We start from the raw sequence: 144,179 nt of genomic DNA on the forward strand, positions 1-144,179 counted from the left end.
TTACAGTGAGTTGGTGAGAAAGAAGGGGGGTTTTGCTTAAAAGTCTAGAAGATTTTATAGCCAATACATGATATATTATACATGCTTAGACCAAGCCTGGGATTTGCTGGATCTCAGGAACACTCCTAAATGTGGGCAGTATGTCCCAACTATCCCTCTTTTCAAGAAACTGGCTTCTTTTGCTACCTCACCAGGCAGGAGTTGTTTATCTTGAGCTTCATGTAGCCTTTTATAACCTAGTGCTGCTCAGGATTATTAGTCCTCCCAAATGAACAACTTCTGTGCCTACTGTGTATCTTTAGGTCTACTGTCAGGACAGGAAGAAGTCTGCCCTGATCTTTCCCTTCAACTATTGAAAGCTCAATTAAATCAAAATGGGTATTAAAAAAAGTATAGACACATTCTTTAATTTAAGCTGGAAAGTTTTCAGAAGCAAAAGAATATTAAGTATGGTTAATTCCTTCTTTTCATTCTCAGACCCAATTTTGCAGCTGCTGCACACATTGAGTTCCCATTGTGAACCCTGATTGTGAAAAATTGGACAGAAGACGGGGAAAAGCTACATGGAAGAAGTGAGGAGGATTGTTATCATGAATATAACAAGAATGCTTCTTTCAAGTACATCATCAAAATTTAACAAATCAGCACAGGCATTTTCAAAGTTCAGAACCTGTCACTTTTCAAAAAATGGATTGGGTATTTTTACCTTCCTTAATCCCTGAATCACTTTCAGGTGCATAGCCATTCCCAACAAAAATGTGTCTTCCCTTCCCAAAACATATTTTCTGATCAAGCTACATGTTTCCAAAAGGAAGGTGAGAGAAGTGCATTAAACTTTTTGAATGAGGAAGGCAGTTCTTGTGGCTCATGAGTGTGCACTCCACTGCCAGGGACTGTCTGGTGGGCCTGCCCTGCTCGTCCTGCCCAGAAGAACTGGACTCTCACTTGTGAACAGCTCCATTGTGTCTCAAGAACAGAGCTGTCTGTCTTAGAGTGCTCTTGCTGTACAGCAGCATCTAATTTGTGAAAGGATGAACAATGAAATTATGAACTACTCATTTTATTTCTTCTCAGGACCTTCTACACTCTGTATTTTTTTAATGAAGTTTATAAATTATTTTCCTTATAATTGCTAGTCTACATACACCAATGCTAGGCTATAGAAATAACTGTTGATTCCTTCTTTCTCACATCATCATCATCACTAATAAAAGTGGAGTTTTCATTACTGCTAGCTTGAAAAACTGGAAGACCTGTAGAAGGGATGTTTTACTAAAATGTACTAATCTTAAAATACCTGTATCTTGCTGTGAATACACTCTTGTCTAAGAAAGCTTTTATTAAATTCAAAATAACATTTTCCCCTCTAGGTATCTTGTTAAACAACCTTTTTTCATGAGGAAAACCTGCATTAACAAATAACTTTAAAATTGTTTGTTCAAAAAAATATAATGGCCTGAGTTTCTTGCTTCATTTGGGACAATACAGAAGTGCCTGTGTGGTGTGGTACAAAGGCCATGCTGATACATATTCAGGATGACCAGCATAACTTACTCACTTGCTTTGCCACCCAAAGAATACAGCCATCCCAAACTCATCTGGCTAACAAGTTTTTGCCAAAGCAGTCACACATGCTTTCCTTGCCACACCCCATTCTTAATGAGAAAGGAACTTGGAAAGAGAGTCTCTTGCTGAGTCACATGCTTTGCATACAGGGCACTCAGTCAAATGACTTTGCTAGGACCCCTAGATTATTTAAACACATCCTGGTTTGTATTTCCATTCTGTAATCTGTCTGTGCTACACCTTCTGTAAAATGGCACTAGAAATATTTTGGTAAGTATATATGAACACATCCAGAGAGAGGCTCCTTGTAAACCCTTCCATCTTTGCACACCTGCTTTAGAACTGATATTCAGGAAATGAAACAGTGACACTAATATCACCACTGTATAAAGATTAACAAATAGTATAGCAGCAGCCTACATATTGCTGTGGAAAGACAGTTGCAGATGCAGGATTGAATCAATATCCATTGTAGGTTTGAAAAAGTAAGTTGTTGCATTTAGAAACTTTGTGGGCAGGTAGATGTTTGAATGCAAAAAGAAAAACATTTCTCTAGCAAGATGATTTGCAATAGATGAAGATGATCTGGGCTTCTAAATCAAAGGAATAGTGTGTAAAATGTAGGTTCAGTGGTCAGCGTTGGTTAGTATCATAAGATTCATCTGTGGCTCTGCTAACACACCTCAGCATGGTGTGAGTCTGCAAGTCTTATAATTTCAGATTGGTATTTTCATCCAATTGCACTATGTCTATCAGCATCTGTGATTTCCAGTCCTTTTCCAAATTTCCACTTGTTTTGATGTGATAAAAGTATATAGGCAAATTTGATCAGACCATCAGGGATTGCTGCACACTCTTTTTCAAGGCTATCAGATAAAGAAGAAATATTTCACGTCTAATAAATATCCATTTACAAACAATTACTTTTTTACAGGAAAGAGAAAATATGAGAATAGTAATAAATGGGAGACATCCCAAATTTATATGAATGAACAGCAGAAAATGGTCATTGTCTTATTTTCCAAATTTTTAGCACAGTTTAATAGAGGATTTTTATTAGAAAGTGTCACACTGGTGGTTCCTGCCGCTTCAGTGGCATACACGACAGTGAGGGAACATACAGACAGATATTTTTGACTAGGTTTTCACTGCTGGATGTTACTATTTAGAAGGAGGGATGGTTTTATTTTGTCACTGTCTTTCTTCTTTTGTTTAGTGAGAAAGAAAAGAACATATTGCTTCTATGACTCATTCTTCTCATAAAAATCTCTGACTTTGATACTTTAATAGTCATGCTCCCCAGCTTGTGGCATAGTGGGTAATGCATTTGTAATCCTGGCATGGCACCTTCTGTGTGGGTAATTCAGTCCCTCAGCACAAGAATAGTTGAATAGTTGGAAGCAGCGATTTGTAAGAAGTCAGGTCTAGTTCAGGTGGAAGTTCAAGGCAGGGATTGCACACTTTGGAAGCAAAAGGATAAATAAAAAGTGCCTCCCATGCAATAACGAGTAAGTTACTCTAATGACTAACTATCATGATGAAACCTGAAAAATCTTGTTCTGTCAGTGAGGGTTTTACCTTCGTGCTTGGTCTGCTGTGGGGGTTTTGCTGTGCCTCCTTATGTAGTTTTCAGTTTCTTTATTGAATTCTTTCTAAATTTAAAAGACTCACAAAGTGCAGAAAATACAACTCTTTAGATGTAACTAAAAGCTCCCACCTGGCAGCAGCTGCAGCAAGGGTATGCTGTCCTAAACTATTTCCCAAGTGAAGAATTTTTAACTCCATTTGTGGCAAGGACATGGTTTCAGGAGGGGGAGGGTGGGCAGGACAGTGTCTCTGCACATGGAGTCTATGAAAATAGCAGTCTTTACATGTTAATCAAATCCCACTTATTTATTAGATGTACCTACTGTTCATTTTACACCACCAAAAACAGTGATGCTCATCTAGTACCAACCTCACAAGTTCCTGTAGTCAGCAGGAGGACAGCAGAGCTGGGTTGAGTGGGAGTGACCGACATTTTTTGCAGACACACATACAAATTCCCCCTTGCATACATGTCTGTGCTCTCAATTTATTGAGAACTTTTTCCCATAGCTTAGGTTACCATCAGAAAGCAGTCATTTCTTGGGATTAAAAGCTAGTGAGACGCTAGCTACACAAAAGTAATTTTGTGAAATCTGACAGTGAGCAGGATCTCTCTATGGCCTGGTACAGACTTTGGGCAACCAGTTTCTTGGCCTGGTCATCTGATTATCTGCCTGCTTTCTTCCTTGAGTTATCCAATTTTCAACCCCCTTCAATTTTCCAAAGCAGTGTCTCTTTTACAGAAATTCCTCTATGTGGAAAGTGTCAATGTAATTTTACATTTGCGTTGATATAGAAAGAAAGCAGGTTTGGATGTTTACATGAACAGAAACATGCGCTTTTCACCTAACTTGAAAAATAATTAGTCCATTAAAAAAAAGCCCCCAAACAACAAATACACCAGAAAACGCAAACAAAATGAGAAGAACCACTTGTGGTAGAGAGCGTGCGCATGTAGCAGAAGGATGAAGCTAATGTAGCTTTTGGAAGTCACTAGAAGACACTTTGGCATAGGATCGATTTCCTACAATCTCAATAGGAAAGCATGACTATTTCTTCTTTGCCTTTCCCAACTATTGTTTCTCCTACCAGGTAAATTACATGTCCCCTCCCAGACACTGCCATGGCCTTTCACACTATCCCAAATCCCTGTGGGCCTCAAGTATCTGTCTCATCATCTGCTCTGCATTTCTCTCTGCCCTGCCTCTGACATGTCCCATATATTGGGGTTCAAAGGATTGTCTTTAAGAAGCTGTCCTGTCCTGTGGCCTTCTTTTTTATTTTCTTTAATTCCCTTTCTGGGAACGTGTAATTCCTATCTGTCACCTGGCATGCTGTATTTTGTCAACCACAAAAGATAGAATTCACGTTCGATTCTCGATTTCACCATTGTATGAATCAAGCATTTAGACTGCACTATTTTAGGAATGGCATGTTGATTTGTACAAAGCAAGGTGAAGTTCCCTGCTGGACCTCTCTGATGGGTATTGATGCCTGTAAGATCAGACTGTTTAATTTGCTCATAAACCAGCTCCTGAAACACTACTGTTTCTACTTTGGGTTATAATAGAAAACTAAAATCATTGTCTAGCTGGACCCCAGATTTAGACTCATGCAAATGACAGACATTATTGCTTTACTTTGCAAAGCACTGAGGTTTGCCTTTTTTCAGAGATGATCGGAATGTCTTCAAAAGATCTGCAAACAAATCGGTTGCTGTAATGCAGGTAAATATAGTATATATATAGACTAAAGTCAGACCACAAGTAAGTTTTATTTCTATTTAAATGCATTTTTTCTAAATTAGAGAAGAATGAGATATGACATGTGGCCATAACCTCAGAAAAATCTTTTACTGCAACACTTACAAGGCAGCAGGAGACAGCTAATCAGAAATGCAGAACTAAGTGATTCTGATTGAGTAAGTGTAAAAATGAGGATGTAGTAAGGCATAGTGATACTTTCTGTACTTCAGTACAAGCATCTAACTGAAATGCTACTCAGCTGATGGAGAAATGTGTTGCTGTAATAGTTAAACTTGCTATTAATGATGGATGATGGCCATATATGATTCCAGAGCCATTTGAAAAAACTCCATCAAAAAATGAGTCTGAACATGTTCTCATCTTCTCAAATCTCCACCTTACACTTGTTGTTAGGTAAAACATAAAGCAAAACAGCTTCTTCGGATTAGTAAGCAGGGAAACAAGACTGCATCTATCTTAATTGTGCAATAGTTGCTCATCATTAGAGCTGAACAATGCTATGAAAATACAGCATCAAATTGAAGGAACATTGACTCATGGCTGTGAGGACACTTTGAACAGAGGGCTTCTTGAAACCCTGTAATTCAGCTCTGCTCAGTTTAGGCCCAACCCTCCAGAGCAAGGAAGCATGATGTCATTGAATCCTCATGAAATAAACAATCAATATACAAGACCCAGTGAGTTAGAGGGGACAGAACAGCATAGCCATCTTCAAAACATTTGATAATAAGGCAAAAAAATGGTGGCTTCATCCTGATGACTCACTTAGCAATTAACCACAGCATAAACAGGAATCAGGAGAGAACTCTGTAAACAAATGAAGACCTGTGCAAGGTCTTTCTCAAAGCCTTGCCAGTAATTATTTTCTTGATATAATTTCCTCACCCAGATTCAGTTCTACAAAGGAAACTCAACAGAGAAGGATTTAGAAGTAAGAATATGAGCAGACATTTTATTCTGCTGAACTCCCTGTGATTTCTTTGAAGATCCCAATCTAATTCTAGGCTGGATTAGCTGTAATTTGGCTCCATATTACTTCACTTGATAGAATCTAGGTAGCAGACCCTAATACTTCTCGTCACTGAATGAAGTCCATGTAATGCATAATTCAAAAGGTTAGAATAGCCCTTTCAGAGGCTTTTGGCCATAAACTTTTGTGGTCCCATAAAAATTACATACAAACCATCTAAGACTTCATTTTTCTCCTGATAGATGAGTAAAACCAACCGACGGGAACAGTATCTAAGAAATCAACAGCCAAGCTAACTCCCCAAAGAGCCTCCATATGTTACAATAGCCCTTGACCCAAGTCCTGCATAAATGACACAAACACAGCTACCATAACTATGACTCAATTTGAACACATATAGGAATACCACACGTTTGGCAGTCATCAAGTAAAACACTATAATAGGAAGATCATGCATCAACTTATGCATCAACTGCATGAGTTAATGACATGGATCTACCATTTTATTAATGAATCAAAGCTTCAATCAGCTTCTCCCACTATAAAACTCAAGAAGATCTCTAGTTAGAAAAGAAGTTAGTTTGCTTGGAAGTTAGTTTGCCGAAAGCATGTGTACTAGCCAATGGGCTGGAGCATGCTTTGATGTATTTTAGCTATCATTAGCCAGGTTTGCTATTAATTACATGTCGCTTTACTTTTCAACACATAATTTCCTCATATTAAACATAAAAATATACTTTACATTGTGATTATACCAGAGACAGACTGTTTTATAGTAATTGTTCAGACCTGAAAGATGATAAAGGTATCTGAGCTGACTTAGGAACTGAAGGTAATCAAAGCAGGCTACAATAAATTCTTTATAAATATGAAAAGCAAACATGTTTGGAAAAAAAAAAATTGGCACGTTCCACTTTCTGCAATTTGGGACACACTTATTTTGATGTGAACACAGCAAACCCAGAGATTTTGGTAAGATTTGGTGGAGATTTTGGTGATATATCATTGGGTATACAGGCATAATTCAAAATTCAAAATTGCATTCTTTTAACGTGAGAGCAACACAGAGGTCATCCCCAGACCTGTAGACTGCTTCAACATCTACAAGAATGCAAACAAATGCAAAGTGCTAGTTTTTTATTGATGCCATGGTTTATACAAAAGTAATCTATGAACAACCAAAGAAAATGTTGAGATTTTCAATGTTTTCAGAGATGAAGTTTAACCTGAACCACACTGTTTTAGGAGTGCATAGGCTAGATAATGTGGAAGAAGTGCAGTGGGGAGCTGGTGCTGCCTGTGCATTTTGCCAGGGGACAGCAGGAAGACTGGCCATTTCCTACCACTCTTATTGGACAGGGTAATGAAAACCTCACTAGTCTTTTGATCTTAAGCCATCTTCTAGTTTTCATTCTTAGTTTATTCATGTGATTCCCATTTGTTTTGTACTTGTTCCTTAGTCTAAACAGTCCTTTACTAGGTCTGCTCTTACACTTTTGATCTAATTATAACTCTTTCTTCAATATTTGCTTTACTAGGTAAACCAAAACAAAACCTTTTTAGTGTCATCATTGTAAGTAACAGGGAGGACCAGAGGACTGACAACACTCCTCCTGCACCATGTTCAGTTTTGATTTATCTTTTAAATAGAGAGATATTCAAAACTGTGAAGGTGTTTCAGATGAGGTCCTATCCAGACCCTTTAGCATTACTGTTGGATAATTTGTACAAAAACCAGCCACTTGTTAATGAAAGCCATTTCCAAAATATATATATAAAGATTTAATCTATCAAACACATACCTAAACTCCATTAAACTCTCCATCTTTTCACCTTAAAAAAAAAGAAAGAAGAAAAAAATCCATTATATTTATTCCCTTTCCTCTTGCCAAGTTCTACATATTTTATTTTGACAAAAGTACTTTGGACTTCAGTGGGACTGTTGTTTGGGCATGGCTTTTAATCCCTAACTGAAAAACTGAAAATGTTTGTGGGTTGATAAGGTATACTGGATAATGAAGTTAACTAAGTAAGCAAGAAACTATGCTCGCTCATACAGTGTTAAACTAAGCAATAGAGCTTAGAAAAACTACTGTTTCTACATTTCATTAGCTGTTCTAGCTAACAACCTGTTCATGTCTGTTAAACTTTCTTTTTGTTTTATGTAAAAATATATTAAAAAACATCATACTCCCTCTGTTCAACAGGACAGTAGAAATTAAATCAGTCCATACTATGTTCTGTGCGTGGAGCTTACTCGGAAATTTGGATGTCACCAGGACATCTGATTATGAATGTCCAATTGTCATCTGATGAAATCTCTACACAAAACAGAATACACAGGCAGCCTCAAATGAGAAAATTTGGCAATATGTGAGCGCTAATAACCTTTCACTTATTCTCAGAGTGCAATGAGCTAATTCTCCTTAAAAGACCTTTTTTTCTGTCTGAGATCTGGTTTAAAAGTCCCAGCTACATCTGTGTCCTATGATCTCCCATTCACTTTGAACTAGAGAATAGCAACCAGCTGGGTAACACACTGGCTCCTACAAATCCTGCAGTGATGAGAGAATATGTTGAACATATTCAAATTAATTGCTACTTAATTAAATAGATAGAGTTACACATCCTGGGAACAACCCACTGTGTTATCATGTAGTCAAATGTATTTGCTGTTTTACACTTTGAGATCGGCTAGAAAAGACTATAGAAGAGTGAACAGTCATTATGAGTCAGAAGGCAAGAAGAGACTAGGAAGAGACTAGAAAACGTAAAAAGTGAAAGCTTTTACTCTTTCACCTAAACCAAACTATTTATCAGCTACAAAGCTGCTTAATCTCTGCATAGGAGAGACAGGGGAAAAGCACACTGTAAGTCACAAGATCTATACAAGCATTACCCCTGTGCAGTGTTGTAGTGGTGGAGTCCTGCTACAAATCTTGTAGCTGGTAAGGGAGGAAGAACTTCTAAATGGGACAACCCACTCCAGAACTCACACACACACACACACCGCACACACACACACACACACATACACACATACACAAGTACACTCATAAGCATATATATTTGGGTGGGTTGAATTTTTTGCTTGTTTGTTTTGATGTAATTGGTGTTGGCTACTGCTGCTCCTGGCAGCTACCTTTGTATGCCGAGTCCTGTCTCTCTGGTCAGTGTGCTCTGGCTCATACTCTATTAAATATAAGGTATACTTTAATCCTCCTCTGGTCTTGAAATACAATTGTTAATTTTATAGGCTTTTTCATTCCTGTGGGCTTGAAATAATGGCAAAGCTCTGCTGCAGCCATTCGCTTGGCAGTTTTGATGCCTATGACCAATGTTGCAGCACCCAAGTTCAGAAAGACTTTTGGGTGTTATGCTGTTGGAGTCAGGGGACCCAAACTAAGCATCTCTTGAATACTCCACCTGGAGGAGACCCTGGAGTGAACTGTCTGCTTCTCTGTGAAGGAGACAGTGGTTGCTCCGGAACAGACTAAGAATGAATCAGCACACACACATGGACCTTCTGGGAGCAAAATGGGAAGTGAACCATGCTAAGACAGCATCCTGCACTAAAGCTGGCTATACAGTCTCACCTTTCATCTTGTCAAGAGAAGGGAAGATGGCTAATTTCTTTAGATCAAAGGCTGTGTATTAGATCAAAGTAATTTTAGAGGCAAACGATGTATGGCACAGATAGTGAAGATGCTTATCATCATATGGCCTACTCTCAACATTACTTGGATTCCTTCCTTTCCTTGTTTTATGTGATAAAATTTGTGGTGATGGTCCCGTTCTTTTTGCTTTGCTAGAAGGAGGTGCTATCTAACACAGCCTTAGAGCATGATAATAGCAAAAAAAGGAATAGGCGATCTTATCTAGTACTTTTCTCACTTTGACGTGTAACACAAACAGTAAAAGAGCAATAAAAAGTGTCTGCGAAAGTGTTTATAATTTAAATGTCTGTATTCTGTTTTGGGTGCAATGGTTTGGAACTTGTGGAATTAAACAATTCAGGACTTGTAGAATGTCTTGTTAATTAGCCAACATTAATATATTTCCTCTGATTTTACAGTGAAAAGACACAGCTAAGTAAAAAAACCCCTAGGGGTGGAAAAACCTTCAGTGCTAACACTACATGTTTTCACTAAGATGATATCTTAAAAATCTGAAAAATTAATCAAAAGGACAATAGTACCTTGGAGATAAAATACATTTTAGATCAATCAGTTTGAATTAAAACCACAAAGCAAGATATACTTATTTGTTCTTTAAGGAATTTCTACAAAATGAAATTTATGAATTATGAGTTTTGACTGCCACAGGGTAAAGGGGGAGTTGCCCTTTTGATTGCCCCCATGTGCAAAATGCCAATGCCTTCTGTGCTCAGGGCACACATCCAGTACAGGACTTGAGTAACCTTAATGGTCTATAGGAACATGCAGTTTGTAAGATACATCCTAAATGTGGAAAAATTACTGTGTATCAGCAGACTGACTCTACAACACCAATGCAGAAACTGGATATGTCCAGTAAATATCGCTCTTCCAGTCCCTGAGCTGGTAAATTCAAAATACACAGGATAAAACCATCTCATTGCACACCCATGTTTGAGTCAATCTGCACATGTGCAGTAGCTACTTGTATAATCTGCCAAATTTCAATAAATTCTCAGTTGACAAAAGGCCTACATCTTCTGTTTATGCTCAGAGTTTCCAGGGAAACCAGACACAAAATAATCTCAAGAAGAAGACAAGACTCAGTACTGCTACTGTATGACAAACTGTAGGTGCAGATTCTGAGCAGGACCTCCCCAGACCACTGTAGGGACAGATGGCTACAGTTCTGTCCACTTTTCTTGTGGCTGAGACCATATGGACAATTTTCCAGACCCTTAAATTGAAAAACATCACTTTAAGAAGCAACTAAATAATTCAAAAATAATATTCTTAAGTCACAGACTAAGTTGCTTCAGTCATTCTTGTCTTGGGGTGATTTTATGATAATACTGTATTTCCCTATCATCTGCTGTATGCCCAGAAATGAGTCCCACAGCTTTAAGCTGGGTCTAAAAAAAGAGGGGGGGAAGCCGGACAAATTTTTCAGCGTGGTTTGTGTTCAAGGACTCACAGATTCCTCCCTATTGCTCGGCTCTGCTTGCAGTGGGAGAGAGTACCTTCCTGCTTTTAGCTAGCCTGTTAGCTGAGGCAATAAATTTTTCCTATACTGGCCCACCAAAATCCTCCAGTAACTTCTTCCTCTTCTGGAACTGTTCGGCCTAACTGTGATCCAAGAATCAGATCATTGGACCCCGTGGACCGGCAGGGAGGCTGCAGGGATGCTGCATCCCAGCCTTGGACCTCGGGAGGGGCCGAGACAGCTACAGAGGGAACTCTAAATCGACCAACTTTTATTTATTTTTCCTGTGCCCTGCCAGCACTTTGTTTGTTAAATAAATAGTTTTTTTCATTTTCATCCAAGAAATTATTTTCACATTGGTGGGGGAGGGAGTGCCAAAAACCTGTCTTTAGGGGAGACGTTCATTCCAGAGCATTTTCCTCCTAAATTTGTCACAAACCAAAACAACCTTTTAAGTGTGGAACTGAGCTGTCCAGTTGTTGCTCGAACTTCCTACTCGCTTTACTTCTGGATGGAAGGAGAAGATGTTGTTGCAAGGGACATTCTGCATGAGATTGAAGAAATCCACACACAATGGGTCCCAAGCGATAAAGATTTGATCTGAAACACTCTGAAATATCTTCAAAAGTTTTGGCTCTTGTAGTTACTTTTGTATGTGCCACTAGATGATTATTGAACCCCAATATTCCAAATAAAGAAGCAAGTACTAAACATGCTAAATAAAATATAAAAATTAGAAATGCTACAAAAGAGGTCTACAGAAGTGAACTGACATCTGAGACAGCTGCATTACAGTGAGCAGCTGAAGAAATATTTCTGCTAGTAGAGGGATCTTTTGTTTAGTAAACAAAAGCATAACACTGTCCAAAGACTGGAAGCTGTTGCTGGACAAATTCAAACTAGCAATTAGGTTGTGCAATTAACCATTGGAATAATTTGTGCAGGGATCTGGTATATTCCTTATCATTGTCAGTTCTTAAATCAGGATTGGCCGTCTTTCTAAAATATACTTAGTTCAAACAGCAACTCCTGGGCTTGATGCAGGGGTTTTATGCAACAAGTTAAACTACAAGTTCATCTTGATCTGGATTTAATTTCTCTGAATATGTCCAACACTGCTACTCAGGCAAAATCCTCTGGCAGAAAAGTAGTAGCATCCTAAACCACTAGAAGCAGGTGTTCTGGGAGCAAGGGTTGGAGACCTTTAGGATATTTTATGATTTTTTTTTCCCCTTTAAGACATTTTTTGCAATATTTTTGAAGCTTGGTTTTGTTCCAATAGCCAACAGTGTTTCTGGTTTGTTCTCCCAACTCCCAAAAACCCTTGTGTGTGCAGGAATGCCATCTATAAAGCCAGACCTTTCTCTTATGTCATTTGTATAAATTAAAGAAAGATGTGGACTAACTGGAAGGAGTCCAGGTGAGAGTCAGTGAGAGTAATCACACATCTAGAAAACATGGCCTTGTTCAGTCAAGAAAAGAGACATCAAACTTTCAAATACATAAAAGGCTGTTGAAAAGACCCTATTTTTCATGGTCAAGGTAGGTAAAATAATCATAGGAAGAGGGATTGACTTTGCTGTGAGGGAAAGCTTCCTCCAAGTACAGTAGCAGATTGCCTGGGGAAGTCTTGGAGTCTCCATTTGGAGATACTGAAGATCTTCATCTAACAGGTTAGGCTAATTTTTTGGGGGGATTAAGGTCTTTTCCAGTGTGAATTTCTAGGGTTCTATGAAATAGGTCTAACTGCATTGTGCATCTGCAATACCCCTGGGGATCTATAAATAAAAAATCCTTCTATAGTAACCATATAGTACTACTGCAGTGATATATGTGATTGGAGAGTCACTATGCATAAATTAGTTCTGCACCATTGAAAGTCCAGTAACACAGATATTTTAAAATAGAGGTCTAATTATAAATCAATTCGCTGTCTTCCACTCATACATGTATTCTGTCTAGGGGATGTGAAAATCATACAGTTTATTTTCCTCATCAATAAAGGTACAGGTAGATTACTCAAACAGGAGAATCATCATGCTGATTGTGAGGCTGATGGTTATTTTGGAAGAGTCACAGAACAGTCTAAGTAGGAAAGCAGGTCTGGTGATGGCCTCGTCCAACCCCACACTGTGGACCAGGGTCAGTGGGAGCAGGGAGCTCAGGGACATGTCCAGTCAGGTTTTGAACATCTCCAAGGTTCTTCAAAATATCCTTGACACTCCATGTACTTTTATTCCTGTCCTATCGACCACTCATAGCAAAAAAGTCTCTTATGTTTATGTTTTAATGGAACTTCTTTTATTTCCATTTCTGCCCCCCGACTTCATCTGGTCTGTGGGCACAACTGAGAATGGCCTACTGCCATCTTCTTTAATCTCCTCGCCAGGTACTTACATACACTGGTGAGATTGATACCATACATATGAGAAAAGTGATCATCTCATCATCTTGAAGACACACAGGATAAGCACTGCTAGCTGTTAGTCATCATTTATGTAAAGAAAGCACAGGGACTGTGAGGTGGGATCAGACCATAAATGCAACTTCTGTGATACAATTTCACTAATATCATTGGTATCAGATTCTCCAGTGTAGGAGGAAGTGGAAATATAATTTTGTTCTAATAAGCTGTGCAGACAGAAGGGGTCGTCTCTCTGACTTTCTTGATGGCTGGCTGCAGGAGCTCTGTGCCATAGAGATGTGGAAATGCTGCCCAGGTTTATGAGGTGTCCTGTGATGAGGCATTAGCAAGGACTAATGGGGGAGAGCTACATTCATTTAGACGCCAAACCAGTCCATATTTCTTATTTCTCCAGATAGATCTCTAAATGTTTTAACAGTATCTGCTGCTGGAACAAACATCTGTATGTGAAGTTATGTATATACATATTTTTGCTTATGATTAGAAGCATCTCAGCCTTCGTAAAATAACTGAATTCTTTGTTTCACTCATTCCTGTGACAGGAAGTTTGTCAAGCTCATTTCTCCATATGTCAGGAGTATTTTGAATGTTAATATAGTTATTCAGAAATATCAGCTCTTGGGTTTGGAGCTTTTTTCCCCTTTTTTCTGGTCTTTGAGGAAAAGCTACTTCTTTTTTGCTCATATGAAATTCTCTTTGGATCAAAACATGACTTGGTTTTGAAACTATATGAGTCTATCTCCCATAGAAATGATCCTCAGATATTTGGAATCCATGATGCAGAAACAATACACCCATACTTCTCCCTGTGTAAGGTCACAGCATTTTATGCTGGGATGGATGTTCCCTACCAGTGCTTACTAACACTCGAATTATTTACTGACAAATGTGCTGTTCTGGTGGTAAAAGCACAGCACCTCTCTCCTTCCCTTTCTTTCCAAGTCTATGAATAAATAATGGTTGTTTTAACTTACTCTCAAAGGGTTTTTTTCCACCTTTTTCATGAAACTTTATGACTTTTTAATTGAATCTATTCTTACCATTCTTACAGTATAGCTTGAAACGTGTGGAACAGCTGCTATTTTTATTTACTATAGATTAAACTTCCCACCCTATTATACTGAAGAGCTATATGTAATTTGTTATTTGCACTTGGAAACCCCTCTGTAAAGTTTACTAACTAATATTCTCATTTCATAGCTTGGAAAATATAACCTTATAAAGCCAGGGCAGCTTTCCCGAGATGGCACCAAGGGGCAGTGGCCCCAGAGTCCTGTGAGAGCTCCCCTTCATGCTGGGGAGCTGACCCTGTCCTGTGGGACCCAGCAGAACCCAGCTCCCTGCTCACGGTGTGCACGACATGCCGCTCTGTACAATTATGTCAGTAAATTTTCCAGACTTTAGGTTACTTTGTTTTACTGGCCTTATTCACATTTGTGTCATAATCACAATAACAGGACAGGTGTGCTGTTTTTCTCAGCAGCGGTCCTGGTCCCCAACGGAGCCAACTCCTTGGCCTTTGACCTCCAAGTTTATCCGCTCAGGAAACCAGTTTACTGCCTTGCAAAACAGCACACCCCTATGATTAGCACTTAATTACAGTGAAGCCAGTAGCAGCTCTGCTAAAGTTAAGTTGACTTTTTGTATATGGATCATATTTTTGCATGAGTTAAAGTTTCTGGCAATCAGGTTGCGTCATGTTGAGAGCCTACAGACAACTGCATTTTATTGCCTGTTATATGCATCTGTGTATGTAGCTACACAAAAATCAGGGTAGCAATTCAGTCAGTTTTACTTACCTTGTTCTTTCTCCTTCCAGCATTTCAAAAAATATATGAGGCACCCCAATTCATAATCCTATCTAGGCACCACTCAGTGAGGACAGTGTGTGCTTTAATCTGCGAGTCAGTTACCTGGACTTTACAAACCTAATGCAAACTCACACGAATACTACCAATATGGGACCTTAAAATAAATAAAATTTGTGTCAGTCTGAATTTTGAATCAGGTACCCTTTTCTCAGTCCAGGATCTTAGTCAAGATGTAAGCATCCCAAAAAAACCCCCAAAAAACAAACAAACAAAAAAAACCCCCCAAAAACTTGCTAGAAATTCTGAAAGTAGGACTCCTAGCAATCTTTTAAAGTGTTTTTGGAAATGTTCAACACAACACATATAGAAAAGTTAAAAAACTACTAGTGAGCATTTCAATTCCATTTTTCCTAAGTATCAACTCTAGTTTCTGTTCTTTTGAAAGAACTTTGCTACATTATAAATTAACATCTGACAAAAATATCTCAGGGGTAGCAATAAAATAATGATACTTTTGCCTCCAGTTTATATTACGTTACCAAAAATAATGAAAAAAAATTGTTGCCCCAGAGAGACTTGGAAGATATTCAGATACAGTAGAGCTGGGTGTGACATGAGAAGATAGATAGATTACACAGATAGGACTGAACCAGTTAAGAAACTTTTGGGTATTCAGCTATCCAGTGTAATATCCACTCTGCTGAGTGAAGGCTCTACAACTCATAATGAGTTCATATCATAAGACTCATTCCACAGCACGATAACTTCTTAAAAGTTATTCCATTCTGTGGTAATTTTTAAGGAGAGATGCTCAGTTGTTTAAGTGTTTCTGAAGTGAACAGATAACATATCTGCATGTTTTGCAGATGCATATCTTTCCCCAGACTGAAAGAATCTTGAATGCAGAGTTACATCCCTTATAATCACTGTTCTTCTGTTGAAGAGCAACAGTATTTTTTAATCGTTGTTCCAGATTTCAGATACAGCCCATTCTGCCATCACTACAAGGTGAGTCAAACTGTCTAATGGTTCTGTTATTTTCATACTACCCCGGCATGTACTGAGAGTCTGGTAGTTCTGTATCAATTCATCTCTTGGCTGAGACATCAAACTAAGATTCTGACCACTTATTGTAATTAAAAATCCCCATAAGCTTTTCACAAAGCATAGGTGCTCACCACAGTGTCCTGACAAAATTCCAGTTTTGCATAATTACATTCTGTTCGTATATAATATAATTATATGAAATAATTATATTCTGCCTGAAATCCCCATGAAGTTTCATCTGGATGTAGGAGCCTTCTTGTTTCCAATCTCAAGCTGTTGTGCAATGCTGCTGTCTGCTCAGAAATGTGAATCACAGACAGTTGATGGAGTTTCCTGTTTGTTTATATTTTATTTCAATACACCAATTTTTGAAATTTTTAAAACATTGCAAAAGGGCTTAGTCAGGCTTCTTAAAAAGTTCATATGTTGTTTGCTAAAGACCAAGAAAACCAGCCATGTTCTGAGAAAGCTGCAAAATAGTTCTGAAATCTTTGCCTGCAGATTTTTTATGCCTTTCCCCAGCTGTGTTGGGTTTGTATGGTAAGGTTTTGCATGGTATGGGCTACAGAAGGGGTGGCTTCTGTAAGACGCTGCTAGAAGTTTCCCCCACATTCAACAGTCAGCTGGCTCCAAGACAGACCTGACACTGGCCAAGGTCAAACCCTTCAGTGACAGTGCTAGTGCCTCTGGAATAATGCATTTAAAAAGGAGGAAAAACATTGTGCAACCACAGCCAAAGAGAGATGAGTGAGAACATCTGAGAGAAACAGCCCTGCAGACACCAAGATCAGTGAGGGAGGAGGGGAAGGGGGTGCTTCAGGCACCAGAGCAGAGGTTGCACTGCAGTCCATAGTGAAGACCATGGTGAGGCAACTGTGTCCCTGGAGCACCCACACTGGAGCAGGTGGATGCCCAAAGAAGGCTGGGATCCTGTGGGAAGCCTGCACTGGAGCAGGGTCTGCTCCAGGACTTACGGGCCCATGAAGAAAAGAGCCCACATTGGAGCAGGTTTGCTAGTAGAACCTGTGACCCTGTTGGGGACCATGTTGGAGAGACCTGCTGTGCCCTGTGGAAGGAGCCCAGCATTGGAGCAGCTTGTGAGGAACTGCAGCCCATGGGCAGGACTCACATTGGAGAAGTTCATGGAGGGCTGACTCCCATGGGAGGGACACCATGCTGGAGTGGGGAGGAGTGTGAGGAGTCCTCCTCCTGAGGAGGAAGGAGCAGTAGAAACAACGTGTGATGAACCGACCACAGCCTCCATTTCCTGACCCCCCTCTGTTGCTGGGGGGAAGGATGTAGAGAAAATTGGAGGGAAGTCAAGCCCACGAAGAAAGGAATCAGGGGAAGAGGGAAAGTGTTTTCAAGATTTGGCTCTTATTTCTCATTACCTTACTCTGATTTGATTGGCAATTAATTAAACTAATTTCCCCAAGTCAAATCTGTTTTGCCCATGTTGGTAGCTGGTGAATTATCTCTCACTGCCCTTGTATTGTCCCATGAGCCTTTTGTTATATTTTATCTCCCCTGCCCAGCTAAAGAGAGAAGTGATAGAGCAGCTTTGGACCTGGTGTCCAGACAGGGTGAACCCACCTCATCAACTTTATCTTTTCTTCAGAGACAAACAGAGTAACTTTATACTTTTATATTTGTTGTTTGTTTATCAGCATGCACAGATTTTGACGATAGTTTAGGACTGATTCCTCAGGATTTTTATAAGTGCTATAATAATCCACAATTTTACTTTCTGTGCCAATTCAGTGCACGTCAGACAATAAGCTACACTAATTTAATTTTACTTTTCTCCACACTGTAGTTCCATTAGGCATGGTTTCATATCATTAATGCAAATACATGAAGGTCCACTAATAATGAAATATTGCCATGTCATTTCTGGAAATGGCAATACAATTTCAGGAAGAAACAAAGCAATATGTGAGAGTCAAATTGAATTGAAACAAGATCTCTGTGGGGCTTTACAGTGCTGCCACTGTGGTGTCACAAGAGAAACAAAAGCAGAGCAAGTTGAGAAGGGAGAGAGGAAAGAATATAAAGCTAAAAGCAAAACAAAATGGGTCAATGCAAAACCAAATAGATGAGCTCACAAGACAAAAATTCAAGCATGTATTACTTGAAGTTATGTTAGCTTTTAAACTAAAACCTGGTTAAAATATAAACAAAGCCTACTTGAGAGATTAACGTTTTTGTTGCCTTTATATATGCTTGCACATTGTTCAATACAGTGCTTACTACCATTCTCTCTTCTCTCATAGTGCTCTCTACTCAGTCATATCCATCATTACTGCAGAACGCTGTCCCCAATCCAAGTTCTTTGCAAAATCCTTGAAAAGATGAAATTTAGATGAGGACAGGGAGCTCATGGCAATGGAAAGCTTACTGGCACAGGCTAGACCAGGAGGCACCAATGCAGGTGTTGTCATGTCCATGTCTATCAACAGGAGAGGTCCCTGGAGCGAGATGTTCCTTCATTCCAACAGAGAGCACAAGTGAGGACACACCTTTCTGCAACACAAGTAACCCAAACGCAAGATTCAAGAATACAAATGTGAGAAAAATGATTTAACATCAAACACATTTTTCTCCCATGTTTCAGGCCCTTGTACAACTTCTAGTCAGTTAGGAAAGTAGGAATGTATATGAACTACCAGCTAGGTAACTTTTACTTTGTTTTATGCCTAGTTGTAGTGACATTCAGACATTGGACCACTTTTTGTAACACCCTAGCCCTTTTAATGTCTGTTTCTTTCTACTTATTTGGTCAAACTCTACAATAATGTCTGAGACAATTGTCTCTTTCAAAAAATCTGTCTCTTCTAGTAACTAGGACATACAATTTCCACTTCATGGTTCATGAAGTCCTGGGAGGAGGAAGAGGGTTTGTGGATTATTTTTAAGAGGTTTTACACATATACTTTAAAAAACCTAAAAACCACAGTACTAAAGGATTCAAGTTTCTTAGGTAGGGTTCTGCACTTTTCATGAAAATTCCTAGGAGTCTGAAGTTCAGACTGAAATCTAGTGGAAGACAGGAGATGAGAAGCCCCTTACAGACACAAGTGATCTGAATTCTTGTATCGCAGATCCCAATTGAATGTTCAAACAGTAGAAAATCTGTTGCTCTAAGATTAAATCAGACCTGCACAAGCATATGAAATAGGCTGTTATACTCTGCTCTACCCATATTTATTTCCTGAATTTGTGTTTGGGGTTTTTTTTCCCATTTTATTTTATTACTCTTGGCCTGATACACTGCCTCATAGAGTTTTGATTTTTATCTTGCTGCTGATGCATTTTCTCTCCTTTATTTAATTCACATAACTCCACTTGTGACTTTCACCCAGCGATGCTAGATTTTTTCTAAAATCTCACCAGCTTTCTCCCTCATATACTGATATATTTGTGCATTCTATGTCATCTTTAATAGCCCTGCATAATGCTTGGACATCATCTGTCAGTTACATGTCGAATATGCAGCAGCCTAACTAAAACGTAGCATTTTGGTGCTACATAAATGACATTTCCAAAGGAATATAAAGGGAGATAAATATATCCTGCTTAATGCATTTTCATCAATCTTACACAAGTGTCATGATGAACAAAAATGCAAAATAAGATCATGGTTACCGTGCTTTAAACAACATTAAAAGTCATAAAACAACTGCACTTCTTCTGCTTATTTTTCTGTATAGAATGTCTCAGAAAGATTTAGTGCATCTAATTACAGATAAAGCCTCTGTACCTTTTACTAAAAGAAACAGAAATTAGCTTAATCAGCTTTAAATACAAATAAACAACCCTATCATTGAATTATTCCATTTGTTTTATCAGACTCTGGATTCTGAAGATTTCTATAATCATCCATTTTTAATATTTGCTGCATAATTTTTTTATATTGTAATTCATAAATTTAAAAAAAGGTATTGTTTATTTCATATAAAAGTGTTCCAATTTTCCAATAAGAAGCCAGTGCTCAAGATGTTTTTTATCAAATATTTAACTTTTCATAGACACAAGATTAAGATTATATTTTGAAATAAAAAGCTGGCAATGATGAGAGAAGAAAGAATTTTTTTTAAAATTGTCATATTATTTGCTAACAGCAGTAATCCTCTTGTTTTTTATTTCTTCTAGCTATGGGGTTAAAGAGCAGACATCCAGCAAATACAGGCTGGCTACCTAAAAATAACCCTTAATCTAGACCCACTTGTGAAAAAATTAAATCCCATTTAGAAGTGAATGTCCTATTTGCAGTATTGGAAGTATGGAAATGAAATATTTACTTTAGGGTTATACACAGTTGCAGCACTTTATAACTGACTACTACTTGTTATGAAAAGCAAATTTTCAACTTTTGCATGTAAGTATTCACATACAGTAGCTTCAATTTATTCACACAGTCAAGAAGTAGAAAAATGTTTATTGCCTTGGTATCAAAAATACCTGAGCAGCAGCACCAAGCTCTCAGTCCTCATGTCAAACTGTTCACACAGTCCTTAAGCAAACCTATTCTCATTAAGATATTCATAGAAGTTATCAAGCAAATGCTTTTGAATAATGAATAAATTCAAGAATATCAAAACCAGCTTCCGGACAACTAACAAACAAAGGAAAGTCTAAATTTGTTCAAATAAATTATTCACTGTGAATTATCTGATCAGGTCTAGCACTAAAATATAAGAAGTATTTCTCAGAGCATATGTGACTGATAACAGAACCCCCTAAAGCAGATGGAAATGTGTCTGTATCTTTGCAGAATTTACAAAACAGACTAGATGAGCAAAAGAAGGAAGGTCCTTCATTTCCTTAGTACCAACTTCCACATCTAATATCAGAAGAAATAGGTGTAATGGAAGCAGAGTAAGTAATAGAATCATAGAATGATAGAGTCATTTAGATATGAAAGTATTCTTAAGATCATTGAGTCCAACCATTGTCCCAACACTGTGAAATTCACCACTAAACAATGTCCTCAAGCCCCACACCTACATGTCTTTTAAATACCTCCAGGGATGGTGAACCAACTACTTCTGTGGGCAGCCTGTTCCAAAGCTTGACCACCCTTTTTGTGAAGTTTTTCCTAACACCCATATCAATAAACTTCAGATAAAGTGATTTGGGTTGTTGTCAAAGACAAATTCCTGTTCTCAAAAGGCCAATCTTTAGAGTGATGCTTAAGTAAGTGAATTTTATTTGATGAGACAAAGATAAATTTGAGTGAAACCAATTTGACCTAGTTCAGTATGACACATCACAATAGTCAGTATAAATACTCTTTCGAACATGTAACTACCAAGTGATAAATGGTTCAAGAAGGACCACCAATAGCATAAATTTGGCAAGTTAACCTCCCTTTTTAATCCTATATGTGTATTAGTTTTCACTTAATATGGATTTATATTGGTAGAAGAGAGAGTAAAGAACATGCATCGTAGCTGTGATAAATAAAACTTAAAGAAATCTAAGCACTTAGACCCAAAATAGTGTTTCTGAAAACTCCTGTTACATATCCCAGGAAGCATCTAAGATCCCTAACTGCTTTACTTTTTGTGTTTCTTAGGCAGTGATACAAAAAGGGCACCCCAAATTCCTTGCCTTGAGAGAACAGAAGAGCTCAGTACTTAATTCCTGTTTAAATCAAACTGAAATCCAAAATCAGGCATTTCTCAATTCCCCCCACCCTGCCACAGTTCTCTAGGACTTTGATCTGGAAAATGTTATCAAAGCATACCTAAGACATAGCAGTTGTAGTAGGCTCTGCATAAAAGGCGATTGCTGCTGCTATTCTCTATGTAGGATTCTTTGCTTGGGAAGTGGGAGACCAGAGGGAGAAATATTCTTGCTCTCTACAGATATTTTTAATTAGGTGACCTGGATTCAGCTAAATGAGGGTTCAACATCCATTTCTTCCTTCTTCCTGAAGGTGAGAGTCTAATTTACTCAGAATAATGGGAAGTAAGACACTCTTCCTATAAGTAGCTGTATGTATGTACAATGGTTTAGAAGTCATTGGATGGAAAGAGAGAGTTATCAGTTATGCCACATGCTACAGCATAATGATTGAAGATCTTCCTAGATGAAAGAAAACCTGTTTTTCCTGTGAGTGCCCAGGGTCCTCCCTGGATTTTGTCTTGAGACTCTCCCTTCACTGTCTTTTTTAATTTTAAAAAAGCTGTGCTCACTTTTCTTCATACTCTCTCAACACATCACAAGTCTTGAATTTTAAATTCATTTACTTTTTAAGATTATGGCACAATTCCACAATATTTAGAGGGAATTCTTTTGAATGAAATCTGCCTGACTCCTTGGTGGGAATGGATGGGGGCATCCTGGATTTGATACAGATCCTATTCTGCCTGATATATCCACATTGAGCAGAGTAGAACCCAATGGATCAGCTGGTTGGATTATTCAGGGAGTGCAATGTTTTCTACATTTCTCAGCTGTCCTTCTTTTCTTCACCCAAAAACTTTATAGGTTGAATGTTTAATTCCTTTCTGTGGAGGTGGGGGATTTCAGTTTTTATGACTTCATGCTGGGGAAGAACTAACGTGGTTGTCTCCCAGTATCTGGACACTTTTACTAACAACCCATGAGAACGAGAATAGAACTATCAATGAGAATAGAACCAGCAGCATTTCACAAAGGGAAGTGAAGGGCCACAGCTTATGGACTCCTGGTGAACAGCAGCATGTGGGAGGGCCTGATTCCTCATCTTCACTGTTCCATAAGTGGCTATCACCAAACACCTCAGCCTGCTGATTTCAGGTGTTTCCCTATGGATGCTGTATATATCTCTCTGAAGAGCTTACCTTTAACCTAAAGGTCAGTATTCAGAACAAGAAAATTCTTCTTACCTAAGGTAAGGTGCCAGCTTATAAAAATACAAAATCAAATACATTTCAAGTCTGGTTTTTCCCTCTACAAAATCACAAGCTTTTTGACTTGAAAAAGAATGGTAAACATTATGTCTCTTGGCAAGCCTCACTTCAGAGATGCTCTTGGTTGAAAGTCAGGTTCAGAATTTATCTTTGAGTGGAATATTTACATGTTCTCAGCTCTACCCAATAATATGCCAGTCAATTTAACCTTTTGTGCCTTGAAAAAATAGTCCATTGTGCAGCACAAAGAATTCACATATAAAACTGTCCAGGACATCATCTTGACTGAATATGTTGCATGCAACCCATGCCTGCTTACAGCCTTGACAATTTGGGTAGATAGTACTGGAGTCTTGTCATAATGTGGGCCTTAGGGTATGAAGGCCATTTTTCCTCTATAATCTTTACGTTTAAAGAAGAGTCAAGTTGTTTTTCTGAAAATATATTGAAATTTGTTTTGATTTTGAAGCAGCAACTCCCTACCCTGTGACTTCTTAAGTTTAGTCTCATCTGTCCCTCCCTCCATTTTCTTTATTCTTTAAGAAAGTGGGGAAAAATGTAAGAATATTCCAGGGTTTGTTAACAAATCCAGCTGTAGACCATGGACATGTCACTACACATCTATGGACTTGAGAAAGTAAATATATGCAATCAGATCCCCTTTTTTTCCTGACATCTGCTGAGGTTTTACAGATTTTTAAACTTTATTTCACCTCAAATTATCATTTTAACTAGCAGTGACCAGGCAGGGCTGGTGTGCCAAAAGCCCTTTACAAAAAAAACCTATTTCTCCTATTTCCCCCTTTCCTTCTTTGCTTCAGTTTGGGAAAGCAATAATAGTAATGGGCTGGTCAGCTCCTAGCCTCACATAAGAGGTGAGGCAGCAGCACCAGCAGTTCCTCTTCCCAGGTATTGCTGTGGCAAGCTCTTTTTCATTTCAAACAGTGGTGGTCTTCTGGTGGGAATAGTTTGTTTTTCATAGAGCAGGTCTCCATCTCCTTCAGCAGTTTATCTTGTAGGCCACTTCTAAATTAGAAGATTTATGTTTCCTCTTACCATGTGCAGCCTAGCTCACAAGGCCTCTGTTGCAAGGATAGTATCTCTTGTCTCCTTTTAAACAAAAACTGCTTACTAGACCTACTCCTGCAAGACGCCTGTACTCTAGGAATTTTTCCTAGGTGCTTATGTATATCCCTTCTTCTTTTCTGTTTTTCTAGCACCATAAATCTCATGTGAATTTCTACATTGAGGAGCAAGAGTCAAAGGAAGCTGCAGAGATTGTTCCTCCCAAGACCAGAGCACCGGATACTCTCTCAAACACCTGAAGTTTTGGATCTGAGCTTCCCCCAGGCAGAAGTAAGCATTGTATCAGATCTTCGCATGAAGTCATGGGGGAGTGATCTAACCACCCGACCCTAAGCCATGAAAAAGAAATATTTATCTTCTTTAATTTGATGTGGTGGGAAGAAGTGGAAGGCTATATTATATGAACTGCTTTTTTGATTTATCGCAGAAACAGAACACTCAGCTCCAGTATCATTAGTTAGTCTCCACTGGACTATGAAATTGTAGCAATTACATTAATTAATGTGGGATAAAAGGCAACCAGACAAAAGAAGAGAACTGAGAAGGCACTTGGAAATGCTTTCTGTGTGAAAAAAGCAAACAAACACAAAAAGTCCCCACTCACAGCCCCACCAGTTTGCTGGTTCTGTTCCTCAGCTGAGCACAAACACAGGCCCAACAAGAAAGACTAAGTTTAGCAGCTGGTTAAAGTGAGCAATTCCACTGAAGCCACAACTGCAGTAAACCAGGAATGGGTGTTTCTAAACTTAGCAGCTCACAGTGATTATGCCCTCGTGAAATCAGGACAAGATTCAGCACTTTGGGTCCTTTGCAACTTGAGACATTATATTATCCTTTGTGAGAATCTGTAGAATACAGCTACTCATAGGAAGACTTATAGGATCAGTCTTGGATTAGAATTGAACCTCCTGCATATCTCCTCACAGCGCTGTAGTCCTTACTAATACTTCTCTCCATAGCATATGCTGTTCCCTTGTAGTGTGTACTTCCTTATGTGGTTCAGAACAGCTGGTGACCATTTGATGACTGCAGATAATTAGTGTTTAATTGTTGCCAGTTATGTTTTCACCTGTTCTAGTTAGAAAGCCTTCCATTGTGTCAAATCCAATTACTGCATTTGCATCCTTTTCTAAAATGAAACAGATTGGTAAAAACCCCTTTATCAGGAGGAAATCAACCCTTTGTGCAGCAGCTTTCCAGGAACATTTCAACTTGAGTTAAACAATTACTGAAATCACACAAATGTATATAAATTAATTGAGATCAACCTGGAGAAAATTCACATACTGCTTTAAAAAACTTTGCATGATAACCAAAGCTTTGATCACCTGTTTTTACATACAAATGATGACTTTTTTCCACCACTTTTGTACAATTCTGAGAACATATATTAAAGGGGTCATTTCTTTTCTTTTCTTACAGGATTTGCCAGCTAAGTATCCAACATTGCAATGAGCTTGCAGTGATGATGCCTCTCCAGGTAAGTCTATCAGTGAGAAATGATTAGGGCCTGTCTGCTGATCTAAATATGCAATATGTATTCAATAAGTACAATTATTCCTCAGTTATGCAGCTATCAGAACCACATCAGTGATGTTAGCCTTCTGAAAAGATCACAGAAGATTTGCATACTCCAAGCTATAAAAGGACAAACGTTGTGCGATGGAGCAGTGGTAGGGCTAAAATATAGTTCTGGACAAAGTGAGATTTTAGATGAAAATGCTGTAATGCAGTCATAGCTTATTGGATACTGAATATGGAAATTGGTTGGTGTCCTAATTTTGAACAATACAAGAAGTATGAGTTTTCTAATACTTGAACATAGCATTGGTAATTGAAGCAAAATTTAAAAGTAAGCATTAATAAAAGTCAAGTTTTCATTGATTCTGATAAGCTGATAAACTGAGTAATTCTTAACAGCATATTCTAAGGTCTTCTGGGATGCTAGAATTACATCTTTCTTTTTCTACCTTTTTTCCCCCTTGTTCTTGCATTTTGTAGTTGTAGGAGGACACAGTATTCAGACTGTATCATAAGCCAAACTCACAAAAGGAGAGCTGACCTGGGCAGATTTAATATGTGGTTTTTTTCTAGAGGGAGGAAATATAACCTTCCTCAGTAGTGAAAACAAGCCCTTAGACAGGGAGCATGGAGATGCTCAAGAAAGGGGTAAACAAATGAGACTTTCAGTTCTTATTTTTGTCAACAGAGACCTGCAGTGTCAGATTCTGTAGAAACACATTAGCTGTAATAATGGTTAGAGATGACTAAGTACACCAAAATATTGAGAGCTGATCAGTGTAGGTAATTATTTCTCATTTCTGTGAATTCTTGGAGCTCTGGAAGGAAGTCTCTCAAAGGTGTTTTAATGCATCTTACACTTTAAAGAACACTTTTTCTCAATCACAATGAATATACAGTGAATGCATAAGTTACTGAACACTGTTCAAGGATCAGAATACCCAAACCTCTATCAAGTAAATCACATTTCTTTTTATGCAGTCATAACACTAAGTGATTTTTCAAAAAATATATGACTTACTGAGAATAGAAGCATCAAAGCTTATAAAAAGTAGGGTGCATCCTCACTGGGCTTCAACAAGAGGCCTGCAATGTAATTTTTTTACTGCTCAAGTAAAAGGACACATCTGGTTTGTGCTGCTGGGACGCGTGTCTGGAAGGCTGCAGAGAATCCAGGAGAAGCAAAGAAGCTGTTGGGAAGTTAATGCTGATTGCCTCCGTGACTGAGAGGCAGCAGTAGCTCTCTGGGGTTTTTAAGCCTACTTCCTTTGTTGTCACATCAGTTCATGCTTCTGTTGAGTCTCGGCTCTCCCATGTGTTGTTTTGCAACTTGGTCAAATCTGACTGAATCCAAATGGCTTCTTGTAAGAGTGTGGGATTAGCTCAAGTATGTGTCCCATGCATATCCCTAGAATGAACTCTTCAGCACAAGTCTTAAACCAGATGTCTCCTATTCCTCTAAAGAGTAGGGATCTGTCCTCACACCTTATTCACTGCTGATTACCTTCAATGTCAACCACAAACTGGGGCTGCTGGAAAGCAGCTCTCTTGTTTTAAGGCAGCTGTCCCTAATGTGCAAAGGTAAAGTCCTGCACAGAGAGACACAACATTGCAGTCTGTGGGGTCTGTCTACCTACAGAGCACCCTGTCAGGAAAGGACCTGATAAGCAAGGAGTTGAATGTGAGTCAAAAATTGTGGCCTTCATCTGTGGATAAAATCCAACAGTTCACTGGTCTGTACCACAGCACTGTAGCCAACAGGTTGGAGCAAGTGATTATTCGTTTGTTTTTAGCACTTGTGAGACCACGTTTCAAATCTTACTTGCACTTCTGGGTTCCCAGTACAAGACTGACAGACAAATTGAACGAAGTCTGGTGGAGGGTCAGAAAGATATTTAAGGGGACTGAGAATACAGTATATGAGGAACCAGAGACATGCAAAGATATGGTGTATGAAAAGCTGTGTGGGTTTATCCTGGAAATTAGAACATTCAGGGGGCATCTAACTGTTGTTTTTCAGCTTCCTAATGGGTATTTGCAGATTGATAATCCCTTGACAGTGCACAGCAAAGGCTGAAATGCACAAGTTGCACAAGTTGCAGCAAAGAAATTAAAAATGCTTCTCACTGACAGTGATGAAACAATGAAACAGAGGCCCACCAAGGTGGGAAAATCTCCATTTTTGGAGGTACAACTAAGTCAACTGGATACAACAAAGAACAAGCTTCAATGAGTTTGATGTTTTATCTGCTTTTGAAAAGTGCGGCAACAGTGAACTTCCAGAGATCCCCATTATGTGTTGAACCTCTTCTGCCCCATGTTCAAAAAAGGGCTACCAGGGCTCTCCAGGATACCAGGCAGTCCATCTGCATCTGGTGTTTATCATCTGTTTTTGGAGTATATGAGATATATGTTTCTGAAGTTAACACCCATGAATAACCCGGAATAGCCTTCCTGCTTTTGGTGATGGACCTTTGTGGGGAGAAATAATCAAGGAAGGAGAGAGTCAAATTGTTCCTTGGCTCACTCTGTCCTTACATTACATCTACATAGTGACCTTGGCCCAAAACGTAATAGGGTTGTGGGAAGTAAGGGAGTCAGTGCCATTACCCTGCTGGAGAGCTTTGGGACATCTTACGACACAGAAGGGTGGGTTTAGGTGTGTGCTCTAGAGAGGCATGTCAAAACTGGATGTGGGGATGTCACGTAGGAGAGCTGATCAGCTTGAGCTCAGTCTTGCCAAAGCACACGGCAGACCTAATTCGCACGAATCAATCTAAGGCCTATCGCAGGAAAGCAGCTGGATTAACCCACTGTGCTCAGAAAACACAAGCTTCAGCTGAGCCACTGCCACCAAAAACAAGGCAAAACCAGCCAGAGAGTCAATGCTGTGCACAGCACCATTGTTTATCAGCTAATGCATAGAAGTGCACGCTTGCGGAGCTTTAGTCCTGGAGGCAATAATCTGCCAACAGCTAAAGTATGGAAAGAGGTGCTTGCAAACTTTTATTGATGGAGATAACAATCTTTGAACAGCAGGCACTGCTGGTATAGCACTGGATTTTGGTACCTGTGTGTTTCAAGAGCAGCAGGTTGGTAGCACTGCCTAATCTTGGATAAGACTTAATCTCAGCTAAACAAATGTTTCTAGGTTCTTATTCCTTGGGGGCTGCACCAGTAACAGTGTCCAGGTACACAGAACTACTGTGCACGGAGGATTTGTGGTTCCTTGGGATTCCCAGTGGTGTCTTGGCATCCTCTTCAGTCAGGCAGGAGGCTTGAGAGACATGGTATGCAAAGCTGCTGGGAAAAGGTGTGTATTTTAGGGACAAGGCATGTACTTGGAGGAATGGGGACAAATAGTTGGAAGGATAGTGTCAAAAGTATGGTTTTGGAAGGCTGATTTGGAAACAAATGAGGAAAGTAATGGAGTGGGACAATAATGCAATAAAATATGAGCAGAAAAAGGGAAAGTAAGGAAATATGGTGTGTATGAGGGTGTGGTCTGAAAAATGTTATTGGTGAGTTTGAATTTTGCATCTCTACCTAAGGACTAGAGAAAGGTGCTGGCAAGAATGGAAGAATGGTTGCATTGGTGGCTGTATGGATGTAAAAAATGGGTGTAGAAATGCACTACAGGCCTCTGTGTGCCCAAGACAGCTTTAAAATGAGAGCACAAGACAAATGTAGTGATTACTCTGGCTAGCAAGCAACCTGCTTACACAAGAAAGATCACAAACTCTACAGCTCTGAAGGATAGTTTTGTAGATCAACACTAGACTAGAACATCAAAGATTTGGTTGGAAAAGTTTTTCAGTTCTTTTGCACCTTAGTTTTCTATCCCCAAATAGTAGAAATAATATATAATAAAATTACATTGGATTTTTCTTCTTCTTTCCTTTTTTTTTCCCTCTTTGGAGTATAACTTTCTGCACAAAAGCAGTCATACTGTGAGTGCAGGATTCAAGTTTTGGATTAAAAATTCTTCAAAGTAGAAGCTGTTCAGCAGCAAGCAAAATGAAGCTTTGATTTTACTTGGGGCCTCCAGACATTATCACAATAGCATTGTAAGCCCTTGTCCTGGCTTGCTGGGGGAATCACAGCGATACTTGTGATTCCACAAAGCAGTGGCATATACTGTCGCCTTCCCTCTGAACTGTAGTGAGAAAAATGACTTGTACATTCTATTTTCAGCTCTTCGCTGTTTTGCTGTATGTCTGTAACTGCAAGAGAACACCCTACCACAGAGAACATGAATGAGCTCAAAAACATTACTTAAGGGTAGCTTAGAAAATATCCCAATAAAATTAAAACCCTTCCATAAAGTCTTGTGTAAACCCCCATGGGAAAAGATATGGAAAGAGAAAACTACATTGGAGTGGGTCTCCTGTCTCCTCACTTTATAAAAAGTAAATTCTTGAGAATAAATGTTTTATTGTGAATGGAAGGGTCCCCTGGACTTGCTGCTTCGGCAGTGGTTGCAGAGGGTTGCAGTCCTAGATCACAGGAACAGGCTCCAAAGGAAAGCAATTAATAGCCTCAAACAGCACCATATGAGCACAGCACACAGACTACATTTGTACCATGCCAGGCCGAGCAGACACACAAATTAACTCCCAAAAGCTGTGCACTCCAGTCACTGACTATAGCACTGTGCTGTGGGGCTCAGAGCTGGCCACGCCTTAGCTCTTTGCACTGTGTTATGCCTTGAAGATGTTTCAATAATTACCTCCCATGAAGGTGGTGCTCTTCCTGTTGGTGCCTAGGAAAATACTGAGAGAGGATGTAAAGACAAAAGGAGGTAAAGCGTATTCTACACTACTAAGGCAGGGGAAGGTTAGGTTGACTCTTATAGGGGCTATTTTTAGGCCCAGATTTTCAGAACCTTTGGCTGCATCAGCATTTTGGCTATGCAAGTTCTTTAGAGCTTTTTCCTGAAGAGCAACCAGTTTGAGAATTCAAACTGGGCATATTCAATTGTGACACTTAAAACTGCTGATAAGCTTGAAAGTTTTGGTCCAGCTGAGCTTTTACAGAGTTGGTTTGGGGGTTTTTTTAATGCTTTGAATTCACGTATTTTAAATAAAGCATTCCTCAAGCATCCATTCAATGACTTGAGTTTGCAACCTACAAACCCTATATTGCAGAAAAAGTATTTCAAGATTTTGGAGCTCACTTATCTTTTTTTTCCCTCAGCTTCCTAAGACATAGAATGAAGTAATCTCACCTCATAATGTGTGCCATAATCTGCTAGCATTGTACACGACCACACTTGGAGAATTTCTGAGATAAAGATCAGTAGTTTATGCTAAAAATATTACATAAAATGATAAAGATAAAACACATAGTATAAAATAGCACTTCTCTGTGGACCTTGAAGCAGTTTCTCTTTCATAATATTCAGTTCAAAATGTATGGGCAGATGGGCAGATAACACTGTTTCTCAACAGAATCACTATTAAAAGGGTGTTTCCTTGAAATTGTCTTTGGGTCATGCAGTGGTCAGCTTTTACTATACAGGCTAGATTCTTCTTTACTCTTATAATGCTCTTCACACCTATTTCTGAGTGATTCACACACCTTCAACTGTCCCCAGTGCTGAGTTAGCATGAAAGCCATGTTTTGTCTTCATAACTGGTTTGACAGTTTTCTGAAACATGCACTTTTGTGTCTGTGGGGAAAAGGGCTTATTATCATGCATAAAATCAGAACCCTTCAAAGACAGATGTGAATCCTGATATTGTATTCTTGTTTCTGAAGACTAATGTGTTAGATCTTGAGTGAGTGGCCAAAGGCAGGTGTATGTATGACAAAATGAGGTATTTTGGCAGGGGAAGGGTAAAGACTAAGAAAGAGCTGGACAGTCTGTACTCTGGATTCTCCTTTGAATTTCACTGAGAATACAACCCCATACTGCTGAGGCCATGAGATAAGCTAAACTCAAGCATAATTTCTGACCCAGGTACAGAATTTCAGGACCCATGGGCCTCAAAGTTTTCACATGCCTCTAGGGACATGCAGCTTCATGCTGCATGTGCAGCAAGACTACCTGCAGCCAGTGTGCAGCACCTGGGGCTGTCCATAGAGTCTCTGGCTGCCTTCACTGCTCAGCATCAATCGTGTGGTATTTCCACCGAGGCAGACAGAGCATGGGCATGAGCATGGGCATGAGCAAAGCTTGTCTCAAACTTGCATCTGAGTGGAGGTGAGTTCAGCCTTGATTATGGCCCACAAGTGCAATAAATCCAGAGAGACCTGTTTGTGAGATCAAGTTAGAGGATCTCTTGTCTCCATCTGTAATTATGACTGTATTGTTCTAGTCCAATACCACTGACAGATACAGTGGTATTTCTCAGAAATACAGATGTACTTAGCAGTATCCTAGCTGGGATGGGACTTTATAAAGGGGAGGAAGAAACTTAAGGGATCCAGGGGCAATTATGTCAAAAGACCACAAGGACCACAACCTTCAGCTCTTCTAGTTACTTGTGAAAGGAAAAGTCTTGTGTGGTTAAAAATAAGAACTACAACATGAAATTTCACTTAATGTGGGTGACTTCCAACACCACTCTTTGTCCAGCCTTTCATGAACTCCAAGTTAAACAGATCTTGGCAGAATTCAATCTTCTAAAGGAGGAAAATACATCAGGTGGGAAAATGTAATTTATGTTTACCGAAAGTGCTTTAGTCTCTACACTTTTAGATTGTATTGTTTCCTAAAAAAGAAAGGGTTAAGGATGTCATCTAACCTAGGAAGGCAAGAGAGCAACCACTAACATTTCAGTGTTAACTAGGAATGAATGGCAAATGTTTGGTGGGAATGGTGACAGCAGTGATGTTGACAGTAGAAGAAAGGCTCCTTCAGACTTAATTGAAAGTAAATTGAGGCAGGGACATGTCTGTGAAGGGGAGTTGAAAAGGGCATGGGCAAGTCATCTGGATAATGATCACGGGTTGGAAATGATATCTGAGGAGTAACTTCTCTCCCTGAAATAGATCCAAATTTGAAGCATGTTAAGCCAAAAGGTAAGGGCCTGCCAAATTTGAAATAAAAATTACCTGATCCTGGAAAAGTTGATTTCACTATTTATTTTGTTGCTGATGACATATTTATTGTGGCAGTGCAGGCAAAATGCACAGGCATCAAAGGTCCTGCAGTGAAGCCTCAGATGGTGGTTGGGGCACTCTGCAAACCTAGAAAAGCCTTAGGCTTGTTCTGCCCTAGGATCAGGTCAGTGACTGGTGAGTCAGAGGTGACTACAGGAGTCTTAGCCAATAGCTGAATTACAGGCAGCAAGATCCCCAGGGTCTCTCCCATACCTCACTGAGTACCTTATGTTTACTAGGTCTAAGGCTGAATTTTTTAAAGCTTGTATTTGTGCTGGCACAAAACACTGCTTAATAGTCACTGATTTATCCTTTGTTGTCTATTACTCCCATTAGGTAAGATTTATAAATAGCTCTTACATTATATTCTTCTTTTCCTGCATCATCCTTGTCCATCAAAGCACCCAACACACCCATATTATTTTTATGTAATTAAGTTTTCCATTTTAATTTCAGTGACCTCCCTCAGACTGGCCCTCTCCCACAGGCAAAGTGATTATAAGGCAGACAGTGCTACCTCAGCACAATGTTATTTAGATGTGGTCACTAACCAAACCCCCAGATACCCACCTCAGCTCAACTTAGCATCCAAATTAAGAGCAATCATGAAATGGCCTGAATGTAGCCATCCAAATCTATTAGTACACAAATCTGAGGTGGCTTTACTAAAAATCTCAACGTGAGTCCATGGAATAAAGAATACTTTATTTTTCACTTTTGAAGTAGTACAGGAACTACTGTGAAACACTTCTGACTCTCTCAACTGTGTGGTTTCCCAGGGTTTTTGCCACCTATGTGAGGTGACCCATGAATTGCAGCTCTTCTCTTGGTGGACAGTCGGTGGACGCTGCTGAAGGACTGGTACTGTCCACATCACACAGCTGGTTTGAAGAATGTTTGAGATCATGGCAGCCTGTTTCCTTCAATTCTCTTTCACCATTCCCATTCTTCCTGTGGAGGGGAATATCTAGTCTTGGGTCTCATATCAGATTTCTTCACAGCAGTCCATACCCCAAAGGTAAATGGTTTGTTGGCTGCTGTCAAACACAACCTTTCTTACAGACCCTGATACCATAACCATCTAGAATCAGTATCACTTCTTGAGTTTTACATTCTGTCTCTTGTTAACAGAGATTAGCATCCTTTTTTATTCTCTCCCCACACCCTCCCAAAGGGTGGCTGCCCTGGAATGAAGTTTTCAACATCTTTTTCCCTAAAAAAATCTTCCCAGATAGATCTTTTCCCCAGCCTGCACACTGATTCCCAATGGTCCTTTTTTAGCACATTTTCCCCAGAGGAGCACAGCAAACTTTATTAATGTTTTTAAATGCAGTTATTTTGCATTCATATAGTATTTCCATACAGTCAGTACTGCAAAAGGTTATTCATTTAGTGTAGAGCAGCAGTGCAGAGGCAGAAGGATGTTGTTCACAGCCTGCATCCCTATAACTGTAGTCAGTCAGACTTATGTTTCTAGGGCTTTCAGCAGCAAACTAGGTCAGTGGGGCCCCCTACATCAAAGCTTCTCCTTAGACACTGTAAATCGCATGCTTTTATACTATTCCTACTGTACACTGTGTTTTTCTGTAATTACAAATGTATGTTTCCCATCACCACAAAGACTTCACATTGCTCAAAGAAAATCTCTCTTCAAAGGCTTTAAACTGTTGAAGGGTAGGCCCCCTTCTGAGAGCTACCATTGCTCTGGGTGATTCCTTCTTTAACTCATCCACAGTAGAACCACCAGTCAATTCAACTGGCCTGCGTCACACCGTGTCTGAACTGGCCTCAGGGTTGCATTTCAACTTTGGAAAACAGCACTGCAGAATTTAAAAATGCAGACTTAAAAAAAGAAAGAAGAAAAAAGAGGGGCGAAAAGGAAGAAAAAGCAATGAATTGCTTTATTCATACTCATCTGGTCCCAAAATCATGAGACTTGTGTTAATTAATGTTCCTCACCAGATCTAACTTATGATAGGAGAACACATGGCATTTTCATTTGCTAGTTGTACCTTGAAGAAAGTGATAATTAGGATGCATTAGCAGAAAAAAACCCCACAACTTAAAAAAGACAGCAAGGACTACATAGAAAAAAAAAAGTTTTTAAAATTCATTTTATGAAAACATGTATATGTGTATATACATATAGAAATACATGTATGATGACCTGTATATTTATGTAGCTAAAATAAAAACTCTGAAAACATTCCCTTCTGTGATAGCACTCAATACCACAAGTAATTCCATTGAAGTTAACGTTTTCTTTTGAGTAATAACTTACTCTTGACAGCAAGCGCTAACAAATATTTGCAGGATTGGGTCTTAAAATTAAGGGGCATTTAATGCTAACACTTGAAACTCATACTTGAAAAGCATTCATGAATTAAGATAATTAATCATATGGTAGTAGCCACACACTATATTAGTTTTATAACTAATTATATACGAAAACGAGGAGTTATCTGCCTCACATTCTTTAGAAAACTGGGCCTGTGGATTGCTAAGGTCACACAGGAATGTTATGACACATCAATAAGCCAGTTTTTGTGTTCCTTGTAAGCATCTTAACTCTGAATACCCTACTTCTCCGTTTCCTTCCCTTTGGCCTACCACTTGGCTCCCCTCAACTGAAGTCCCTCTACTGTACACTCTCTCTTATTCCTCATTCTAAACACAAAAATATCTTACCCTGTTCCAATTGTTTCTTAGATTTCACTACTGCTGCTGCTGGCATCTTGACAATCCTTGACATAATTCAAATGATGTCCAAAGATGTTTTCCAAACATTGAGGGGTTTTCCATATTAAAATATTTGACATACATGATTAGATGTGGATAAGTATAGTATCATTATCATAGCAGGGCCATTCCTGGGGATGAAATCTGCATTCCAAATAGGATACACAAGGAAGAAAAAGCATCCTTGCTCTGGATAAAGAATATCTTCACCAGGAGTTATATGATACAACAATGGGGTTTAAATTAATTTAAAAGTTCAAGGCAAGCAAGTCTTTGGGACAGACTTTGGATTTACATGAGCTGTAGGGGTGGAAGGATAACTTGTGAGCTCTGTCTGCATAAAGCTGAAAAGATCAATCTAATGGAAAATAGCTGTGTGTCAGCTTATCAGGGTGGCATCCTTAATTTCATAACCTCATAAAAAACCCCACTGAAGCTCAAGCTACCATTAACTGCTGCCTACAGGAACAGAACTAAGTGGTTGTGTATTGCCAATTGCTTTTCTACAGGAGAACATCACTGACAGACTTCGCTCAGTTAGTCAAAAGGGAAGGCAAAAATACCAGCTTAATTTTTTTTTATTCTTCACTGCAGACAGTTTAATAATTTGACATTCTCTCCCTTTTCTTAACTTGTTTTATTCTGATTGTGCAAGTGCCAAGCTTTCAGCAAGAATTACCTCCTCCACGGCATCTGCATGTGACCAAGGCTTCCAGCCTCAGTGGGAAAGCATCTTTATTATTTGTATTGCAGGAGTTCATGTCAGAAACCAGGAGTCATAGTGCAAAGTGCTTAACAACTGCAGTCAGAATGTCCATTCCCTGAAGACTTCTGGCCTAAACCCAAAGACTCTCGCTGTACACATATAAGCAGTAGCAACAAAACATTTTCTGCTGATACTAAATTTGGTTCAAAAGATCCAGACACACATTTCTATACTTTCTGTATAGAAATATTTTGAGAAAGGGACTTATCCCTGTTCCCTTGGTTAAATTGCAATGAAATAGGGCAACAGAGGGATATAGTTCCAATTTTCAACACTTCTAAAAATAGTCATGGGTATCTTAAAGCCACTATGTCATAAAATGTATTTTAAATCCACAGTCATATACTACAATACAAGTGAAATGTCTCTGTACACCTTCAGTACACCTCTGAATATGATTTACACAATTTCAGACACAGTTTATGTGGAAGACTTGTGAATGTACTCCTGTTAACTCAGAACAAAGTTTAATAAGTGAAAACAGCATGGGAAGCATGAATGGAAACCTCCCCTCTACTTTCTGCTTCAGTTTTACTTTTGATTCAATAAGAGCTGAATAAGACCCTAGTACAGAAACTAAGGACAATTCTTTCAGCCTTGAGACATTAGTTATATCTTTCTGTTTCTCTGCTTTTTACCCTGCTCTTTTTCCAGATGTTATTGAATACAGTTCAGGGGAATGGTCCTGATATTTTCAAGAATGTTTACTTTATTTCAAAAATATCCATAACTGATCATGTCTAGGACCAAAAACATCGTGGTTTTGTGGGAAGAAAGATGTTTTGTAGCCTATGATGTTAGGATTAAAAAGTACAAGACTCAATTGTATAGAGCCTCCAATTATACTTCTGCTCAGCAGAATCCTTGCAAGAAGATATATGCAAACTAGAAGAGGAATTTCATCTTTAACTCATTAGTTTTCCATGGAGAAACCACATGGCTGGACATTAAAGCACAACTCTATCATTCAGTACAGGCTGTGCTTTCATATTTTTCTGAGCTAGAGCAGACAGCAAACTATTCTATGTGTGTTCTGATTTTAATAACACAAGAAAAAGAACTTAAAATTAATTGAACTCAATAGAGAAAAAAATCAGAGGCCCCAATCAAGTTCCAAATATTGTATTTTGGGTTTTCTAACTTTTCTCACATGCAGTTTTTCTGTACTCTGCCATGAGTACTGCTGCTATACTTTCTTTACCATAATAAAGACTACAAAAAATCAAACCTTATAAGGGCAAGAATGGTGACAAGTTATAAACCTTCTAATTACAAGTTCTTTGAACATTTACTATTCTTTTTTATATCAAAATATTATCACAAAATCTTTTTCCTGTAAAGCCCAACCTTGTGTAACCAGTTAAGCCTCTAGACAGCAAATAAACTGTAAATGTGTGAATATAGGGAAGTGTTTCAAGTTTGATTATCTGACATTTGTTAAGGTGACCAATATACTTAATGATAACATAAAAGACTGTTATTTCAGAAAATCATGGCCTACATACTGTGGGTTTTGCTCTCACCTAATGTATCATCTAATATTTGAACATGACCTATTGTCCTTTTGTGCAGCAGAACTTGTTTGTTGGGGTTTTTTTAACATCAAAAAACTTTGTTCTCCTCAAGGTGCTCTTACTCAAGATCCCATCTATGGTTGCACTTGAGCTACTCTCATTACTGGGTTGCAATACAGCAGTCCCCTAGAGCATCTCCCGTATGTTTAATAGCACCTGTCTGACATGTAATTTCATGAAATTCTGTGTTAGCTGTATTAGTCATTTCAGCATGCTATCATTCTGATGATAAAGTATGGGACTCAAGCAGTCCTGCTAAACCCACATCATCAAGGCAAACATCTCAAAAGGCATATCAAAGTTTTCTCACATAGGAAAGTTCACTAGTAGATAAGAAACTTATTCTGAAAGCTTTTTAAGTAGTCTGTTGTTTGCTTTTAAGCACATCTATAATTTTTTACTTCCATATATTCAATGATTCTTTAAAATTAAGGTGCATAAGAAAATTAGTTTAGTGGATAACCTAGGGAAAATGCATTTGTCTTGGACTTTAGAGAGGTCTTTTTGACTAATGTCTTCTTCTGTGCTGTTTAAATCTTTGGGCTTGCTGGGGGAAGAGCAGAAAAGACATCCTCCAGCTCCTCATCAGACAGAAGTCCTCTGGACAGAAAGCATCTGCCATCTGAGCAATGAAATGCTGCTCACTTGAAACTCCATATTCACTCCCTGATGGGATGAGTAAACCTGGGAGATAGAGGGCAGGACGACTAAGCATGTGTTTGTAAACTGTGAGCCATGCGCAGCTTCTGCTGTGGGAACACTCTCCTGGTGTGTTTGTTTGTTTGCTTTATTCTATTTGTTCTTCTGTTTGCATTTTAAATCAGATTTACTTCCTAAAATGCCAAGAAACTCAGCCTAATGCTCATGCCAACAAAATGCATCTGTGCCAAGAACATATGAAAGGGCACTAGAACATATACTTGTATCCAGTCAACAGATGTACAGAGTGAGCTGAGAATTTAGCTCGCTGAACAGTACATTCATGTACCAAAGTGCTGATTCATTACCCTGCCAGTGAGGCAAGGGTGAGAGAAGCCAGCAGCACGCACACAGGTCCCACTGTTATCACCACCGCTCGCCCACAGACACAAACCGAAGGTGCTGACCTTGGCAGGTTTGTTGCAGTTACTGTTTAAATAAATGCCTTGTGTGCTGTAGCAAAATACAATCCTGCATTGACAAAAAATAAATTTAAATCTTTCTCTATACTGAACTCTTGACACATATGTAGAGATTGAACATCACAGGAGTGGTCCCATCAGTGCTTTTGCCGGGACTTGTTAGCTCCAGCACAGGACCACAGATCCAACATCCACTAGCCAGCTAGGGAAAACAGGAGAAAACCCTGAATCTGTCTGCATCTCCCACCAGTATACAGCCATCCAGATATAATGGACCCTCTGTGTGTGCACCAGTGAATAAGAAACAACTGAGACTTGGAGGTTAAGGGAACTGTTAGCCTTCAGCACCTTGTGATATTTACAAATCCTTTGGGGATATTATTGACAAATGAGCAATATATCAGTAACATCCTTAAACACAAGAGTTATTGGAACATGGCAGAAAATAACACAATGCCAAAGAAATGGCTTATGCTTTTCAAATTCCAGAGAAGGGGTTAAAAAAAAAAAAAAAAAAAAAATAGGGAATGGTTTGCATGAACAGGTCTTGAAAACAGCTCTCTTTCCGACCAAATTATTACTAGAGCTTCCTGCCTAGATATTTTCCATTCTTGTATTCCCAGGGTGTTTTGCAAGTCCTCTCCTTTGAGTCAGTGAGCTTGCCCTGGCATACCTCCCCTGGCTGGCCAGGCACCTCTGGGCACTTGGAGTCAAAAAAACATATCAGGGTGAGTTTTTTTTAACATCTGCATGAAGAGCTGTAACCTATTAAAAGGGAAACTGATGCAACTAATGCATCCTAATTACATTTTGGAGCCTTCTTTAGCCTTCTGAACCAGTCAAAGCCTCAGTAATATCCACCTCATTAGATAAAGCCCACGTATCAGTTGTTCTTTTGGAGGATTATTCTTTTCTGTGGGAATGAATTCAAAATATCTTGTCTGCCGAACACAGTTACAACCAATATATCAGCCTCATAAAATGTGTTTTATTGATTTGCCTTTGTGTGAAACATGAATTATTGACAAACACAGACCTTCATCAGATTCACAAATGCCTTTTTTTCCATTTAAACCACATTTGTGAATCACATTTTGTTGACTATGAAACAAATGAGGCTGAGTATGTATACACATCTATATATGCTTGTGTGACTCTGTTAGGGATGTCTGTCCTATTACCTGTCAGATTAAATTACTTTGAATTCTCCAACTATTTATCCACCTTCTGTTTACTGCCAAAATGGAAGTATGACATCCCAGTCCTCTCACCTCTGCCTGTTCACCTACAATATTAAGGATACAAGATCAAGTATTAAAAAAATTAGGAAATTCCAACAGTATTAACTCAGCCCCATCTATATCCTGTGTATTTTTTGGCACATGTGAATAACAAAGAGTAATACAGTGGGGCCATTAAACTGGACATTCCCCACCTGCAGTAGTAAAATTTACCAGACTATTTGAGGTATTTCCCATTCTAAGTAAAAGGTGCACTACAGACAGAGTCATAAAGGTAATTACACTGGAGCAGAATGTCAATAGCTTAATGATGCCAACTGCAAGATTTACTTTTAATGAGGAAAAAAATTGAAATTATGACTATGTGTTGTGCTTCATTCATTTTACTCTAAAATGCAACAAAAGCAATTAAAAAAAAGAAAATGCGAAAATTGTGGTTCTGAGATTATATGTTTTGAAAGTTCTGCATTGTTTATTACAGTTCACCCTCCACATTAGAAACAAATAGCTTTTATTGATACACACAGATAAAATGCTCTATTCAACTGTACCTGGACGCAATGGGGATACTTAACAGACTGGTCCTGCACACATTCTTCACTGATGTATTCCTTAATTTTGTTTTCCAGGCCAAAGAGCTACTATCATTTTGGATCTCTTCCAGTATCTGGTGGTTACTATAATATTGTTTTTATTCTAGCTCCATCCAGGAGGCAGAAATGTTTCCTTGCAGCAGCCAAAAGCAGTAGACCACAATTCTGCTGAGTGTAGGCAGAGAGTTTGGAAAGGTCATAGCTTTAAGAAGGCATATGTGTGTGTATCAGGAAGGGAGTTGGGTTTAAGTCCATTTTAACAACCTACAGGGAATTTCTGTACCTCACTAGGAACTGAGTAGGTCCATAAATGGCTGAGCATTTAAGAGTGAATCTGAGTATCACAGCCATCAAGCTTTAAGTTTCTAGCTTCTGGACACAGTCAGTTGCAGGAATACTAAAAGTATTAACATTTAAAAATATAGATGAGAACACAGCTTGATTTTGTTGATGTGGTCATTCATCTGCTGTATTCTACCTTAGCCAATAGGCCTATCATTAACCTAGTACTCATTTTAGTTTGGGTTTGCTTTTAGCTTCAGTCTTTTCTCTGGTTCATCTTCCTTATTAGTTACATAATATGCTAATTTCCTGAAGAAACACATAGTTCATATAAATTGAAGTATATTGGATCAGAGGGATAATTTTGATGAACAAAATAGGATAACTGGAGAATAAATTAGTCATTTCTGCAATTTTTTTACCTAAAGCATTTCTATTTGTCAGAGCTAGTTTCCCCAGAATATGAACACACATGTAGAAAATATTAGAGTACTTTGCTGTGGTTGTGTGTTAAAATACAGTTTACTGCTAAGTGTAGTAAGTAGCAAGAATGGCCAAGATGCCCAGAACACAGGAGCCATCTGGGGTCACACTAACCAGTGTTGCCACTACAGACACTAAGTGAAAACTGTGATTCAGCATCTCTTGTGAAAGCAGTTCTTAAGCCTTACATCATCAGTTTTCTGCTGTTCAATATGGCTCTGGGGCTGAGGAAGGCTCTGTTCTGACTCTGCCCAGCAAGGCTGTGTATGCAGGTTCCCACAATGAGAGCAAACTCACTGCAACTCCCCATCCACGTCCTCACTGGGGTCGCCTGAGCAGTCCCCACTGCTACATCACTGAAGCAGCTCTGTCACCTCTACAAAGAGCACTTGAGCTCCCCCAAACACTCCCTGTCAGTTGGCATTCAAAGCCTGACCTCTGTGCACTGTAATCATCTCATGACTCCACCTTGGTGACCTACCTTTCACTGCCCTTCAGCATCCACACTGGTCCTACTGCATTTGGTTAATTAGACAAGTTTGTACTCATGAAGCTGGCTGAGAGAGTTGCAGGAAGCTCAGAAGAGGTCACACAAAGAATGTGACAAGCTGAGGTGACAGCCACGGCCTAGAGTCATGTTAGACAGCACCCCAGTAGACTCAAGTTCACCCCTTTTCCAAATCACAGGGGCTCTCAGAATCCCATGGGGGTTATCAATACCTGGTATGGCTCAGACATTTTCCCATATGTGGGGAGCATGGTCAAGCTGCTAATGGCGGCCACTTTTTTTCCCCTCTTTCCATCACTAGTCTTCCATCCCTGTCGTGCAATCACAAAACTCTTTTTTGTCCAAATAAGGGATGACCAACAGTGGGCTATGTGTTTCAGTATATGCTTAACCACCTTCATGTTCTGTGTGACAAGCCAGCACTAGCTCAGAAAAGGAGTATTCTTGTTTCTATATTCTCTCACCATACTCTCTGTGCCATGCTTCAAACGATGGTCAACATCTCATAAATGTTTATTCCATATTCATGGTACAGAGGTTCAGTGTTGAGTATGGAGCCCTGTGTGGCCATACCCTTATTTTGGAGCTGAGCTCCATGCTAGTTGCCATTGTTGTTCTGATAATTGCCCTGCTAAAGTAGAGCCAGCAGGTAAGCTGAGGCTGTGCCTGTCCCAGAGCTTGTGCAAGGCCCTCTAGTAACTGGACTACCCGATGTGTTTGTTGCTGGTGGTGCCCTGGACACGCTGACACCATTCAGAAGCAATGGTTTGCCCAGCCAAGCCCACTGGTGGAATACAGATTTTAACTCACTGATATTTCAGTCCAGATCCCTACAGTATCTCACCAATGTGTCACTTGGGAATGACCTGTCTTTTAAAAAGAGGCATATCCCAAGATCAGTAGGTGGTTTCCTGCACCAGGGATAGAACATAGGAGGGGACATTTGCAATCTGTTGAGAAATTAGTATGGCCTTTTTCAGACAATGCTGAGTAGGTGGACCAGACCCTCACTGTTGAAACAGAAGTTAATTTGCTCTCAGTCAAAACCAATCATTACTGAGATAAACAGTACAAACAAAATTAATTTTCCTCAAAGAAGAGGGCCAGTTGGCATAAAATAAGCTAGAAAGCCACTCCACATCTAATAGGACTCAAGGGACTGTCTGCCACATTTGAAGATTAAAAGAACAGCAAGAAATAATCCGAATGAAAATTTACATGCAAACTGTCCCTCCTTCAGGGACAAATTGTGTTAGTCAGATCCCAAAGTTAGGAGTTATTTTCATAAAGGTCACTCTTGACTCACTGAATAGCCTTTTAACACCACACATGACAACTGTATGAACTGTAATAAGCTGATTAAGACATTAGCATTTTACAGACATCTCCAAGTTTACCAAACCAACATTTTTTTTTAATGTCCCTGCTGTTCTCTTCTGAATTCCTCAATTATGTGTCTACTGTCCATTGCACTTAGTTCCTGGATCAGTAAAATTTGCTGTTGGTGATTGTCTCGACCAAGAAAAAAAATTAGAATATAAATTTGTTGGTTGTATGGACATGTTACTGGGAGTTGAGGGCTCCTCCAGAGGCAGCAGTTTGACAACCCACTGTGGCACAAATCCTCTGGAGCAGCTGAGCTTGCAGGACTAGAGACCAGTATAGAAACGTTGCAGTGGGTCTTAAACCTTATAAATTAATTAAAATTTCACCATGTTTCTCTTTTAGGCTTAGTATTACATTTCCAAAACAGAAAGATACACGAAACTGTCAATAGGAATAATGTTTCTTAGTCACTTTTGAGAATCCCTCTCAGGGAGATTTGCCATCTTAAAGTACAGTAGGTACAATTCATGCTCTACACACTATATTGTTCTGGCTTTTCTTTAAAACAAACTCAAGATCTCTAATTCTGTTTCACTTTGTGGACTGTCAAAGTTTTCATTTGCTTTGTCCTTTACATTTCTTTTTTTGACGTCTCAAGGGGAGCTGTTTGCCATGTGCTGCACTATTCAACAAAAGTCTCGCAAATAAGGGCATTTTTCTTCTTTCTTCTAAGCAGAGATCATCAGTTCCAGGACCCATCAGCCTTCCCCAGACCTGTACTGCATTACACTTTACTCACTGATTCACCCTCTTCCGCCTCCTTCCACTCAAAAACAGTTGAGGGAAGGAATATCTCTATGTTCAGTGTCAGCCTTATACACTGCTAGTACCAGCTCCTGCCTTTGTAAAGAGGAAAACCAAAAATATAAACAACACAAGACAGATTTTTAATTTTTTTTTTAAATATTACTCATGTACATCGTTCTCCTATGATTGGTTAAGTGGCTGTGTGACAACATTTATCTCTGTTCTGCTGTGGATAATGGAGTGCCCTAGTTTGCACAAGGCTTTCCACAAAGCATCCCCCTTCCAGCTTCCACTGGACGTTTGTTCCTCTAATACTCACTCCTACTTCATGTGGAAAGGATTATCTCCAACAGCAATTCAACATACGCTTCTCCTTCACTGTCTTTATCTCTGTCTCTCTTCAGAGAACTGATGACTGAATCATCCTTTACACTGGGGATAAAAATAATTATGGAAGGGCTAAGAAGCTCCATGAGTTTCAACTTGCAGAGTTTCTGTTGGGTTTGCCCATCAAGGGGCGGGGGAGGGAGGACAGGGTGTGGTTTTATCCCTAAGCTAAAAATACAAAAGGCAAACAGTGGTTCCAATAAGTGTAAACTACTCATTGTACCCAGTGTTATTATTCTGTATTGGTTTACAACCTACCTTTCATGAGGATATGATAGTGATGACTTCACTTCACCCATCACTAATACCGTGGGAATGGGTAACCATTTTACTGATGGCAAAGATAATTTGTGTCCAAGCAGAAATGAGAAATGACTTATCCAGCCAAAAAGAATGGGGTTCCTACTACTTCAGGACAAGATTAAAGCCTGGAATTGGAATCAAATCTTTGTGGTCAGGGAGAATCTGGACACAGCCATGACTGAAAGGCAAAGAAGCAGACAGCGTGGCCCAGCAGGTGCCAACCAGCCTGCTGGCTTAGGCTGGGCTGCAGACTTGGCAAGAACTTCAAGGGCTCAGGAGTAGAAGGAAGACAAAAGTCCAGACCTGGGGTGGGGGCTTTCAAAAGAAGCCTGAGAATCTCTCTGAGTGGGAGAGGAAGCTAAGGTGGAGAGATTGTTTTGGGGTGGAGGCTGCAACTGTGGGAGATGTGGCCATTCAGGGAATGTAGTATTCTGTAGTTTCCAGGAATTATGAAGGGTATTTTGAGCTAGGACAATTAGTCCTTGGGAATGTTTGTTTCCATTGCTTGGCTTTTTCAGATAGGGAAAAGAAATACTTACCGCAATTTGTTTTTAATACTGTTTTGTAAGCCTTTGATGACTAGAACAACCTGATAATATAGGAAACAGAAAATATTAGATTGGGTTGATCAAAAATTTAAAAAAAAACAGCTCTACATTTTTAGAACTCTGCTATGTTGCATAATTTTTAGAGATCACCAATATCAAGTTCTAGTCCTGTACTTCCCTGTACATAGTTTTTCTGAAATATAATATTATATGGATTTTAAAAAGTAGCAGGGAAGATTAAAAAAAAATGTATCGCTTTATTTTATATATTGCTTTTAGGTTCCTTCTGTAAGAAACCTTATAATTAAATTGAACAAATAGTCCTATTGTGAGAGACCGAAGCAATTTTTTAGAGTATTAATTTCTGCCTCTTCAATTAGTCCAGACTGCTGTCATCAAGATGATCTTTCCTACTTGGTCCTCTGACTATGTCATCTCCCTTTTATAGTCTCTGAGTCACTTAACTCAATCTCTTATTAGTTTCACCTCACATTCATTTTTTCTTGTGATTGTTTTTAAGGTTACAAGCCACACAGTCTCTGCGTATGCTCTGTACTAATTCCTTTTCACACTTACTCATTACAAGCTTCCCTGCTCTGCTGATGGCTCCAGCTTTTATCTCCAAATCCCCTTCCCTTCTCATAAGTACTTCCATCATTTCTTCCACTCAACACCTAGGCTGAAAGAACTCTCACAACATAACTTAGCCAGCCTTCTCCCTTTTTCTTGTTTAAATTGCTACAGAATTCCAACTTCTACATAATCACATGGAAATAGTAGTGTTTTCACAATTAATAAACAGTAAGTCTTTTGTCACTAGGGCATATAAAGCAGCGACCACATAATTATATGCAGCATGAACTTGTAAGTTGTCCTACCTCTTTCTATCTTATAGTGCAGCCATATTCAAGTCCTGTGTACAGACTGTACTATCTTCAGTGCAAATACTAATCAATGATTTTTCCAGGATGCTTTTAGATTAATATAGGACAAGCAATAGTAGTCGTGCATTATATGCAGATATTTCATGCAAACTGGTAATTTTAAACCTAACAATAATTTGTTGTCAATGATGCTGAAGGCAAAATCAGTAGATAAATCAGAGCCCTGCCCTCCAGTGTCCTCTGTTTTTTGAAAGTCTGTTGTTTTGGGTCTTTTTAAATAACAAATGCAAGTTAAAATTAAAACATGAATTGATTTGAAATAGTTCTGTTTATAATCATCTGCCCATTCAGACCTATTAAGTAGGTCAAGTGTGTCCTTTTTACATAGATTTTGAAAGCCTCATGCTGTTAGAGGACAAAACAAATGACTAATATGCAACTCCCAAGTCCTTTCTAGCACTATGTGAAAATGTAAGCCCTGTGCAAAAAGATGAAAAAGATCACTAAGCAAATAAGAAATCAATTAAAAAAAAAACTTTTGAAAAGAAGCTTTAGAGAGACTTAGCAGACTGATAGACTAACAAAAAAGAAAAAAAAATTAAATACGATAGGGTGGTTGGCTCTGAAGGCTCCTGGAGGTAGCATGGCAAATGGTACAACATTTCAAACACCCCAATTCTGACATGTTGTGTGCACAGCCAAATAGCTGGGATACCCACCTGAGGAAGAATGTGAAAAATCAGTGGTTTTTCTTTGTATAATTTTTAAATACATTCTGTAGCAGGATTTTTAAAGCTCTGAAAAAAATATTTTACTAAAAATATGAGCAAAATCCAGGCTCCATGAAAGTCAGTGCTTTCAAGTTCAGACAATAGTTCTAATTCTTATCCAATTGGATAGCAGTCTATTAATGTTGGGAATTGGGCTTTATTTCTGTTTCTTGAATGTTGTACACATAGGGCTTTTGAAACAGAAGATATAATTTGAGTGCTGATTCAAGCATATATACTCCCTTTATATTCAGAACCATGGAAAAGGTTCTTGCACGTATTATGCCAGTATTTTTGCAAATTGTTGAAAGATAAAAGGTATGTAGGATATGTTGGCTGATGGCTGCAGTTTGGGTAAAATGCTTTATAAAAGTGTCTTTTTTTCCAAATAAAATATGTTTCAGGCTTTAGCTACAGAAAAATAATAGATATGATAAATGGCACCTGGTTTTAGCTTGAGCTTCCATTTGTTCCAGAACAGTTTTCATAGCAAGATATATAGCTTTAATTCATTTTTTTCTTCTGTGCTGTCGGAAATGGATACAATAAGAATTCTATCTAATTTCATATGTTACTTGTGAAGCAGTCTTTCTTAATGAGTTTCTTAAGCTGCCCTTTGAAAAAGAGTTAATGGGAAAAATAACTTCATCTTTGGAAAAACAGGGAAATAGTTTGTATCACTATAAAAAGGGTCAGAACGCCAATCTTGTGACTGAGCCTTTCCAAAATAAAACAAAACAAAATAAACCAAACCAAAATAAAATAAAATTATATTAAATTAAGTTTAAAGAGAACTTACATACTGGAGGAAGAAAAATGTAGCAATAACCTGATATCACTAAAAATAATTATGCAGTCTCTGTTTCTTTTTTATTAAGCTTTTGCCTACATATATAGTTGACAAATGCAGTAAGTAACCTTATTATTCTCACTGAACCGCATAAAGCAAAAAGGGTTAATCTAAAATCTTGGACTGAGGTCTGAACTGACCCGTCTAGGCTAATGTTTTAATCAGAAATGCAAGGCTGTGCTGCAGATCCCGCCAAAGAAAGGATTTCCCATAAAAGAACCAGACATAATAAAAGAAAATTACTTTAAATTACCCTGATCTTCACTCTGACTCATTCTGGGATGCTTTCTAACAAGCCAGGACAAATCTGAAAGAAAACCCAAATAAATATTTGTTGTCAGATTTAATATCTAGTAGATATTATTTCTAAAGAAACCAAGTTATTTGAGCAACATAGATTCCTATGTAATTCTCTGAAGAAAACAGGTTTAAGACAAGTGGATATAAAGGTAATGGTGTGAAATAAAATTAAGCAAGAGCAAATTAATAAGAAGAATTTCAGGGTTACATTTAGAACTGGACCATCCAAATACCTTGGTGATTGCTAAGAATGGTAACCACATTTGCTAGAAAAAGAATTAATCTTGTCAAATTTAATAATGTCTGTTAAAAACTAATGTCTTCCTGGCTGATGAACACTAAAGCTTTTGAGCTAAAAGTTGCCCTTTAGACTTGCAGACAAGTGTTTTTAGATAAGGTATTAATAGCAGTATGTACCACCAAAATATCTCACTGAATTTGTGTTAACTATACCCAGAGAATCAAAATTCAAAGCCTAAGTTAGACACGGAGGCCATAGAATATGAAAATCTAACCCTGTGGACACAAGATAGTGCTCCTTTGATGTAAATATTCTATTTTTATACTGAGTTAATTTATGGTACTAAAAGAAAATACCCAGTTCTTGGTTTTGTTTAGCTTTTTTGATATATTTTGCAAAGAGACATTCAGGCAATCCCTTTTGTCTTACTGTTGAACTAAAACACAGAAACCAGATGATCAAGTTAAACAACCTTATTTTTTGATACAAGCATGCAAAATTTGGTAAAACATCCCAAAACACTTGTCTTTTTTCCTTAAATATTTCAAGAGCAAATATCTCTGAATGTTAGCTCTAATGAAATTAGTTAAACAGCTGAGACTAGCATAGTGCCCTGTCATTAGATTCTGTTTCTACCTGAGACAGCAAGAGAGACATGGGAACACATCTTCGGGAAAAAAATTTGATTCAGGAATGAGACACAGAACACAGCTGAAAGATGCTGTTAAGATCTCCATTTATAATTCTCAGCCTTTCAAAGAGCCTTCAAGGGAAACTTATTGTATGCACAATTTAATTGTCTAAGGAGAGAGTTGGGCTACTGGGCCAGTACAGACTCACTATAATAAACAGTGTTTAAAGAGGTCAGCTCGCCCAGTGATGTCTTGAGAGGAAATACTGACTCTGCATTTTTAAGAAACCATTCATTTGTAGGGAAACTGATTAAACCAACCAGGCATTGTATGTCCTCTGCCTCTGGGAAGGATGGCAATAGATTTTTAATAAATGCATATTTACTGAGCTGTATGAATATTCAGAAGCTAAGGTGTTTAAATTCTGATTATCTTTTGTAACTGCTTACCAGCCCTGGAGTCTTAGGGTTTGTCAGCATTCCTCATTCACTGGTAGAGAGAACACTACACTAAATATAAAGAAAATCTTTCAACTGTTATTAGTTTATAATGATTTTTTTTAACTATCAAGTATTGGTGGATGAGTAGCTGCACAGAGAATTCACTTTTATAGAGATTTATACACTGTTTGATATGTTTATTAATGATTAGTGTACAACCCAGCACCAAATTCCTTTGTAATTCACCAGTTTACCCTAAAATATGGAGAGCAGGCTGCAATCTGCACTGGGATGGCAGCATCAGTGCTGTAGGAAGAGAGCCTACCTGTTACAGTGTGTGGTTCTCCCAAGGGAAAATAAATGCAGTTGTATCTTTCTCCTGTGTTCCTGATGGAGTTCATTTTTACCTCGACATTGTGGTCCCTCTAAGCCTCTGATTTTGTCTATATTCTTAAAATTATCCTTTTGGCCTTGAGACTGCAGGTTGAAATTCGTTTCCCAGTGGTGTCCAGGAGGCCCAGCATGTCCAGAGAAAGCCAACAAAGCTGAGTCTTGAGCTGCATTCCTGAGAACAGACAGGTTGGATGAAAACTTTTGCCCTCCTGTGTGTGGAGGATGGAAAGTGTGCAGCATCTGCAGCACCCATTGATCACACACTGGGAGAGGAGGGCTCTGAGCCCCTGCAGTGCCAGCTGCTCATGCTTCAGGTGTGGGGTGACCCAGGAGTGCTGCCTGCCTGGTGGGCATGGGCAGGTGACCCTGGTGCTGCTTGGGCTTGGACAGCCAGGGACTTCTAGGCAAGGCACAGCACCATTCATATAAGCACTAGGAGAGAGTAACTGATGAAAACATGGCAGTGAGTCTATTTAGAAACTGCAGGATTAAGGAACGACTGGCAAAGAATTTGGAGGTTCTGCCATTTGGAGGTAGGCATGACAGCGAGGGGTCGAAACCATTTTGTGGTTCTAGCCCTTGGGGCCTGTCTAGAGTAACTGTTCTATTAATTATGCAGTTTTTTACAGGTATACAGAAGATGAGAGAGTTTGGCATTTTCTAGCCTGCCCTGCCAGCATTTATTCTTTGACAAGACCAGCCTTGTGTAAACAGTCTGAACCCAATGGTATTTGCTTAACATTTTAATTGGGAAATATTTTAAAGGGAGGGAGCTTGAGGTGTCCTTTGTTTTCTGCTTGGTGGTTTCCCATGTTTCTCATGAAATGGAACAGACTCAGCTCTTTTGTCTATTCTGTTTTCTTCTTGTGCTAGCATATTAATAAGACATCATAACGCACTTGGCTATTTGTAACAGTCCAACATATAGCCATCTTTGTGGTAAGGGCAGGCCTGCTGCCTCTTGCTCTAATCATGCTGTAACTGTGAAAGGCATTGCTAAAGCAGACAGCTATACTACCTACAAATCTGTCATTTTCTTAACAGGAAGGAATAATCGTGTACATTTATCTTTCCATTTTGGGGAAAATTATGAGAAACTTGTCCTGTCACAACAAAATTGAGCACAATTTCAGCTTTTTTTTAAATACATAATTTCATCTTATATTTGGTGTTTAAACACTTCCAAGGGACATCTTCAGGTGGAATTGTTATTATTGTGGATTACAGTTGTTGCTAAGTTAGACAGGTATGATGCTTGTAGAGAGCACTGTTTCAACTGGGTGCTTGGCCTCTGCCTGTCCAGGAGGTTGTTGACAACTTCAAAGCAGGGATCCCAACTTCCCAACAAGCCATGAGCAGCTCCACTTCTGCTGGCTGGGCCACAGGAGAGGCTCTTTTCAGCACACCTTGTTTGAGCTGGTGGATAGAGCCAGCAGAGGCTGGGGCTGGAATCTCAGCTGTGCGAGTGCAGTGTCCCCAGCACCATCAGTGGGACAGGTCCAGGGCTGTGTGTGGCTGCCAGCTGGCAGGCACAGCACCTCCCTGTGTCACTGGGACACCTGTAAGGGTAGTTCCCCCAGTGCCGAGCAGGTGTTTGGTAGAAGGCTCTCCTTAAGAGCTCAGGTGATGCATGCTTGGAGTAAGATCCATTGAGATTGTTGCTTGGGTCTGCAGAAGGGGAGTTGTTTTCACCTTTTCATGCTCAGCCTCCTTTGAAGGTACTGCAAAATCTGCAGTCAAATTCTGCCTCATTCCTGGACAATTCGACCTGGTGCGCAAGACTAGCAAAGACACAGCCTCCTGCTAATCATACAATTACAAATGAATCTTTGTTTCATCTTAAGCAGAACAATTATATTCTATGGATATCTTTATTGCCTCTGATAAGAAAGATTATGTTTTCATGTACGGTGTGTTGTAAATGGTTTATGATAAAAACATAAAAAGTTTTACAAAGCACTCAGAAATAAAACCTGTGGGGAATAAAAGTCCTCTGTAGATGTAAATCAATGCAGTTGCCACAAAACCAGCTGGGAATCTATAGCTCTATATCTTTATAGCTCAATCTCTCAGAATCTTTATAGCTCACTGGACCTGCATGAGGGGCAAACAGTGAAATAAATATGTATCTTTGACTTCCAAAAGATAATTAGTAATTGTCAGAAGAAGTGCTGTACAAGGTAAGAATTGAACTGAAGCTAGATAAGCATTTTAAAGCAAAAACTGAGGAATTTCTGACATTAATTTCTTGTTACTGAAAAATTGTTCTGCTGTTACTTTACTGCAGAAACTTTTATTTAACAGCTTGGATAAGAACTGCCTGGAACATTTTTCAAGTTCAGAAAGAGTTTGGAATATATGTTTTTCTAAACTTCTTGTGTTTTGATTTTTTGGGGGGGGGGGGGGAAACATAGAACTAGCTCATTAACAGGTCTGTTGCTCTTTGGAGGGCATTGGAAGTGTGTTTTATTCATTAGCTAGTATGCTAAGGAGTTGAGGTCTAGCTAGAAACCTATGATGCATCTTATATGAGTATTTTTAATGAAATAATCTTACCAATTTACATCCAAAGCCCTTTGTCCCAGTAAACTTTACAGTTCCAAATCCTGATCCTCCAGTGTCTAGCATTTTGAATCCTATATTTAAATTTTAGCTAAGTCTATGTAAAAATGGTGTACAAGTTACTCATGCTAGTGTAAACAGAGGACTGTATTTTACATCATCATGTATTTGACTTCTACAAATGCTAATGAATGGTTGTGAAGAAGATGTGAAGCAACAAACAATCAGAACTCTTACTTCGGATACTCAGCTTTCTCCAGCATGATGCAACACTAAGTTTTGAAATTTCTCATGCAGGCAAAAGAAAACCAACTTCATAACTCAGCAACAGAAACTACATAGAGGCCCTTTCAAAAGTCAGAGGGCTTTACCTCAGCATGTACTTAAATGTTGTGTTTAAAGCTAAATACATTCTTGAAGACATCATATTCATAAAATAATGAGACACAATTATTAAAATGGAAACCTCTCTTTCTATTTTAAATAATTTTGTCTCATCATTTCAATGATGCACTTGAAAAGCAGTGAACTTTTGAGAAGTGTCTGCTGGAAAGGTAGATGGAAACTCCCAAAAATTTTTTTCTCACATGTTTAAATAGTAATTGCCTTTCCATTTAGTATCCAAATGTTTCATTCTGCTACACACTAAATACACAAAATATATGCATGGTCTTCTTGGATGGTCTTCTTTTCTATTTTATCCTCATACCAGTTCGGCATTCCACAGACATGCTTTTTTAACTAAACTCAACATTGAATGCCTTCACTTCTTCCCTTATTTGCTGATTCAAAAGCAAAGGTCATATTAAACTGACTCTCACATATCACTTTCTGGGAAAGGTAGTTTGAGCGAAGCATGAGTTTATCTTTGGAGTGGAAAGATCCTCCCCACAGAGCACTCAATTGTGGTATCCCATGTGCTTTGACATGTAAATGGAACACCACAGGCATTAAATAATTGGGTCAGATATCTTCAAGATCTTTATTCTACTGTCAAACACAATTTAGATCAGATAATTTTCAAAGTTAAAAGAACTTGCTCCTGCTCCCATTAAAGTCAGGAAAAAAATTCCCCATTGGTAGCAAGCAGCCTGGGCAGACCAAAACCTGAAGACATTATTTCATATTCCATTATTTGGTCTTCTCTCACACTTTTTTGACTGAGTAAAATTTTATTTCCACAATATTTTTAAATTCCCTGATCAATTTTTGAAATTGCTACTATCTGATTTCTTTAATCTCCTACTTTCCTTTGGTGGCACATTTCGTTGCAGATCCCACATACTCCTAACAAGAGCAATTGATCCTCTTAGTCCTGTGGCATATTGTTGGAAATTAGCAAGGGCTTTGGAGCAATCAAATGCAAGATCACAGTGTCCTACATGCTCATAGAGATCACTGCCCTGCAAACACATGATAATGACTTCATGCATAGAGCAATTTCATTGAGTTCAGGGCTTTGATGCTACAATTTACTTCATGTACTTGGAGCCACTTTGAATACATTGGGTTTCCTCACAAGTCCATGAATAATAAGGATTGGGGCATAAGATGACTTCTTAAGGAGTAATAAATCAGTGGCATTAAGTATGAGAAGTTTGCTCTTTGTAAAGCTCCTTTGAAGTGTAAATGTTAGGGCATCATTTTGTTACAAGCCTGTTTTGTTCTCTCAGGCTCAGCAGCTGAGATAACACTGAGATTTAGTAGAATGGCTAAAAGTGGAGAAAAGCTCAGCAGATATTTCAACAAGCCAAAAGTGATTTTCATGTCATTATGAATACTGACGATCATGTTGTTGGTTTTTTTCCTTTTTTTTTTTTTTAACAAACATGCCAAAACTAGGAAATTCAAAGAACTTCTGAAATATATTAACCTAAGCAATCAAAAGGTGTATTGTAGCAGTGTGGCAGTCACATTGCTTTTCAAGAAGTCTGAGGAAATATTCTCAACTCTATCTCAGAGTAATTGGCAGTCACTTTCTATTTACCATTCATATTAGGGATTCACAGAAAGACTTCTTTGGGAAAAAAATCAGATTCAAAAGAAGACCCTGGCATGGGTAAAATTTAACACCATCTGTAGCCGGGGTTAGGCCATTTTCTCACTACTATTTTATTAATACTTCTTTGCTATCACTTTTATTAGTAGAGTAAGTTTCAATGGGCTGAATTAAATCTGTGATAATATAATGAAATTTTATTTAATTTCAGAAGAACTCAATTAGAAAAACTACACAAATAATTTCTTATCCAAAGTATTATGATACACTACTTTTATTTTAAAACTGTTATTTTAATAATTTTATTACTTTCATCAATAATTTGATTTCTTCAGAAAAATTACTCGGATAGAAAAATAGTAGGGTGAAAATTGTGCCAAAATTATATCAGATGAATCTCTGCTTGTGATTAACTCAGTTGAAGAATCAGCTCTGAATTTTGCACAAATATATGTCCATGAAATGTGCCCCAGCATTATTTCCCTTTGAAATTCAAGCATGTTTTAGCTTCTAATTTTTACAGCATTCACAGCACTGCTGAATACTTGTGCAGATTTTATATTCTGTTGAGGAAAAGTGTCAATTTTGTGTAAACTAAATTATGCATGTTAAGTTTTGGAACCATTTATTTTTTCTTTGAATGATACAATGCTCACATTAAATATAGATTGACCCTGGGAGGAAGTAGTATGAGCCAGTGACTTTTCTGTGTTGTGGGAACTAGAAGACCTGGGTCTGTTTCCAATTCTGCCACTTAATCATTATATCACCTTGAGCAAAGTCCCTCTAACAAAGTCAAATTTAAGTGTTTCAAGTTATACATCCAGCTTCATATTCAAGAACCTAAATATGCATATATTTATGAATGAGGGAGTTACATCAAGCAGAAAGACAGACTATTTATTTTTATTTCTTAATAGGAATTTTGGTACACAGTGTCAGGCTTATCAAATTTTTAAAACTTTAACTGAAATTTTTTATGCCATCTAAAAAGGGAATAACTTAGGTCCTTACCAAATGGGAAGGGCTTGTTGTAAAACAGGGGACAATGAAAGGTGTTCATGATGTGTTTTCAAATCTTTAGAGAACATCTGTGACATATAGGAAAAATTCACTTTTATGATTACTACATATTAGCACTGCAATGGTTCACTCTTTGTGAAGCATTTCTTACCACAGCAGGATGAAGCAGCTCCCAGTAAACTAGAAACCGTGAAGTTATCAGGAGAGAAGATCCTGCATGAGACTTTGCTTTGGAAGATGGCTCAGAAATAAGAGACTATATGGCTGGAGCTGTTGTGGGTAGGGGCTGGAGGAAAGCAAGTATCAGGACAGAAGAAAGGCTCAGTAAAAGATCTACATATATCTAATAACTATAAAAGCATTTAACCCCTATGTTAAAAACCTCCACAAGCACAACAAATTGTCTTTTTTCTCTTTTCTGTTACAACAAAGTAACGAGCACAACCACTCTGTTAAGCCACATCTTGCAAGAGAGAAATTTCTGGACTGAATTGAAAAATCCAAATCCCTCATGACCGAGGAAAATGGAATCTGTGGAAGTATCTCCCAACAGCCAGGGCAACCTGGTGTTCTCCTGCCTCTAACCCAAACTACACTGTTTATCACAGAGAGGATACAGCCCTGAAGCATCTTGATACAGAGAAACATGGAGTTACCGATTACAGGCAACTATTGGAATATGGTTCTAATTTGAAAAATCCCTTTCATTTGACTAGGCTGCACCAGGATAACAAAACCATGTGGTTGTGCTACTATATCAGGATGAGAACAGATTGAACCTGTTAAGCATATGATCGGTCCTTCTGTGAACAGAAAGTGTTGTTCTCCCAACCCCCAGTTTGATTTCTACACTTGCTATGTCCTGTTCTGCCCTAAACACGTCAGCCCATGCTTGAGTGCTCGTTTCAACACCGGTATTGTGTGAGCAGCTGTGCTCACATCTGTTGACAATGAAGGGATTTGGGTTGTCGAGGTGCCATACTCGTTTGCTTTCAGTCTGCCTATAATGAGGATCACAGCCAAGATGAATTCTCTTCTAGATCACTTTGTTTGGGAACTAAACACTGCAGCACTTATGTTACTGCTGTGCTATGTCATTTGTCTGTGCCTCTGTGATTGCTTGCTTCCACTCCCATGAGGACATAGCCTTGAATTTACAATCCTACACTGAATACAGTGCACTCTTCTATCATAAATCTTGAAAATCCAGATACCAACAAGAGCAGAGCTCTATTTCCCATGATACCTGGTTAGCTGGTGTGTACCCAGCTTTTGTCTTCCTTTTCGTTTACTTCATGTTGCCTGTTCTATGTGCATTTGTTTCCTTCCTCTGCTGTCAGTGCCCTGAAGGCCAGACAAGTAGTCCAGATCTGGATACGAATTCAGAAGGGCTTCTGTTTGCAATCAGCAGAAGAGAAATTCATTGTTTCAGGGCCAGGAGGATTTAAATCATTGCAGTTATAGATTTCGCACTTTATATAGTATCTGTACAGCTCCTGTCTTATTCTTCTGCAGCCAAGGGGCCTTAATTCTAGTTGTGGGAAGCTGTCCCTCCATCTGAATCAAGCTCTACATTCGTGAGTCATGTCAAATGCAGGCAAAACAGTAAATATATAAAGGAATTTGAAACTTAGCCACCTTGAAACAAAACTATTGCTTCAGTGTATCTAAGCTTATTCGTCTTTCACAAAGATAAAGATTGGGTTTACACACCATCTTCTTCAATTGAACTGAATTTCAAATCTGTTAAACCATATTCATCTTCAGAATGGATATCAAGGAGATGACGCAAGGACGAAATATATTGACAGTTTCTTGCATGACAATATACAACACATTTAATCCAACTCTATAAAACTTCACAGTGGGCATCTGTTTGAATGTACAACTCACTATCAAGCATAGGAAATTCAATTTCTTAAAAGATATTCAAATGCCATCCAAGGCAAAATGCAAATTGTCAGAGCTACCATTATTTTGTGGATTTAGAATGAACCTTGTATTCGTTCCCCTCTCTGCCATCACCTCTACTGTAAACACAAACACACACCTGTTTCCTACCCTGGATATCATTCAAGAATATAAGAGTAGGAATAATAACTCATATTCTCCCTGTAACAGAGGTAAACTGAATAATTTATAGATTGCATATTGAGCTGCTTTATTCCTAAGTGGGTGTGGTGTGACTTACAGAAGGAGGTGCTCAGCTAATGCTAAGTCAAGGTGAATCACAGATATGATTTCAAAAGTGATGGGATTGTGGTCATTTCTGTCTCCTGATGCAATTCATTTCCTAGGTTGGGACACACTGTGTTGTAAAGTGTCATGAAGCTGAGCTGGATAATATGTTTGTCAAGAAGCAAGACCTGTTTTCCTAAGCAGGTTGGTCACTTGCATTTGCACCAATTTGTGGGTATTAGATAAATAATTATTTTTACACATATTTATCTCTCCTTCATAAGATGCTTACCTCTTATATCTGTGCATATTGTCTGAATCTAAGCCACAAACTGATAACAGCCATAAGTTCACTGTACTTTAAATGCAGTTCTCTAGTGTGCTTGACTTCTTTCTTCCAGCAATGGGATCCTCATGTATGACTGTGTTCTCACAGACAGTAAAACTAATTAATGAAATATTATCTGGTAGGCACATTGTTTTATCATTTTTTTATCATTTTAAAGCATCATGATGCACCATTTCAAGGTGGTGGGGCCTGGGACCATTTCCACGGTCTGTTTCAGCACACCACATTGTGTTATGGGGTCTGACTTTTCTCAGGTGGTATCATAACACAAAAGAACAAGTGATGATAAAATAGCAGAATTGAAAAGTTGCGACCGCCAGTGATCAGAGCTGAAATTAACTCCAAAGCTCACTGACAAAGAAAAACCTGGAGTTACAATGTATAAGTGAATAGGAAAGAATCAAGCTCTTAATTTGGAATGCATGAACAATGAAAATTTGATAAAATGAAAGCTCTTGCTACTAGGTTTCGGCTTTAAAATAATTGCTACAGAGGGTTAGGGCACACAGGAATTAGTATATTAGAAAAATAATGCAAATAAATAAACAACTTTTTCAAAAGCAAAATCCCAGTGTTACATAATTGAGACTAAGGAATGACTGCTGGCTGGAAAGGTCTTTGAAAAATTCCATATTCATTATCCTTGAGGCAAAGAGAATTAAAATAAAGCAGAAAGTAGAGCCTCAAGAAGACTTCAGTGCAGACAGCACAGACTCAATTTCCATCTAAAGTAATGGTGTGAGCAATCTCACACCATTACTCCCAGCTCCAATAAGTTCATTGTGCCCATATTACTGCCTAAGAGCTGCACATACAAAAGGAGAAACCAAAGTTTCTCTCCGTGCTTCATCTCATTTAGATAATGGAGTTCAGTATGATGGGAATTTTTGTGTCATGGATGAGCACTCTTAAGTGATAGAGAAATGAAAGTTTTCAGCAGCCAAAGGCATATGTTGGACTGACACAGAATTACCAGAGACACTTACAGGAAGTAACATCCTACTTCTAGGACATATAGTCCTGTAGGTGTAGGCTGATAGGAAAAAAAACATTATTTCATTTGTGCATTTGCTCCTATAAGTCATCTATGGAGGCTAGAGGAACACCTATTTAAGGAAGATTTAAAGGGAAAAGAAAACCCAGACTGTCAACACACTGTCTCATGTGAGTTTTAGCTGGTTCTTCTCTGCTTAAACCAAATCATGACCTATATAAACAGAGTGAAGTATATAAACATGGTATATGTAGTACATTCAGTTGAATAAACAGTTTGCATACTAATGTAAACGGCTTAGGTGTTTTAATGTGCTGGTGCTATAGCAGGTTTTTAGACACAGATTTTATAACTTTAGAGGAAACGTGCATATTCAGGTTTTTCAATCAAAAATAAATATACTCAGGGACTGAGACTATTTTCTCCCTTGATCTTGCAAATTCTTTTCTCAGTGCCATCAGTCAAGTCCATGAAATTATGCTTGATTGGTAACAGCTTTTACCATTTTTTCATCAAGAGGTGTCTGTAAATAGGGGTAGTGTGGGTTTTCCCCCCACATTTCCCCGCCTCCCTTTCAATTCATGAATTGAAGCACCAATACTTAAGGTTTATGACAGAGGCAATGTCACTGCCTGACTTGTAGGAAAACTAAACAAAATAAAGAAAAATATCTCATGAGATATTTGCAATTTGCCTAAAAAGGAAGAAAATTGAATCTGGTAATTGATTGTATGGAGTTGCATATCAGCTGAGGCTGTGTTGACAGAATTTCATCACTGACTGCCTTTAAACTCTGATGTTTAAACCTTGCTCTCTGGCTGGCTACATTAAACACATTCTCTTCTTTATGCGCAATAAGAAGGGACTCCTAGAAGAGGCCTTCCCAAGTCTGTCATCAGCTAAATTAGGAAATTAAAATTGATTCCTAGGAGTCATGTTACAAAAGTTATGGGTTCTTTTAAGAAATTCAGCATTCTAAATACAGCTGAGCCCGTAAGCACAGCCAACAGGATTTTTTAAAAAAGCCGGGGGCAGGGGTAAGCCATGATGCTGCAGCATTTATTTCTCTCTTAATTACAGGTGTTGATGTCTGTGCCATCTGGCCTGTCTCATGACAAAATCTCACCAGCCTAAGAGTACAGAAATAAATAGACAATTAGTTAAAATGCATTGACTGTATGCACTGCTGACTAAGCAATTGTTGTCATCTAAAGCTGAGTTTCCTCAGCACAGATCCTGGTGCAGTTTCTCCAATTGCTCTGGTAACACGTAGGACTAGAGTTTTCATTCTGTAAAAGAGGGAACCAAATGGGGCATTCAAGAGGGCATCATCAAAAAAAGTTCAAGCCCAGATTAACAGAAAGATTGTCACTCTTTCAAGTGCTCAGATAAGATTTACAACTGCTTTCAGTAATTAATGTACAGTTCATTTATTTTCTACTCAGGTATCCATACACAGCAGTACATTTGTAGTTTTATCACTGCTTTGTAGGTCATGCTGGGGTGGAAAACTAGTGTGGTAACCATTCTTTTCTAGATTCACATTGCCAAGTTCTAGGGTCCAAACTGTGATGCCTCTGTTCATAATTTAGATTCCTTCTCTCTCCTCAGAGCAGATGAAGATGGCCAGGTGCCTTGAGAGGAGGATTCAGCTCAAATATAAAGTAAATTGCCTCTAGAAGTAACTGCCTGTGAACACTGACCACCAAATCCCTGTTGGATGCCCAAAGATTGTAGGGTGGATCCAGACAACCTGTTTGTGCAGCTGATGCTGTCTGCACCCACAGGTAGCTCACTGAAATATGGGAAGGAACACAGAGGTATGGCTCATGAATCCTAGAATCACTGAGGTTGGAAAAGAACTCTAAGATTGAGTCCAAGCATTAACCCAGAACCACTGTGATTACCACTAAGCCATAGCGCCAAGAGCCACATCCACATGCCTTTTGAACACTTCCAGGGATGATGATTCTACCACTTCCCTGTGCAGCCTGTTCCAGTGCCTGACCCCCCCCTTTCAGTAAAGAAATATTCCCTAATAGCTAATCCAAACTCCCTTGAAACAACAACAGAGTCCATTTCTGCTGGTCCTCCAGGTAGAATTGGTTGGCATCAGTTTATGAAATATGTGCTGACAAAAGCCCCAGTCTGTATCCCTATTGCACCAATGAGCAAAGCTGGGTCATCTGGAAGCCAGGATAACCAGAATATTTTAGATGTGATTCTTTTCCCCTCCAAGATGTACACTGAAACTATAGAAAAGCAGGGATTTGTTTAGAAATCTCTTCTGAGAGCTAAGTAAAAGGATAACGCTGGCAACTCAGGGGTGCCTGAAGTGGGACTGACAGTACTCAGGTCACTCTTATGAGCTCCAGTTTCTGGTTTCATCAGGACTTTGCTGGTTCATGTTTTCCCTTGCTGTGATAAAGTACATCATCTGTTTTCAGATATGTTCATGAAACTTCCATTGACATCACTGGGAGTTGTACATGAATAGCTGACACCAGGATTTGGGCCTTAAAAGTTTATGGTGCCCTGAGGAGTTATTTTTATGCATTTTGCTTGGTTTCGTCTGTGAATACCCTGGGATACAGCTGCTCAACCAAACAACAAACATGCTTCAGGAACTCAAACTGTTCATGAAACACTATCTAGTACAAATAAAGGTGTCCTCAGGGCATGAAGTAAATATATGGAATTTATGCAATATTCATGCATTTGCTTTGCATTACTAATGTTTTTCTCACGTATTCAGTGAACTACTCCATCATGGAATTTGTTCATGAAAATATTACAGCAGAAATAAAGCATGGAATGAGGGGAGAGGAAAATATCAGGAAATATATAAGAATATTGATAAACTCTATAACAAACATGTCTAAAACTCCTCTCAAGGGTTCAGAAAAACTTCTACATATCTCCTTATATTTTGACTGAAGAAAGATTGATTAAACCTATAATATGCCAGGGAATATCATGAACAGGATACCATTTTCCTTTTAAGAGGAGCAATCTGTGTTATGGTAAATGATTGCAAAAAATGCAATTTAGCTATTTAGTCCTATTTAGCCATTAAATAATAGATTAAAAGCTGTATTAATAAAAGCACTATAACTCCAGTGTAGAGTTGTATTGCAGTGGCAGTCACAGATGAGAAATGTGACACTTCAAGCCCCTTTCTGGGGTCACTGCTGCCTCAGCTGCTGCAGAGCTGGGAGCCAGCAAGCCATTTTCTTCTTTTCTTCTCTGGGATTATTAGGAATGTTAAGTCCCACTCAGTCTTGCATTCACCTAAGAAGAAGACTGTCATCAGATCTCCACTTGGTGCAGGGAAACAAGGAAAGGGAAACATCAAAAGTTGACATTCTTGAATAGATTAATAACTCTTACTGCCCAAATCTATCTCCAAAGGAATTACATACAGTTTCTGCATAAAGTTCTGGTCCCAGAAGTTAGAAATTTGAGTGGATCCCAAATCTTATTATTTCTTGGATGGTCTGTAGGAGAATAAAAATTTTCTATTGTCAGCTATCACAAGATTCAAAAGCAAAATGCATATTTCAGATGCTTTTTGAGCCTGCCATAAGCCACATCATGGTGTACACTGTCATGATATAGAAAAGATTTTAGATTAGAGACTAATATATTTGTAGACATTAGAATAGGAATAAAACTATTAAGAAACTATGGCTGGATGGTAAAACCAGAAGGTAGAAGAGACTCTTACTACAAGAAAAACACATGCTTTTAATTGATTAGTCACTGAAATGAGCTAATGAGGGAGGACATCTGCATGTCTGAATTCTTACAGTCAGAGCCTTTGATCCATGTTAGTGTCTTCCAGCTGATGCTTTCTGTAACATATACTTTAATTAAATGCAAGATACTGGCTATATGGAGGTGTGACAGGGGAGAAATCTAACATTTTGAGATGTATTAAAGCTCTTAATTGATTAAATAGCCCAAAGATTTTGTAGGACTTTTGTTTTTGTGCTGTCGGTTTTGTTTTCTTGTCTGTTTGTTCAGGGTTTGTTCTAAGGAAAAGAAGGTTGATCCTTGTAAAAAGCTATTGGGTAGAGTGTTTTGAGTGGATTTTCTTTTTTTGGTGTGCATATATGTAGGTCATGAAGTATCATATCCTGAAGTGTAGATAAGCTATCTCTGGGTTATCTGTAATGTCATGATTTTGACTCTATAGACAAGGTTATAAAAATCAGCAGAAATTATGATATTAATAGCTTTACTTTTTCTGTTCATACTGTATTGCTTGGAATAGCTATATCTGCTGAAAAACATTTCCTATATGTGAGTTTTTTCCTAGTAACACTGATCATAGCCTGCAGACAAATGTAGGGCAAAAGAATGGGCTACAATAAAAATGGAGAGTTGTTAAACTCCCATCATCAGTTTCTTCCTGGTGATGAATTGATAGCTGTAGCTAAAACGACCACTGTGGACATCCATGCTGCCTTCTCAACAATACAGGCCCTTGCTCTAAACATTTGTGCAGCAAAGTAACTTCTCTTAGAGACAGAGTATCTTTTGAACTGTGCTGGGGTTTTTTTAATGAAGGATCTGATGTGACAAAAAAAATCGACACAACTTCAGGCACGTTCTCTCCAAACCTAGTTACCCTACCATTAAGAAACAAAAAAAAGAAGCTTTTATTTATTTTATTTTTTCAAAATTTACCTGCCTTCAGATTGTATTTCACTATACTTTTTCTGGGCCACAGAAGCTCCTGCTATCATTGTAGGTAATGGTCAAAACATCGTTTGTCATTCAGGTTATATCCCTGGTAAAAGCTATCTCCAGTGTCTCCTTGTGGAGTAACGTTTTTGTAGGCACCAACATGGGGGAACTGGAGCCTCACTGGAGCCACTGACCACTGAGATCTGCAGTGCCCAGGGGTGGCACAAGAGGAGGCAGAGGAGGGAGAAGAGCATGATGAGCTCAGAGACACAGGTGAAACTGAAGAAGGTGGAGACATCCCAGGAAAGTGACAAAGCTGCATGAATAGTAAAAGGAAAAGCAAGAGAGGCTAGTGCTCAAATAATTGTACATGTTATGACTCATATACAAATGTCTGGAAAAGTTACTCTGAAGTGGGTGATGCCAGCATTGCAATGAAATCAGAAACGGAATGGAATACATTGACAAGTATATAAGTAAAATACTACATACTATCAATACCTTTCCTTGACTCTGCATTGCTGAAAGACCTGTTGCCATTATAGCACTCAGACATATATATACACCTCCCTCTGGATCTGCTTTTGAAATTACTTGATTCTCAGTTCCCATATTCCTTACACGCTCACACCCTGGAGGAATCAGTAGATTGCACAGGGTGTAAAAGTCATCCCAGACTCCTGCCTTCAACCTCTTTAATATTTGATTAAGAGTGTGGATACACCCTGATGCTTATCACAGTATCACCCAGTGTGGTTTAAGACCTGGTTGATTCTGTTATGTTAAGAGGGAAGGGATAAAAGAGATTGTAACCATAAGTGCTTGAATATAATGCATATGTTCATGTTAGAGTCAGACAAAGTTATTATACAGCTTATATGTTTCAGTAAATAAGGTTATTAACATTTCTTTGTTTTTCATACACAGGTCAATTAAAGTATACTCCTCCTACAGAGAATGATATAATACAATTTCAGTGTTAATTCGTTCTCATCCTCCCTCATCATAAACCTTTCTTGCACAACCAAATTCACTCCAGGCTGTTCAGCCCTGCATGCATATCTTGAATTTCATTACAATCTTCAGTACAGAGCTCATCCGAGCTGTGAAAGAAGATATTTTATAAGTTCAGTACATTCATGGTTCCAAGAGTTCCATCGTAAGATTATATCATTATATCAGGCCATTCTGAGAGAACATTTGTTTAATTTTCATATGAAACACTTATCAAACTCAAAGGAAGAGAAAAAAGAGAAAAGAGAAAAAAGAGAAAAGAGAAAAGAGAGAAGAGAAGAGAAGAGAAGAGAAGAGAAGAGAAGAGAAGAGAAGAGAAGAGAAGAGAAGAGAAGAGAAGAGAAGAGAAGACAAAACTGTGTCTCAGTTGTGGCTGGCTAATGAGATAAAAAATATTTTATTTTATGAAGGGTTTTGCATACATGAACAGAACTTTCCATTCTTGACAGTGCCAGGTGGAAGGCTCGTCTTTTCATGTTGCACTATTATTCTCACTTCCCTTAAGTATGATGTACAACCTGAACAGATGTAAGAAGCCTAAATCAACCCAAAACAAATCAATGGTTTCAGTGAAAGTGGTGGCTGTTTAACATTTCCCCAGAGATGATCAGCGGCACTTAAAACTGACTGCTATGTTACTAAACATCCCACAGTGTAACAGAGGAAACTTGCCCTTCATGATTTAATACTTACAAGATTCAATGAGCTTACTCTAAAATTCCTGCTTCACACTGAGAAAAAAAAATTAATTAAAAATATTTAACATTTTAATGGATAACAGCTGGTTTTATTTTAAGTAGATGGCTATATATACAGCACAATACTATTTTTATCATCTAAATGCAACGAAGAATAAAAGAAGCAGTGATGTAGCAAATAATTATAAAAAATATTTCTAGGGAGTGTTAATTCCCAGAGCGCTGGGCCTAAGTGCAATGCTTGGTGCAATATAAAAGGGTAAACTAGAGGGCAGACTGCTCTGTTTTTCACCATTACATTACTTTTCATGCCCAGAGCCCATTCTGTTGTACCGGCTGGAAAAAAGAAAGGAAAACAAATCCAGGAGCTGTCCGGTCTCCAGAGCCACCATGACTTCCAAAAAAGGGTTGTACTGAGCTGGAGGCACAACCCTCTGGAGATAGTTACTTTATCACTTCATAAACATGCACTTTGATTACAATATCTATTCACTGCTTCAATCAGTACAATGATAGATTTATTGTTCCAGGGCTAAATATACTTTTGGCTTGAGGAAATAAAAGTGATTATGTTTCATTCAGAAGACCATTTGGACCACTTTCCTAGTCCATGTTACATTTTGGTCGTGGAAAAGACATAATCAAAATAGCTGGAAATAAACAGCAAAACAGTGCATTGGATTTTTAGTTGTGTCCACTCATCAAATCTTTGTCTTTCTGCACTACTACAACCAAAAATGCTTCTGCACTAGCCATGTCAGCAGTTTGGATTTATGCTGTCTCTAAGGTCGCATTTGGACTTTGCCTACTGTCAGCAGCCCTTGCTGTCCCCGGGTTACTGCCCGCCCTTCTCCTGCAGAAGGTCTCTAGGTCAGCGGTGGTGTCTCCCTGTGGTGGGGTAAAAGTGGTGGTCCTTTGTCAGAGAAGTTCACAGCCTATCTCGCCATAATATTTCAAATTTCTTTAGGGGGATTTTTGTTGGGAGGCCATCCCAAACAGCCCTAGGCAGCTCAAGGATAGGAGTTTTAGACCTCCAAAGTTTGACAAGTATCAGAACTTCAGTGACCTCTGCAGCTGATGTCCAGGGATGGAAAACAGGAGTTTCTGTGTTCATCTCTTTCTCTTATAAAGCCGGAGGAATGTGGATTACCCAAGGCAAGTCAGGTGTCTGGGTGGTTGAGTCACCCAGTGACTCAGGGCATCCAGGTCCTGCAGGTCTTGCAGGCACTTGAAATACCTGGTTTGCCCAAGTTAGCAGGATCCTTTCTCTCTTTGAGGATCCCTGGTCACCCTAGTTGTCCGAGGGACGCCACTGCCCGCAGCAACCCTGGCATGGCAGTCATCTCAATTACTCACCTCAGCCTGCTGTACTTTGTAGGAAAGTGCAGAATAAATGCAGTGGCACTGATAGAACCTGCTCTGAAAAGGTTGTGTACAAAGACACTCTTCAGAGCCCATATGTTTTGAATTATCTCTGTATTTCTAAAAATATGATCCTTATATATATATATATATATATATAACTGGAGAAGTTATTCAAAATTTTTTAAACTAAACCTAAAAATGATCAAAATTGCTTTCCTAGTAAAAAATTAAATCCAATAAATTCAATTGACCCTTTAATTACCAGGTCAGCAAGTACTTGCCATTAGAACACAGTTTTATTCCAAATAGTTATGCCTATCAAAGCTTTCCATTTGGATTTAAAGTAGGAAGCAGTGTGTGACTGACCATACTTGTAGGCAGTATTGCTATTGCTTTGTGAAATGTTAATTTCTTTAAAAGAAACTGATTCCCAGAAGTAGACAGCATGATAATTGGTTAAAAAGCTGGAAATACAGGTTTTGTTTACAGACAATCTAGAAGAGCAGTGTAATCAATAAATAGCACTGACAATAATTTTAATAGGAATAATAAAAACCTCTATGGCAACTAGTTCTAGAGTCAATATGTTCAAAAAAGCAACAAATTCTTTGGGTGTCTCAGCTCATTATTACTTTTTATGAATAATAAATGTTCTGTTCCTGAGCTGCTCTTTCACACACCTTTTGTTTTTCCTGCTGTTCTGTACACTCCTCTCTAAGCTAGCATAGTGAAATACAATTTGTTGGATAACATTTGGAGTATCTTTAATACGGGAGTAATATGTCTCTTGAATTTACAAATAACATAGAGACTGCACTAAAATACCTATGACCTTTCAATTCTCTGCACAGGCATCCAGTATAGTACTGTGAAATACCCCATAGCTTGAAAAGAGTGTTGCTTCACAAAATTAAATGTAATATTTGCAGTTAGAGAAGACTAATTACCTGTAGACTGTGAATTCTTCAACATCTCGTACCATTAACAAGAAAACTGCTGCTGGTATACTATATCTATTGTTGACAAGTCATTTTACCTCCAAGTTATGGGAAATAAGAAAAAAAGAACTTCAGCCAACTAAAATAATTTTGATAATCGCATTCCAAATAGAAATTCCAGTCCTATGCTATTGAAGTAAATGGGATTTTTGCCATCAAATCTGAAGGAGACTGGGCCTTATATTTTTCAGTGAGTCAGAGTACTGACATATGTCCCATATACTGTTATTGACGATTCCTTAGACTTCCTAATGTTGCTCCCATGTAGATTTGTTTTCTGGCTTTGGTGGCTACAGCTGCTTTTAAAACCATGGCAACTCTCTTGGCAGTCTTCACACCTTTCATGATTCCCCTTTTTAACTCTAATGCTATTTCACAAAGAAGACAAATGGAGAGAAAGACAAAAGGAGGACTGAGTCCCCTGTTTCTGTGTATTCAAAAGTACCTCATGTTAACTCTCTTCTGGAATACTATTTCATTCTTTTAGCCTAACAGTCAAAAGGAAAACTGCCGAACCACAAAATAACATCCTGTCCTTTCTCTAGACCTTTGTAAACAGTTTGAGAAAATACCAAATTATGCATCTTAGTTTGTTTATTGCTTGGATCACAAGCTATCAAAATAGTCCATGTTTCAAAAATTTATTGAGCTGTGGAGAGTGTGAAACTGCTACCAGCCCCATTCTGAATTTTTCTTATAAAACCAGATAATATCGACAACAACAGATGATTAAGCAAAACTGAGAATTTTACCCAGGGCAAAATTTCTCCACAAGTTCCCGAAAGAACAAAGATTTTTGTCATGGGCAACAACTCAGTCATTTTACCAGACAATGCAATTATTCTGTGGCATAATCTGATAGGGCATTGCTCTGGAATGGAGAAAAGCTGGTTTTCTTTGGTGCTTAAAAAAATAAATATGTAAATTAACTAACCATAGGATTTTTTTTTCTATGTGTGGCATTATCAGGCTGTGTAGCAACAAGTGCTTTGACACAAATCCCTTTTATCAGAAATACAGTAGTAGATCATCATTAATTCCTACCATGATAGCAAAAATATGACCAGATTTGTCTGGTCTCTGAATATTGAATAAATTAAGTAATGCAAATAGTGCTATTAATGAAATAGCACCATGGTAAAGTTAGGTATAAATAGATCACTTCACAATGCTATTTAGTTGTCATTAAAAAAAAAAAAAGTCTTGTTTTCATAGCACATAAAATAATCCTTTCACCAAATATTTGCAGGTCAAATTATGTAGAGGCAAAGAAGAGTTAGAAGGCCCTGACTGGGAAAATCAGGAAAGCTTCAGATATTTTTCTGTCTGCTGAAAGAGTCTGTGTCAGAGCAGGGAAAGAATGTCCACAGCCTTTATTTAGTGCACTCAAGACTAGACAGTTCTAGTTGATGTAAATTGACAGTAAGATTTCCTCAAAAACACCAGTGTGCATTGCAGTGTGCCTTACTCCACAAAAGCATAAACATTAGAAATGAATGGTACATAGAAGAATAATGGCTGCAACTGTTTCTAACCTTTCCTGCAATACAGAAACCCTGAAATGCCTCTGACAGTTCATGTGTTTTGTGGAATTCTGCACATCACAGTGCTGCAGCAGATGAAGCTCAGCATAGAATCCACTCAGAGAGAGTCTTTAAATTTCCATCATTATGGATCAAGTTAAAGACCTTGCTACGTTTGAGAAGAAAGAAGTTAGCTTCTTCCAAGGCACTCTATTGAAAAGAGAAAGGAATATGAGAAAGTGTGCAGTCTTACATGACATTGTCAGAGGAACCTTCCCATACAGAATTCTTATTATTCAACTACTATTTATATTGGAGGAACTCCACTGAGGTCAATAGACTAGCCCAGATACAATACCAATAAAATTCTTGTGTTAATAATAGAGCAATTCTCTGAACCTGATGAGATTCCTTGACAGAGAACTGACAGAAGTGAAGGTGTCATTGTGTCCTCTAGTCCTTCCTATACCTTCCTATACCTATACCCTATTGATGAAATCAGGGTTTGTGACCTTGGGTTGAGTGTTGAAGCCATAAACAAGTGGTTCCTATTTACTTGCTTACAATATAAGCAATTGTACCATACACTTGTTTATGGCATTCACAAAACATTTATACCTACATATTAGAAGTATTTATTCATGCAAAAACATAGTATTATATACATATATGCATGTACATATATCACCAACAGATATGGAAGCTCACCGTAGCTCTCATTAAGCCCATTGGAAATGGCATCAGACCTTGTGAAAAGAATAGCTACCTACATTTTCTTTGCAGTGACTACATGTACACTATGATCTTCAGCTTTCAGAGATTTTAATGATGATCAACACTTAAATTAATGTCTTTGAAAAGCCACTCTACCTGTTTGATAAAACACACTGTACAAACAAGTCTGGTTAATTGTTGCTGTGAATTCAACTTTATGCTTGCTCTAGTAAAAATCTGTCTTGTTTAAGCACAACAGTTGTGGATTTAATTAAATATGTTGCTTAGTGAAGCATCTGTTTAAAACATTAATGAATGACAGTTCCTCTGAGACCTCCATATGTAAAGGTTTTTTCACTTCATAACCCAACCTTAAAATGTGCTTTAGAAGTTATAAACCATTAGTTCATTCTTTGTTTTGGGCAGATTTTTCATAATTAAAAGGTACTTCTTCTCTAAGCCTGTGTTAATTGATTTTAAAAAATCTTGGTTTTCTAAAATAAAATTTTAAAAATCAGGGATTCAAGTTTTAATCTCACTAATCAATAGTAATGCAGAGATACTCCAAAAAGTCAGAGGAGTGTATTCCTTTTTTACTGCATTTGCCAAAGTGCAAATGAATATTCCTCTCTTACTGCGCTTATAGACTCCCAAGTATATACCCTGTAGGGGACACCTCACTTCCAGGCCACATCCTAGCAGATTTAAACTGGGAGTGCACCAATAGAAAGTTACAGTGAGGAAGAGGTGAATCACACTCCCAGCACCTTCATACCATGGCACAAAGGCAGCAGTATTATGAATGAACTTCAGGAGGTCTGCATCAAGATATGAAGTCAGTTCAAGCCCAGAGCAGTGTCCAAATGCTGCATTGTTACTATGCTCTTGATCACTAAAGGGAATTTGGCACGGTGGGGGGCTGGGAAGTAAGAACCATATCCAGCCACAACATGTAAGATTGTCTAAAGATGACTTGGCTGCAGACTAACCCAAAGAGATTCTTGACACAATTGTCACTAACCTGATTTTATTTAGGAAGACACTGAAAATAAATGGGGATAAACCATATTCTGACACACAAGGAGTGTCTCAGCCCTAATTAGAGGTAAGAAACACTGGTATTCCAGGTCTTTGAAGCTCATTCAAGGAGTAAGTGAAGTTGTAGTTATCCAGAGCTGCTCATGTGACCCTGGTTATGATCCAAATGGATCCCTAAAATATAATAGTGAGAACTATCTGGGTAAAAAAGGGAAAATTCTTGAGCCACCCAGGCTAAATTTAGTAGCATATTTTGGTAAAAACATTCATGCTTAGCTTTGGCCAACACAGCACCCTTTCAACACTCAAGTCCTTCCAATCATCTGGATTTCCTAGAATGTCTAGCCTTCCAAAGTGTTTACTTGTAAAGCTCTTCAGGAGAAAGACTGTCTTTATTTGTGCTTAGTATAGTATTTATGGCTGTCTTTCAAAAATAGGAAAGGGAAAAAGATATAAGAGGTGTTCAAACTTTGCTGACTCAAAAGCCGAAAGAGTCAAAGTGATAAATGAACCTGCTTTTGCTAAGCTCAGAAAAAAAATGGATGGGTATCTCATACTATAGGTGAAAAGAAACCTTCTTTTTTACAACTTAAATAGCAAGTGACCAATCTCTTTTATGGGATTTTTTTCTGAGTACCCAAATTCACCATGAAAACATCTTTCCACTAAATGTTATAATCAAAGTGGACATCAGACCTCTCATTTCTTACAGAAAAGCTACAAATATATTTAGGTCTGGTGTCAGAAACATCAAGAGACAGCAAAATTGCCTTCATTTGAACACTAGCCAATCTAGACGAGGCTCTGCGAAATGATTTTTCCACATTTTCTCTGCTGTGGAAAAAATGATAATAATTTAATTGTTCAAAACAGGTAATAAATACAGTTATTTACTCTGAAAAGTATAAAATTATGAGACTCTCTGGATATATTTTTTGTTGTGTGGGTTTTTTATATTCATAAAATATAACATACAGGATGAATTTCAGGTTCCTCTTAGTTATTGAATTGATAACATTCTATTTGAGCATAAGATAGGGCTTTGAAAAAAGAAAATTCTAAATGTTCTGTGCTCTGGGATTTTTTTCCTTGCATGTTTTATCGAACTAGAATAACATCAAAACAAATGCCAAAAAATACCTTGAAAAATTAATGTTTTCCATTCACTTAGTAATACACATGTTTTTGACTGGTATGAATCAACTGGCTTTACCAAGGAATGGAATATAATAAACTTTATTTTACAAACAGGAAAACTGAGGAATAAGAATATTAAAATGGTTTACCAGCAGTCTTCAGGAAAGTGTGAAGGAGCCTTTTGAGGTCCAGCTCAGTGTTATTCATCATCGGTCTATTAAATGCTGCTGCTATTTTGTGCAAATCAGCTATTGCAACATACTCAGCCGTGGAAATAACATAAATCTTTTATTTTCAACATCAGACAAAACCAAAGACATATCTATTATATGAGAATTAGAATCTTAACTCACTTTCCATTGCTAAAATAGTCTTTCAGAAGGTCACAGAATTCACCCTGATAAGATCTGATTTCTAAATTAAAAGACTTTTATAAAACAAAACATACTTTCCTCTGAGAAAGCAAAACCAAAAACTCCAGACAGCATCTTTAAGATGTTTTACAATTCTGACCTCAACAGACAAAGAACAGAAACTCCATTAGCGGTGAAAATCTTTGATTCCATTTCGGCATTTATGTAATGGGAAGAAGGGAAATATATACACTTCAAATCTTTTATACATATAATCTTCCTACTCTAATTTGTGACTAGAGTATCAGCTTGGATTTTGATTTTCACTGGATATGTCTAGGCTAATCTAGGCTTAAAATTAAATTCTCAAGGGAATTTTGGGTTGTAATGCAACCATCTATGCACCACGTTTGCATCTAGAAGGCCTTCTCTGCTCCCCATAGCTATGACCACAGGGAATGTGTGAGCAGCTTCCAGAGACAGAAGAATGTGCCATTAAAGCCATCCCCTGGCACAGCGGAAGAAGGCCAGTAGGCTTTATAAGCAGTTTGCTGTGTACCTCAGGCCCTCTGCTGCCACCAAGAAAAAGCTGACTGAAAATATGAGATTGTTCTGTTGGAAAACTGAGTGGGAGAAAACCTTCCTCATTTGGAAGATATGTTAGCTCTGTGGCCAAGCAGATGATACAGCTTTTCTTGTGAGAACATGACATGGTACAGGCAAAGGAGTGTCTCAGATTGATAAAGAAAGGCAGCTTAAACCCTTGTCCTTGAACAGCAATGAAAACTGCCCACTCAGTACTCCTAAGTGCCACTATTATGTCTGGCATTTGGATTTGTGATCTATGAGATTTAGATCTTAGATCTATGAGAATTATTGAACAGGGCCTCCCTGGGCCCTTGGTACTGACGATCAACATTTCCCATTCCTAACCTGCGCAACAAATCATCTGGTCCCTACATAGATCTGAAGGGCTGAACACACTGCTTGGACCTGTGAAACCTTTTCCTTCCAATAGTGACAGGACAAAAGGGAGTCATTTTAAACTGAAAGAGAGGAGGTTCAAATTAGATATTAGGAAAAAAAGCTTTACTGCGGGGATGATGAGGAACAGGTTGCCCAGAGAAGTTGTGGATGCCCCATCCCTGAAAGTGTTCAAGGCCAGGTTGGATGGAGCTCTGAGCAACCTGGTCAAATGAAAACTGTCCCTACTCATTATCTTTAAGGTCCCTTCCAACCCAAACCATTCTATGATTCTATGTGGGAAACATGACTAATTTCTTTTTTTTTTTGCCTAATTCAAAAGCCTCTATAGGCAGTGGAAATATGAACATTCAGATCCCTAAGGCTTGTTTGTTTGCTTTTTGATGATTTTTTAGAAGACCATTAAAGATCTATGGTGTAATTATAGACTACTTCTGATTTTAATTGAAGAAACACAATGTTAAGTCCTTCCTAAATTAATCTTTTTTTTTTCCTATGTGAAAAAAATGGAAAAGTCTGTTATTTAAACCATAATTAAACATATACTTTTTCCTCACATATAATTACATTCAATGCATGGAATACTGCTTTCACTTATCCATAAAGTTTTAGAAAAAGTAAAGTGCACGAAATCTGCTAAAAATACTCTAGAAGAAATAATTTTTAAATCTTCTTAAATAAACCTCAAAAGGAATTCTGCAGAAACCATTTATCTCTTTTGTATGTAACTTTAGATTTGACTGTTAAACTAAAATAAAGAAAATATTCTTTTTTATTTGCCATAGAGCAAAAAGGTGCACAGAACTGATTGGAACCTGCATTTTGGTTCATGCCCATGTCTTATTGAAAATTCTCTGCATTACTTTCAGTGGAAATAAAAAGAGCTACTCTGTCACAGGAATTACATTTGTAAGGAAAACTGCCAGGACTGATCTAATACTGATAAAAACAAATATTGGTGTGAATTTATGGACTAAATTCACAGCACAATCTCACAGCATTTTACCCAAGACGTAGTTTTATAATTCAGAGGAGACCAAACCCAGTGACTAAATAAATATAAAACGCACTTTACTTTACAGGTCACAAGTAAAGTATGTTGGCGGATATGGTCAGTGATGCACCAACCAACTTTGTCTAAGCACTCATACATGACCTGGGAATTAAACAGAAAGCAGCTTACTTTTCAGCTAAAAATCTCCAGGAGACCCTGTCACAGTCATTCATCCACACCTCAGTAGAAAACTATGTCTGCTGAATTCAGCGCTTTCCTGACAGTTGTTTCTTTTACAAGTGCCAGTGGATTATCGGCTTCATTTGAAGTTTTAGTAATACAATTAATCTTTTTAGAGATTCTAGTCCACTTTCTGATCTTTTCAGAAGTACTAGCAGTGAGGCATAATTTGGAAAACAAAATGAATTCTCTACTAGACTGGCCTCATGCCCTACCTTCATTAGAGCAGTGGGACCATTTTGCTTCCTAGAGCTGAATTTTGAGGACTGTGAGTATCTCATTACCTCGTTACCGTCTGGAACACCCTGTGTGCAGCAAAGGTTAGAGGCAATGAGTTATGGTTGGAGGTGGAACACAGACCAAAGCAAGGGAGGCGAAATTCAGCTTTAAGACAGAATATCCCTTTCTCTGCCACATAATTTGATATATTATTTCTTTAATCCACATGCAGCCTCTGTCATTCAGGAGGTAGAACAATGAACCATTGGTGGAAGGGATGTAGTCCTTTGGGAAAAACTACTTGAGAAAGCCAAATAATTCTCAACCAATCAGCAGGAGTAGGCTAAAAGAAGAGCAAAAACTGTAAAAAAGAAAAATTGTCTTAGGCATGGATACAAAGAAGAGGACTTGCATAGAATTGTGTTCCTGGTGATTAGGACTGGAAGAGATAGCTGGACTATCTACTGTAACTTCTTGCAGAAGAATGGCCATAGAAATACATCCAGTCGTGAAATTAAGTGACTGTTTTTCTTCACTGTGTGAAGTAACATCAGTGGTGTTTCATGTTTATTTTTATTCAAGAACATTAACTCTGTAGAAGTTATCTACAGTAAATATTGCGTCCACACAGACTTGATCGCTGGATTCCACGTGTTCTATATAGAATGGAATCAATTAGTTAGGACTGTAATAATTGTCGTCATTTACTCCTGCTCAGCTCCTTCCCCACACAGATTTACAGGTGCACAGACTCCTTTCACTGGCAATGCAGCTTTGATCATGTGGACAAATGTCCCCAAACATAGTGAAAGAACAGAATGAAAGAGGGAAAAGATTGGGTTTTTTTCCTGTGCTCTTTACTTCTTTAAGTGACTATGTATGTGATATTGTAATTGGCAATTATTCCTTCAGCAGGACAAAATTGAATAATCACCTTGAAACCCCTCTGCAAGAGGATACCACCAATGCCCCAACAGTTCTGGAAAAGAGTATCAAAGAGGAGGTCACTGTGGCAGGGGGTTCCATGCATTTGCTCTGTGTGGCTCCTGCCATGAGAAAGAATAAAGACCTATAGGCCAGACAGGAAACATCACACCAAAGACTTGGTAAGTCAGACAGACATATTTTTGCATTGTTTGGGACTATCAAAATATTATTCACATCACAGCTGAAATGCAGGAGATGTGGTACTGAAAATTTTTAACATTTATATTGAATCATGGTAGTGAGCTTACCCCAGCCAAGCCCCCAGGAGCTAAGGCCCCAGCCAATTGCTTGCTCCCCCAGCAGGGTGGGGGAGAGGATCATTAGGGCAAAAGTGAGAAAAACTTGCAGTTTAAGATAAAGACACTTTAAGAAGTGAAGAAAAAAGAAAAAAAAAGTGACGTAAAGACAATCACTCTCCACCTCCCATCAGCAGAAAAAGGCCCAGAGAGTCTCAGAGCAACATAGGTAGTATTAGAGCACTTCTATATTCATGACAGAAGTGCAGAAGTGAGGCACAAGTTAGAGTCAGAATCACAAAAAGATTCGTTTCTTTCCTACACTTATAAGTTCCTATCACTATTCTTACAGTGACCTGTGCCTCTGTCAGCAGACAAGCCCAGCAGAGTAAGAGAACTGGCTGACAGAACTATTTCTAGGGAATCTATGTGACATCTAGGAGTGTCAAAACCTGAAAACTCTTTTCTGTCTAGAATTATGTTGATGCCAGGGCTTTTGGTGGGAAAGCTCTGACATTTAGAGAACACACCAGGCATCTAAAATCATGGTTTGCTGAGTAAGCACAAAATGTAACTCATCAAACTTCCTTTTCAGATGTACCTAAAGTGACTAAGGATTTAATTTAGGATACCTAAGGCCAAGTTTCCTCATCATCCATCCCTGCACTGGGACCACTTTCCTGAAGACTATAAGGTCTCCTAAGATGGGAACCCAGGGATAATGTGAAGGAGAGAGTTGCCAAATATGGCAATTGCCTCCAAAGTAAGAATTCCCAAAATCTTGTTGCTATTAGGAAAACTACTGTCATGGCAGAAGGACCCATCATCTGACAGGGAAGGGATGGCAGAGAACATACCCTTGAGAAATTATTAAATATTTGTCATGTTCACGTTAGGTTCCAACCTCTGCCAATAGCAGCAGAGCAGCTTAAGAATGACCTTAACTGCCCTAAAATCTGTGCCTGAATGAGGTCATGACCAAGTAGCAATGATGTTCCTCCTTGTGAGTGAGCAGCTCTAGCATTTGTTCTATCCCAGCTGCCAAACTTGGCAGTTGTGCTGAACTGCAAGTTCCTATTCAGATCCTATCGTCTCTGTTACGCCACACACCTTCCCTCACAGTTGTGTCCTGAACTAGTCCAGGATCTTTCTGTGCGACCTCTTGTAAGAACATCCAAGGAACAGGAGGAAAGTTCTGGTGAGCTCCTTTCTTAACCCCTTCATCTGAGTAGATGGAGCACAGGTTTTGTGCAGGACGTCAAAACTGGTTGCAAATCGGAAAACAGAGACAGAGCCCATTCCTGGGATCAAGCTCATCTTGAAGCTGCACCCTGACACCTTCATCCCTTGCTGACCTATTCCTTGGATTACATAGCCCCAGACACAAGTTTAGAGTGGGACAGCTTTTCTTTGGCTTATTGCAGAACATATGGAAAGGAAGAGCTGGGATCCAGAACATCTACGCCACCTTCCTACCAAAAAACTCCGCTCCCTCTGAAGCAACCATCCTGGTTGCTAATGAGCACACAATTTTAAGAGGTCATCTTCTGGGGGAGGAGGGCATGGCTGGACCTATCTGTCTGGAAGGTGCTGTGTTCTTCTTAGGAGATGCCAGAGACTGCTGGTGACACAGGGGTCACAAGACCTGTGGTTACAAATCTGAAGGGTGTGAACTCGCTCATTTCTCTTCTGTCTTTCCTTTTTGTGGCCAGGCAGCCTCTCTCAGCACACAGACCTCCTCCTGGTTTGATGGAGGCTGGCATCCATGGCACTGAGATATGCACACAGACATCTGGACCAGAAGCACAAGAGAAAACAAGCTTAGTGGGAAACCACTTCAGGCTGAATCATGAACTTGAGTGGAACAGCTGAGGAGGGGAAGGAATTGTTTGACAATGGCCACCCCTGGGAGTGAAAGCCACGGGAAGGTAAAGCCTCTGTGAGAAAGACAGTGGGATTTCTTTCTCATTTATTACTGTTGAACTGTTTTATTTATGGGGCAGAATGACCTCTGCTGTTCTTCATACTGCATTCAGGCAGGAGAAGGGAACCTAGGCTCCCATGAGAATTTCCTAAGCAAACACTGTAATTACTTGGGGGAATAAAGATGAGGGCTGGTTACAAAAAAAAATGAGTGGGAGATTAAATTGTTAAGTGGCAGATGAAATCCAGTGTAGGTAAATGAAAAATGTTACATTCAGTGAGAAACAATCCTACTTTTACATTCATTAAGCAGTGGTCAGAGAGATTTTGAAGTTGTTATAGAGAGAGCTGTGAAAAAACAGCAACTCAGTGCTCAGGATCAAGGCCTGCTATCGATGTTCCTGTGATGCGCATGTTCTGTCCTCTGCCCATGAACTCTGCATTTGATGGCTACAATCATCTCACTATTAATACTTGATAATGGAATTTATAATGAGGTATCAGTAGTCCAAGCCCCAAAGACCAAGTTTATTCCAATTTAAATGAAAATTTTCCTACCTCAGCTACTAAAAATATTTGCATGCAGCAGTTTTCAGAAGCCTCCATTTAAAATGTAAAGCTCAGGTGAAGTCTCTATGCCAACGACACCTTCAATATGATCAATAAAGAAACAGAGTTTGAAGTTGTTCAAATATTTAAATTGTACCTTTATTGTGATTTACCTGGCAGTATCTAAAGTTTTTGATAAGCATAGTAATTCAGTTCTGATACTTTTAAAATTATATTAAATTCTCCCAAAGCAGAAGTAATATATTAATACACTTTGATTTGAACACTTCAGTTCTTTTCTTAGTAATGTAATACAATAACAGACCTTGTTGCTAATCTTAGAGTGTTTATGTAAGCAGGTACAAAAATAATAATTATCTTCTCAAAGTTCTAAATTATTGTTGGGTTTAATCTTTGAAAGAGACATTTTAATAAAAGAACTGAATGTCTAGTCTTTGCGGACTAAATCTTATAGTGTCTGGCCAGTCTTCTTGCTTATTTTTCACCTTCTTCAACACCCCGTTAGTTGCTAATGGCTCACATGTTTGCCTTCTGCAAAGTTTTGGTTGAGTGTAGCCCTAACACTTTTTAGGGCCAATGCTATTTTTAGTTATCAATTAATTATGTTTTCATTTTTCACGCCCACAAACTCCTCAAAACATCTTCAAAAGTCCAGCACTGTCAGGGAATTTTGAAAAACAGACTTTTCCTTACTATTCTTTAAGTCTTGCTATGAAAATTATGGAGTGCTTACAAATACAAATGCAAAATTCCCTTCAGAGTCATAAATTCAGCCATAGTTTCAATCCCAATATTTTGAAAACGAAATATAGGAGAGGCACAGCAAACAAAAGGAGTGAAGAGACAATTGACAATACTATAATACCTTTACTGTTTTTTTAAATCTGCATCAGGCTACATTATTCAGGTTCAACATAAGGGGAACAGTAGAGAGATTTCAAATATGATATATTTTTGTTGCCATGTTTTACTTTAATGTGCCATTTTTTGGGCAATAAACAGCAAGCACTCTGACTTAAGCATTTAAGACATGGAATATTCACATCTATCTATCATTAGTGCACAGATGTTCGAGGTAGAGAAATCTGAGTTTAGGAACAAGAACAATATAATAAGTAATTTTCTAATGGCCATACAGAAAGCCAGTGGCAGAGACTCTCCCACAGGTATTCTCCTAAATACCTGCTTACTCAATCTTCCACTGTTGCCATACAGTTTTATTTCTCGTGTCTTCCCCAAAGAAGACAAAATTGGAAAAAAACTTAGTTATACATTTAAAATACTGGTATTTAACAGTACTCAATTCTCTTTTCTTAGCTTTTTTTTTCACATATATGTAACAAAATTATTTAAATATATCCACAAATGTAAAGAATTATCGGTTTCAAATTTTTTACTTCTTTTCAAGTTATCTTTGATGTCTGTGACCAGAACCCCAGTGCTGCTGCAGCCACGGCTTGAAGTACTTTCCCCAAGACTTGTGCCATTTCAAACATTCCCTTAATATTAAAATAAATGAAAATCAGGAGGTATCTAATTTTCCTGGTTTTGATTTTGTTAATAAAAAGTGAAAGGTTAAAATGGAGCAAACCGTTTCTTATAGCCATAGCAGTACCAAAGCTTCAAAGATGACTTGGAAATGAAAGGCTAAAAACAAGTTACAAATAAAGCACAATATTTAAAATAATTTCAGGAGCTCCGTTTCCACTGAACTTAAAGGGAGTTTGGTGATGACTTAGCTCCTCATAAAATCAGGCCCAGTCTGAATAAAAGCATATGAGGATTCTGCAGCAAGGCCAATAACAAGTATGTGTTTTGCTGCAATATGCATTTTGTAAAGGGATGATGCTTGGAAAACAGCACTTGTGCCTATTTTTAATGCAGCCACCCAGTCCAACAAATTTAAATTCACTGAGGACAATATGAATGTTTATTTACCTCAAATTATGTTCCTTGCTCATCTTGTGGGGGCAAGAATCAGTCAGTACTCTCTGTAACACCACAGTCCCCATCCTTTCCCATTTCCACTCCCAGTCACAAACAGTCTGCAGGACTGTTTGACTGCTTCTGTTACTGCTCAGGGAAGCATCTGGTTCACTGAGGCAAGCTTTCTTGAAAGGGAAATCTATTGTCACACATAAAAAGAGCTTGTTCATTAAAAACAAGAAAGATTAGTTTCTTCTTTACAGGAATTAAAAGGAAAACAAGAATACTGCCTAGCCTTTCCCTGGCCCAGTTGTCAGATTCTTTCCAATACTTGAGAGTATGCAACTTAATCCTGTTCACAAGAACCAAATTGAAACCTACGGAAAAGAACCAAAATGTCAAGTTGTCACTACAGATGCAGTTTGTATTTCAGTTGGTTCTGATGGCATTTCTCTCTTTAAAAGGATCAGTCAGAAAATAGGCACTCAGTTCTGCAAAGTCCTGATGATATTAGAAATGTGAGGGAGATTTGCATGGGCACAATCTGAAGTTTTGGCTCTGTAGTGTAGTCTGGGCTTTTATACTTTAGCTGTGCTCTTAGTTTGGAACCCTTAGTTCAGTGAAATGGATGAAGATTATTGAGATGAGGCCGGCTGGGACTCCTGATATCTAGAGCCATCTGTATATTTAAACAAGTGTTTCAGATACTCAAGTATGGTGTATTGTAAGGTACCAGATATGTTACTAGTAGTGAGAAACTTTTTTTGTTCCCAGTCAGCTATGGAACAGCTTACACAGACTAGCTTTTTGAGAATGAGAAAATAAATATTTACAGAAAAAAAAAGTTCTGCTCAGGTGCTATAAGTACTGACAGTGTGCTTGACTCATCATAAAGAGAAAAGCCTCCTTTAGGATATAGGCAGCCATTTATTACAATGGGGTGATTAAGTGGCTGAGGTAGCTCTGAGACAGGGAATGGTTTAGGTATTGTGCTCTTTTTTAATCCCACAGCACACTGCCTTGTAAGTGAAGTGGTAATTTCTTACCAGGCAATCTGAGTCAACAGGTGCTTTTAAACCCCTGTAGACAAATGCTCTCTGCAGTGTTATTTTTATTTACTGACACTTAGATGTTCAAATAGATTTTTTAAAACATACCATTTCACATTAGTAGGAAAATCTGTTGCTTCTACTGGTATCTATCTTTAACTATTTACATGGCTTTTTGTTGGAGTCTGAGCATCCCTGTCTGCCTTTACAGTAAAATACTTGGCATCATCTCTGAAAAGCCAGTGTGTTGGCAGCATCAATCATTTTCTACATGTAAAATTTTTCAGCTTGTAATCAAGGTTGAGGTTTAGAAAGAGCAGTGACTGCAGAAGGACAACCAGGTCTTCCCTATTAAGCAGAGACCCTGACTCAAAGCTTAATGGAAGAAATTATAATATTTGAGTTCCAACAGAGGAAATGCATTAGAGGAATGGCAAGCAGAGGTATTATCTACTTGCCTCTTATCATGGAAGAAATACTGTAAAGTTTAGTGCAATGCTGCTTTAATTAGTCCATGTCAGAAACTCTAGAGCATAATTTTAAATACCTGCTATACTCAATAAGAACAGCTAGAAAAATCTGTAGGAACAAGCCAGGTCTGTATATCATGTAAGATCTTTTACTGGTATATCAATAGAAATTGATTTAGTTGTTTACACTGCTCATTGTTATTATAATTTTCTATTAAACTAGCCTCTCTTTCTGTCACATCAATTTGTGATCTGCACCAGCATCAATAATTGGTTAGAGCTGGGATACATACAGTTATTATGGAAAACAAATAAATATTTCAAAGCTATTTTACCTGTTTAGACCTTTTCTTTCCACTGGTGCAACCGTTAAATTACAGAGAGGAAAGGAGTTCATCTCATCTAAGCTTTTCCTTGCTTGTTTGACAGTAAAAGCCCTGTTACAGTTTTTGGTTTGTTCAGAGCTCTTAAAAACCTCTGTCAGAACTCTATGAATTCTAAGGTGGAGTCTCATCCTGGTTTTGTTTTCCCTTTTAATAAAGTAGAGCATACAACTTCATGTAAGAAGGAGTTTTACGTATGAAAGTGGTCTTCTTTGATAAAAGAAAACACTCAGGATTTACAAGAGTTCCTTTTTGAGAGATCCAGACAGACAGCATTAGAACCCACATTCAGTCTATATATGATGAAGTCAACAGGAATTTCTCCACAGTGCACTAATGTTCTGTTTCATTGTCACTTGGAGGGAGGTATCTTTTTGGCAGAGCAACACTCCACTTTGAAGTGATAGATAGAAAGACAAATGCTGAAACTGTTCACAGGAGTTCCAATTAATGCCAGCGTTGATGGGTTTCATTGCCTGTGTGAGCTTCAGCTGAACAACTAAGGCCCTAAACGGCTTGCAGAATTGCAAGTAATTAAACATTCTGTTGCATAGCTCTTTCTGTCTTCTGTCTTTCTGTCTTCTCCTCACCATAAATGCACTGGGAAAATAAAAAGAGATATGGAAGATTTTGTACTTCTCCTTACTGTGGATACAGACCAAAGACCTTACAGGTGAAAGACTCCATATTCTATCATCAATCTCTGGAGTCTTCTGTGAAGAAGCACACAGGATGACAAATTTAAAAACAAATATTTACCTGTCAAAACATCAGGCAAATATGTCACAAGCACCAAGGCAACTTTAGCATATTGTCAGCTGTTTGTTGTAAACAAGAATGCTTGGGGAGGTCCTGAGGGACACACGGTTTAAGTTTTGTGTTGTGTTTAATGCCACAGCATGCTTCCTTGTAAATGATATCCTTGCCCTTGCAGGAGACATTTAGAATATTTGTTAAATATCACAAAGTCTGCATGGATTTCATGCACTGTAGCTTAAAGGTGAATAATTTGGAATTCGGTAAAAATATTGGATTTCCTTGATATTGCTAACAAATTTCTAATAATTTCATTATGTCTAAACACTTACAGGAATATCTTACGTGAGTAAACTAATTGATAAGTCCAGCTCATTCAATTAAAGAAATTAATTGAGGTCCTTTTCTAAAGCCAGTTAAGTCAGGCCAAATACTAATAGTAAAAGTTGACTATGGTTCCTGGCTATAATTGGTTGTTTCAGACAGTGCTTGAGTTAGATAATTTTTCACAGAAAGCATTGTTTTTTCTTCTTCATTAGTATGGTCCATGCATTTTATATCCATTTGCCTGGATAGTTCTTTTCTGCCTCTTACCTTTGGCACAATACCTCAGAAGACCATGAAGTAACACCTGGCAGTTGTCACTACAGAAACCTACACTTGCTACAGAATTGAATTCCTTACTTGAAAAGCAACTAGGTTTCAATTCCTTGCTCTACCTTTGACTTCAGGAACAATGTGCTCTATTTATCTGAGAGGAGAAAGAGAAGACTGTCATCCCCACCCAACAGTTACATGTGCACATGGCTCAGTCTTGTGTAGAGAGGTGGAGTAAATTCCTCCACCTCAGGCACACATCTCTCATACTTAATCCACTCTCTCGTCTGGGCAAAGATGTACTTCCACCTCTGTCCTTCCATAGCTGCCTGTGACAGGCATATGTAAAAGAGAAGATTTATGAAGCAGATGGCTTGTAAAAGCTGTGGTCCCTGATGCCCGACCCCATCCAGCCATCCCTTCCCCCAGGTGAAGAGTCAAAGGAGGGGCTGAAGGAAGTTAATTGGAGAAGCTCATGTTGGACAGACAGACACAACCATATGTCCCTAGTGTTTAACCTGCAAATTATTTCAGATTCTGAACCAGGTTTCTGTCCAACCCCATAGCATGACAAGACTGGGGTATGTACCATCCTCCCTGTCCTGCCGACATGGGAAGGAAGTTCAGGTATGGAGTCTGAATGGAGCTGTGGTCTGCTGTGGGACAGGACTCCTACTGGTGTACTGCTGGGAGCACCAAGCCTCAGAGCAAGAAGCTTGTGGACAAGTAAGAGCTTGAAGTCTGCAGCATGCCAAGTGCCTTTGGTGGGAAGCTGAGCTCATTGACATTTCAATGGATAAAACTCATTTCTCCCTGCCTTCCTCAGAAATAATTTGGCATCTTGTTTTGTTGGAGTAGGCCAACGACACTTTGCTACCTCAAAGGGTGTTATGTGGGTGTACTAATGTACACTAATGTAATTGAGGTGAGGCAAAATTTTTAATGAATACCAAATTTGCAAAAAAAATTCTCAGAAACCAAAACTATGTAAAAAAATTTAGTGAAATTAAAAAAATATATATACCTGGGAATATTTTGAAATGCCAAGAACTTTGCTTTGACATTTTTGATTAAAACATTTGTGTTTTGTGTCAGACATTTTAATTAAAAACAATACAAATAATTTAAATCACAGAATGAAAAATACAGAATTTAAATAATTTTGAAATATGTAACAGAACAAAAATTATGGGCTGAAGAACGCCCATGTTTTGAATTCCTAAAATCATAACAGGGAAGAAGTTGCTTCTCTTCTTTCCCCAAAGAGAACTTCTTTCATCATCACTGATTTTCTTCCCTTATATTTTGGCAGATATATGAGCCGCCGGACTGAAATTATTTTTCAGACCCCATTATTTGCTCACCTATGTACGTAAGGCACTTTGAAACAACCAGAGTATAACTGCCAAATTTCATTTATATGTTCTTAATCACTTTGTTCATTCTGTTTACAGGTGAAATTATCAAATGTGAATTGCTATTATTCTCTATGGAAACAATTTCCTTTACAAATAGCTTTTGTTAGACACTCAAATACAGGGGATAAAATGTACTAGATATTAGTAATCAAATGGTAAACTAAGATATTTGGTATTGATTTCAGTGCAAGTGCAAATATTCTTTTACACTGTCTTATTAATATAAAATAGGAGAAAGATGCTGCAAAAAGAGCAGATCTTTGAGTACAAATATTACATCATTACTATGTCAGAGGCCTCTTCACACAGCTTTATGGCCCACAATAAGTCTATTGTTTACTATAAAGACTCAGCTGTGGACAGAAATGTCCAGCTGAATGGTCATAAATGATTAAAGAAAAGTTTATGTTCTGTGAGGTTTATTTTATGAATATAGTTCATAGTGCTTAGTCCTAACAGTGATCCATAGAAGGGAATGGATGAAAAAGTCATGTAAAGTTCTTGGTGGCTCACATTTGCAATGGAAAAAACTCATTGAATTGAAGATGGAGCAGGTAGATGACTGCTGGAGCAGAATGAGAGCAGCTGCAGTACAGGGTGGAGGCACTGCCCATCTGGTCTGCTGTATGTCAGAGGGACAAATTTGGAAATCCAGAGGGATACTTGTAAAACTGTCGAGGCAGTGTGTATATACCTTGGATTGGGGAATTTTGTCTTCTAGTTGGATCAACCACTGGCACGTGCAGATAGGTAAAAAGCTGTGATATATTTCCATCTGTTCAGATGTATTTGTATCATTCAGATACAAAGTATATCAAAGTACCTATATCTTAGTACCACTTAGTTTATCTAGACACGTCATGAATTCTCATGTTTTGGTACAATTCAGTCATAAATTCACAACTGAATTTATGTTTCTTACAGAAAAATGCTCCCCAAGCCTCGTTTCTCCAAAGCTTCACTTCTGCTAGGATAGAGTTATCTGCTATGTTGCTCACTCTTCTCTTGGTGGAAGCAATCACCTTCAGCAGAATGAAGTTCCCTTTATCAATATTATTTTTGATGCTGAAGACAATCTCCTCAGAAGCAGAAAGCAAAGGATGGAAACTTGCTTCACTCTGGAGTGAAATGACCCAAGTATTCACATTTTGTGAATGCAATAACCACTGGAGTCTTGCACGAAAGATTTTTGTTTTCCTGAATTGTTTTTAAAACATCTCCTAGAAAAAAATCCTGGACAGTTTTTGAATGCTGGTTTCTTGGGGTTTTTTAAATTTGTTTGGGTTTTTTCTTGTTCCCCCCTCAAAAAAAAAACCTGCTTCTATGTCTTTGTGGGACTTGACTTGAAGATTTAAAAATAGTATAAAATATCTTTAAAAAATGCACTTTACCTGAAACACAATGCAAAATATTGTCTGATGTTCTTTCATCTGGTTTACATCAGAGGTCAAAGCAATCAGTGATGTAACTGGTGTTCAGATGTAAAAATTGAATGACACAGACCAGAAGAATATAATAAAAAAAAAAAATGTAATATTCTCTTCATATATTCCCAAGAGCAATAAAATAATTTTGAGAATTAACATCTAGTGTGATTCTGGCACGCTTGGGCAGATCAAGATTTTGTGCTGGAAATACATTCCCTTTTTTAAAACAAAACAAAACCCAAAAAAAATCTCTTTATCTGAAGGATGAATGAGCTCCTTCAATACATTGTAAATGTTACCCTGGCTGTGATCCAAGGGTTGTGATGTGGAAGGAATAAGTTGCTTAATTTCTGCATTTGAAGCCTTTGTTAAAAAGATGTTTTAATCTTTTCTTGACTCCACTATAGTCTAAAGTCTGGTTTAACATTCCAGCCAAGCCACAACAAAAAGCATCATTGTTTGACATGCTTTTCCTACAGAGCCTGTCAGATGTGCTGCATTATCTAAACAATGTTGGCAGCAAGTACACAAGTAGCAAGTGTGAATCAAATCAAAGATGTCCTCAAATCCAGACTCCAAGCCTGAACGTTCCCAGACTCCAAGGGTATAGCAGGAGTGTCTGGTTATCAATAAGTATAACCAAAAAATAATCTAATCATTTAGAATTCAAATACAAAAGTTGATGGTTTCCTACTGGTGGTGAATAACCCCCGCTCTGTGTTTCCATCCCGCATTAGAACCACCAAATTAGGAACTATTCAACTTTTTTCTGTATCTCAAACACAAAAAAGGGGGTTGTTCATAGGAGAATATTATCTGACCCTTGCTGAGACACATGAGTAAGTCCCAGTGCACAGAACAAGCAGTGAATGATCATGTCTGCTGATCGTCTTGCACTGCCTTCAGCCTCACCTTCCAACCTACTCGTCCTGCTTGGCACTCTCACAGTGCAGTGACCACCTTGCTAAAATCTGCCTATTCAGGTCTTTGGGCAAGTTTTTCTTCACCTACTTCCATCTAAATGAATTAAGCCAGCAAAAATGTCCTATTTAAACTGTGGAACTGGTCTGACTCACAATGAGTAAGGCGTGTTTGGGACTGATTGTATGAACAGGTCAGCCTGAAGGTCTGAGGAAAGCAGCACAGAGAAGCCAATTACATTAGCTCTGTGATGCTATGAACAAAGATATCTTCTGAGTAAAGAAAAGTACTTGTGAAAGAACTCAGAATGTCAGTAACTTCTTTTATTGCTGCATCATTCCTACTTACAGTGTATGATGGTTTGAAAGAAATTTTTATTTTTCACAAATATAATTTTGAAAGTACACCTTGATACAAGATACAGTACTTTTAAAATAATTTTTAAAGAGCATTTGTTTCAGGGAAAGTTTCACTAAAAACCAAGATCAAGTGGTGAAAACAAGATTAAATATATTCAGTGCAATCAGCTAGCACTAGTAAATATGAATTGTAGATCCGTATGTTTGACATGCAATAACAATTAGTTTGAGGTTCTGTGAGAATATTAGAACTCTTTCTGTGGGAGGTGCCACCATATAATAGAGAGATTAAGGGGCCAGGATGTGGTAGATGTTAACTGAAGATTCCGGTCTTTGCAATATGGTAAAATTAGGTTCAGCTGTGTGGCCTTACAAGGGATAGAACCTGCACTTGATTTCAGCACACCAGCACAGGCCAAGCTGTGCCTCAACAGCCTCTGTGAGAGAAGGGGATCTTCCCTTTACCAGCTCATTACTCCATGTTGTCAAATATTTTACTTTCTGCACTCACAAAAGGAAACCCTAATTAATTGACTGCCATATAGCATTTTGCTACTGTGACTATATTTAGGCATAAGTATAAAAAGGCCTCATTTTGTACTGCCTATTAGTATTATTCTCAAAAGCCATCTCTCACTTTTACATTTTTATTTTCTTCTTAAAAAATAAATACAGTTTATATTGTGGATTTAAATACACATTAATAAATTTAGCAGGATTCTATAACTTGATAGGTATTCACCAGAAATCAGAAACACAAAAAATTCCATTATTCTTCAATGTCAGGTCTGCAGTCTTGTAAGGAGCTAAAAATAAATTATAGAATTCTTAATTACTACGCAATTTCATTAAAGGTTATACATCTATTTTGGTCATGTACATTTTAAACAGCACACAAAATTTATATTATTTCATTGCAGTTTGAGCAAATGAGGAAAAAATATTTTCTTACTCTTGTATGAAATTTGATTTTGTGCATAAAAACAAAGAAAAAAGTAAATAGAAAAGAGTAGAGATATTAAGGACAATTTTTTGTCTTTTTTGAGGAATTGAAGGACTAAACTTCAAAATGTTGTCTGTTTCTTAGGGGAAAAAGGCTGTCTCAGGCAGCTAGGAGGAAAAGAAAATATTCTTATTAGCAGTAAGAATAAGTTTGCTCATTTAACAACATGGATTTTCTAACTCCTATTTCTCTTCTCCTCCAATTTTAATTATATTTTGTTGTAACAAATAAATGTGACAATAAAAAAAAAGATCATAATGAAAATGGAGAAAGACACGAGATTCTCCAGTAGCATAAAATAAAAAAAGATGACAGTGTGCCAACAACTGTGTATGTATCATTTCATCTACTTTATGAGCCAGACGGCAAGGTTTGTCTTTGTATGAATTATTGGTTCTAAATTAAAACACTGTGGTAAAACTAGATTCACTTATGACTGAACCTTCTTATTTATTTTAATACTGTAATGATTACTTTCAATCTTCTAAAAGATTTTAACTCTGGTTTTAAGGAACTCTGCATTTCAAATTACTTTTAAATGCCAAATTTTATAGGACAGAAATATTCCCTATAAGAGCAAACATGAATGAAGCAGGACAAGAGGACACTCAAATGAAAAACAAATTACCTGAAGAATAGAAATGAGAAATATTTGTTAATGTTGTCAACCTGAATAGTTTTCTTTTGCCTGAGGGAAAATTACAGTTGATCACTGAATATAGAAGAAAAAAAATGTTTATATCCAAGTTCTTATCCTACCTTCGTATCAACTCATAAAGAGAATAAAGACTTGTAACTTTGCTTTCCCTAGCTTTGAAACTTTAAAAAGGTTGCCTTTCCAATAATTTTCATAAAAATGGAAGTATGATTTTCCTTGTCTCCAAATGTGCTTTCCCTCTCTGTTTTTTTTGCTAGAACTTTCCTTAACCTGGAGTCATACAAGAAAACCAAAACTAACCAGAATCCTTACAGTCAATGACTGAACATATGGGCTTCATGTGATGGTTCTGGAAGAACAATATGTCACAGAATCACAGAATTAGCTGACTTGGAAGGGACCCACCAGCATCATCAAGTCCACCTCCTGGCCCTGCACAGTGCCATCCCCAAGAGTCACACCATGTGCCTGAGAGCATTGGCCAAACTCTTCTCGAGCTCTGTCAGGCTGGTGCTGTGACCACTTCCCTGGGGAGCCTGTTCCAGTGCCCAACCAACCTCTGGGTGAAGAACTTTTTTCTTATATCTAACCGAAACCTCCCCTGACACAACTTCAGGCCATTCCCTCAGGTCCTTTCATTGGTCATGAGACAGAGAACAGATCAGTGTCTGCCCCTCCTCTTCTCCTCACAAGGAAGTTGTGAACTGCAATGAGGTCTCCCCTCACTCTCCTCCAGGCTGAACAGATCAAGTGTCCTCAGCTGTTCCTCATATGGCTTCCCCTCAAGGCCTTTCACCATCTTTTCTGCCCTCCTTTGGACACTCTCATAGCTTAATGATTTTCTTATATTGCTCTGACTGAAACTGCACACAGGACTCAAGGTCCTTTTAGACCAGATCCAGAGATACTCTTCTAGGTCTAGAAACAATGTTTTCCAATCATGAGCTATATGTCATCCGAGTAAGAGCACATGCAGTATACAAGGACTGCAAATGCCGATATTAAATCTGTGGTACTTCATTGTCATAGTTATGAAATTTTCATTTCAGGCTTCCTTTACTCATCTGAAAAGGACTAAATAGATGAATAATGTAGCACGATCAGTGCTTTAGGCATACATTGCCAACTGTGCCATCTGCAGACACCAGTCATGAACAGAAAGTGGTCAGTACTCTTCCATCCCTTCTGATTCTGGAAGAAAGGCAGCCAAATCTTGAACCACACAAATTCTTTTTCCTCCACATCAGTACACCTTTATTGAGCATGCAGGTTCCTAGTACTCAATTTCTCTTTCTCTCTGTCAGCCTGGGCAGAAGAGGAAAACAGCCTACAAAGTCTGCTTTCTTCCGAGGCAAAAGTCATCAGGGGGGCTGCTGGCCAAGTATCTGGAGTATTCATGTCCAGCAACCATTAGAAGAATCTCCTGTTAATTACTTGGGGCCGCTATATGTGATTGCCAATCAATATTCCAGCTTCAAATGATATTAGTTAAATGTGACCAAAAGTTATTACATTTTTACATGACTATAAAATACAGATAATACATCTGTCCTCTTAGATGGCATCTCCAACAATTGTCATTGAGCCGTAATCCCTTATTGAAAAGTCTGTTCGGAATTTAATGAAACCTGTGTAAAATTTTAAACTGTAATTATTTTAATCTTGCTTCCATGGCAGATTAATGAGGAGAATTTAATATCTTTTCTCACTGATCCATTTTAATTTATTCCTACAATATTTATTCTCATTTTGTTTTAAGACTGGTCAGAAATTAGATTAACTCAGCAGATACAGAAGAAATCAGGTAACTGCCTCGATTCTTTTGATGTTGTGTTAAATTGCCTAATCACCGTCAGTGACCCAATGATGCTTTGTTTTTCAAGTACTGGCAAACTGGCAACATCTATATGTCTTGCACAACTGAGTCATTTTTGTTTGAGTCACAATCCACTTACACAGCATAATCTTACTGGCAGAAGGTGGCACAGGCCTCCCCAGCCTCAGAGGAATTTTCAGACTAGAGCCTCAATCTCTGTCAGGCAAAAAACTTTCTTCTTCACTGAAATCCATTTTTTCCCTGCAGTTTGAAGGAGGCTAAAATTTCCAGAATAGGTCATTAGAAGCCATAAGCAAGGCTGCAATTTTAGAAGTGAAAAATGCAGCAAGAAATGCCACAAAAGAAACTCCTAGGCAGTAATGGCTTCAAAAAAATTATCTTAGTCATAAGAGAGTTAAATAGCTCACTATAAAGCTAATCTTCTGTGATTTTAGTGAGAATTAACATATTTCAGGCTTTCCATGAGAACCTAGCACAGTAGAGAGGAGACATTCAGAGTCTCCCTGTACAGGGAAATGTTATGGAAAGGATGTGCAAAAAGCACGCTTGTATATTGATGTGTTTCATAAGCGTAGCTTGTGCCAGAAGTGAAGAACTCATCTACCTGTTGTGGAAGCTCATTGAAGCCCATCTGGTCTTCTGGGAATTTCTTCTACATGGGCCAGTGATCATCTGGCACCAAAGAGGCAGGCAACCCAGATTAATCTGATTTGTCTTGGATAACATCACATTATCTACATATATATGTATCTTTTAGTGCCCCTGCTTGTGAGGCTTACTGTCTATCTGACTGTATCCCTAACTTTTGAACCTGTTGGCCAACCTCAGTCATTGAGAAAAGGGTGTCAGAGATAAAATTCCACAAGTTTAGCAGAAAGACGTTGCTCAGAAGAAAAAGCACTTCTTAACATGCTCCATTTAGGAACAGGCTTCAGCTGAGCTCCCACCATGGGAGATAGATGGCCTAAATACCTGCAATGCAAGAAAAACTTTTAAATGGGGCTTACACTTTACTAGACACCAGAGAATCCAACTGTGAGGCACAAATCCATAGAAAACCAGGCTTCATTTATTCTGTTCACTGCACAGGGAGCTCCTTGTTTGTACTAAAAGCAAGGATGACTTTCAGCGTAGTTTCACTTTTGGCCAATATTATTTATTTATACCACACTGCAAATGTGAGTGGCATTTTGCCTTTCCTCCAATGTTTCTGTCTTGAGGAACTTGGCCTACAGGCCAAAATGTCCTCAAATTCACTTGCTCTAGCAATGGTTCACTGTTAACTTGATACAGGAGACAAGTCTTTCTATTGAAGTCAGTCAGAGTATCTGCCTTTCCCTGCCATGGTGTGATGAGAATTCATGATGGGCATGCGTGGGAGGAGATGTCTGATCCTCCAGATTCTGAGCTTTGCACGGAGGGCTCTAAAACAGGTCAGAAAGATGACTATTTTGAAATCACAAGCAATTCATTTTTAGAGACATTTGGTTTCCTTGTTGCACAAAGCCCATTTTAAATACATATTTGCAGACTTTTAGATGTATTACCATCTATTTTACTGAAGGAAAAAACCTTCCCAAAAGAAAGCAACATATCCAGTCCTACATTTATGGTTTCAAAATATCAAAGGAAGTGTAACACAGCTCCACATGCTGACCTTGAGTTCTTCCTTTCTGTGCAGGGCTCAATCCTGCCAGGCGCTCAGTGCCCCTGATTCACTCAAGCTGAAGACACTTGTGATCTTGTCTGATGCTCAGCACCTTCACCAGCACAGGGTTTCTGCACAGTTTTTGTCAAAGGTAAACAGACTTATTGACTAGGCATTATGTATTTTCTCACTTAAGTAATAAAAAGGCTTGGTTATTTAGCAGAATATTTGAAAGTAGAGCAGCTGATGTAACAGCACTTCTGTGTTGTAATAAAAATGAGGGGGATTATTATAAATACAACAGCATATTAATGAGTGCTTTTATGGTATTCATTTCAATTGCTCCATCTTTAAAGATGTATTTCCACTGCTATTTTGATACAAAGTAAATTTTCCAGGTATCCCACACTTTCAACTTCACATTGTTCTGTTATTTAAAACAATTTTAGGGCTCTTTTGTTTGGAAAAGAGGATATACAGCATTAATAAGTATGCCAGCCATAATGTTTAAGTACTGGGAGCCCTTGAATGGAGTTGAATATTTAAATACATTCTAAATATGCTGCTAGTAGGCTCCAATTAAGGCATGTGAGAAGCATAGTGTAGGTAGATCAGAATATTCCTAATGTGTCTTAAACTTACCAAGATGAGTTTCTCTCAGTGTTTATTCATTAGCCTAGCTAGCACAAAAGGCAAACTCCACTCCATACTTAGACATACCACATATAATAGTATGCCCAAGCTAGGGGAAAAATGTGTGCTCTGACCACATACCAGGTAAAAAAAGATAGAGAATCCGAGTGAAAGTACAGTTTTCACATGTTTAAACAAACTGAGAAGAACACTAAGCAGGAGTTTAGGTGTTACCTTGATTTATCAGAATTTAGTTAAATGATACCTTCAGTCTTCACTACATGTTAATGATCATAATCTTGGTTAATGTAAGACCAAAATGCAGTTTTTATGCCTAGTGGAGGCAGGGACTCAGAACAGTATAATAAGGTTGCTTAAGTAGCACAGCTGTATCACCATATACATAAGACCAATATTTTTGGATGTGCTGTCAGCTTAGCATCTCAAGCCAACTTTTGCTTATCACTCAGGTGTTAAAGAAATTCTTAATAAATTAGGCACCTATAACTTGTGGACTGATCTTTCCGTTTTAGAAAACTACTCAATTTCACTAAGGAGAGGTTATGTCATTTATGAAGATGGGATATATGTATACAGATATATGTCTTTATGGCTATAAATAACTGTAAGAAAAAGGTGAAGACAGAAGAAAAAGTAATATCCTTCACTTCAGGAATTTCCTCTTCTGAGGCAACCGCCATGGAAATCTCTGAGTTCCACTAGCTCTTCTCACCTCTCCACTTTTTTTCAGAGTGGGAAAAGGCAAGGCTGGTATTACTTCTTTTGTACTTATGGTCAACATTGTAACAAAGCAGTTTTCTATTAAAGTTCATCTCCTGGCTTCCTTTAACTACAGACCTTATCTGGCTATCTAGATTCCTTCTAAGAGATACTTTCTCCATAAAGCACTTCTTCCCAACTGTATGGACTCTTTGGGGTTCCACAGCTTTCTTCAGTGTCTGCAGAGGAAGTCTGAGCAACAAACATTGACTAAATCTTCGAAAAATCAGAATTAAATCAGATTAATTACTTCCCCAGAACCTGAGGAGCAGAGGTGAAGGTCCATTGACGTAATAGCTTACAGAGGTGTTCTCTGGGAAGTGCAAGGAATGTTTTCCAGTAAAAGAAGATCTAGCATCTTCTTTTCACTCACTGAACATGTAAATAAAGTTTCAGACATGTCTTGAGGAGTTAATTTTTAGTATTTTTAAAAGGCTTATTTTGGTATTAGTCCAAGAATATTTTCTCAGTAATATCACATCATTCTTGTTTGATTTTGACCTTTTAAATATTTAATTAAGCTTTTATATATATTTAAAGAAAACAAATTCTGTTACAAAAAAAAAAAAGCTCTTTTGAAATGCATAGCTGAAGAACTTCTGGTCATTTCTTATCCCCTCAAAATGCTTATTCCATTTTTTTTTTTTTAAACAGATTGTGTAAAGAGTCAACATTTGTAAATGTTTTGCCTTGAACCAAATAGTCATTTTCCTTCAGGGAATGGTTTTCATTATAACTTAAAAGACATACATGTCAATTGGACATTGGGAGTAGAGGGAAAAGTGCAGGTTTTCCTGTGGCACTTGCTTGGCTTTTACGACAAAACAATGCAAGGGATATTACATCAAAAATGAAAGATGTCCTACTTCTTACAAAAAGCAGGTAATAAGGGAGGCTCATCTCTGTCTTTACAGGATCCAGTCATGTGCTGCTACTTGGGGAAAAAAGGGTGCAGAAAATCAGTAGAAAAAGCCTTTTTAAACCAAACTGCAAAAGAGTGCCACAAGGAAGCCCCCGACAAACACACAGCTGGTGGCATCTGACATCTCTGGAAGGTTCAGTGAGTTACAAAGAGATGATGCTTCAGTGCAAGCATTGCCTCAGACTCCAGCAAGAAATGAGGGACTGGGGCCAGAGGGCTGGAAGGATCCAACCAAAATGTAACAATAACTTGTCCAAGCACAGATCAGCACTAAAAATTAAGAAAGCTAAAGGTTTACATAATTAAAGGTGTGGCTGCTCCAGAAAAGTACATGAGCCCACGGGGATTAAGACTGGCCTAGACCAAAAAGGGTTACTTGGTGATAAATAACCCTTAGAAATGGTAATTATGTTATGCCCTAATGTTATTTACTGCCTAATATTGTTCACTGTGACTCCTTTAATTAATCTACCTGACATCCTCACTAACTCTTTCCTTTCATCCTTTGCTGAGATTAAAGGTCCTTTTTATCTTATTGCTTTTATGTTCATTCTTGGGTGAATCCAGTATTAAATTGGATGCCGGCGTGAATTTTGAGCACCCATGGCACTCACTTTTGGGGTTCACAGCAACCTTATTGCACCTTCTAAATTTACCCAACACAGAAGTTCCCAAAATATAACATTTCCCAGTTATCAAAATCCTTTTAAGTGACAGCATCTTTTTTTTTAGACTCACAGAAAGCCTCTGTGCTTTTTTCAAATCAAGATTTGTCACTAGGCTCTAAGTCACTCTGAGAAGCTATCTAGCTAAATTACCCAGTAATTTTCCTTTGCTAGTTTGCCCAAAAAACTCGTGAACACTCCACAATATTATTTCCCAAGACTGCTTTTTCTCTCTTGGGATATCTTTGAACTGCTTTTAATTACTCTGACTGGTCAAGTTCTCTACTGAATATGCTCCAGTTCCCTGAAGCAGATCTTCCTGATGACTTCGGCAAGAAATAAATATTATTATTTCACCTTGTCATAAATTGCCCATGATCAGCTCTACGCTGCAAAGTATAATCTCATGGCCCTTTATAATTGCGATGGCTAGTTCACAGAAACATTTTATCCTGCAACACATATACTCCAAGGCAGATTAAACAAATTACTTGTTTACAAACAGTTTAATGAGGAGTAGCTATGACACACACAAGTTTCCTTTCCCCCCCGAAAGAAGCACACTTCCTATTTTCTTTATACAGATGGCACCAGCAGACTCCTCTGTGAAGGCCTTTCAGTGTGTGATCATGCAGCCACAGGACCCACATCCCTGTTCCGCGCCTGCCAGTGACTCCTCAGTGTGGGTGGGACCCTGGCCAGCACTGCCCCCCTCACCTGGGAGTGTCCGTCTGACTTCAGCCTCTTCCCTGCAGCTGAGTGTGAGCTCCCTGCACACAGCAACTCCAGCTCCCAGGACTGTGCTCAGGGGAGCGTTTCCCTGCAGCACCGCTCCAAGCTCATGGCCAAAATCCATGAGCATCCAGGCTCATGTCTCTGCTTTCCTCTCTTGCAATCCCTCTTTCTGCAGCCCTTGAAAATATGTTTGATTCCACCATCATTCAGAAAATAACCTTCCTTTTCTCACATAATTTAGTTGTCATTTTCCCCCTCTTCACCTGTAATGGTATTTTATGCTTGTGTGGTATTTTAAACATTTTAAACCAAAAATAATAATTTTTCAATGGTTTCTTCATAAAATGTGGTGGTGAGCCAGACAGTTGCTCATTCTTTTATGTGTCTTGCCTACCAAAGTGGTCTTGTGCTTTGATTTCTAAGCTTTTGGCTGGGATACTTTTTTAGTTCTGAGTTAATATAGCACTGGGCACAAAGGGAGATCTTGCCCAGGGGTAGAATGGTTAGACATATGTTCTCTGGAAGTACTACTAACAGTAATAATAATTATAATAATAGCAAAATTTCTTCAAGGATACCACACATGAGGAGTGAGATTGCAGTCAAAGGATAAGTGTTATTAAATTTTTGATGAAATAGTGAGATGCTGTGGTGGAAAAAAAAAACATTTAAAGGAAATATTTTTGCTCAATTTCTGTTTTATCAAACATAATGAAAATTCAAATTCATTTAAATTTATGTTTTGTGATTACTTTTGCCATTCCTCTGAGAGTTGTCTGCAATAACTTTTCAACTGAGCTGAATTCTGTAACTTACTTAAATGATAGTATTTCTGCTATGTATTATCAAACTGTTGAACTAAAACGTACGGAGACATCAAGAATTTTGATGTAAAACTGCAGCTGTTTGAAAATGAGCAGTGAATGTCATCTTTAGAGCAAATTTTGTCATCACCCTGCTGGGCACTTAGGTATCTTCTGTTTTCCGTATTACATATATTTAAAATATATAAAGCAGAATGAAATTCGGAAAAGATAGGTATCAAACTACTTGCATGACATTACAACCCTACATTACTACTGCCATAATAATATCAAATACCCAAGGTTATGAGTAGTGATAATGATACTAAGCCTAGCACAGATTCTCACTAAGATGATGATCTCTGTTCTGATGCCTATTGATATTAAATACCAATAAAATTCAGGCCCTTGTTGGGAGATACTAATCAAACATATGTTCTGCCATACAGATCTGTCTCTACTATTATCATGTAATAATGGTGCTCCGCAAGGCGCAGAGAGCAGTACACAGCTTGATTCATTTCCTATTATCAGGTAATACGCAAACTGAGCTGACTGTAGTTTGAAATTTCTGTGCAAGAAAAGGGAAAGTAAGAAATACACTAGTGTTAAAAAAGAGAAAGAACAAATGGGGAAACTGTATGCCTGTCAGGGTGAGAACTGTAGGCTTACAATCATTAGCTTAGCAAAGACTGAGAAGCCATAGTTATATTTTATTGCTTGTATTAACTACCACTATGTAAGATGACTGGTGACAAGGTGAAGATGATGAATAGAAAAGGCAGTAGCATAGCAGAGCTGTATTCCACTGATGTTTACTTATGTTTCCCTAAAAACATAGAATAATGCTTGAACAATTTGCATCCAATTCAGAAATCAGAATGGTAAGGCTAATCTAGAAGGATACTTGGAATTGCTCTCTCTTGATTCCTGCTTCATTTTCCCCATCATTCTTTTATGCTACAGGTACTTGAGTGTCCTGGCTGCAGGCAGGAGTGGCTACAGACATAGAAGCTGCATGATTAATATGCTGTAAAGATCAGTTTCATTGAATGCTGCTAGTTGCTATTAGTTTGCTAAAGAGATGGTTCTCTTACATTCACAAGGGGAAAAACATGACAGATACCTCTATGCAAAAGATCAAAACAAAGAAAAGTATTTTTTTAATAACTTTCAATTCTGCTTGTTAGGCATTGCACTTTGTTCAGTACCATCAACAAATTAATGTTACACAAGTCATTGTTCTGATAGGCTATATGATGTTTCTGATTTTCTGTTTTGCTCCCTTGGAAAGTAAAAAGTTTTTTTGACCCAGTGTTATTCTACATGACTTGGAGACTTTGTCCATTTTTGCAGTACTAGTCACAATCTTTACTAACCAATACATTTTAGATGTTAACATAGCTAGAAATTGTAAACAGTTATAGCCTTGAAAAGCTGAATTAAAAATTGCCCAAGTTCATGGGTACAGCTCCTCCTGGGGCCATAGATGCTTGTCTTAGTTTTGGCACTTTTCATGGAAGAAGAGACTGAAGACGCTAAGCCACGCAGAAAAGAGCAGTTGCAACAAGCCCAGACAAAAAGGACAACAGGACATAACAAGCCTCAGCAAACCCTCAGCACCACTGCCCTAAGGCATCACTACAGGCACCAGTTCAGCAAGTCTGGGCAGACACTTGGAGAAAGGGCAGCCTCTGTGTGGATCCTGTAGGGTCTAATGTCAGCCATGGAAAGCATCTGCATTTGGTATCCACATTGCAGCTACAGCTGGTGGAAGAGAAAAGGCCCTTGCAGGATGTGATTCACTGCTTTTGATGACCTACGTACCAAGCAGGCACTCCTACAGCACTGTTCATATACTTTTTCCCTGTTTTTCTCCTTTGAGACCATCATTTAAATTTAAATAATGTATAGGTCCATATGCAGAAATTCCTATTTTTTCTGGTTGCACAGTTTTGAGGGAGAACATGTGCTCTTGACACAGAGATTTTTCAGAGGTGTTTCATATTCTGAAGCTAACAGCTCGGTAATGTTAGAGTCACTATTATGTCTATTTGCAATAAGCATTGTGGTGCCAAATACCTGATCCAGGCATCTGGACTTAGTCTTAAGGTACCCTCATGAACTTCCATGGAAGGAACTAGGAGCACCCACATTCTGCAAGGTACTCTCTGTGGCAGTTTTGTGCAAAGAAGGGGCAAATTCAGCATCAACTTGTTGTTCACTAGTGCTCACTTATTGAAAAATAAACTTTACAAGGGAGGGAGGGAAGGAGGGAGGGAAGGAAAGGAGGAAAAGAGAGGAAGGAAGGAAGGAAGGAAGGAAGGAAGGAAGGAAGGAAGGAAGGAAGGAAGGAAGGAAGGAAGGAAGGAAGGAGGGAAGGAAGGAAGGAAGGAAGGAAGGAAGGAGGAAGGAAGGAAGGAAGGAAGGAAGGAAGGAAGGAAGGAAGGAAGGAAGGAAGCAAGGAAGGAAGGAGAGGAAGGAAGGAAGGAAGGAAAGAGAGGAAGGAAGGAGAGGAAGGAAGGAGAGGAAGGAAGGAGAGGAAGGAAGGAGAGGAAGGAAGGAAGGAGGAAGGAAGGAAGAAGGAAGGAAGAAAGAAGGAAGGAAGAAAGAAGGAAGGAAGAAAGAAGGAAGGAAGAAAAAAGAAAGGAAGAAAAAAGAAAGGAAGAAAAAAGAAAGGAAGAAAAAAGAAAGAAAGAAGAAAGAAAGAAAGAAGAAAGAAAGAAAAAAGAAAGAAGAAGTTTAAAAAACCATGAAAGATCAAACATTTGTTAAAATAACTATATTAATGTTATTTGAACTCATATATTCACACACAGAATGCCTCTCATTTTAAATGTAAATACTTATCTGTTCCTCCACAAGAATTTTTCAAAGAAATTGGATTCTCTTTCTTAAAAATTTGATCCTGGAAAGCATTTGTTGTTAATACTGAAACCTCCATTTTGAAAAATATAATCAATATTTGAAAACTGACTATTTTCCTGTTTTCATTTATGGGAAATGTCAGCATAAAAATGAAATTAAAAACAACCTTTTTCTTTTTTCTCCTTTCTCAACTTTCCCATGAAAAACAAATGGTATTTTCCTTCAACTCTACTGGCAACAGAAATGTCAATATAGAAAGCCTTCAGGCATCAGACTGGGTTTCTCTTCAAAAGCGCAAGGTTAATGAGCATATTGAGAATTGTCAGGAACTTACAAGTCTGAAGGAACCTCAGATCCATCTGCTGGCCTATTTGCTCCATGACTCACGGGAGAGTGAAAGGTTGAATTAGCAGCCCTTCCCTTTAAGAGGATAGATAACACTTGCTAGGCTTCTGATGATCGATCCCTCCTAGAACCAGATCCTGCAGATGGCTTCCAAGATGTTAGCAATTCCCTGGAGGATGAGTACGTAATCTGAATGTTAGAAGGCTTCACTTATCTACTGGGCAGAATTTTTTTTTTGGTAGTAAATAAAACAAGATATCATAATTGAGAGGCTTTGAAAACGTGTCATCAAAACCCTTATGTTGAAATATAATCCTAAGAAATACTGCCAGTTTAAAACAGAGGCAATAACTTCACCACCACCACCCTTTATTCAGAACAATTATTTGCTTTTCAAAACACTATCTAAAAAACTCAAAAAAACCAAAGTAAAAAAACAACTGCAATACATATAATTCCATGTGCTAATGGATAAAGATAGACTTATGGGTGGGAAATGGTAAAACCCTATAACGTTTTTCATAACCTTATTCACACTAAAGAGAAATATATGTTCTCAGGGGTACCACATTTGAACAACTGCAAAAGACGTAGCTGTAAATGTAGAAAACGATACCATCCATTCTGCATGAAAATGTCACTGCCTGACTCAGTGACACAATGCAGCAAATGTTAGAGCCTGGATCAAAACAATATTCAGGAGTTTTTTTAAAACTCTGCTATATACTTGCATTAATAGATTTTAAACTTCTTTGAAAAACATGGAATGTTTAACAAATAAATTTTGACGTTAAAATAATTTTTTTTCCTCATGTTGTGCGAGTGGCTACAATGTTCCATACAATGTAAATGCATAGAAATATGCGATTTAGTACAGGTAAAACAAAGTTATATATGAATCACTGTTTGGCATTTCTCTTTTCTTTCACAGCTGTATTTTTAAACAAAAACCTTTCTTTGTCTTGAATCACGATGTAAAGCTGCTGTGCTAATCAATTAATAACATTTGTGATCATCAGGTAAATTGTTTTTGTTACACTGATTTTTATCATGATCATTGTTCTGTATGTGTACCTGATTATTATCAGCCTGCAGGACGTGTCTGTGCAGAGAGCAGGGTAATGCACAGTAGATCCTTGCAGACTGCAGTAACTGAATTGAAAGCTCCAGGCACTGCCAGAGCACCATGCACAGAATAGAAACCAGCTAAAACGTCATGCTAAAATTCCTTCATGTAGTCTTAAATTCTCCAGAAACTTACTGTATGTATCTGCACAAACAGACACATTGAAAATCTCAGCAAATAGTAATTTTCTGGATTTACTGCATCAGGTGGTAAGTTAAATAATGCAAGGCACAGAAATTGAGTAAAAATCTTCCTGTGAGCCTGCTCATCACAGACATGTGAGCAGCTGGTTCCCACTGCAATTCCTATTTTCTTCTAAGCCTCCCCAGCTGGGATAAGTGAAAGCTTTATCATGGTCACTGACAATCTGACAGACATCTGAGATAGGCTGTGAGTCAGTCCCCCATGCATCAGGAGGAACAGAAACTTCCTCATGAAGTATTGGCACCTGCAGCAGCTTTCCTGCTTTGATTGCCCATTTCAGGGCACTGCACCTGCTCAGAGTGCTGCACCTCAGCACGGACAGCAGGGAAGGCTACACCAACATCTCTCACACACTTAGTAAAGGTTAACATGGAAAGTCTGAGTCTGTGATCCTGCTCAGAGTATAGCAGCTTTTCACATGAAAGGCAAAGGGATGCTCCTAAAAGATGAGGGATCAAACAGTTCAAGACTCACACTGTCTCTGTGAAGGCTGGTGTGGCACTCCCATATGCCACACCATCTGTAATGATGGAATATAGAGGAGATGGTCATGGGTTTGGGCACATCAGTGGCCTGATACACCAGTGCTCAGCACCTTCTTGTGGGGGCTGGGTTTGTGAGCTGAATCAGCCTGCAGTGAGAGGCTCATAGTGGCCAGCAGGCATGTGGGGATGCCACCCCACCCTGAAAAGCGCTCGATTCTTGGTGCTAGATCCTTCCAAAGTAAAATGCTTACCACATGAAAGAATGGATTGAAAAACATTTTTCTGGTAGATTAAATAATTCCAAGAGTAGACAGAGGAATGGCTTACTGTGGAGAAAAGAAATATATCTGTGCAAGTACAATTAATTATTCTACGTTATTTATATATTAATTCCAAGAAAATGGGAGGGGGAGTGGAACAAACAAAAACAAAGCAAAGAGAAGATTCCCAGTAATTGGAGCAGTTTCAGTATGACAGTCAGGCAGAGATACCTACTTATTTTACAGGTTGATGAGACATTTAAATGAGATGTTAAAAATTCCAGGCAAAGACCAGTGTGGCAACCCCACTGTGTAAAGATGCTCAGTGACAAGCCTGGCAGGTTATCGATGGAGATTTGCTAAGGCCTGTGCTCAGCACGTACTTAATGCCTCTGTAATCACAGCTCAAATGAAGCTCACCTCCAAACCTTGCTGTATTTTTTCAGAATCTGACAGGATCCCTACCTACATAAGAAATATAAAGACACCAGGGTACATCTGATAAGAAGCCGACCTTCTTTTAATTCATGTTAGTTGCAGAAATACATGGGTGTTCAAGAAATACAGGATTGGATCCAAAGAATGATTTCCTAAATTATACCAAAATATTCTGTGTGGCTGAACTAAATAGTCCAGAGATTCTCCCATGAAAACACATAACTTGCCAACTTTTGTGGCATGAAAGATATATGTGCCCACATGTGCATGAGGGTGTGTGTGCGATCCTCCTCAGAGCACACGTGTGTGCGTGTGCTTGCGTGCACAGGAGAATGTCAGAATTGGTTTATATCAGTACATATTTAAGCAGGAAACATAAGACAGGTATTACAACTAATAAACTACTGAGTTTAGATCTGTGAATTTGAAACAGAACATGTTTCTTTAAAAACCATAAGCTAATACAGAGTTTTGTCAAAAACACGGAGTAAAGTACTAGAATTCTTTTTCCCTGGTAATATCAGTATAATTTATGTCTTCATAAAAAAAAAAGTTGGAAGTCTTTTCATCAAGCAGATTGTGTCTGGGTGAGATTTTATGCTAATAAGTTAGAATTCTAAGTTTGATTTACTTGATGGATAATATAAAGAGAGTAACAGTGAAAAAGAAATACATTTTTAATATACTGCTCTGCAGTCTCTGTAGTAAACCAGCAGATGAACTACGAAATTTATTTTTTAGATTTCATTAGGATTGTATTAAGGTGTATGAAAGATTATTATCTACATAGGTAAAATAAAAAGAAGATCTGTCTATTGTGACAATTACAATTTTTTAAAAAATCCTTTGAGGTTGGAGTTTCCTGACATGTTAGACAAGCTGGCTCGACAGTCTCAAACTACAGTAGGTGTAATAATTCATAGCATCTGAATGGCAAAACAGTATTCCAGTATTTAAATTAGCCTTTAATAGACAGCATGAATCATTTTCGTACTCATGCTTTTGCACCTAGGACGGCACTGCCAGAAATGCAATGTTCTTGGTGACATTGTTTAAGGGTCTAGTCTCATATTGCTGCTTCAGTAAGATTCCAAGGGTTGCAGAAAATGGTACACTGAACAAAGTTATTACAAATAAAGCACTCCTCAGCTGTTTAGATAACTCTTCCAGAAGACAATTTTGAGCTACATTTCTATACAGCAGCAGTATACCAAAAAATATTTTTAATGAAAAGTAAAAGCAGATGACAAATTGTATCCAAATTCAAGCTAGTGAGTTCTTGCAAAACAGTAAGTTTGAGCCATGACTATTTGTAATGTGATAAAGTTAATGTAAATTTAATGGCTTTCAAGACACAAGCTATTAAATACCATACAAACCTGGTAAATCTATTTGAAAAGTCAGTCACTAGGCTTCTAGATCTTGCTACAGTTTCAGAAATTGCAAGTTTAATTTCCAGCACCCCCAGCTGAGATTCAGGACTACAGCAAAAACAATGACTTTCTTTAAGGTTTTACATACCAGTCAGGAGAGTGAGTCACTATTCCAGGCGACTGCCAATATATACAGAGACAGATACAGGGAAGGAGGGGAAGCCCCCTGGAGGGAGGGACGAAGGGCTGCCTGACCGCTGTTACCCTGCTGCACCCCACTGCAGCCAGCCCAGCTGCCATCCTGGGGCTCTCAGATAACTTTGCCTGAAGTCACTCCCCAGCCATTGGCTCGACTGGCACTGAACTGAATGAGGGTAAAAATATACTGTGTAGGAAAAGTATTAAACCTTTCTTCACTGGGAGCAATGAAAAATACCCAGTAGACTATGGCACCAATAGACCAAGTAATCCATAAATATGTTTCTACTGCACAAAAAAAAAGGGGGGGGGGGGGAATTAACTGCAGAACATTTTATCATGCTGAGCAAAATGCACACTTCTGCAGGTTGTAATAAAGCAGTCACAGCATACCTGTCTCACTGGCTTTGCTCCCACTGAGCTATCTCCCAGTTCTCATGGGCTAATTTCCCTAAGCATCAGCAAAAAAATGTTTTTCTGCACATTCAGCTGAAATTTTTGTGAATTTTTAAGATTTTGGGCTTAACATATTCATGATGAAAATTCTTGAACTACTGTTAAAATACATGAAGGAGTCAATGACCGTTCCATGAAAAGCCACAAAGGTTTCACAAATCTGAAAAGGGTACATCCCTTGGTATGCAGTTTCTCTCATGCAGATATTGGATGAGCAGAGTAGGGTCATCCCCTCCTCTCCTATCAAAGGTGTTCCGTTGCTTCCTTCATAAAAAAGCAGAAACAGCAGCAAATACAGACTGGCATACTCCTGTAGTTGCTACTGTATGCTGCAATCATGCCTTTAGACTTCCTACCCATTTCCTGAAATTTATGACACAGGGTGCCTGACCCTATCTCACTCTGATGTTCTGGCCCTGGACCCTTTCTGAAAACACTGTATCTCTGAAATTATGCTTCAAATCTGCAAAGAAAAGATCTCCTAGAGAGGTTACATATTTCTGTCCTGTGATATCACCAAAGAGAAGGGTTGTGAAACTACAATTTAAGATGGATGCTGAATAAAAATTTAATATATATATAATATATACATATATACTATAATTTAATAGTTTAAAATACTCTGCTTGGCAAGTGACAACAAAGCCTTGGAGTTTAAAGGTAGCTTCAGAATAAGATATCTAAGCTTTGTTTGTTGAATCTAATCCACATGCAGATTATTTGGGTGAGTGTGCCTGACTAACAGACACTACTTTCACTTGACTACCATTCTTTATCCACAGATGAGTAAGAATGTCCAAGAATTTCAAGACTGATGTCATATGCCTTTTTTCTTCTTAACAGTATTCTATATAACCATGACAATGTAAATCAAGATTGTCAAGCTACAACAAGAAAAAATCCCTGTGAGAGTAATTTCTTCTAACATAGAAACAACATTTTTATTGTCAAATAAAACCAGTACCATTTTCACTCCAAAGCTCCTGTGCTTTGCTTTCCCTATGGCATTCTGCCTGAGATCCTTCCCAACTTCTTGTCTCTTAAAGAAATGCATTGTAACAAGAATCCAACCTGTAAAAATTATTAACTCCTGCATTGGCTGTAATAGCCCAGGAAGAGTAATGACCAGCTATTCTACAAAGGTCCCCATTCTGTTTTCCTACTATATTTTGGATGTGGGGTGCACAGTCATTTCGGAAAAGAGGAGAAACAGGAGTATTTCCTTACTTGAAATGAAGATTCATGCCAGTACATCGTTGTTTCTGAATTTGTGTCTCTTAGAGTAAGAAGACATACACCTCCGTAAGAGCAAAGAAAGATTTAGCATATTTTTAATATCTGCCATTATCAATAAAATAAATAATTAAGAATGAAATTAATTGTACCAGAGGGACAAAAGTTAGGATTAAAGTCTTTGCACCTGAGTCCTAAATTTAAGGTATTAATTCAATAGAATAGTATGATCATTTGCACATACCTTAAGTAATCAGCAAATGTATACAGCAAATTTGAAATTCACATTTCTGCCTAATCATATTGAAGGAATTATAGTTTTAAGTAAAGTTAAGGCTTCAGTTTAGAAACACCTATTCTCTGTTTCCTGCAGTAATCCCATTGAAATTAACTTTTGAGGTATTTTCGAATTTGCCAAGTAATGCTCTTTCTGACTTCATCAGGAAAAGAAAAAAACCTTAGACCATATTGCTGTATTGGGGTATTAAAATGCCAGCTGACCATGACTAGAATAAATTTTTTCTTGAAGTTTTCCAAGTCCAGAAAAGGAAGCAGACACTCTTTAGAAGTGCCTACCCAGATCTCCCTTGCAGAACTGCAAAGGGTTGCCAATTGTTACCAATACCTCCTCAAGCCAAGTCTGCATAGAAGAGCAGGCAGTGAGACCAATTGATTTAAGTGGGGAAAAGCAAATAGGTTTTGGGACACCAAGATATTTTTTGAATACGAAGAATTTACATCCATTATTTACAACTGCTGTGTGACTATTAAAGAATCTTTATTTACTTAGAGATAGCATCCAACACTGAAAAAAAATTAAGACTTTTTCACACAGCACTGTTGAAAAGGGGGAACAAGATGACTTTTTTTTATGTAACACCTTACACATGTAGGTGTGTTTTCTGAGACTCAGAAAACCCTTAAGAAAAAAGCCAGGACTGACTTGTAAAGGAAATATTTAATTCCCTGTCCTCTCTGTGAATTGAGGATACCACAGTAGAGTGTATTTTTTGTTGTATTTACAACTCAGTAAGAATGAAAAAAATACTGGAAGCCTCCCACCAAAGGAAGTCAAAAAATACAGGAAAGCATTAAAGTTTGTTCTGCACAAACAAAGTAACTCTGTCTTCTGTCCCTCTATCTAGAAACATTAATAACTCAAACAAGTGCCCAGTTGACTTTGAGATGAGGTGGCTCCTGGACTGCAGTGAAAATTCATTTGCCAAGCCCTCAATGGATTGAGGCAGAACTGATGTATTTTACTTATATTTTTAATTCCTAAAATTGACTTACTTACTGCAAATAGCCTGGCAGAGGATGTATAATTTTGTTGTCAGCGCTAGGCAGAGTTTTGCTGGAACTAGATGTCTCTTACTCAGTGCCTTTTTTGAGGGAGAGTATATCTCTGCAGCTCCTCATGGACAAGCTCTATGGCTCTGAATACTTAAAATTTCCTCTGCCAGAAGAAAGCTTTTCCAAAACCAGATAAACATGAAATGCTCAACAATACAATTCTACAGGGTCGCTTTTTGAAACAGCTTTTCTTTTAGAGGAAAACATGGTTAACCGTCTTTCACCAGTGCTCTGCAAAGACCTTCTATCTTGTATGATCTTAAGCCACAGTTTTAGTAACTCCAGTTTTTCTTTAAGAGGTAATAAATCACCTTATGTCTTTCTGCCTTCCTCTTTCCCTGTCAATTGGTACAGAAACCACTAAACTGCTGAAGAGGAAAAAGTTTTCATGAAAGTTCTTTTTGTTGGTTTGTTTGCTTTCTGGAGGAGCAGTAATACACATTTTGAATCTGAAATAAACACTGTTACAGAGTCACCAGTCCAGAGTTTTGTTTCTCTATGGGATGCAGTAAAGATCCACTGATAATCTTGATTCAAGACATTCCTTAGGTAGAACTGATTTTTCACTGAACCTTCACACAAACGAAATGCTCCAGGTAGTTGTTCCTACCTCAAAATCCTTTTCAGAGCCCGCTCCAGACTCATGGCCTATGAGATACTGGAGACCAGCCATGCAAATCTTGTTTTTTAAGAACAACACTTCTCATATTTTTCATATCCTCCTGTGTACCTGTCTCACTGTTGCATCACGAAATCAAATCTCAATCTGTTTCAGGTGAGGTTGCAGTAGCACTTGCATGTACGGTGCCTCTAATCCAGGCAGAACTTCTGGCCAGTGCAATACAGTTGATAACAACTGATTCTAATAATAAGATGTTAAAATATTATTATAATAAAAATATATTATGTTTATTATATTATATATATTATATTATGCTGTTATATTATAATATAAAGAATATTTCTTGAACTAAAATCTGGGAAATCATGCTGTCATGTAAAAGAAAACCCTTAGAAACTTTCAAAGAAATCATTTAAAATACAGCATTTATGCCCTTTTAAGAGAGGTGGACATTCCTAATTTGAAAATCTTGATGAGTAAGCCAAGTCCTATTTTTTGGCTCAATGTAACTTATTACACCAAGCACACACCTAACTATAAGATCTTAGTGCCACATAGGACAGTTCTTAATAAAATACTCACTTAATGACTCTGAAGCAGAGTGCTGCAACACGCACAATCTCGAGCTGTACAACCAAGCTAATACAAGTATGATTAAGCATTGGGCTCCCTTTTCTCCCTATGGCATTCAGAATGGCTCAGAGCTAAACACAAAGAACAGAGGCTTTTTGTTCTCCTTAGCACATTAATTACTACATTTTCAGGACAAAAAATAATATTTATGAACTCTGACTTGCTGCTGGGATTAGTAATGGTGTATCTGTATGCTTGCCTCATGACTGTACAACTTTATACAATTCTCTTCCCCACTTCCAGGCCATCAGTATGAAGCCAATGGTTACTGTCAGGCAATTTGAATTTTGTCAGGGCTGTGACTGAAAGATCTGCATGTATCTTTGTCATAGTAACCACCACCCAGTTTCTACCCACAGACGACTGTTCTGGTGGGGGTGGGACTGCCTTACTCCTCTCCCAGGTGCCATGTGCCTTCTGGGGTCTCCTGTAGCTGCTCAGTTTGGGGATGGGAGGGGCCCAATAGGCAGAAGCCAGTGCCAATACTACAGGCAAGCTTTCAAAAATATTTGTTGGATATGAGACCACCAGCTGCTGTGGAGAACCTCAGCTAGGTGAGAAGCCAGAGCAAAATCACCTAAAAACAGTCCCAGTCCCTGGCCAAACCCCCTGGAGAAAACAAATTACCAAAGAAGCACAAGCTAGCTCAGCCTTTTATGGCAATGACATATTTCTTTTCCTTCTCTCCACATTGAAAGGGACAGCTTGGCCTGAGTCACAACATAAATGCAGCACAGCAAGACAAACTTGACTGATGAGCATAAGAATACAGCAGTGGTTCATTTAATCAAAAGCTTTTATAAGCAACTAATGTAAATTAAAATGCTGAAAGGAAAAATCAAAGTTACCCAGGCTGCTTGAACCTGCTTTAAAAGCATACCAACACCCATATCCACACCCTTTTTTTACTTCTTTAGTTCCTTCTGGAACTATAATATATAGTTTTTTATAATTAAATAAAAACCACAAACCAGAACTTTCAAACAGGATTGTACTTTACATTAACAAAATGCTCCCTCACAAGTGAGTCAGTCTGCGATGCCCATTAATGGCTAACAGCTCCGCTAAAAAGGGTGAGCAAAAAAGCCTTAGAATGTTTTATTGTTTAACGTGAAAGCACTCAGAACAATGGGTGGGCATTTTTTTCTATGAATCAAAATAATCACATTTAATTAATTAAATGCACATAGCATCTGATTTTGTAGCTGTTCTGTGCATGGAAGTCAAGTGGGTTTAATAACAGGCAACACAATAGAGTCAATTAGTACATTTGTCTCTAACCTACAAAATGAGGGCAGTTGGTTTGCTTGCATATAACCTTACTCCTGAACGAGTATCTGTGGTCTCTAGTGACAGCTACTCCAGATTGGTTTGGTTTTTTCAGAAGTGGCTACCATCTATGGCTTTAAAGGCCAGACCAGAAACAAATCAGGAAATTGCTCCAAAAGCACTTGAATTCAGCAGTATCAGGAAGTCATTTTTATCTTTGAAAAACAAGACACTGTCAAAAACCAAACACCTGCGAACAGAAAAACCTATTTTTGAAATACCTCTCTTTAGGCTATGTCATGTTCCTTCTGCATTCAGTCAGGAATTTTCAAGAAATTCGAGTGTCTATGCTGAGTAGAAATATGAGCAGAACAGTATAGAGTATGAAGCCAGATGCAAGTCAGAGGAAAACAAGTAGTCTAGGAACTTATTTATTCATCTAGACAATATGATTTCCTCCCTACTGAAAAGAAATCAGAGCATTATAGTACCAGTATCCTGGCCATGCAGTAGACTTACTGGGAGATCTATTAATTGTGTGTAAGTCTCTTGGATATACCTGTCTGCAGTACAGGGGCGGGGATTGATTTTAGTGTCATGTTTAAAAAGAAAATAATCAGATCATTCAAAGACAAGAATACATTGGCAACACTCTCCCATTCCTCCCCAAATAAATCCAAGCTGTAGCTCTTACTTTGTCTTGAAAGAGAGGGTGATTTAACTCAAAAGATAAAGTAGGTAGGTAAGCAATAAGTACCTTTCAGAATATCTGCTGCCATTTGGAGTTAGGGCATGGCAATCAAATCATTACAAGGGAAATAAATGTACTCTAGGACCAAGCTTTTGCAAATGACCACTTCTTGAGACAATCTAACCTCTCTTCCTTTAGTACTAAAATGGTGACTAAAAAGGCAAAAAGACAATCCATCCTGGCAGCAGTTTAGGCTTTGAGAAAACTCAGCTGAGCAAGGAAGTTTGGAGCAGATTATAAGACATTGCTCCTCAAGTCATTTCCATAAGAAGTCAAGTTTATATAGTACCCAGACCTGCTAAAAGGAAGATAGATCATGGCAAGAGGTGTTAGAGAAGAATCAAGTGCTGAGTTGCCTTTCAGGAACAAAGCAGTCATGAACTATTCATTATATGTGAGTATATGTGCATGTACAAGTGGCAAACAGGGGAAGTAACTGGCCCAGTATTTTTTTCATCCTCATCCTGCGAAACCACAGTCTTATCAAATGCCACCGTAACAAGACCCAGTAAACTGACCTCGCAGCAGTGAGCAGAAGGCTGTTGGTTCATCTTGCTTTGCAAGCAGCACATCAGTTTGTCTCGTGTTAGTTTTATATTTCTTGTTAGAGACAAAAAGGTCAATGAAGGAAGTATCAACCTTATCAACCAAGTAAGTTGGCCATGTGCTGAGTTGGCCAGTCTCCAGAGTACCCTCCCAAGCTAGATAAATCATTGATTCTCTCACCTAAAAATTTGGTCAATACTGGTAAGTACTGTATTATGTCAGTCATTTCCAAAGGAATTCTATTAAAATATATACAGTATTCCATTCTGTCATTGATTCACAAGGTACGTTATACATTTTCAAGTATCTACCACAATGTCTACTTGCACATTGTTTTTCTTCCTGAAAAATTGTATTTACAGTACGTCTCTGCATGAATACCCAGATGTTTTGATTTCCATAACTTTATTTTCACAAATGCTAAATGGCCACAGTTGTCATTGGACCTTTGAAGGATGATGTAGGGTCCCATAGACCATTATAGATTAACCTTCCTTTGTCTAAAACACATGTTATTAGGTGTAGGGGTTTTGAACATAAGACCCTCCAGGGCTGAAAGACATATCAACCTTCTGCAGCACAAAAAATTTTATTGACACAAGTGTCTTGGGGTGACAGCAGTGAGCAGAAGGCTGTTCTGAAGAAATGAAAGAACAGAAAAGAAAGAAAAGAAAGAAAGAAGTGAAAGTTGGGAACTGAAATCCTTTCATGACAATTCCAGTTTTACACACAGACGCCAGTCCCAGTTTGAGACGCTGTTTTGGGTTGGCATGATTAAGCAACAAGATTTCATAAATAAAGAGAGAAGAGGTAACTGTCTGATTCACATTTAGAAAAGTGAAAACAGTTTGGTAAACGTAAATGTTTGCGAAGTCTAAGGGAACTATATGAGTGGGCTGAGGACAGCTGAAGTGAAGAAAGGTACAGGATAATTATTCTTAGCATAGAGTTTTAAAAATTATCAAAGAGATGATAATTTTTTTTATATGATAAACATATCACATTTCCTCCTTCTTTGTACCTCTGACGGAATTTCATCCCTGTAGACATTAATGAAGTATGTGGCCCATTTCCTGGAGACCTGGTTTTGGTTCTGCTTTGATCATGAAGTTAAACTACACAGATCCTTCTATAATCCATGGTCCCATGATTTTAACAGAGCACAGCCACTCTATTGTGAAAGCTTTTGCCTATCTCTGTACATTTTATGGTCATCTCACTCACCTGCTAACTCCCATTTTCTCAATAGCACTGTAGCTTGAGAGTGGCCCAGGAGCCACACCACGCTAAATTTTCTTGGGTTCAATAAACCTAATGACCGTGGCTGATATTTTTATTCATCACTACTCTTCAGTTCATCTTCTTGCACTATGCATTGCTGATGGCACAAAATGGCTCTTAGAGCATATAGGGAAGTTTATGTGGGTGTTTCCAAATTACAGTGCAACAACAGCTACTGGACAGTTTCCTTAGTAAGTGCCCAGCATGCATGAGCTAAGCCTAGGGTTAGGCAAGAGTGTGCTACATGAGTTTGTACTCAGTTATCTGGAAATTGAAGTGATATGTCAACATCATTAAATAGGCACTTAAAAGGAGGCTAAGAGAGAAAAGTTGCTGGCCTGAGATAGGAGCATAAATGTTATGTTTTGATAACACAGGTAATTTTCTTCTCTGTTTGTAGAGCACAGACCTCTAGTCTGACCGCGGAGTAAATTTTTTTTCCTGTTTATATATTTTATCTGCCAGAAATTCCCTTCTCACAAACAATTGTGAGTCTCCTGAATTAGCCACTTTTTTTTTTTATTTCAAAAGACCTGTTTATTTAAAAACGTAAATAATTTGTTTTGCTATGTCCAAACTCATCTTCTTTATTGCTCATTTTTGGCTTTTCATTAAGAAATTAATCTTCTCCTTTAACTGAGGAAAATAGGGGTTGCAAATGACAAGTTTTGCTTGAACCAAAGCAAATTGTTTTTCATTTCAGTAAAAGAACAAAAAAAAATTTGGGTCTGTGTAAGACAACCTTTTCTTTTTCTACTTCAGCAGTTAACTGTAAAAACAATTATTCATGCAGCTCTATTTAACCTATTCTGATTTCATAGACACTTTGGCTTTGTTGAGACTCCTGAACACAAAGTTCACAAATTGTCTTTCAAAACAATTTGAGGAAGCCAAGAATCAGTGCTACGAGGGAGATCTGCAATCTAGATGCCCTGTTTGAGTAATCAATGGTACACATAGAAAAATGAGAGTATTTTGAATAGGAGTTATTATCCAGCTTGTTTATGTCTGCTTTGAATACTCCGAGAGAAAGCACATTTTTGGCACACACAAGCACCAAAGTGTTACTAGTTCATGACCTTATTCATTCATTATTGAAAAACATCACCCCAAACACCTGGTAAAAATAACTTAGCCTCATGTCCTGAAGTTAATTTAACTATTAAGGTATCAAAGAATTTGGCACTGAGTTAATAAATCATTCTAGTAAGCATTGTTATGAAGTAGGGTGCAGAAAGAAGCAAATAACCCCATGGAAATCAATCTGTCAAGGGCTGAAAATAAATTACTGTAAAATGGAGTGTGTTTTAACCACTTCTCAGCTGTTTGACTGTTGAGCCATGAAAATACAGACCTTTTCTGTGCACGGCAGAGCAGATAGTGTCAATATGTCTAACTTCAGGGCCAAGTATTTAGAACAAAAGCAGTACTAAAAGATATGCTTATGGGACGGACAAGCAAATTGAAAAACTGATGAAGTTCCTTAACACTATTGTAAGAAAGGTGTGTTAGAATGTTAAAGATAAAAGATAGTTCTACCTGGGTTAGAATTAGTTGGCATTGCTAGAGCAAGGCATGTAATACTTTCATCATAGCCTTTCTAATGGAAGTCATAACATCAGCAAACTCTGAATACAAATGTGGAAAGCCGGGAAGGTTAATAATCAAATTAAACATAGGGGAGATTCAAACCACACTCTCTACACATGTGCTCATAATGGATGAGGGCCCTATTTCCCCATACAGAGTGAGCAAAAAGCTTGTGCAAGGACTGACTTCATTATATAGACTTAATATTAATACTTGAAGGAACTATCATCAAGGGTCATTGACCTCCTGTCTGCTCTGACTGCAGAGGCATCCTTCTGTTGAATTATGCATAGCTATATTTATGTTCTAATTTAAATATCATTTAATATTTAGCTTGTTGCTGTACATTTGAATAGTTAAATACATGGTCATCTGCTGTTTACCAAGCCTGCAGGTTTCAGGGCCGCAGAACAGAGCCTGGATTCCCTTTCCTATGAATTGCCTACCTCTACTTGCAGGATCTTACTTTTCCAAACTTGAAAAAAAGATTAAACTATCTTCATACCTGGGGAAAAAAAAGAGTCTAATGTTCTGTCTGCCAAGGACCCAAAGGCACTCTTTTTCTTTGGAAGCGCAAATTAAAGAAATGAATTTAGTTTTCTTAGGTTATTTAAAACTTCAATCATTTGGATGTTTATTAGATGCAGGAAAGACATTGTGAAGATTTATATTTTATGCCTAGCATTTTGTTATGCAAGACATTGAATCAACCACTTGAGTAGGAAAGAACAGAAAAATTCACAAAAAATTGATAGTCCACAGTATGTCTTGTTCTAGTACAAATCTGTGGGGAAGGAAGAGAAGCTTGGAGGCCTCCTCTTCCTAGTACATCCTTCCTATAGATGATGCAGAGGAGAAAATATATTTCCTCTGGAAAATAAAATGTCTATGCCTACCGTGCTCAGTGGAGAGCCAGTTTAGGACAGGCTGAGCGCCCAGACAGACAGGCAGGCTGCGCACAGCATGCTGTTTGACTGTAGTTGAGGCTCCAATTTCAGCCCCTGGCAAGGACTCTGAACCTCAGGAAATCATGACCTGTAGCAGAACTGGCCCTACTCGTGGCCGCTGCCTCCAGCCTGAGCAGGGGGCTGTGTCTACACTGAAGGAAGCCTATGAGTGAGCTGTGGCTATTTCATGCAATGTGGATTATGGGCAAGTCCTGTCATGAGAGCAGATTTGCTCTCTCCTGGCTTCCCAAGTTACCCCAGAGGAGTGAAAAAGAGCCAGACCATTAATCCACTTACCCTTGCACCAGCCTGCAGAACTGGCTGGATGCACCAGCAGAATGGAGCACTCTATGTGCCCAAACCTGTGTGCTGGAGATCTGCATCCAGGATTTTGCCTCAGGGGTCGCAGTCCCTCCTCAGCTCCTGCAGAGCCTGTCTGGCTCCACACGACTCCCCAAAGGCCCTGGGCTCATCTGCCCACAACAATCGCATGAACCCCCACCAAAACTTTTAGGATTCTTCAGGCCAAGATCAGCGACCTCCTACCCCGTGTGTACCCTCCAGCCAGGAACCAAGGAAACCTGGGATGGGGGTGAGGCATGGGATACAACACAGGGTAATGCACTTAGTCTAAGTCTCAGCATTCCTGCTGCAAAACTCTTGGCCAGGCTGAAGCTATCTGAATACAGTTCAACACATCCTTAGTATCATCAGCTTTAGAACTGCAGCAGGGATAGCACAAATTAAGTGTGTGTTTTCGAAAAGATCTGGACCCTAACCTAAAATTACTGACAGAAGCAAATAAATAATTAATCTAGCTGAAAATGTCTCCAAAAAGAACTATTTCTTGACTTTGACAAATAAGCTGTTTATGTTACAATAGTGTATACCCTCCCCCTAATGGACCTTCTTACTTTCAAAATTAACTACTCCAACAAGACTGTGAATTGTGAAAACAGCATGTTTTGTCTTTTTCCGTCATACCTGAAAAAATGACTATATTTGTAGGGAGTTTTTAGTTAAAAAATTAAACCACTCTCACTTATCTTTGTACTTTAATTAGATGTTATACAAATAGAAAGAGGTTTGTTATGTCACTTCTGAAAACAGGGTTATCAAACTAGGGCTGTGTAATGACTTTCCTCCAAAACCTAATGAATATGGTTTTCTGAAGTGGGTGCTGATATTTTTCATCTCATTTGCCAAGCTGCAGATCCTAAGGTTCTAGTTTCTCTGTTTGAGTTTTTTGCTATATTTTGTTTTAAGCTGCTCAAGTTCAGGTATTTATCCATGGAGGTGTATTTACAATTCAAGAGAGCAGTCTACAGAGGTAGATAAGCTGTATCTGAACAAGCTGTACTGTATCACACTTCAAAGGGCCATGCAGGCTCATGCTTCCAAAGCAGTGGCTGAGCAGACTGGTAGTCAGATCCACTTTTCATCCAAGTTCCCCAGCTGGGACATTAATCTGTGCAGAAATGAGCTTTGATACATTCTGCGCAGAGGTCAGTATATTGTGTTTAACGCACTTGAATTGAGCAAATGAGGCTACCTAGGAATTTTTTTACTATCACTGCTACTTTTTTTAAGACCAGGACTGGAAAAAGGGGCTATCAGAAAAGGTTGAGGAGTGAACCCACCATAGGAAATGCCATTATGTCATAAAGAGAAGATAAGCCCATTAGGAGGGCCAGGGAGTGAAGGAATCCTATAGTCAGTTGTGTTAATAGCTGTATCAGTAAGATTCAAACAGGACAGATCCCAGCCTTAGGGTGAGTCTTGTTTTAACGTCAGACATTGCATAGCACAGATATTTTCAGTATTCATTTAAATATAAACTGTTTTTAAACCTGATATGGTGACTTGGAAACTTCTGAAGTGCCAAGCAAATAGAATTTAGCTATCATTTTATGGGAAGAAATGTACCATTTGCTCAGGAATAAGTAAAGATAAACTCATGGGAAATTATAACAGTGAAGGGGAAGAGAAACATGCTTCCTTTTTCTAACTTACAGAATGGAAATTTCAGCACCTTCATGTACTGAGTCCCCTAAATACAATACCCAACCATATAAAATGCATGGGATCAAGTCTAGATTTTAAAAAAATGTCAGGATAGGAAATCTATCAAAATGCAGAATTTGGTATGTAAGCTTCTTACCTGATTGTCTACACCAGACTTTTCACCAAGACAACTAAGAAAGTGTGATTTCTCTTGTAAAAGTCCCCATTTCAGACCAGAACACCCCTGGTTCCTGCTTGGGTTTTGATTCAGCCCTGTGCTTGAGCCCAGCTGACTGTTTCTGTCACTGTCAATGTTTATTTATCTTGCTTTTTCAAGCATTTGCAGATTATAACTAGCAAAGAATTTGCTAAGATTACACTGAGCAGTGATTATCTACATCCTGAAAATATTTAGATCCCATTGTCAAGCTGACTTGACTCCTGCTGGTATTCATGGCAATTAATTCTGGGAACTAATTATGAAGCCATACACACTGTGAGCAGCATGTGCAAACAGTTTGGCACAGCCCAAAGAGAGAAATCCAGGTCAGTCCTGTTACCCACCTTCCCCACCCCTGAACTGCACCTTCCAGCTGCCTGTCCAGACCATCCCAGCCAACTAACAGACCCTCTGTAAATCAGCTCATTAACCTAATCAAAACCCAACTTTGCTGTGATGTCCCACCCTTAAGTGTAAGAGAGCACTCAAGATTCATAGAGGCTTGTGGGTGAAAACAATGACAAAATCAGAGGCTCTGGTCTTCTTACAAAGCTTTATTAGTAAATTGCACATATAGAATGGAAAGAAAAAGAGAGAGAGAGAGAGAGAGAGAGAAAGAAAGTTTTCCTCACCCTGGATGTAACTTTCTCACTTTCTATGCAAAATAGTTATTATATACAGTCTGTTCTTCCAGGGTTGGAGGGCTTCAGCAGTCTTGGGTGGTTTTGATCTCCCTTTGCAATCCATGCCCACTTCTTGATCTCATTCCTGTGCTTGCACTGTATTGTTTTGTGCTTATGTCTAGGAACTAGAACAAGGATGTTTGTCCTGGAAAAGTGCTGCCCTACCTCCACATCACCTCCTTCTCCTGCCACAACTTCTTTACCACAGTGCGTTATTATCAACAGCCCTTGGTTATTGCCAACAATTCTTGGCTGGCTCCACAAGCGTCTGGCTATTGGTGTCTAAGAAATACATATTAGCCCCTTACCTTCTGGATTCCACACTTGTAGAAAACCAAACCACCTAAAGAAAGCCGTCAGAAAAAGCAATAGTTAAACGATTTGTGAATTTGCCTGGTGAAAAAAACTGCCTTTTCAAAGATGGGAAGATCGTTAGGGTCAAAGTAAAGTAAGTGACTCCAGACCAGTGCAGGAAACAGGGTTGATTGGAAAAGAAGGGAAGAGCAAGTGGGATTCCTCCTTTATTTAGCAGTGGGTTGTTATGAATATTCACCCTCAATACAAAATATTATCCTGAGTTTATAAAGGATGTGATGGTTTTTGCAAGATCCTGGCTTAAGACCCACTTTTACTCTGTGTAAAAATAACTGAAATCAATCAAAATACCAATTTAATAAAAAGAAGAAAACCTAAAATGGTGTTCAGGCAGCGTTATCATGTACTATTATTAAGCTAATGGAATTTAAATAATTAATTCTGGGATGTACAGAACATCATTTATCAATGACAAGGTGTAACTTCTTTGGAAGAAGGAGGAAGCAGCTTCAAAAAGCAGGTCAATGGAAATCTCTCTATCTCCTCACTCTTCTTAAATGATAATTTGCCAATAGATGCGAAGTTATCTCTATTAATTGATCTGTATTACTGTCAGTACACTATGAGGTTATGCGACTTCACCAAAACCACAGCAGTCAGTAGTAGGAGATGGCAAAACCTGAGAGCTGTGCCTAGCTCACCACAGAGAGCAGGGTGGACTGGTGTGGTGGATCCTGCTCTGAACCTACTACATTCACCCCCAACAGCCTCAGCAGTCAGTTACAGGAACCACTAGAAAAGCAAGAACATTCTCTTTTGCTTCTACATTATCCACAGACCTGCAGGTTTGGTTGAGTTCAAGCCATTAATGCAGATATTATTTGACATTTCATTTCTCATTTCTGCTCCAGCCCAAGCAGGTCATGGAGTAGGTCAAACTGTAGCTCTGCAGTGGAAGCACATTCCTCTAATAACCATGCAGGAAGGAAAGGGCTGTCTGCCAATTAAATATGCAATCATACTTAGGGATATGCCTATCAATGATACTCAGTACTCCTGGTGACCATTTGTTTTTTCCTACCTGTTGCTATTCAGCCACAGTTAGCTGTCGAGTGCTGGAGAAGGGCTGGCAAGAGAGGCACACAAAATTATCTGATTAAGTGGTTTGTAGGAGCAATTGCGTCAATGCCTCTCGATGTGGGGGACCCCTGCGTCAGCTGCCATCTGTGGAGCAATGGATTTGCGCCGATCCTTCCACCACAGGCTGTCAGCAATAGGTGAAGCACAGAAAACACAATGAACCAGAACACCTCCTTGGACTGTCAAAATAATGTGTAACACCACAGAACATGAATCAGCCAACTCCTTGACTTTTCCCTCAGTGGATGTGCTGCCAAACACCTGGCCATAAAGTAAGGACATTTGTTTATGGAAAGAAATTTCAAATCAGACCAAATCTCCCTCAAACAATATGATTTCTTAATAATCTGATTTTAAAGATGACCATCAAAGCACTAAAACAACTTAATCATCCTTATAACCTTAATTTCTTCTCTTTTTTCCCCCCTTCTTTTATGTTCTTATCTATCATCACAAAAAACTAATGACTCATTCTGGTTGGTTAGATCCTACTTAGAATGCCTGGCTCATGGAGTTTCTCTCAATTGCACAAAGACCAATCCCTACTTTGGTGGCACATCTCCAAGCACTTGTTTAATTTCACTCCAGTGATTTGACCCCCAGAGCTAAAGGACTCCACTCTTAAACCATACAGTAAAATAAGCCTGCCCACAGCAAAACCAGCGTAACTCCTAAAAATTAGGTGGACATTACACTGCCTCCAAATTTTGGCATAGGTGCACTTCTGTGGGTAGGTGAGAATTTTAAAACCTCATTTTATATTCTTGAAAGACAGGATGCAACTACAGAAGCCAGAGAAGCTCCAGGAGTTGGTCTATGCAATTTCTATGCTGTAAACACAACAGTATCTATAAAGACAATTGTGGCTGGGAGTGTCATTGATAAGGCCTAGATGATGGCATGTTCTCAGCAGGGAGCCAAACGCTCCTGAGGAGTAAGCATTATGTATAAGGAATGAATTAAATTAAAAGCATTATTTCTTTTGCTTGTTTCAGACTTACTTTTGACTCAGCAAGCAGAGACCAACATGCAGCCATCTGTGCTGATTGTTCTTTCTCTGATTCTACTTCAAAATTCCTATTTTCTGCTCCTCCACTCCTTATTTTCCCATATTTCCTGACATTCAAACCTCAAGTCACACCCAAACCAAAAATAATCATATTTTGAATGACATCAAACCTCATGATCTCATTTCGAATGTGACTAAATGAGTCCGACAGTTCCCCAGTGCTTGTGAACTGTCCCCATTTCCCAGTGGCTTGGATGAATGGCTGAATGGCAGTGAACTCACATGCTCAAAGGAGACTATTTGTCAATGTCTAAATCTTTGGCAAATGTTTCACTGTGCTTTTCAAAATATTTCTGGAGTTACAGGAGATCTCCAGACTATTGGATCATTTTTATGTATTTGGAAACATCTGTATTTAAGAAGCTCTCATCACCTCCATCAATATCTGTTCTACAAGCCACTGGTTAATACGTAATCAAAGCCTGGAAAGTTTGTTATACCTTCTCCTGAGCAAAGTCACTAGAAAGTCCATAGTATATCAGATATTAATATTTGAGCAGATTACTTGGCAAACAAAATTTGAACAGTGCCAAACACATTTTAGTAAGACACAACATAATATCCTAACCGGGTTTTATAATTTAAATTATTTCATAATCAATATCTATATTTAATATGCAAGCTTAACAGTAAGGAAACCACCAATTTTCTTTTCATTCACAATTTACAACTCAGAGCTGAGGAAAAGATATCCTGCTTTCTTCTGTGTATGCTGTACAATGTGTTTCACTACTTGTTGCTAATAAAATGATGCAATGTCCACTCTAGGTTGGAGTTTTCTGATGCACTTCAGGTTGTGTAGAGGAGAGTTCAATATCTATCAAGAAACTCTTTTACATACAGTTTAAGGTGCATCTCCCTCCATAAAAGCTTACCATAAAATACAGTAAGTTTGAAGACAGACTTTTTGACGAGGTTTTATCTAAAAAGAATGACAAATTTGACAAGAAAATTGTCCTCAAAATATTTTGTATTATTGTGAGTTGAAGGTTCTTGCCATTTTTGGAAACAAATTGTGAAGATATTTCAGATTTTAGCAATGATGTCTGATCATCCACCTGTTTCTCAGGCAACTATTTTTTTATATGCCAAAAAAAGTGCATTTTAATTGATATTTAAAAGTCATGTGTCACATACATTATCCTGTCTGTGTACTCATTGCCAAAGAAATCAATTGTCATCTGAAAAGCTTTCCTGAAGGAAAGAGGACAGACTTGTACCTGTGCCAGGAGCATCTTTGTTTGAAGTCAAAGCAACTCCTATGCTCCACTGGTGAACATTTAGAAAGGCAAGTTCTAACCTGGGGGCATTTGTCACCCTTCATTCAGGCTGAAGTTTTCCTGCTGAAGCTAAAGATGATTACTATCCTCATTTCATAGTACAGAGGTTGGATAATCTGTCTTCAAGATTTAAAGTATTTTTACTCTATTTGACAAAGATGGGTCTATATTTTTATCTAAGAATAATTTTTGTCTGTCTGTCCCTAAATCAGAGATATTTTTTTTTTTTCTGAATATCATTCTCTTTCTTTTATTCTTTAAGCTTTTGTCAGGTTTGTGTTCTATTTTTATGCAATACCTCCTATGGGTGCAGGCTTGCAGATACGTTTTTCTTTACGCCCCTTTTGGCACTTGATAGGATCTGAAGTAACACTAATGCAGAAGAAGAAATGAAGGATAATATAATTCAAGAGGGATCCTTTTAACACTTATCTCTTATAAAGACTGATTAAGGTATAGCAAAACACTTTAGGGATTGTGTTCTGATCTCAAACCACTGCTCATTTTGCCTCATCATTTTTAATGGAATGTTTCCTGCTTTGCACACATATAAGTGAAAACACAGTCAGACCCAATTTATTTCCTCTTATACGGAAAATACCTCCTGGATTGAGTGGGAGCACAGGTCACCACAGTTTACTAACAGCAATTAGTATGTGTGCTGAGCTTTTCTTTTACTATCAGATTAATTTGTGTGTTGTATTATTATTACTCCGTATTTGATAAATAACCTTTCATATCCTCGTAACATTAATTTTCTACATTCATCTGCTGTATTTAATAAATCATATTAGACAAGTATTAGAAACAAACATTTTTTACTTTCAGATTGATGTCTGATTCTGTGTCAGTACTCAGAGGACTTGTATGCAGTGCAGCTCTAGCGCCTGCTGTAAAATGCACACCTTAGTGAGCTGATGCCAGCTGAAGGACTCCCACCACCAAAAGACTCTGGTACCTACGTCTACTCAACATAAAACACACTCAATTTTAATTCTCTCTGCACAGATATTTGGCCTATGAGACACGAAATTCTGTGGGTAATTTAGTGCAATACTGAAATACCTGCACAGACCTAGAATTACACAATTGGCTGCTATTCACAAAAATCCAACCTGCAAGGGATCAACCTGCAAGGTCTGCAGCCAAGATATTCCCAAAGGATACATACTATTTAGACATGACAAAAAATAATGTCCAGGGTTTAGTGTTAAGTTATAGAGTTATAGAGTCGGTTAGTGGCAATGATTCTTCTTAACATGAGAAAGATGTGAGTTCAGTGACTTCACTTGCCCAGAAAAACTTCTAACTGGATTTCCTACCTTCTTAGTGAATTCTTAGTGAATGTGCAAGTGACCAAGATATAAAATAGTCTGTCATATCCTCAGCCCTCTTCTGCTCAAAGTCTTTAAACTTGCATGGAATAATTAAATATTCACTGGTACAGAAAAGAGAATTATTAATGTGATTATGGCTCTATTAGACCAGTCTGTGCTTGAGGAAACTCACCTGACAAGGCAGAGGTCTGTATTTCAGCCCTTGTTTCAATTTATATTCAAGTATTCTAAATTAAGATTTGGATTACTGGCTAATACTCATGTATCTTAAACAATAGGGTGCAGTTTGGTGCTCAGACTCTTGTCAATAGATATTTGGTCATTACAGGTTCAAGAAGAGGGATGGAAGGAGCTGTTCGAAAGGCACTCTGTTGCTGTCTGCTTTGAGCAGGTGTATAAAATGTGAAACTGGCAGGTTCTGACAAAAGAAGGAATTTAATCTTGCCCTCCTACACCTCAGGTTGATGCTCTGATGAGCAAGTCAGAAAGAAAGGAAAGGAAAGGGAAAGGGAAAGGGAAAGGGAAAGGGAAAGGGAAAGGGAAAGGGAAAGGGAAAGGGAAAGGGAAAGGAAGTGACTTCACTCCAAGACAGGTTCTCAGGTTATCGTTTCCAATTGAAGACAGACTCTCCAGGCCACAAGTGCCTCCATCTGTCAAGGGTCTCAACAGAGCTGGAAGAACTGCACTAACTCTTGGCCACTGGTAATTTGGTGCAGACACAGCATAGTGCTGGTGTATCCACATCATTTGTGTGTTCAGGTCACACTGCTGTGCTCTCGGTCTGGTGTGTCTATACAGGGAGAACCACTCTTTCTGTTTCAAGGTCCAGCATATGCGGGGCGAGCTTAGAGATTTTGGGACCCACGTGACAGACTTAGTTCTAGGTGTCTGTTTCTCCTAAAGCAGTTTTTAGGCAAAAAAAAGTTAGATCTCATGCTTTCCTTGGATGATTGGGTCCACAAAGCATTCCAAGTGTTCCTGCACTTCTTTGTAATTGTCATCCACAATTTTTGGCTGACTCAATGCCTCAGTATATTTTTGAGGTCTGATTTTCAGAGCTTCAGGGTTTGCATGGGACCTACCCACAGCCAACACAGACCTGAAAATCAGACCAGCTTGCTAGGAAAAGCTGAAGTTAATTGAACTTATACATAATATTTTGGCTTCATTTACAGTTAAGCACTCCATAAAAACTTTTAATGTTAGGAAGGAAGAAAGCCATATCATCAAATCTTCTTATCATTCTTAAGCCTAACATAATGAGTAAATTATTTCTAGCACAGACATATTACATAAATTTTTTAATCAATTATTTATTTCACTAGAATTTGTTAAAATGGTCAAGTATTTAGTTGCATTCAGCTAATAATAATGTTTTATTCTAAGATGATTTTTTACAATGCTACCAATTAGTTGCATTGTTTTAATTTGTTGTCTACATGCCCTCAGTATTCTTGCTCAGTTGGTCTCAACTCTATGGTTCAATTACTGGTTTTTTTCCTGTTGTGAAGATAATCTGAATGATGTGGTTAGTTGTCTGATGGCCTTTGATTGCATCTCAGAAATATTGTGGATAGCTGCTGAGCCTGCTGATGTCTTGCAGAGTAAAAGTAAAATAAATGTATAACCAGTTACTATGGAACCTATGAATTTTGACTGCTTCCCTCAAATCATTCTCCGCTGGTACTTCCTAACGAGTAACTTTCTAAAAATATAACTTGACACTCTCTCGTGGTGTATCTCCAGATACATCCTTTTTATGGATACCTTATCCTTAAAATTGGACGTAATGAGGTCCTGTTATATTTGTCTAACCATTAAGGAATTATATTTCAGTATAAAATAAAGGGGGGAAAATAAGAAGAAATATATGTTGCAATGAAATCACAAACACTGGGGAGTTGCAGACATATATGTGGCTGTTGTGCTTAAATAAGGACATATGTTTCATTAAACTTCTTGGTAGTCACTACAGTAAACTAAAATGGTCTGCAACACCCACAAAATAAAACTGTCTCTCTGTTGACTACAGGAAGACTAGGGAAATGAGACATAACCTGGATGCAAATATTTTTAGTTATGTTAATTACTGCCAATGGAATCTATAAAGACATTCATCTGAGAATAGACCAAACCTGTTTTACCTACTTTGGTAGAAGTAATTTACTCTAGTTCTGAATAAAGAACTGAAGCTGTAGTATGAGCAAAGACAGATAATTTTGCATTTTCAGCACGTTCAGCCCCCTTTTAAAATAGGATTTACAAAATACCTGCATTTTTACAAAAAAATACATGAATTTTACTTATTCAAGGCACATAGACAGATTTTTTCAATTATTTTCAATACCCTGGGTGAAGAATTCTTAGTCTGGCACAAAGCAAAGCAAACAGATAGAGAACTTAATGACACTAGGACAAACAGTACCACAAACCAGAATGGTTTTGTCTATTTGTGTGTGAATATATATGGCAAACTGATTTTTCAAAACTCAGAATATGCTGACCTGTTACAGTCTTTGAAAAGTCACAATGGAGGATTGAATGTCATTTGTTATGTCATATGCAGACTCAAAGCTTCTTTTTCAAAAGTATTGTCTTCTTTCAGAATGTCAGGATCCTGCCTGGTTATAAAAGTTTGCCTTCTGTCCAAGGAATGTCTGCTCAGCTTAATCATGCTTGAGTCTCTTGGAAAACAAACCAGAAAAAACTGCACATTAACATCTAAACTTTTTGTTCTGCTGTTTCTTCTCCTTCTTCTCTTATTTCCCACAAAGTACTTTCTCTGGTTTTGATGAAGGCGGCAGCATACACCAGAAATATTCAACCAGAATTGTTAGTATTCTCACTTTGTTTTTTTCCTAGCAAGTAAGTATCATGTTCCTAACAGTCAATAATTCTGTTCATCTGTGGCACTTCTAAGATGATTTGTGAAATTGCTGTTTTGGAAGAGTTTTTAAAAGAAATTTGGAAATCTTCAGACAAAAGACAGTACTACCTCTGGTCTCTGGATCCTGTCCTAACAGAGAAGGAATGACAGCCTAAAATTCTAGTGATAGTTCCCAGTCTTATATTTTATTAGGTCATGTATCTTCCTGTTGTTTGACCATCAAATGGGGAAGTGGTGTCCATCATAGCAGCACCTTTGTACTGTGTGCTCTTTAATTCAAAATTACTCTATATTTCTGTTGCTTCACATCGGGATCCTATAGTAAACCAGCCATTTTCCTCCTAAATTCTGTTCAATACATGCAAGCAAGTAATCAATTCTACATTTCAAACAGTGTAGCAATTCCATACCAAATCAGCATGGTCTTGAGCTACATCCAAAGATGGAAAAGAGGTAAAGAATCACACACTCTGAGTGCGGCAATATCAGGTTGCCAAAATTAGTACAAATATTAGGAATTAACCTGCCAGGAGGGAAAATGTGTCTTAAAGACATTTTGACATCTGTAATGAATGTATACATATAAATGATCTAAAGGTGACTTAGGACACCTTAGGTGACTGGCAAGAGGTTGAAAAATCAAGTCATTGGATATGTAGGAAATTAAATACAACCCATTTCCAGAGTCCAAATCAGCTAACCTAATTAACAGGTTATCTGTTCTTTTTGATTTTTATCACTGTTTTGAGAGATAATAAGCAAGATTGAACTTTTGACTGTGTGAATTTCTGCATGAAAATGAGTTTACCAGGTCCCTTACACCAACTTGGATAGGAGCAAGCCTCTGGCCTTAGTTATATCATCAAAATTTACATTTCTCATACCAATGCATGTTCTTCAGACTGCAAAGTAAAGAGTTCCAAAATCTGGGTGGGCCACCATGCTCACTAGAACATCCCCATTGTGTTTGAGACTGGATTTCATTTAAGTTCTGTCTCTTCTGTCTTGCAAAGGGTAATACATGTGGACATCTTATGTGAGACCAAAAAAAAGAGCTTCTTGTGAATTCTCTGGGACAAAACAGTTTGAGAACAGAGCCAGGCTAATCCTATTCAGGAATGCTCTCCTCATTTCTAGAACATTCTCAAACTCTGCCCATAAGGAAAGGAAATTTTGGTCCTATGCCAAATTTGTGCTACCCCCGTAATCAGATCTGCAAGGCTATGCTGGAGGTCCCTTGATCTGATTTGGTAAATCTCCATTCCATAAGCTCTCTGCCACTGGTGCTTCCTTCCTTGAAAGACATTCATCTAAGCTCATCTCAGTGGTGTCTCCACCTTCCACCAGCATAGTCAACAGACTCTAAAAGTCCCTATTTTTACCTTATTGTGGAAAGACAACCCTTACTAGGTCCTTGTCCATATCCCTATACTTCTTCAAACATAAGGACCTGTGGATATTCCTTTCATAGCATGGTCCAGTGTGACAGCAGAAACTCCAAATCAATATTTGCACAGCTGCAGTGTGGACATAGACAAACATTTTGCAGCAGATGAAGGGCTGTGAACACAAGCATCATTTCAGACTCACATCAAAGACTGCTTTCAGCTATGAGATGACAACTGGCTGAAAGCAGACAGGCTTCCAAACTTACGAAGGAGGCAGAATAACATACGACTGCCAATATCACTTCACAATGTGATGCCTGCTACAGACATGGGTGGTAGCTTGACTGTGGGGCTTTAATAAATATCACAGAGCTTGGGTTTGGCAGTCTGAAGCAACCACAGGTCTCTTACAATTTTACTTTATGATATCTATAGCTTCATTACACCAGCCAGGACTACCCAGATTTTGGTGGGGTCCTGTCCAGAACCTTTCGAAACATAAAATATTGTGTAACCCCTCTTCTGAGTGGTACCTCCAGCCATTTCAAACCACCAGAATATACATGAAAAAGCCATGTGACAGACCACAGCGGCCACAATCAGCTACAATAGTGTCAAAAATACTGTCTTGCATAAAAGTAAAGCCACAGGAAAACAAATGGAGAAGATACCAGGGATCATCCTTAAATATGGTAGGTGCCCATATCAGGTGTAGTTTCTTTTAAATTTTCTTCTTAATATCCATTGGAAGGCTGGCAGTTTTGCTTAAACTTGAGTGCAGCTGCATCATGATAAAGCAGGACACTGCAGTGATTCAACTCACTGTCAGGAAATGCACACAAGCATGAAGTCTATACATAACTCTTGAACAGAACTGGTCCCAATCCCAAGCCATAAAAGCTCTTCATTTTTTTACTGCTGCCAGAAACCTTTCCTTCACTTAGCTTTATATTATCTGTATGTTGCCTCACATCTAATTATTAAGTCTTATCAGATACTGATGCCATCATGGAGCTCACCATGCTCCCTGACCTGCATTTTGTCAAATGTTTTGCTAAAGTCCAAAAAAATTATGTTCAAGACAATCCCCTTCTATTATCAGCCAAGTCACTGATTATGCCACAAATGGAAAAAAAAAAAAAAAAAAGGAAAACATATTCATTTTTTTACCCTCAATAAATATTTGCTCTCTGAACACTCAGACCATTCTGAACACTCAGACCATTTCTATGTTGATAAGTGACCTGGGTCATAATACCTGGATGTTCTACTCTTACTGAATGTTCAGAGGCAGATACAGCAGCCTCTAAGAAAGTTCCTGAGGGAGAAAGGAATAATCAGGCAAGAAGAGAAAGCAAGCTGTGTTCAGGGACTTGAAGATAAGACACTATTTCTGATCCCACTGGCTGATCCTGGGATCTTGGACAGAAGAAATTGTAGGATTGCAAGCTTCCAGTCAATCTTCTATTGCTTTTAATGTTTTACTCTCTGGAGCAAGGATTGTCTTTTATTAAGAATTTGTAAAGCATGTTGCAGAACAGAACCAAAGCACAGCTTGTTACCACTGAGTTATATGCAACCTACTCCACAGAATTAATGACAGTACAAAAATGCAGATGGACACAAGGGAACTGTAAGGTGTAGTATGAAGTGAAGGTTAAATCACAGCAGAGGATGAAAGGAGAACCTAAGCACACTAAATAGTAAAGTTTGAAAGCTTAGGCCTTGCAAGTCATACCCTTTAATACAGATGAAAGGCTGTAAAATTTTGTCCATATTGCTCAAAGTTAAGGAACAAATCTAGGAAAAGACTTTTTGCAAGGATTTTCTTGGAATTTTCTTTACAAGTGCAGGCTTAAGAAAATAATCTTTGCCCCAGCAGAGTGGGAATGAGACCCAAACCTCTGTGAAATAACCTCCGATTTATATACTTTTTATTATTTTTCTTCCTGAATGGATCTGATACATCTGTAAAGATTGACTTAAACCCTCTGTTTTCCTTTATGACCATGCACGCTATTCTCTTCTGCTGTGTTCTGCTTTCAAACCATTTAAGTTCACACAGAAGAATTCTTTTTATTTTTATGGAGTAATTTGCTACGCAAAGGCTGGTCTTTTCATTTTCAGATTTCTAATGTTTTCAAGTATCTAAAACAGGACTTTTTTTTCCCACTTTATGGAAAAAAAGCCATGCTGGCAGATTTCAGGGCTTAATTTCTTTACAACAATAGATTTAATACAAAACACATTTTTATTGTAATAAAAAAATAAATAAAGGAAGCAATATGCATTTGAAAATTCTGCCAAACAAGGCAATGTTTGTTTATTCTTAACAAGAACATCTAATATATTTTTATGTTGGTATTGACTTTTTATACATGTGACTATATACATGACAACTGAAGTTTAATTTGACTTAACTATAAAGGCCTCAGTATCTAGCCCATCAGACTAGAAATAAGATTTATGTTGAGGAGCTCTGTAATCTATTTTTTCTTTTTTGTTTTTCTTTGGCTAATCTTTCTGATGATTTTTTTCTTGTTACCGGACTTGATCTTTCTCTCCCAAACCTGAAACTATCATTCCTACCTTGTTTAAAAAAATTTCTGCTCCTCCTGTGGTCCAAATACAATAGAAAGGGTTAGTGTTTTCCTCAAAGACCAAACAATTCAATTTTCTGAATAACCATTAATATACAGCCATTAATTTTGTTGGAAACTAGCCTCCCATTGACTTTCATAAAAGTTGGCCTTAAGAGAACAAGAGACTTGAGGAATCTTTAGACTCAAGTTTCTTCAATGCTAGACTTCCTTGCCAATGGGGTTGCATAAGTATTTTGAGCTCATCCAAATCTCAGTGAAATGTGTTCATTGACTTCACAGTTCCTGGGCTCAACACCTTTAGTGTCCATATACCAGACAGAAATTATATTGCTGAAAGTAATATATATTTCTTTAAAATTGTGTACCACCTCTTTCAGTAACATGATTAATGAATTTGACAGATTAATAAGTACTAGAAATCTGCAGGAATCAATAGACCTTATTAGACCTGAAAGCTCAGTGCATTGATATAGAATGGAAGAATCATTATGGAATCAAACCAAACATTGTTCATTAGTGGTAGAATTTTGTTGACACCTGGCCTGGAGGGATTTGAACATGTAAACAGTCTTAAATCTATTTTTTGGTTTCCTGATAGACAAAAGATACTGGTTTTTACCAGTATCAGGAGTGGCATCTACAAGAACATAAATACTACTGGAAGTGATTGCCAAAAGCAAAAGCAAGTGATAGCACCTTCTTCACTACAAAAATATCTTCTGACTCCTTAACCTGCCCAACAGAGAAGAATGGGAAAAGGTGTCTCCGCCAGGCACGGTCATGTTACTAATTTTTGAAGGAATGAGGACATATATGCCCATCTTGTGGTGTTCACCTACTGGATATTGTAAATAGGTCCTTGAGAGGATTATTAATTTCGCCTTAAGAGCAGGTAGGTTTGTGTTCATTTTAGTATTACTGGGAGCATATTTTAAAAGGTGATTGCTGCAATTGCTAGATACATTGCCATTTTGAGATTAAATTTTCTGATTACCTAGCCTGATGTATAGGCTACATAGCTGAATGTATAGAAACATTACAGTATAATATAAACCCACATGAATCCTACAGAACAATTGTCTTCCCTCTAAGATAATACTGCAGTAAATTCAGTAACTTTTCATCATATTGCAAAGGAATACATTGCAGCAGGAGGTAAACTGGGTGGAAAATAACTTTCCTGTTCCAGGAAAGTTTTTGAAATTGCAAAATTCACATTCTACACTGAGCCAAACCCAAGACCTTTCAAATTTTTTTTTTATTTTTTCCATGGGAAAATAAGAAGAAAACATAATTGGAATAGCTGCAAGTCCAGGATTAAGGGCTTTCCTCTGAAATGTAGGAAACCCAGGTCCAAGTCTATGCTGTGAAGTAATGTTAACAGGAACTTGAATTTCATTCTCCCACATCCTGGGAGATGTGCATAACAGTCAGGTTACTAGTCGTTCTGACTCAATCTCTATTTGATCAGAAATTCCACAACAGACTCCAAAAAAACCTTTTCTGTCTTAATGACATGTATTTTCCACAGAAAGACTGGATATTGATGGACAGAGTTTTAAGCATGAAATCACTCTGCTCTAGAAAATTCAATCTAACTGAAGATAGCAGCTCTTAGATGTAATGAAAAATTATGTTTCTTACCATACTCAGTCCTTAGTGTTTTGAAGGTCCACTGTGCCAAAAAAACGGGGTTAGTCTTTGTGTTCTGATCATTTTACCAATTTGGGTAATTATTTCCCCCCATCTAAGTTTAATCTTACATTTCAATTGGATACAGGATTATTCTTCATTTCATGACTTAAACTATAATGTACTGTTGTTTCGTACTGTTAAACAGCTGCTTAGCTCTGTGAAAATAAGAACCATGTGTTCTACCCCAGAGGTGGCTGGCATTTCAGTGGTAAATGAATTCATCCTTGCTTTTTAAACTGTTTTTGGATTCAAGTGTTATGTAGATATAAGATATTTATTGTTTCAGTTTTATTAAGCCTTGCTCCCAGCTAAGAAGACTAGAGCCAGAATCTGGAGAAAGGACCACCCCTTATGATCAATAATACTTTAACACAGGATTCAAAGAATTCCTCCATGGTAGGTAACTAAAAACATATTAGACACAAAAAAAAAGTAGTCATACAGCTAAAACTACAAGTGAGGGTTAAATTTCTGTCTCTAGAAAACATGGTAGCATTAATCATGAAAAGATAACCTCAAGACATATGAATGAGGAACTTGTAACTTGCAAATCACCCAGAGTGACGATGAAAAAGGCAGTAATTGTACTGATAGCATTTGTCTTTCTCTTCCCAACATAAACCCATTTATAATTGTTCCATGTAGTATTTCTGAAAAAAAATTTTCTTCTCTTGCAAAAGATCTCCATAGAAATCTTTTGAATCTCCAGAGGAAGTCATTCTCAGAAATGGAGCTTGGAGCTTATGAATTCTCTGTGTCAAAACCATTACAAATAGACTTTTCCAGTTCCAGTTGAATTAGTGCTGTTCATAAACCAAAGGCCTTTAAAATTACAGAAATTTTCACTCACTGCAATGAAAACTGAATTAGATCTTTGTGCTGTGGCTGGATCTACCCACGATAAATCCATAACATTCCAAACCTGTGGAAGCACCTCTCTCCAGACCATGCTCCTGAGTTTCTGAAATTTTGAGAGGCAATAGAAACAGCATAATATAGTTAGGCCTTGCCATTACACAGAGATGGAACAACAACAACAACAACACATATTTGCATTTGAGAGCTGGAAAGCTCTGGTCAAGAGGTCTTGACTCCATAAAACAGTGTGCTAATAGAAGTTTTCATGTGTATTTTAGCCCAACCACAAACAGAGCTCTCATCATCAACAAGGACCATACCAAGAATTCTTCTTCAGATGCAGAAGTGCTGGGATGCTTCCTCCTCTGCTGGAATGAGGGACTCCTTAGGGCAGCAAGTGTCATAGCAAAGAGCTGGTTCATGTGCTGGCAGCTCTGCTTGGCTGCAAGGCCAGCAATGAGTAGTCAGACCTGCCAGCTGTGAGTGGTCATGGTGAAAAGGAATATGGCTCGATGAAGGCTCTGTGTATGTGAGTCTAAGAGAAAGAACTGAAAGAGAGTAAAGAAACTGCCTACTCTTTTCTCCTAGGGAACTAACCAAAATCATAATTTATGCACTTTTTAAAAAGTAGAGATAAAAACAAGTATAAATGACCCTTCTCATTGGTGACTTAAAAGATGGGTATTTCTAAATCCCAAATTTCTACTTGACTGACTACACTACACATGAAGAAAAACCTTTTTTATTTGCTAAATACAGTACATTAATGCAGTACATTAGTCAGTTCAGTTGAAAACTCAAAAAAGGGTGATGAAAAATACCATCACTTTTCTTCTTCTTAGCAAAGTAAGCCATCATCATACCCATCATTTTTGGGAAGCCTCCAGTCAAACCACGGGGAATTCCCACAGGCTTATTTTATGGCAACTTAGGCTATTTTACTTTCATATGTATCCTAACTTCAAAGAATTATTGCTAAAGATTATTTGTATTTTCAATTTATCATTTCCTTGGATAAATTAGAAATAGGGTCTATCACATCAAGATGGGAACCGAATCAAAGAAATATCATATCTTGGTAACCCTCGGACTGTGTTCAGTGGCATACATGTGGCTCATAAGACCACAGTAAATCCTAAGCAGCTCACCTGAAAAATTATTTTTAAAAATATTTTCTATTTGCAGTTGAAAATACAGAGAGTACACAAAAACTGTGAAGGATCGTTTACCCAAAGGCATTTCATCCCACTGACCTATTTGCTAAAAGACAGAAGGCCAAACTTGCAGTTTTGCATGTTGATCTCTGTACATCTATAAATGTGTGTCTAACAATCACAGCCATTTGTAAGCTGTATGTTTGTGTAGGGTTGATTCCATTTACAACTGTGTAACATCATTAACTCAAATGGATTTGTATAGTTTTAACTGTGAGCAGAATCTGTCCTAGATAATATTCTTGAAATGTTTGGAAACATCTTCACATACTGTTTATTTTTATTTTACAAAGAACAATGTGGCTCTCTGTTCCAGTTTCAAATCAAAAGTAGTAGGGTGCAACTCCACTGACATCAATGGAATCACAATTACTTACAGCAGGTCTGAATTTATCCCTGTGCATCTATATTCATTTAGTCTTTCTCCCCCGGGGAGAGGAAGAGGGAACTAAAATGTGACAGATATTTGTCATATTGCCTAATGTACTACTGGAAGAAGATCAGATGCTATGCTGATGGATATGGTATAAATGAATCTTCAAGGAAACTGAAATTTCACCAACAAACATGAAGGGACATGTGGGGACTGTTCAGGCTACTTTTCCTTCTTCTCTGAAGGACTGTCCCTGTCAAAGCCTTTAAGAAGGGCATGATAATTCATAAAAATACACCTGCTTGATACAGTCCTCCATTTTCTACACAGTCAGCAACACAGATGGCCATGAATGGAGATTTGTATTCCACAGAGAAAAATAATTAATTCTTTTCACATGTATTGTCTTAAGACAGCTCAGTAGGTGTCTTGTAAATTTGCTCATTACTCAGTGGATGGAAACGTTGATCTATGGAAACTATGAATACAAATTATTCTCCATCCTAAGTGACGTAACATCAGTAAGACAGAGACCTACCTTTATTTATATCTGCTTCAGTAGCAAGTTTGTCATACAACATTTTCATATGCATTTTTAGAGTGGGTGTTACTTTTCTCTATTTCTTCAAGTCAGGGATTCTTTCTCTGTTTAAGAGAATGCTAGGAAGCAATTTTTATAAGAGAATTAAAGAGAAATGAAACATAAATTACTAGATGTGCTTTCTGATGTAATGTCATCTGCAATCAGGATAAAGCTGTTGTGAACTGTGGACAACCTTGGTGCCTACTGCAGCTAGGAAAACCAGTAAAACTATTTGATAACAGCTGAAGTAAAATACATGCATTCTTCCCTTCTATTCTGACTTTATTCTCATTCTCTCATTAGTTTTGCAAATAGATGTCTCTATAAAAGTGAACAAAGGTATGGTACCATCTCAGTGTCATCCTAGAAGATGTGAGGTGACCTTAATCTTCCTGTTTAATCTCACCATTTACAGCACAAAATAGAAAAAAGGAGACCAGCCAGATTATGCTTATTATTTATAATTGTAGTCCAAAAATGTCGATTCCGGGAATTAAATCACAGAGATTGAGATAGGCTGAAGCCAGTTTTCCACATCTAAACAGTGTTAAACTTGAGAAGACATTCCAATATATATCTGAGAAGTATTTCATTTATACAATGTCACCACCACAGCCAAAATATTTTAAGAGATAACACTTCATTTAACATTTTCATCTGACAGAAACAAATACCCAAACTATTTAATTTCATAGTCACTTCTACACAAGCATAAGTCCTACACCTTTTTCTGACAGGATTTGAAGATATTTAAAGTATTTTATTTTATAAAAGCCTTTTGTCTCGATAATACCCCCTTGTTTCCTGTCTTATTCCATTCCACCCCAAAAATAAACAAACAAAAACCTTCAGGCTTATGAAATTTTCCATTAATGTGTCTTCCCAGCATGATGATCCACATGGCCTACTGTTATTAATTGTCTCCATGTGACTAGACACAATCATTAGAATAAGATGGTAATTATAAGGTGGCTTTTATCCTCGTGATTCTTTGAAAATTTGCATCATTATGTATTTGCATCAGTCTTAGGTGACTAACAGGTCAAAAAAGAGAATGTAGCTGTTCAGGCAAAGATCATTCTTCTGTGATTATACAGAACACTCCAACAATTCTACAACATTTACCGAATAAATGTATTTTCTTCAATAGTTCATCAATCTTGATCTTAATTTTAAACCTAGAGGTTTTGTAAACAAAAGTGGCCCATAATGCCTTATAGGAGGGGAAAAATTCCCAACTGCATTTGACAAAAATTTCAATGTGAATTTAAGCAATTTATTTAACTAAATCAACATCATAATCAATAGAAAAGCAGTTATTCAGCTAGAGTTCCTACTGAGTTGAGTTCAGTGCAGCCCAAAGTTTGCTGTTAGTAGTCATGCACATGTAAATGGACATAAATACAAAGAAGTTAGCACCATATTCCCTTAACTGCCTTCCAGTGGCAAAAGTTCAATATACCCTTAAAGAGATTATTTTTATTCACCAAGACACCAATCTCACTTAAATACCGATGTCTTCTCTAAAAATCTTCCTATCCCACATTTATCTGTCCAGATAATACTTATGAATTCTAGCAAGGCCACAATGTAATTAAAAATACAGTAAGCTAATTAAGTTCAAGTGGAGGGTCTGAAAAATTTGAGAGACATAGGGAAGATTCAGCATTCTGTTCAACTGATAGATTTGTGAGTTCTTCACCCCTCCCTCACTATTTGTATTAGCTCTATCAAATAAAAAGCTAACAAGCTGAACAAAAAGCTATCACTCAGCATTAAGAGGCAGGAAAGAGGAAAAATTAGTAATTATTAAACAGGCTGTTTCAACTCTGAATGAATATGTGCACCAATATTTAACTTCAGATCTAAACTAAATATTAAGTCATTAAAACCTAAGAAAGGGGTGGTCTGCCTCATGCTAGAAGATAAATTTGCCCATATTCCTGTGTGTGAACATGATTTAGACTAGAAGATGACCATGACTTCATTCAGAAGTCAAATTGTAGGTTGACTATAATCTTCACTGATGTATCTTGGGAAGATATTCAGCACAGACATGAATGCAACAAATGAAAGGAAGGATATAAGCAGGGGGACTGCAGACTGTAAAGCCATTTGCAGTTATCTCAAGTTAGAAAGTGAATTTAAGGGAAGAACTTTCTCTTCCTGACTTCTATAGGTGATAGCTTTCTTGGAAACTAGAATTTTGGTTAGGTGGAGACTTCTTTTGTATCACATAGCAGGTCTGTCTTGTTTCTTCCCACTAGTCACTTTGCTCTTTGGAAGGGTCTAATGTTTTACAGTTGTGTCTTTGAAATGTGTTTTGAATAAAGCTCCAGCCAAGAATGTTGTGTATGTCATTTGTGGGGAAAAGCTAAAGACTGCAGGAGCCTGCCATGGTTATGTAACTTGCTTATTTTTATATCTGTTAACTACTGCTTTTGTTAATAAAGTTTATAACAAAAAGTTTTATAGATTTATAAAAAACTAATAATTTTAAAAATCAGTCACATATTTTGGCATTTTATATGAAGGTTCAATTGTACAAATTTTGCAAATAAAAAACCAAAATCCCAGATGATTAACAAAATATGTGTTTATTTAAACATACAAATAAATAATTTTTAAGGGCTTTTTACTTAGAAAAATCTGAATTTAATATTTGTCTTGCAAGACTTAGAAATCTGAGCCATGCCTTTGGAACCCTTAATGCACAGCAAAACAAAGAGAATGAGAATGGAGTTTCCAAAACTGGAAATCATATAGGATGACACTTGAGACAATAGGGATATTTCCCAGAAAACAACATGAAAAGGTATAAACTAAGCTAGGACAGACTGTACCCTTTTTGTTTCATGCATTCATCTCATAATGTAATCTTTGAAAGCCTAAAGATAGATCAGAAATTATAAATCTTGTCAATATGTCCCACACAGTATTTGGATTGACAGAACAATGTGACTGTTTTAAGAAAATGTAAATCCAACATGAAGCAAACATTTATGTTATCACTAACTGGACAAGTCTAAATAAATCAACAAATTTTCAGGCATTGAAGTACTCATTTTCCATCTTAAAATGAGTGAACCATGACTCAAAATGTCATTTCTGGAACACATTTCTTTATCTCAGCACATTAAGACACTTAGGGATGCTCCACGGCTACTCTGAAAAGGAATATGGACAGTCCTGACATAAAAAATGCATGCTAAAATAAGAACAAAAGCAGACACAGTGTGCCAAAAAGCCAGTGTTGTCATTATCACAAACCCACAAGGTTTTCAGTATGTCACTACTTAAATCAGAGACAACCAGGCTTGGTTTATTGGCAGGACACTATGCTGGAATCTGAAGAAAAATATCTACTTTAGAGAAAATGGACCACATCTCAGTTGCCATAATTTTCCATATCTAGACACGACTAACTCATCCCAGTGTGTTATATTAAGCATGACACAAAAGCCAGCCTGCTGCATCAGGACTGGAGCATTCCACAGTCAAGAATCCATCTTCCTCCAAATTACTAATCACGGTTACGTCGTGGAGCATTTTGGACTTTTTTCAAAAGGTAGGGTTTTGAATAGCATATAGGTACACTCACACCATCTTGAATTCATAAATAATCTAATAATTTCTTAGAGCACTTTAAATCCCAAGCCATAACTCAGTTTTCATTGCTAAAAATATGTCTGGATTTGTATGAAATAGTTAAAAACTCATGATAAATTTAGATGAGAAGTTACAGATTTTATTCAGGTTTGCAGTAGCTGTGTGGAAATTCTTTCTAATATAACTTTAGACAGAACAAAAAAAACCCTCAAACCTTTAAAAAAGTTTCTGGAAATAGCAAACATATGATTTGCTTGACTCATTTCTATTTTAAAAATTAAAGTATATATTACCCATTTCAAACAAAAGCAGACTACTCTAGAAACTGGGTTTCACAGTCATTTTCAACCTTTCAAAGACTGGTCAGAAATGACCTCAATGTATTCACAGTAGAAGAGCAAACAAAATAAAACACCACCACCAAGGTTCCAAGTTACTTGAATAACATTAAAATTACCACACAGCTAATAATAAGGAATTATTTGTTATGTATGACAAATCATTCTTTATTGAGGTAACCTCAACTAAAACCCATTTAAATGCCTCTGCCTTTTCTCATTGTTCATGTAAGGGTTATAATTCAAATTCTGTGGGATGAAGGAGAGGCAGGTTTGTCCCAGTGCAATGATAACCTGACATACTGAGAATGAATCTTAGGCAAATACATAGACTATTTATTTTGTCTTCCTTCATATTAACTTTCCATTTTCCTTTCTACTTCGCAAATTATGCCCATCCTGTTAATTCCTGCCTCCCCAGATCTTTCACCTACACCCTGAACTGTTAATTCTATTCTCCCTGAACCCGACTTTCTTCAATCCTTTTCCAAAACTCATTTCAGTTGAAACAGCACAAGATCCCTCCCAAATACAAACTTTTTTTAACTAAAAAGTGTCAGCACACACACAAGATAAGAATGTGTCATCATACTATCACATTCTTGACAAGCCCTCTAAAGTTTTCCCCATAACCCCTCTGTCTAATCCCTTTTTCCATCTGATCATCATATTTGTCTAATAATAGGTTGCAAAATCTTCGGGTCAGGTATTTTGTCCTTCTATCCATTTCTGTACAGAGTTAAGAGTTAAGCACACTCATCAACCATAATCACTGAATAATGAGGCCTCCTAAACTTATTTGTCCAGTACTGGAATGGAGTACAAGCTTCTTAACACAGACCTTGAATAATAATCAATGTATTTCATAATGTAAGTATCAATACCTAATTTACACCTTTGAGAATTTGGATGAACTTTTAGCTTCCTATATAAAATCTCTTGATAACATCATTAAAGTTTCAAGCAACATAAAATACAAAAAATTTCGATAATGACTCACATCAAGGTATGATAGAAAGATCTACTCCAATAAACTCATATTTTATCTCGGATTTAACACAGCAAGGAAAGACAAAGTGAAGGTGCATTAGAGGACAATGGCTTTAACTATAAAACATACCTTCAGTTAGGACAATGTCTTGTTTATTGCCTTAAAAATAATAAGTAATGGTAGTATAGAGAATGAACCTAGCCTACATCAACAATAGTAGAGGTTAGATAGGGATGAATATGAGTGGAAGTTTTTTAAATATTAAGGGAAATATTTCCAAAATGAACAGTTTATGACCTTCCTAGACAAGTACTATTTGTCTGCCTTCAAATAATTTCTACCTAATACTCACCTATCTATGACTGATTTAGATGCTGAAATCTTTAGGAGACAGACCATGCTAAATAAATGTTAAAAAAAAGTAATAAAATCCTAAAATCATAGAATGGTTTATGTTGGAAGGGACCTTGAAGGTCATCTAGTTCCAACCCTCCTGCCATGGGCAGAGATACCTTTCATTTTACCAGGCTACTCAGAGCTCTGTCCAACCCTGCTTTGAACACTTCCAGGGATGGGGAATCCACAACTTCTCTGAGCAACCTGTGCCAGTGCCTCACCACCCTCACGGCAAAGAATTTCTTCCTCACAGGTAACCTGAATGTGCCCTCTGTCACTTTGAAGCCATTACCCCTTGTCCAATCACGACATATCCTTGTCAAAAATCCTTCTCTAGCTTTCTTGCAACCACTTTAAGGTACTGGAAAGTGCTATAATGTCTTCTTGGAGCCTTCTCTTTTCCAGGCTGAGCAACTACAAGTCTCTTAGTGTGTCTTCAAAGGAAAATAAATCTTCACTGCAGAGAATTAGATGATGGAGGCTGCCTCTAGCTCAGTTACAGGGCAACATTTCCAGCAATACGCAATATTTATAATGTTTTCAATCATTGAAGCGATATTCATGTAATACTTTCAAGCTCATCTTATTAAAACTAAACCAGTTATCCACAGTATATGGGCTCATCGAGGCTCTAGGCCTAATTATTGCCTATCATATAATATGTAAATCATGCCTGACTTAGTACTGCAGCTGTACATCCAAAAGGAAAATATACAGTAACATGTTCCCTTGGGATAATATGTATGAACTGGAGTTCTGCCTCATTAACCCGGTATCTGAAAGGTTAAGGTGGGGGGGGGGGGAAGGGGGGGGTAGGGCGGTGGTGTGATTATTCTCACCATAACTTTAAGAGGGTTTTTTCAGGGTGTACCAACACAGCTGTTGCGTATAGGTGTCATTGCCCTCTACTGGACCACATCAAAACATGTTTATCTCATGGGGCTGATGAAATTTTCCTCAATTAAAAAAAATGAGAAAGGTTCACACTGTTAAATATAAAAAGCATATGAATTTGTTCTTTCACCAAATTCTAATGGCTTAAGTGGATAATTTACAGAAGCACAAAATCCAAAAAATTATATAGCTGGAAAAACCTTAAATGACCATACAATTCAGTCTCCGTGACTATCTTTGATGTATATAGTCACACCTATTACTTTTTTTCCCTCTCTTGACTTACATACAAGCTGTGCTCTTCTGCAACCAGCATTGTAATTTGATGTTATGATTCATCATCTGCCACTCGTTATGTAATCATTGTTTGAATCTTCGAGCCACTGAATCCTTGCATCTTGTGCATAGATTCTCTCAGCAGTTTGCCCTGTTATTTTCATTCTGTCTCTTCAGCAGCATGTCTGATTTCTGCTCATCTTCAGATTCCATCCAAATGACTAGATCAATAATTGCTGTTGCTGCTGCTTGGGTTTTACTTTGCCTTTGGACTTTTGCCCTGTGGGCTTTCAAAACTCATTTAAACCTCTTTTTACTATGTTAATGAGTTTGTGCCCCAAAATGACCTCCTTGTCTGAGGGACACTCTCTATCAACCATTCCTCTGACATGAAAGACTTTAGAAAAGGAAGATGAAGATTTTACAGGCAACATCTTCAGCTGCAATCAAATTCCACAGGTTTAAGAACATTAGGTTTTGGGCAGAATATAGGAAAAAATTTCTCACCTCCTGCTCTGATTTGTGAAAGTAGACAAGAGGTTTAATTTGCATAACCTTTGATTTGACCAGACCTTAAGAACTACAAAATTTTAAATTCCACAGATTTGAGTTGGCATGGAACAAGTATAGCCATTTCTCGAATAATCAGTTTTCCTTACAATTTCAAAAAGACAAGCATGGTAGGATATGAGTCTTTTCTTCTGATACCTCTAAGGTTACAAGAGTACTGTAGAGCTGTTATGTGAACAGTCACGCAATAACTTGCATACTGGGAGACAACACTCAAAAATCCATAGCATAATTCCTAATTTTTGTAGGATAGTTGTACACTGAAAATGGTTTCTTCTTTACATAGGTGTCTATATGTGTGCTCTTGTAGCGGGTTGGGTTTGTAACTGGGCAGAAACACCAATATAGTGTAGTGGTTTGGTCCAAAATACTCATTACTGTTTACCTTCTGTGAGATAAGAATTAGGAGAAACGCAAAGCAGGCACCAAACTTGAAAGAATATAAAGAAGTTTATTAATAGACCTAAAAGAAGAAAAAAAAAAATTATGCCACACCTTCAAAACTCTTCTCCTCCCCCCACCTTCCTCCCTTCTCCCACTGACAATGTAAAAAGACAACCCTTGAGATGTTCAGTCTGTTTACCACTTCCAAATAACTTTGTTCAGTCCATTTAGGAAGAGGAGTCTCTCTGCTCGCATGTGAGTCCCTTCCCCCAACTTGCAGCTTTTCCCACAACTGCTGTCGAGGGTCTACTCTTGAAGGTTTTTGGGATACAATTTTAAGGTTGAGCCGTTCAGAAACAAAAGTTCTCTTCACCCATCTCTGGGAGCATTTCATCTCTAAGAACAGAGGCCCTTCTCCTTCCCTGGGAGCAAAGGGTCCTCATCATCTTCATCTTTAGGACTATCTCTGGGAGCATCTCTAGGGACTGAGGTTTTCTCCTTTCCCATTTGGAGCAAAAGTCCTCATCACTTCCATCTCTCCCTGTCCAAACTTCTCATGAAATTACAGCTGCTTCAGCATCTGCCTATCTCAGTGCACGTGCTTTTGCTTACAAGTTGAATTGAACACTCCACCCCCCATACCTTCATGAAATTACAACGGGATACTCTGACATATCATAGCTTCACAACAGAATTTCAGCTTTAAGCATCTCCTCTTTCTCTTCCCTCAGGTTTTCAGCTCTTCACAGCACTAAAAGGGTAAATCTCACCTAGGCCTTGCAGCTGGAATGCGGCTTATCGCAGTGGAGAGGGGGGGAGCCGAGCTGCTCTGGCTGCCCACAGCAGGGCTGGGTGAGGGGGGGGAGGGGGAGGGGTTCTGCGGGTGGAACAGGGCCCATTGGCCCCAGGATGGCCATGGCCTGGCCTGGCCTGGCCTGAGCAGGGCCTGGGCTGGGCCCACTGGCCCCCTGCACGTGGCCCGCAGCCACCTGTCCCAGCACCGGAATCGGGAAACGAGAGGCTCTGCCTCGGAGTTTCCTACTCTTAAGTGTGGATCACAGAGGCGGTCACAACTTTAAGTGGCTTAAAGAATTGTCCCTATTCAAACTGGCCACTGATAGGTTCTGTTAGGTCATAGAGGAAGCTGTAAGCACCCCTTTGCAAGGACATCACTTCTGGGACTATGCTTGCTAACCCATGAC

At 38.2% G+C, this 144,179-nt stretch overlaps 1 long non-coding RNA gene across 1 annotated transcript; it reads right to left on the minus strand.

Annotated features, from left to right (window-relative positions):
- Positions 1-33,674: 33,674 nt before the first annotated feature.
- On the minus strand, positions 33,675-101,254 carry LOC109145359. Its single transcript, XR_002046685.2, has 4 exons — positions 101,095-101,254; positions 48,360-48,413; positions 45,594-45,643; positions 33,675-33,875 (listed from the first exon to the last, which is right to left on the minus strand). It is a non-coding gene; the product is annotated as an uncharacterized LOC109145359 (long non-coding RNA).
- Between the last annotated feature and the right edge of the window lie 42,925 nt (positions 101,255-144,179).

This window comes from Corvus cornix, chromosome 2 (assembly GCF_000738735.6).
Source record: "Corvus cornix cornix isolate S_Up_H32 chromosome 2, ASM73873v5, whole genome shotgun sequence".
NCBI lineage: Eukaryota > Metazoa > Chordata > Aves > Passeriformes > Corvidae > Corvus > Corvus cornix.